The sequence below is a fragment of the Artemia sp. Qi Xiang Cuo genome, chromosome 10, assembly GCF_049724085.1.
Source record: "Artemia sp. Qi Xiang Cuo chromosome 10, ASM4972408v1, whole genome shotgun sequence".
Lineage (NCBI taxonomy): Eukaryota > Metazoa > Arthropoda > Branchiopoda > Anostraca > Artemiidae > Artemia > Artemia sp. Qi Xiang Cuo.
Genome location: NC_142803.1, coordinates 38,250,784 through 38,360,311, shown reverse-complemented (window position 1 = coordinate 38,360,311; position 109,528 = coordinate 38,250,784). Strand labels below are relative to the sequence as shown.

At 35.2% G+C, this 109,528-nt stretch overlaps 1 protein-coding gene and 1 pseudogene across 2 annotated transcripts; one reads left to right on the top strand and one right to left on the bottom strand.

Annotated features, from left to right (window-relative positions):
* Positions 1-4,607: 4,607 nt before the first annotated feature.
* On the bottom strand, positions 4,608-91,144 carry Nulp1 (Nuclear localized protein 1). 2 transcript variants are annotated; one of them, XM_089095398.1, is made up of 10 exons: positions 90,992-91,144; positions 79,710-80,008; positions 77,343-77,556; positions 67,285-67,478; positions 54,334-54,452; positions 52,629-52,792; positions 49,379-49,575; positions 42,277-42,526; positions 36,284-36,471; positions 4,608-5,466 (listed from the first exon to the last, which is right to left on the bottom strand). In XM_089095398.1, the coding sequence occupies exons 1-10, from the start codon at positions 91,133-91,135 to the stop codon at positions 5,325-5,327; spliced, it is 1,911 nt and encodes a 636-aa protein (XP_088951524.1). In that variant the 5' UTR covers positions 91,136-91,144; the 3' UTR covers positions 4,608-5,324. The 2 variants fall into 2 exon arrangements, with proteins under 2 accessions (XP_088951524.1, XP_088951525.1); XM_089095399.1 differs by having other exon boundaries at positions 52,638-52,792.
* Positions 18,676-23,833, top strand: LOC148947727 (uncharacterized; annotated as a pseudogene).
* Positions 91,145-109,528: the final 18,384 nt, after the last annotated feature.

Sequence of the window (109,528 nt, the reverse complement as noted above, 5' to 3'; positions counted from 1 at the left end):
TTTCAGTTATATTATTATACGTTTTCTCATGTCTTTCCTGTGTATGGTTTAAAGATAATTTCAAACATAAAATTTAGTGATGATTACCGCATAAATATCATACAATAAAGAAAATTCCTATCATCTCTATTAAAAATTTTTGGGACACACCAACCTCATAAATTTCTTCATGACTCTCCCTTCGCGTGTGCGCAATGATCAATAGTTATGGAGCATTACGCGCTGAGATCCAAAGGGAAATTACTCTGCTCGCGCTATGATGTGTCCCTTTTTTGGAATAAATTTTCTTGGCTGTATGGTATTTATGCTGTAGTGGTGACGTACCAAACACACTCAGTGAATGAAATGATCCACTTCTCAGTATGAATATCATGAAAGAGTGGGGTATTGGTCGCTTGGATCTATTTTCAAGGTGGAAGTGGCGTCAATTCACGAAAACTTAGGGGGGAGGGAGAACAAATGTGTTTCTCAGAATTTAGGGGGGATGGTAAGTTTGTCGTTTTTTTCAAAGTATTCATTGAAAATACCAAAAAGTACATTTTTTTTTAAATGATAGTACCCCCCCCCCCGAAAGGTGGGGCACATGGACCCCCCCCCTCCCCTCCCAATTGACACCACTGCAAGATAGGCAAAGTTAGTATCCCTTGCTTTTATGTTTATTTGTTGCCAAATAGCCTGTAAGAGGATAAGCAAAAGTTTGGTAGCCACAGGGTAGACTAGAATTAAAACCAAAAGAAAACCATTTTTGCCGGGCTTTAGGCTATTTTTTTAAATTCCCATAAATTTGTTTTTTTGCAACGAACTTTAATCCTTAAGATTAACCGAAATAATAGTTCCCATTTATGAATCAGGTTCATATGGCGATTCTTCCTCAGTTCAGGGTTTGTTCTTTACTAGGTTGCCCCTAAGGGAATGCCATGATAAATACCTCATTCTTAGGCTCACCTTCATTATGTCCTAGGTTTTGCATAGTATCCTTTTCTAGGAAAAAATATGGGTATATTTTTTATCTCTCACATTGATGTGGAAATTGGCATTTTCTTGTTTATTTTACATTTTCTTTTCAAACTAACTGATAAAAGACTGGAAAATTGCACGCATTCACTGTCTGTATTACCACATGTATTCCAAAGCCACCCTGAAGAAGGGGAGGATTTCACTGAGTGAAATCCTCTCTATTTCTAACTTTCTCTTTAGAAATTACCTTTCAATGGTATGAAGGTGAGTGTGCCTTTTTGTTGATCATCCCATGATCTACTACTACTACTACTAACAACTCACCGCAGCACCAAGCCGCCTGAGGCCAACACAGCTACGCACGCTCCTCCTCCACCCCAATTTATTCCTCCCTTTTTACACCCGCCCACGAAGTTCCTTTAAATCTTTCTTTATGACTTCCTCCCACCCTAGACGGGGACGACCTGCTTTCCGTTTAGCCCTAGATGTTTGGCCGAAAAGAAAAAGGTTGGGCAATCAGTCATCCTTCATCCACAGAACTTGCCCTAGTCACCTAAACGTTTCTTTCATTATAGCCTTAGAGAGCGGTGTTGAACCACATTTTACGTATAGTCTATTGTTTGAAATATGGTCAGTCAGGCGGGTACCCAAAATAATTCTTAAGCTTTTTTTCTGGAAAACATCTAGCAAGTCTTCATCCAGTTTTCGGAGTACCCATGCTTTAGGGCGTTATTGGAGCGCTGCCACCACTATAACTTCTAATATTATTATCTTGTTTTGCAAACTAATCCTCCAACTCTTCCAGACTTTTTTTTAACTGTGAAAAAACACCCTGAGCCTTGGCTATTCTAATTTTAACATCTTCACTGCTCCCACCATCTTTACTAATAATACGACCAAGGTAAGTGAATCTGCCCACCTGATCACTCTTTTCATTACACAACGTCACGTTTTCATCTTCACTTATTCCTAGCCTTAGTGACTTAGTTTTCCTAACATTAGTTTTCAAACCAATTTTAGCACCCTGAACTTGCAAAACCTCTAAAACCTCATTCATTTGCTCACACTTTCATCTAGGATGCTTAAATCATCAACATAATCTAAGTCCAGGTGACTTTTTCCTCCCCATTTGATTCCGTGGTCTCCCATTGTCTTTCCTGTGTTCCTTAAAACAAAGTCCATCAAAATAATCCATACAAAGGAGGATAGACAGCAACCCTGCTTAACTCCTGATTTAATACAAAACCAGCTGCTAACCTCATTTCCTAACTTAACCGTAGCAGTGTTGTTCTCGTACATATCACTAGTCACTTTTATGTATTTGTCTCGCATACCATACATGGATAACGCATTTGATAAAACTCTATTATCAACAGAATCGAACGATTGCTCATTATCTATAAAACTGAGGACCAAAGGTGTTTGAAAACTCAGGCACTTCTCAACTATTTGCCTATGACTGAAATTTTGGTCGACACATCCTCTACCTTTTCTAAAACCGCACTGCTCTTCTCTTAAAACTTTGTCTACGGCATCTCTCAGTCTAAAAAGTATCATATTACTAAGGAATTTACTACCTACAGAGACTAGACTAATGCCTCGATTATTGCCACACTCACTTTTATTACCTTTCTTACATAGTGGCTTAATTAAGGTTTTCCTAAAATTGTTAGGTACTTCCCCTTTTTCAAAAATCATATTCATAATCTTCAGTAACGTGTTTCTAACCTCAGAACCACCATATTTAAGAAACTCATTTACCACCCTATCAGCACTTGGCGCCTTATTATTTTTTAATCCTTTTAGTACTGTTGCTAATTCCTCCTCACACAACAAATCTTCCTTCACATCCAAGGTATCACAAACTTTTTCATTTTCCTCTATATTTTTTCCTGCAACTCTACCTCGGTTAAGCAAATTCTTAAAATGTTCGGTCCATCTCTCTTTAATTCTTTCCTTATCGCTAATTGTGGCCCCATTCTATCTTTAACTGGGCCAAGTCCGGGGTGACTACTCCCTCTCAATTTGTTAACATGCCAGTACAATATTTTACTATTATGCCGTCTAGCTGCATCTTCCAGATCCTCGGCAATTTTATCCATGGCCTCCACTTCACACCTCCTTAGTTCATATTTTAATGCTTTCTCCACTTTCTTTACATTCCTTTTGTTTTCATACGATCTATCACTCAGATAATTCTTGTACAAGTCCTTTCTCCTTTCTATTAAACATAAAGCTTTTTCACTAATATTCTTAGCTGCAGTTCTAGCTTTCTTCCCTAATACACCTTCCGCAACTTCACAAATTATTTTTCTAAAATTATTCCAACCATCTTCCACATTATCAAATTTTAAACTCTCAAATTTAGTATTCAACTGTTCCTGGAAAGTTTCTCTAAAATTTTCATCCTGGGGTCTACCAACATCATAGCTCCCCGAAGGGATGTTACCCTTCCAAAATTTCAGCTTTAAATTAATCCTAGATCCTACTAAAAGGTGACCATTGCTTTTAACATTAATAACAGCACTCCCATATACTCTAGTATCTTGCGTTGGTCCTGCCAGTCTTCGGTTTACTATAACATAATCAATAAGTTTTGCTGTCTTACCATCACGTGAATACCATGTTAACTTATGAGACATTTTATGACCAAACACCGTACTGGTTATAACTAGATTGCTTTACCCACGAAATTGCAAAAATCTGTAGCCATTACTGTTTTCTTTTCCTACAACAAAATTTACCTAGGCTGGGATACCATCTATCCCTATTTCTACCAACCTGGGCGTTAAAATCTCCCAGTAATAACATCATATTTCTACCTGGGACCCTGCCTATTTGCTCCTGTAACTGTAAGTAAAATTCAGCTGAGTCACTAGTATCTCGGTCAGTTAGTTCTAAAGGGGCGTATACTACTATAACCGATACCCTGAACTTTCTAGTCTTAAAATGAGCAATTAGTATTCTATTATTAATACCTTCCCAACCTAAACAAGACTTAGCAGCTTCCTTATTCATCATGAGCCCTACTCCCTGTCTATGTACCCCATCCTTCCTGCCTGAGTAAACAAATTCTACGAGAATATTTGGTCAGAAAATCATCCAAATCTTCATCAGGCTCTCAGGTAAAGGATATACTAATCTAACAATTATTTCAGCGATTGGTGTAGTTTATTTTATCGAAGTGATTCTCATCAGAGCATACTTTTCGGAATTCTTTTTGCATTCATCGTTGAGAACTAAGGTCTGAGGATAGAAAAAAGAACCGAAAAAAAAAAGATTAGAGGAGTAAGGTCTTTCATCAATAGTAAGACCTTGGTGAAATTTCAGAAGTAGACCTATTTTTAGAATACCAAGAGGACAATCTTTTAATTATAGCGAAAAGTCTGAAGTAAGCGATTTTGGTGAAGGTGTCAGCTTTTTTAGCTATTGTATGAAAACTCAAATGGCGTATTTTAAAGTTTTCTTTACATTTCGGGGGGGGGGGGGGTTAAAACCATGATACATTTAATCCTTTAAGCTATGGTAAGTAGTTTAGACACCACAGGCCATTATTCTTAGACCTTTATAATTTGTCAGTCTCACATCTCCCTCATCTAGTTATCCAGTGCTTCACAACTAATTCTCAAGAAAAAAATGTAGCATTTAAAGACGGACAATTTTAATCCAATTTAACGACCGTGAATTAAAAATGAGAGACGATAATTTTCAAAATTTATGCATCGGCGCTATTGCACACCAAAATAAACACGAGTTAGAAAACCCTATCTAAACCTCAGCTTGCGTTCATTGGAGTTTTTAAAGTTTATAAAAAAAATCAACCCCTCCACCCTTGAAAAGCGCAGTAATAAGAAAAAACACGAAAAAAAGTAATCTCATTAAACCACTGTGTTTTGTTAGCAACAACGTAGATTTAAAAATCCAAAATTAAGTTTGCTTAAAATTGTTAAATCTATAAAATAAGGGTCCGCCGTATAGAAAGTATATACAGTCATTAAACTAGATCAGTAACCGCGCCTACTCTTTTTTGGGTGGCTGGGGGTGTAGTTTAATTAGTTTAAAATTAGTTCAGTACCAGTTACAACCCAGTGGCATCAAGTCATGGAAATTTAGGGAGGTTTTTTTTTTCTAATGAAAATACCAAAAAAAGTCCTTTCTTCAATGAAAATACCCCAAAAAGGGTATTTGTCGAAATCTGTGGCTAGGGACGGACAAAAGAATCGGGGGGGGGGGGGCCGGATCCCTCAATTGAAGCTACTTCGATCTATTAGTTTCAAGAATTATTTTATATTCGTTATAACCCTCATGTTCTTAAAGACATATAATTTACTCTCCCTGTAACCTTAAAAACTAAAAGAGGACACAGTTTAATCATCATCATCTTCAGCGTCATTGTCATCTCTATGATTATAGGCCGTCAGTAAATCCCGCATTGAATCAACCAAGCTTGCAACACTTCTTCTTAAGTTAGCTCCATTGTTCCTTTCAGTTGGTTCACCGTTGCCAACTCTGTAAGACATTCAAAGAATTAAACACAAATTCGGATTATTAGACAGATTTTTTATATCAAAATAGCATGAACTAACCTGTGAGCTATCATTATTTGAAAAATAACGTGAAATTACTAGTGAGAGGAATTAGACTTTCGCGAGCAACGCTATTTCTTTTTTTAAATGACCACATTCATCCAGTGGCATAGTACTAGCATAAAAAAACAACAACAAAAAACATAAAACTGATTTTCAGATCCTCATAAACTTAAAGAAAAAATCTATAATCGCACATTTCACTAGTTTAAAAGTTTTTGCTAATTTTAACGGAAAAACTATTAAGCATTTTATAGCTCGAACTGCTTTTGCGTGTCACGGGCTTGCTACTAATGCCAAATAACGCAGTTTAAAAGCATCTAAATTGACATAGATGTAAGTTTTTAAACAGTAGATTCTGATTACAAGCATTTTAACCAATTCACCTGTTGTATTTTAGTAAATTCACTTATTTTAATCAATGTTTTCATTTGGAGTTCTGTTATATTTAGAACCTTACGGAAGATATAAGGAAAAAACAAGCCTTTTAAATTCAAAAGGAACACAATATACGGAAAACAGCCAACACAGTCAGTCGCTTACTGTATATTAAATAAAAAAACAAGTTTTTTCAACTGAAAGTAAGGAGCAACATTAAAACTTTAAACGAACAGAAATATATCCGTACATGAGGGGGGGGGGGGCTTCCCCTTTTCAATACCTCACTCTCTACGCTAAAGCTTAATTTTTTGCCCAAATTCTTAAAAACAACCCCCGATACACAAGAACCGTTTAATTGGAATAAGAAGCTTTTTTGATGTACTTAAAAACTTTAGCATGAAGAGCGAAGGATTGAGAAGAGGATAGCGCCCCTCATATACGGAATAATTTCTGTTCGTCTTAAGTTTTGATGTTGCTCTTTATTCTAAGTTGAAAAAAAACAACTTTTTATTGATGTCAGACTTTAATAAATTAATGATGTATATAAATTTAAAAAAAAAGGTTTTTTCGACTAAAAGTAAGGAGCGGCATTAAAATTTAAAGTGAAAATTTATCCATAACATTTATCCCAAAAATTCAAAGCTAAAATTCATCCCGAAGATTAAAACCAAAAATTTATCCCGTACATGACGGAGTTTGGTCCCTCCTCAATCCCTCGATCTTTATATTACAGTTTTTAGCAGTCGTCGGGGCGTGTTTTCCAGCATTAGTTCTTAAAGCATTGGGACAAAAGAGTCGAACTTTAGCGAAAAGAGGAAAGGACTGAAGAGGGGAAACCCCCTCATATACCAAGTAATTTCTTTTCTTTTTTAATTTTAATGTTGCTCCTTACTTTCAGTTGAACTCATTTTTTTATATTTAGTTTTTGATCGTTTTCGACCTTTGGCATAGTTAACCGACCTTTCAACTATTAACTAAAAAACACGTTTTTTTTAACTGAAAGTAAGGAGCGACATTAAAACTTAAAACGAACAGAAATTATTCCGTATATGAAAGGGGCTGTCCCCTCCTCAACGCCTCGCTCTATACGCTAAGAACTGCATTGGGTATTTATGTATTATTCAGTACTCACTCGAGAAGGGAAATTAGGTTAATTATATAAAATATACCAAAATAGGATGAAAATACAACACTTTAGTAACAAAATTAGGGATACTACAGCAAAGATTTGTGGTGGGGGAGGGGGCACAGAACGTATTATATCAAATATCTAAAACTCTCCTGAATGTAGATTACGCCGATGATTTTAGCACCGTAGATAAAAGTGTGAGCAAACTGAATGAACTTTTAGAGGTTTTTCGAGTTGAGGGTGCTGGAATAGGTTTGAAAATTAATGTTAAGAAGGCTAAGTCACTAAGGCTAGGAATAAGAGAAGATGAAAAGGAAACGTTGGGTAACGAAAAGATTGATCAGGTGGACAGCTTCACTTACCTTAGTAGGATTATTAGTAAAGACGGTTTGAGCAGTGAAGATGTTAAAAGTAGAATAGCCGAGGGTGTTTTTCGCAGTTAAAAAAAGTTTGGAAAAATAGGAAGATAAGTCTGCAAACCAAGATTGGAATATTAGAAGCTACAGTGATGACAGTGGTCAAATATGGCTCTGAAGCATGGGTGCTCCAAAAAGTGGATGAAAATTTGCTAGACGTTTTCCAGAGAAATTTCCTACAGACTGTTCTGGGTACCTGAATAATGTAAATGAATAAATAAATCTTAAAACAAGTGAAACTTAAATTGGATATGCAAATCAAGTTTGAATCGAATAAAAATAACTACAAACAAGAATTTGGGTATCGCCCCACTGCAGAAGCCTAAAACTTACTGCGTCATTGGTGCCTTACTGAAAACTATATGAGTCTTGAACAGTCTTGGAAAGTATAAACAAAATCAAATTCAATATTAGACATATAATGATATTAATTGTTGAAAGATCCATCAGTTCAAGATTTTTTTTTCACTGTAATTTTTATTTTCATTTTCAATGCTGTAAGAACTGGAAGAATAAATTTGTAATATACGAGTAATTCGTTTTCAGTGAAGCGCCAATTATGCAGAAGGCTTTAGGTTTTTACAGTTAAAGAAGGGGGCAGTATCCAAATTTTGCTTGTAGTGAAACTATATTTGTCTTGACCAATCTTGGAAAGAACTAATAAATTAAACTGAATGTTTTTTGTATACTGATAATTAATTGCTGAAAGCTCATCAGTTCAAGATTTCACTGTAATTTTAATATTTATCTTCAATATTAAGTACAAAAGAAAACATTTGTAATATAATTCGTTTTCAGTAAAGCGCCAAACTTCTGCAGTGAGGCAATACCCAAACTCTTGTTTGTAGTCATTTTTATTCGATTCAATCATTTACATTAATATATATTGTATGTTTGTTCACATTGATTGTTTATTTAATTTCTGTTCGTTTCAAGTTTCATTTATACTTTAATAGCAAACTATTTTTCTTCATTTTGAGCTTGATTTTCATATCCAATCCAAGGATAACTTGCTTTAAGAACTGTTTATTCATATATATTATTGCTTGGTGTATGTTTTTTGCTTTGATTGTTTATTTAATTTCTGTTCGATTTGAATTTTATTTATTCTTTAATAGTAATTTCTGATCATTTTGAGTTTGAATTTTAAAAGGTATTTTTATCTCCTGAGCTTAAGTTTAAAATGGCCTTTACTTTTCTTTCAAAAACTTATTTTTCGGAAAGTTTTTTAAATTAATTTTTGTTCGTTTTTGATTGCAAAAAGTTTCAAGTTTTTATGGCATGGGGGGGGGTGCTTACTGTCCGATTATTCTTGACTTTAAAAAAAGGATCTAGAACTTTCAATTGAAATCGAATGATGCTTTTTTCAAAGTCTATACGATTACCTCTTTGATAAAAACCTTATATATGAACAATAGACAGCTTGCATAACTTGTGGGCAGCGATTGACAACAATGAATGGATTGAAAAAATAGCAAGTTTAATTAACGCAATCTTGCCTTAATTAATTAAATTAATTACTTTAGACTACGTTAGGGGGGGGAGAGGACGCCACTTCGCCCCTCCCCTGGATCTGCCACTGCCTTACACTCTCTGTTTCTTTCCTTGTTAGGGAGGAAAGCAGATGCCTAATAGGTGTGTGTTAATACCAAAACATTCTTTAACTCTCATTGGGCCTTCAGGTATATACAGAATTTGTTCCAAGGAAGGGGTGGAGAAAAAGGGCGTGGGGGGGTATTTGCCCTTCGATCGATTTTGACTCGTAAGAGCTGGACTAGAACTTCCAATTTCCAATCAAATGAGCCCTCTCTGATGTTTATACGAGAATCCCTTCCTGCCCCCGGACCCTGGGGGGGGGTTTTTTCGACGCCAGAGTTTTGTTACTTAACCTTTCAACCATTTTTAACAAAATGGTATTTTTAACCCTTGCATATAAAGCAACTCTTGGGGGAAAATAATAAAAATTATTGAAGCTATATAAGATTTATTCATTTATTTATGTTTGCACCGGTTATCTGTATGTTTGTAAGATAGATAATTTTAATTTCTGTTCGTTCAGGGTTTTGTCTCTTTAACAGTAATTTTTGGTCGTTTTGAGTTTTAAATACAATAGGAATTAATTTCTGCTGGTCCTGAGTTCTATATGGCTCTTTACTCTTCTTAGACAGCTTATTTTTATGTAAGGTTTTTTTAATTAATAATAATAAAACATTGAAGCCTTATGGCCTTTTCTATAGACAGCTTAATTACATGCCTCTGAAAAATCAAACCTGATTTTTGATAGAAATCATCATTCCATTTGTTGATAAGAAAGAACAGTATCGTTTTGGTTAGACCCTTTTTCGGATTTTTTTGTGCCACAATAATTTAGCATTTATCGCAAAGTATGTATTTTATTCTTATTTTAAGTATGACTGTAATTTTAAGTATTTTATAATAGATTTACTATGTGTTTTTCCCATACAAAACTTTGCCTTATTAAAGTCTTTGGAGTGGGGGCAGCGTAGTTGGCATAATAAAACTTTAGCGTAGACAGTAGGAGAGAGGGAGGATGAGGTCGGAGATCATCCAATACGGAGCGGAACTTCACTTATCTCATACGTTCCCGATTTAGGAGATTAGATAGATTCATTGGGTTGTAGAATGTTGGACCGTTTGAGTTGAGGAAGACGCTAAAATACTCAAGAATACTTTATATTTTTAGGTATTGCAGGATTGCTTTCATGGATTGTGGAATGGTGAGCCCCCTGGCCCATGATTTGGGGGAGCCTCAACTTATAATATGCAATTTTGATTAATTGTTCCGTGTTATGTGCATATATTATTCTATATATGTTATTTTGAGTTATACTTTTATCGCATTGTTTTACTTTTTAGGTCTTAAGGTAAATACTAAAACCTTAGCATAGACAGTGGTGGGGGGAGTCTCCCCCCCCTCGCATGCATAATTGAGCAGCCAGAGAGAAAGTAATACAAATGAAAATAATCTGTCTTTTGAAAATGTCTTTTTTCAAAAGACACGAAAATAATACTCTAAAGGAACCTGAAGTGCTATCTCTGACATTTCCGTTGATTCTTTATTCCCGTTACTTTCATATGTAAAATTTAGAATATTATCGAATGGGTTTAGTCCCCTCCCTGAATAATTCACATTTGGAAAACTTACCCCCTGGGAAATTCTTCCCCCCTCCAAGAAAATTTTCTTTTCCTGTTGATAATTCCGCGTGTTAAATTCCACCCAGCAGAAAATTCCCAGCCGTGGAATATGCTCCCTAAAACATATTCCCCTCAGATAATTTCGGATATTCATAAAAATTGGGCCTTCAGGTATAAACCGAATTAGTTTAAAGGAAGGGGTGGGGAAAAGGCCGTGGGGGGGTAATTTGCCCTTCGATCACTTTTGACTCTTAAAAGCTGGACTAGAACTTCCAATTTCCAATCAAATGAGCCCTCTCTGAAGTTTATACGAGAATCCCTTCCTGCCCCTGAGCCCTGGGGGGGTTTGTTGACACCAGAGTTTTGTTACCTAACCTTTCAACTATTTTTAACAAAATGGTATTTTTAACCATTGCATATAAAGCACCTCTGTGAGGCTAATTATAAAAAAATATTGAAGCTATGTAAGATTTATTCAATTATTTTTGTTTGCACCGGTTATCTTTATGTTTGTAAGATATTTAATTTTACATAATTTTAAATCTCATGGAGATTTCTATAATTTCGGCATTATGTACTTTTTTTTAAGGCATATAGCACGCCTCTCCTCACCTACCATATGACCCACCACCCCTCCTCGATAATAGCTGCTGCTGCACTATTACATAATTTTCTTCGTTCTTTTTATTTGTCTGCATTTCCATATGGCTGCTCAATTTTAAATGTGGGGATGATTTCCCCAAGGTGGAATTTTCCGAGACATCGTCTCTTGTTAGTTTTTGTGGACTGAACAGATATTTCTTTAAAGTAAAATCTAAGATGATATTTTTTTTTATTTATATAGAATAATTTTTAAAACACACGGTCAAAAAAATTGTAAATAGTTCTTTTCACCGTTAATATCGATTTCAGAATGTCTGACTTAATTAGAAATTCAAGTCAGAATAATAGTACGATACGTAATAGATTATTAATTTATTTTCAAATATCTTATACATTTTCTGTAATTCCTTCTCTGTTATTCGTACTTGTTTTCGTTCACTCCAAACTACAAAGCGATTTTTAGAGCAAACTTTTGATACGTAAATGCCTCAAACCATGATTTATACGAGATATGATTTATTTTTATTCTTTTTCTACTGTTTATACCCATGATTCTTAGCGTTGGGCGAAGGCCCTACCGGTGGTGCGTGAGAATATTTTGGTGGGACTTGGGCAGAACGTGGACTATTCGGCTGACTTTACATTAGAGGCTTAATTTTTAAAAAAAATTCCCTTAATGACGCCACATTACAATGCATTTAAAGAGAAAAGAAATAATGGAAAAACTGTTTATAATGATGCCACTTTATAATGCCTGTTGCCTTGATGACGCCCCATTCAAATACATTTAAAGAGAAAAGAAATAAAGAAAAAATTGCTTAATGTCTAGGTCTGACCCAAACTTATAAGACTGAAATGGAAAACCAGATTTTTAAAATGAATTCATCTCGTGTTAGTTTTTGTGGACTCATCAGATATTTATAAAGCAAAATCTAAGATCATATATTTTTTTTATTCAGAATAATTTTTAAAACACAGTTGGAAAGCTTATAAATAGTTCTTTTCACTGTTAATATCGATTTCAGAATGTCTGACTTGATTAAGATGAAAAAACGAGAAATGTTTAGTTAAACAAATATAGTTTTCTTTAAACATAATTATATATATATATATATATATATATATATATATATATATATATATATATATATATATATATATATAATATATATGTATGTATATATATGTATATGTATATATATGTATATGTGTATATATATATATATATGTGTTTTAGGAAAAAATTGACCAGAAATGTTGAAAAATGCCAAAAAAGCACTTTTTGTATCTTGTTACCATTCAAGAATACCTCAATTACCAACCTGGTAAGCCTTTGAAATATTTTCCGTGATAAGTATGTTCCCTTGCAATACCATAATGGGCTTTTCACTAACCCAAAATTCTATCTACTGACGATTTCCCTTCAGACTCATGTTTTCCATATTAGTTTTCCCCTTTTTTCCAGGCGGCACGTCCAGAAGTTGGTCTGTATAAAGAAGATTCGTATCCTAATAACTGGATACGAAGAGGTAGTTTCGCTACTGTTTTGGTAGCTTTACTGCGACCACTTGCGGACTAGGACTTCGGTCCTGTGACCAAGTGCCCCCTTTCCTTCGGGAATTCAATAAGGAATTGACGGATTTCGTGTCCTACGGACACGGAAAAGGTAGTTTCGCTACTGTGTTGGTAGCCTTACTGCGACTACTTGCGGATTAGGACTTCGGTCCTATGATCAAGTGCCCCCTTTCCTTCGGGAATTAAATAAGGAATTGACGTATTCTGTGTCCTACGGACACGGAAAAGGTGTTTTCGTTACTGTTTTGGTAGCTTTACTCCGACCACTTGCGGATTAGGACTTCGGTCCAATGATTAAGTGCCCCCTTTCCTTCGGGAATTGAATAAGGAATTGACGGATTTTGTGTCCTACGGACATGGAAAAGATAGTTTCGTTACTGTTTTGGTAGTTTTACTGCGACCACTTGCGGATTAGGACTTCGATCCTATCATCAAGTGCCTCATTTCCTCTTTGGGAATAAGGAATCATATATAAGGAATTGACAGAGGATTTGTATATGAAATGTAGGTACATATACAAATCTATATAGGACTAAGAGTGTCCTATCTGAAACTTGAAAGAATACTGTCAAGTTTCTGTCTCCTAAAACCATTGGAAGGGTTTCAAAAGAAAGAAGAAAAAGGCTTAAAGAAAAAAAGACGACCGAGAGCAGAGCTGAAAAAAGATCTGCAGACAAAAAAAATATTATGAAAAAAACAAGAATGACATAAAAGCAAAAGTTTCTAATACATTCAAAAACGATGCCAAAGCTTCACTTTTAAATAAATAAAAAACACTTGCAAACGCATTAAAACGAAATATGCAACAGATGATTCTTTTCGGGAGCATTGTAGAGACTCAGCCCTTAAAAGGGATCAAACCAAGTACAATACTGATGAAGCTTTTCGCCAAAACTGCATTGAAACGGAATGAACCAAGTACAACACTGATGAAACTTTTCGCCAAGAACGTATTGAATCATCTTTCCAAAAGTACTGGACAGACGGAGATTATAGAAAAAATCATATTGCTAGAACAACACAAAAGTACTGGAATAAAGAAAAGAATCCAATTCATGAAGTTCGAGGCACTGATGCACGGGAAACGAATAAAAAACCAATGTTTATTAACAAGAAAATAAATTTAGCCAAGATGACATCTGACTTTGAGGCATTACAAAATGCCTCTTATTTTTACGCTCTAAACGATACAGACAATTCTATGGTTGAAATCAAACTACTTTTAGAACAATTGAAGGAAATTGTAAAACATGTATCTAATTCATTGGCAAAACTGCATGTGAACATTAGAAATCAATGCAAAAAATTTGTACAGAACCTACCTAATTCATTTGATGTGCCGGAAGCATCTCAATTCATGGTTGCAATGGAAAATACTCTAGAACATGGAGAGCACAGTGAAGCTTTTCATTTTGAAACCGCTTATAAGAACTGTGGTACAAACAAATGCAACAGTTGTGGTCAAGTAGGTGATGTATACAAGACAATACCAATTAACACAACAGGACAAGCAATTGTTTTTAACTACGGTGAAAATTTCCTAGTACAACTTCAGGATAGATGCAGATGTGATATTTGGAAGGATGACAGAAAAGAAAGGAAATCAACTGAAATTGACAAATTGCGTAGAAGCCTTGGCAGTTTGTCTTTGACTGGAAGTGAAGAAGTTTTGAAAACTACAAGTGACGGAGGCAAATTTTATCAACATTTGATAGAAACTAAGAAAGATTCCACAGAAGAAAACATTAGCAAGATTCGTAGAAGCCTCGAAACAGCCACAATAAGTGACAATGAATTTGAAGGAACAATTAATATTGACGAACAGGTTGCATCTACTGCAACCCACAAAGGTATGGTAGGTCAAATACTTTTTGATGATCTGGAATTGAGTGATATGACATGGGACACTAAAAAAGCAAATCCCGAAAACAAATATTCACTGAAATAGAAATGTCATCCTCAACTTTGTAAATATGAATCAATTAATATTGAAATATGTCAACAATTATTTTCTGATATAGCTGATAGAATAGAATAGAATTTATTGACACAAAAGCCCAAAGGGCCTTGGTCAAAAGAACAAAGACGCTTTCATGCAAACATAAATTGGCACAGAAGTATAATCTAAGCTAGTGAAATATCACCCTCATCCCTAATCTTCAAAAAAAACTTTTCTCTATGTTCTATATCCATCGTCAGGAACCTTCCGAATCTCTTTATACCTCCCATATCTTTCCTTGCTAATAAATGTATTATCTCATCTCTCTCCCAAGCCTCAACCCCAAACAATTAGTTTCTTAAATCTATTAGTTCACTACACTTCCCCACAAAATGGACCAACTCTTCCCCTTTTCCACACATGAGACAAAACTAAGGACCATCAACTTGCCAAGCCTCTACTTGATGCCTCTTTCCCCCACTTAGCTGCAACTCACTTTAGCTAACACAAATAATAAACTTTTGTTGCTTATGTTGAAACTCCGCATTAAAATACCATTTTTTTCCCCACTACTCGTTAGCCTTTGCATATAACTCCAGTGATCGGGTCTCATTCACTCGCGCATGCCACACCTGGATCTCCTGGTCCCTTAACCTCTCCCTGACCCTATGTGCAACTGCTCCTTCCTTTAATCCAATCCCTAGCCCACCATTCCATAGCTCTGAAAATCCACAATCTTCCAATATCTTCTTTATTTGAGATGGCCACGTATCACTCTTTGGGATCCTCAGAGCTTCTAAATATGCTGATTTTGTTATCCTTACTCTGAGCATACTCAGGATTTTCTCCCATAGTCTTATCATCCCAACTAGCCTATCACTTCTTAAAGAAAATAAACCTAGATCTCCTCTCAATACTAAACTATTCGTTGAAACATGTAGACCTATGGATGAGGGTGATATTTCACTAGCTTAGATTATAGTTTTGTGCCAATTTATGCTTGTATGAAACTGTCTTTGTTCTTGTGACCACGGCCCTTTGGGCTTTTGTGTCAATAAATTCTATTCTATCAGCTATATCAGAAAATAATTGTTGACATATTTCAATATTAATTAATTCATATTTATTCATATGAATTGATTCATATTTATTGATTCATATTTGACATATTCATAATTGATGATATGAATGAAGAAGAATCGTCAACATATTCTCTTGTCATAGGATACCTAGATGACTTGGATATTTGCAAAAGTTCCTTTACTTTGTTGCAAAAGCATGGACATTCATATTACTGTCACCCCGAAAATGGTTGTGACAGTACTTTTCGAGCTCTAAGAGCCTTAGCTCCACATTTTCCCGTCCTTAGAAACTTTGTCAGAGCATTGTATAAGGCTGTGTACAAATGTAAAATTATTCGGGACATAACCGTTGCCAGGACTGCAGGAAACTTTCAGATGCTTCACTCACTTGTTGAAGAAGCAATTTGTAAAATTCAAATTAAACGTAGAAGTGTTAACTCACATATATCTAATCTTAGAGTGTCAACTGATGAATATCAGGTAATGAGTACCTTTGAGAAGAATCTAATTAGAGTATCCAAAAACAGGGATGAGTATCTTTTGGTTACATGCCACTGCTATGACCAGTTGCAAAACACAAAAGATATTGCGTTTATAAGAGTATTTTCAAACAGATAGGGATTCAATGAAACGGTTACGACTTTGTTAGACGAAACCATAGAGGAAAGACAAGAAATTAAATTTTCCACTGGCTGGAGGGAAAATATATTAGATATGTTTACATTATGTTAATACTGCACAAGCAAAATGCTGTCATGTAAAGACAACGTTCGTTCTGTTGCAAATAATCTTCAAGTGAAAGCACCTCCTGAATGCATAGCAACATTGAACAACTTTGAATTAGCACTAATTCGGTGTGTCCTGCCCTCTCTAAATATCTTAAGACTAGGACAAATAATGCGATCAAAGAGACCTGCAAGTGAATTAGTAAATGCTCTTAAAGGAAGAATTGCTTATTTACCAGTAGATGTTCAAGCAAATGCAGAAATACTTCCGGAGAAGTTACTAAACATAGATAGCTTTGTGATTATTGTCAACGGTCAAGCTACCTACAAAATAAACGTTTGGTTTACTCTGATTGATTTGAGGGAGATACACAGCGTCCTTCTTTGGTTGAAAGACCACAATTATTTGTATAAAAAAATATATGCGTTCACAATCGAAGAATTGGATCAAGTATTTAAAAATCGCCTATTGGAAAAAGAAGAAGGTCAAGAAAACCCACATAATATACCGGAAGGTGCTATTTTAGAAAAATTTTCTAATGACGCGAGATCTAACTTGGTTGAACATTTTTCAATACAGCCACTAGACGGATCAGTCCCAAAAGACTTCATAGAAGACTTCCAGAAAAATAAGAAGGTCGACTGCGATCAACTTCAAATGAAAACTGGTTGGTATAGGTGAAGATTTGTTTCAAGAAAGAATTGATGTTACGGCATTCCCTAATCTTTTTCCCAACGGAAAAAACTATATGAGAGACATAACCCACCAATTTTATATTAGGAATTCTGATTATATGAAATACCATCTTCTAAGTAGACATCCACAGTTCCGTCAAGATATACAATACTTATTCCATAACTTTCAAGTTCAAGAACTTTCACATTTCTGTAATAGCATTGGTCACATGCTGCACACTGTACGACCTAACCAAAACGCTCGCGATTTTATGGATCGTCTCAAAAATCGAGATGGAGATATGGAGTCTTCAATATTTTCTCTACAATCCAGAATCAGAGGTTCGCGCCAATATTTTCAGGCACTTACTGGTAATGTAAGGGCAATGATAGAGCAAGAGGGTCCACCAACGCTATTCATTACTCTTTCTTGTGCAGTATGGTATTATCCAGAATTTATCAAACATTTACGAGAAATAAACAAAAATATGCCAGGCATAGATAAGATGACTGCAGGAGAATTGACTTCTATGGATTCTCTTTTCGTATATTTGTATTTTCAACAGAAATGGAGAACGATCCTTAACGAACTAATATACGCGAAGGACGAACCTTGAATTGGAAAAGTAAAGGATTATTTTTGCCGAATAGATTATCAAACAAGAGGACCTACAGAGCACCCCATGTGCACTGTATTCTTTGGATAGAAAATGTGCATGTTATTGGAACGTCGTCAATCGAAGAATTGGTCAAATATCCAGACAGTATTATCACTTGTGAACTTCCAGATAAGTTAACAAGTCCAACACCCCACAAATTAGTTGCCGATCATCAAATACATCGATGCAACAAATACTGCCAGCGAAAATTCAAAAGAAACCAAAAATGGATCAGTTACTGTAGATTTGGATTTCCACGTCCTTTAAAAGAAAAAGACGGAGATGCATGACATCATTGACTGCTTAGCTCACGGATCAAACCGCAAAAAACCACAAAAGAGAATATACGACCTTCTACGTAAAGACACTGAGCGCTACGTTAATGACTACAGCCACTCATTATTAATGGCAAATTTATCCAATGTTGACGTTCAGTATATTGCTCACATTGGTTCAAAACTACCGTATTATATCACAAATTACATGACGAAGGCAGAAAGTTCTGATGTTGACAGTATATGGGAAGAAATTAACAAATCCCTTAAATCCCTTGGTCAAAAAGCTTGGTCTTATTTACTAAACTCACTGAAAACATGTCAAGTTGGTGCCATTGAAGCAGCTGATAGGCTTCTTGGTTCTAAACTGTATAGCTGCTCAAGACAATTTAGATTTGTCGATTTATCAAAGCCAACAGAATTGAAAAGGACACTGAAAACCTATAAGGAAATAGAAGAACTTGCTTAAAAAGACCCAGAAAGCTCAGATTTATTTGTCGCCCACTGGGCATCTGATATGCATACAAAAAGACAAGACAGTTCTGAAAATATCAATTTAAAGAAACTGCTTAGTTGGTGTGAACGTGAAAAATAAGGAAAGGATGAGATTATGAGACTGAAAAATGGTTCATTCTACTTAAGAAAGTGAATCCACAGACCTTACATCATTAAGAACAAAAAAGTTAATCCCCTCTAATCTGAAGATAATAATTAACTTTATTATACCATGCTTCTCAAACTTTTTAAACCATGGAGAAAAGAAAGTGACATTATAGTTAGTGGCCTAACCAGTTTTGAAACATACTGTATTGAAGTTGAAAAATATCCAGAATTGATGAACTATCACGAGAAACTGGTGTTCAAATTCAAAATTGACAAAGAATTTGAAGAGAAAGTCCGAGAGAGAGCTAAAGTAATTCATAATAATCAAATTGACAATGAGACTACAATTTTTGAAGAAATAGATGATTCCAATAACGCAATACAAGGAGAAGTAATTGACAGAGCTGCTGATGCAATGGAGGACCTGAAAGCAGCAAACAGACAGATTTGGGAGTTTGACACAATGGGTCAGTTACAATCAGACTACAAATCACTGAATATTGATCAAAGAAGAATAGTTGACAAAGTCTTGGCTATCATCAATGGTGGAAACACTCGAAAATCACTCAAAATGTTCGTTTCAGGATTTGGAGGAACGGGAAAATCACTAGTCATTGATGTTATTGTAACCTTTGAATGCTTTGTAACCAATTTAGAAAAGAAATCTGCCCAGTGGTCGTTATGGCCCAAACAGGACTTGCAGCTAGCAGCATAAAAGGTGTAACAATACATCGATGTCTAAGTTTGCCTGTGGACAAGCAAACAACGGCAAAATATACTCCTCTTTACACTGAACAGTTGCTTACACTAAGGAAAACATTGTCGCGAACACGTCTGTTTATCATTGACGAGGTAAGCATGGTTTCGTCATTAATGATAATGTATATTCACTTGCGTCTTACAGAGATCATGTCAAACAATCTTTCAATGGTAAATAGTAACTGTGTTCTCTTCGGTGATCTTCTTCAACTACGACCAGTTTTAGCAAATCCACCATATGCTTCTCTGACGCGTCTTGAAATTTGAAATCGCGATGCTTTCATTGGTACATTTGAACTATGGAAGGAGTTTGATTATGATGAACTGACTATCAACATGAGACAAAAAACAGACAAAGTGTATGGAGAAACTCTAGCAAACATTCGAGTTGGAAAGTTTGAAGAGACCCAACTTCATAATCTAGATGCAAGAAACTTTGGTAAGGACTTAAGAGCTATCCCTGAAGAAGTTTAAGATTGATATCTACGACTGGTTAATGAAGGAAAGTATCCTGTTATTCTTATGCCCACAAATGATGATTGTAAACTAGTGAATACAATACTTTTACAAAACACCAGCTCAAATTTACTGACTCTAATTGCAATTGACCAACTTTCCTCGGTCGTTAAAGATAAGCGAATTGAGGAAGAAGCAGAGAAGAATGTCATTCGTTTCGAAGATGACATTGAACTTACTGGTTGCGCATCAAAGAATCTGGTGTTGTGCACTGGGGCAAAAGTTATGCTCCAAAAAAATATTGCTGATGAGAAAGGATTATTTAATGGGTCAATGGGATATGTCCAGGGATTTACAAGTCTACCAAATGGTGAAATTGGTAGTATCACTATACAACTTACTGGACAAAAATACATATTTGAAATATCCCGTGAACCTGTGAGATTTGAAGCGTTAAAACAAATCTATTACACTAGAAGACAGTTTCCACTACAGCTAGCTTTTGCTATTACGATCCATAAGTCACAAGGCCTTAGCTCAGAGTGTGCTATAGTTGATGCTGGAAACATATTTTTTGGACCAGAAATGATTTATGTTGCCTTGTCAAGAGTAACAAGTAGTGCTGGGTTATATCTTGTAGAATTGGATAAAAAAAAAAATTTGCCGACAGTGAGGCAATCACAGAATATAACCGTCTAAGAAGTAAATACAGACCAGATCTCTGTCTTTTTGACAAACCTAAGCATTCAATGGTTTGCAAAGAGACGACACCTGAAAGACCCCCGAAACACGGAGAAACAAGTGTAAGAATCCAAGAGCATAAAAACAGTGAAATAAGAATAAGCGTTAAGGAAGTGTTGTCTCCTAAACGTGCTAAAAACCAAGACAGTTTACATGGTCTTTAGAAGTCAGGAATTGGACGAAGCAGGACAGGGCTAAATAATCTTGATAACGTTTCGTGTTATGCGAACTCGGCTGTTCAGTGTCTCTTTAGCATGCACGAAGTACTCTTTGACATGTTTGCTCATTTGAAAGGCCCAGTTTCAAAAGAAATTGAACGTCTTGCATTGTCATCTCTTCAAAAGAAGGAATCAACCAAGATGCTTAGGAGCTTACTTCCAAGTCAATATGGTTTTTCAGAGCAGAGGCAGCAGTCATTATGCGAATTTTGGGAGGCTCTATTTGAAAGAATTGACTATGAGAACACCATCGCAAATCCAGTAATCAATGAAAGTGCACTAAGTGATAAAGTCCATTTCAAGAATATAAAGTTTTGGGTGTGGTAGACCTGTAATTGGACTCAAATTGGGGACACATTCACAGACGTAAAAGGTTGCTTCTTTCTAGTTCCAGGGGATCTTAACACGGATGCACCTGCGTAAGAAGAAGAACTTCATAGCACGGACATTCCGTTTCATAGAGTATTAAACCCACACAAAGTGGGCAGAAAATGTCCGTATCAACACAATCTGACACTGAAAACAGTATTTACCAAAACAAGCCAGTTCCTTGCAATAAATTTGGATCGAAGAACAATGATGCACAAAAACTGTAGAAAGATCATAGAGATCGATGTGGACTCAATTTGTATTGAAACCACGGATGAGTGTAATATTAAAGGCACAAGTTACAACGAATTTTCTAAGTCAACACAAATGTACAAGATTATTGCTGCCACAATTCATGTTAGTAAAACGTTTGATTGTGGTCATTACTTTGTGTACAGACGAACACTTGAGGGACGCTGGTGCATCTGCAATGGATTCTCATTCTTGAAAAGTATTCCTAAAAATCGATATTAGATATTATATTAGTTACTACATATTAGATTAGACTAGGGCGAAAAATAAATTACTAGAGACCTTAGGAATACAAGAACTATATAATGTTCGAAAGTAAGGTAAAAAAAAGTGTTGTAAATATTTCATGATTGCCAATAAGCGGTTCAACCAGTCTTGAGGTTGAGAGTGGCTATTTCTTCGTTTACTGAAATGGATTACAGGGACGTTGGCATAGCTGTAATGCTTATGTCGTGTGAATTCAAAACGATACGGATGCTTCAAAGATTGAATTACCATAAAGAGTGGATTAGATCGATTACCACGTAGTTTAAGCTACATACACTGGATGAATTTAAATACCCCATGGCTTAAGATTACACTAGTTATACCCATTTTTATGATTAAGGTAAAATAGAAATCACTTTCACATTTTTAATTGCTGTCCATAAAGCAATTAAAACTCAGATCCTTTTATCTCAGGCTATCCAGAGGGTGTAATTCTAGGAACGATCGTAAGTATTATAAAGCTACTTTTATTATTCACTTTAAAAATGCATTATTTCGAAGCAAACCACAAGCGAGAGGTTTCAAATAACAAAATCTTACAATTGTAATAAATGTTATTTCACCGACCATTTATCTTATTCTTGATAGCCTTTGTATATACTCAATATTTATACTGAATATCTACACTTTAAAAAAATTACTGTTAATTTTTATAGACTCCATACTAAGGATTCTTTTTGACAAGAAGACAACATGACAGGAGAGGAATACATTCATGTTTATACTTTCCAATTTGTAATATACTGCATAGTTGGATGCTTGCCAATTATACTAATTTCATTATTTTGTCATTCTAATCAATCATAGCAATACAAGCAGCAAGTGACATGAGAATAGTTTATTTAGGGGTTAAAAATAACGCGATGCGAAAGGGAACTTCAGATAGCTAGAAACATGAATCTTATTTACATGCAGTCTTGGAAAGGAATAACATTGTGAAGGAATTATATGACTTATAAATTTTAGATTTTTTTTTCATACATATTTTTATAGCCTTGCTATCTGTAGCCTAGTTAATATCATTCTTGGAAAGGAGTACCATTTTAAAGGAAGCATACCACTTATAGCCTTTAGCCTAGCTAATGTTCTTCTTGGAAAGGAATAACATTTTGAAAGAGTTACTACTTACAAATTTCTGTCACATTTATTTTTTTTTTGTAATTTATTCTAAAATATAATGTTTTTAAATTTTATTTCGTTTAAGATTGTAGTAAAAGTCATTTTTTTTACAATATTTTTTACAGAATTTTGTGAAATGTATTTAACTTTCTGTTTTGATCTTTCATCTAATATTGCTGTTATATATTCTTTTGTGAAGTAAAAATAGATGAAAGATCTCAGTCTCCCTGTTTTGTTATTCAAAACTTGTAATTAAAATTTGAAAAATTAGAGTCAGAGTAAATACTGAAAGAACTTTTTCTGTTTGTAGATTTTGCCCCCGTATAAAAGGATTTCCTGTGAGGAGAGGACATCCTTTTAACAGCAGAATGACAAGTAAAAACTTATTTTATGTGTAAATTTAGTCCTATTCTTTTAAATACTCTTTCTCTGGTTCTTTCAAATATGGCTGTAACTTGATTCGACTTTTGTTTTCTATTAAAAATATGAAAAATGTCAACTCTTTGAAGTTTTATCATAAGCTATATTTTGATTTAAATGAATCCTATTTCTACTTCATATTCAAATAAATCATAATTAATTTTTATACAAATATTATAACCTAGCTGCCTCCATTATATGAGCTGAAAGGATAAGTAACAATTAATTAAACAAACTTAGATAGGTGATAACCATGGACAAGAAGTCTATAGAGATATGGGACTCACATTGGACAACCATAGACTTCTTGTCCAAGATAGCCATGGACAAGAAGCCTATAGAGCTATGGGACTCACATACAAGCAGTATATAGAGCTATCCTCCCATTTGCGCTGCAAATTCGAGGATATTATGGGGTTGGACAGACCTATCCTCCCATTTGCGCTGCAAATGGGAGGATATCATAATTAATTTGATAATTTATATAGGTGATAACCCTGGACAAGAAGTCTATAGAGCTATGAAACTCACAAACACATTTAGAGGCGATGTTAGTGGGAGGATATTAAGGGGTTGGGGTCGATGCTAGGGGACGGACAGGGTTGGCTGTGTAAAACCATTACATTGGAGCACTGTTTTCATGAATCTCAGTGCATTTATACACAACCAGGAGCGCATCCAGAAGATCCAGGATCAAACATGCCCTATTTTCTGCTAAAACAAACTAAAATAACTTTACACAAGAGATAACCATTCCTCCCATAACCATGGGAGGATATCATAATTAATTTGATAATTCATTTAGGTGATACCCATGGACAATAAGTCTGTAGAGCTATGGGACTCACAGACACAAATTTATCTGCGCTGTTAGGGGAGGATATTAAGGGGTCGGGTTTGATGCTGGGGGGCGGACAGGGTTGGCTGTGTAAAACCTTTACATTGGAGCACTGTTTTCACGAATCTCAGTGCATTTATGCACAACTAGCAGCGCATCCAGAAGATCCAGGATCAAACATGCCCTATTTTCAGCTAAAATAAACTAAAATAACCTTACACAAGAGACAACTATATAACCATGGGAGGATATCATAATTAATTTATATAGGTGATAACCATGGACAAGAAGTCTATAGAGCTATGGGACTCACAAACACAAATTTACATGCGCTGTTAGTGGGAGGATATTAAGGGGTAGAGTTTGATGCTAGGGGGTGGACAGGGCTGGCTGTGTAAAACCTTTAAATTGGAGCCCTGTCTTCACGAATCTCAGTGCATTTATACACAACTAGCAGCGCATCCAGAAGATCCAGGATCAAACATGCACTGTTTTCTGCAAAAATAAATTAAAATAACTTTACACAAGAGATAACCATTCACAGGCTATGGGACTCAAAGATACATATTTACATGCGCTGTTAGTGGGAGGATATTAAGGGGTCAGGTTTGATGCTAGGGGGCGGACAGGGTTAGCTGTGTAAAACCTTTACATTGGAGCACTGTTTTCACGAAACACTGCATTTATACACAACTAGCAGCGCATCCAGAAGATCCAGGATCAAACATGCCCTATTTTCTTCATTAAAAAACCTTATATGGTACAGTAATTATTTTGCCTTAGAAGTATATTGAACTTAAATAGCTATTCCAAGTTTGATCTGGTCCATTTGAGGACAAAAGGTGTAAGGGGGGGGGGGGGGTGCCCTCTCAAATTTTTGACTCTTAAAAGGGTACGTGATAACTAGTCGAATGAGCTTTTTTTTTGAGAATGAGGAGTTCTTAGAAGAAGGCCCAATAAAACATTAAAGCCTAATGACCTTTATGACCTTTGGTTTTCTATGGTCTAAAACTTAGTAACAGAAAAAAATTAATTAAAAAAAGCTAAAATAACTACATAAGAAATAACCATTAACAAGCAGTATATAGAGCTATCCTCCCATTTGCGCAACAAATGGGAGGATATTAGGGGGTCGGGGTTAATGTTAAGGTGTGGGTGGACGGGGTTGGCTGTGCAAAACCTTCCAGTTGGTGGCCCTGTTTTTACTGATCTTATTGCAAAACTAAAAACAATACAATATCGAAACCTTATTGCCTTTATGGCAATAAGGAAATCCTTTTATATGGAGGCAAAATCTACAAACAGAAAAAATTATTTTAGAATCTAGAAAGAATTATATAATCGTTGCAGTATATAAACCTATCCTCCCATTTGCGCTGCAAATGGGAGGATATTAGGGGGTCAGGTTTAATGCTAAGGGATAGGTGAGTGGGGTTGGCTGTGCACATCAAAATGAGGAGCTTTTGCAAAAAACCAAATAAAACATTAAAGTCTTATGGTCCTTATGACCTTTGGTTTTCTATTGTCTAAAACTTAGTAACAGAAAAAAAATTAATTAAAAAAAACTAAAACAACTATACAAAAGACATAACTATTAAAAAGCAGTGTATAGAGCAATCCTCTCCTTTACGCAACACAGGAGGGAAGTGGGTCGGGTTTAGTGCAAAGTGGTGGGTGGACAGGACTGAATGTGCACAGCTTTCTACATAGTGGTCCTGTTTTCACTGATATTATTGCACAACTAAAAAAACAATAAAACATCGAAACCTTATTGCCTTTATGGCAATGAAGAATCCTTTTATATGGAAGCAAAATCTACAAACAGAAAAAATTCTTTTAGTGTCTAGAGAGAATTATATAATCGTTGCAGTATATAGCGCTATCCTCCCAATTGCGCTACAAAAAGAAGGAGGGGGTCATTCTTATTGGTGAGGTCTGGGTATATAGGGCTGGCTATGCACAACCTTGTCATTGCTAGCTCTGTTTTCCCTAATGTTATTGTACAACTGAAAAGCAATATAGCACCACAACCTTATTGCCTATGCGACATTTGGTTCTTTTTTGTTTAAAACTAAGAGTATTAGTAAAAGAAAATAAACTTAATAAACTTTAAAATCATTTCACACAAGAGATAACCCTCCATAAATGTTACTTGGAGATATCGTCCCATTTACGCTGAAAATGCGAGGATATTACGGGGTTGGACAGACCTATCCTCCCAATTGCACTAGAAATGGGAGGATATCAGGGCGTCGGGTTGAATGCTAAGGGGTAGGTGGACAGGGCTGGCTGTACACAACAAAATGAGGAGTTTTTAGAAAAAGACCCAATAAAACATTAAAGCCTTATGGTCTTTTTGAACTTTTGTTTTCTATTGTCTAAAACTTAGTAACAGAAAAAAATTAATTAAAAAAACTAAAATAACTTTACAAAATAGATAACAATTAACAAGCACTATATAAGGCTATCATCACTTTTGCGCTACAAATGGGAGGATATTAGAGGGTCGGGTTTAATCCTAAAGGGTAGGCGGACGGAACTGACTGTGCACAACCTTCCCGTTGGTGGCCCTGTTTTCACTAATCTTAGTGCACAAGTAAAAAAATAAAATAAAACATCGAAACCTTATTGCCTTTATGACCTTTAGTTTTCTATTGTGTAAAACTTAGTAACATAAGAAAATTAATTTAAAAAACTAAATTTATTTATTAATTTACATTAATATCTTTGTTATGTTTGTTTGCATTTATTGTTTGTTTAACGGTTTTTTGATTGTTTATATGCCCCCAGGGCATAAGCTAAAGCGTCTAGCCCTGGACCCTGGTGGGTTGTGTCGATGTTTTTTGTTATCAGAACTTTGAACTATTTTAACAAAATGTCTATCTCAAAATTTTTATCTGATGCGTGGGGGGGGGAGGGCTAGTTGCCCTCCAATGTCTTTTGACTCTTCAAAAGTGAACAAGAACATTCAATTTCCAATCAAATGAGCCCTCTTTAAAGTTTATACGAGTATCCCTTCCATAAAAAATAATATGAAGGATTCGGAGAATCCTTAAATTAAAAACCTTACCCTGAGGGCTGGGGAGGAGTTGTCATTCTCAAAGACCTAATTTCCATAACTTAAAACTACGTTTAATAAAATGGCTGTCTCAAAATTTTGATCGGATGTGTTTGGGGAAAAGGTGGGCGTGAGAGGGGGGGAGGGTAGTTGCCCTCAAATCACTTTCGACTGTTAAAAGGGCACTAGCCCTTTGAATTTCCAGTTGAATGAACCTTTTTTGAAGTTTCTATGACACCGCCTTCTATAAAAACCTTATATGCCCCCAGGGTATAACTTAAAACCCTTGCCTTGAGGGTTGCGGGGGAGTGTCCTCCTCAAAAACATATCTTCTATCTGAAAACCAACTACGCGGAACAAAATGGCTATCTCAAAATTTTGATTGGATGTGTTTGGAGAAATGATGGGCGTGGGGGGGGGGCTAGCTGCCCTCCAATCACTTTTAACTATTAAAAAGGGCACTAGCCCTTTGAATTTCCAATCGAATGAGCCTTTTTTGAAGTTTCTATGACAACACCTTCTATAAAAACCCTATATGTCCCCAGAGCATAACTTAAAACCCTTGCCCTGAGGGTTGTGGGGGAGTGTCCTCCTCAAAAATATATTTTCTATCAAGAAATCAACTACGCTGAACAAAATGTCTATATCAAAATTTTGATTGGATGTGTTTGGGGGAATGATGGGCGTGGGGGGGGGGGCTAGTTGCCCTCCAATCATTTTCGACTACTATAAAGGGCACTAGAACTCTCGATTTCCAATCGAATGAGCCCCCTTTGAAGTTTCTACGACGACCCCTTCCGTATGAAGTGCCTCTGGGAAAAAAAAATAATCAAACAGTTCGTGGCAACGAACTGTAAGTAAGGAGTGTCCCCGATCAATGGTAACCGAAACTCTAAAAAACGGAATTTTTATATCAGTCAATACATCAAAAGAATTAGATTTTAATTCTGATTTCAAATAAATAAGTTTCATCACGTTTAATTTTACCCATCAAAAGTGACGCGCCTGAGAAAAGTTGGCTGATTTTCGAAAAAAAGGGGAAGACCCCCTAAAAGTTATAGAACCTTAATGAAATTCACACCATCAGATTCAGTGTATCAGATAACCCTACTGCAGAGGTTTCAAGCTCCTATCTACAAAAATGTGGAATTTTGCATTTTTTGCCAGAAGAAAGATCACGGGTGCGTGTTTATTTGTTTTTTTTTTGTTTTTTTTTCAGGGGTAATCGTATTGACCCAGTGGTCCTAGAATATCGTAAGAGGGCTCATTGGAACGGAAATTAAATGTTCTAGTGCCCTTTTTAAGTGACCAAAAAAATAAAGGGCAACTAGGCCCCCTCCCATGCTCATTTTTTTATCAAAGTCACCCAATTAAAATTTTGAGATAGGCATTGTGTTTAGCATAGTCGAAAACCTAATAAATATGTATTTTACGATGACTTAATCCCCCACAGTTCCCAGGGGACGTGTTGCAAAATGTGAACTTTGCCTATTGCTTACATATTGTTTTGGTTATTGGGAGGTATACAGACATTTTCAGGAAGAATTTTTTTCTGGTGGGGAGGAGGGGGCTGGAGGAGTGGATTACTCAGGAAAATCTTTCCGTGGAGGATGTATCTTTGGGGTAAGGAAAATTTCTATGAAATGAGTGCCAGATTTCCAAGCATTATTTAAAAAACGATCAGAAATTAAATAAAAAAAAACAAGTACTTTCAACTGAAAGTAAGAAGCAACATTAGAACTTAAAATGAACAGAAATTTTTACGTATATAAGGGGGTTCTCCCCCAAGTCAATACTTCACTCTTTACGCTACAGTTTTTTTTGTGCTTTCAAAAGAGTTATCTATTCTAATTAAACGGCCTTTGTGATTCAGGGGTGTGTTAATTTAAATTTTTTTTAACTTTTAACTTAAAGAGCGTGGTATTGAATTCGGTGAGAACCCACTCATATAATCAATACAAAATAAGTTATAAAAAAAAAACAATAAAAAAAAAACAAGCGAAAAGGATCAAAATTACTCGAAACTTTAAAAAACGCAAATTTGATGTAAATAATTTTAAAAAAAGAAGGGTTAAAAAAAGAAAAATGGGTAAAAAAAGATACAATAAATGTATCAAAAGAAATTTTTTTTCCAAAAAAAAAAAAAAAATGCTTATTATAAATATATGAATTTTATTAATTTTATTATTACTCATAAAATGCTACGAGCCTCAGAAAACTCACCTGATTTTTTTAAAGAGGGGGGAAACATCCCCTAAAAGTGAAAAATTTTTAATGAAAATCACACCGTCAGATTCAGCGTATCAGAAAATCCTATAACATAGGTTTCAAGCTCATTCCTACAAAAATCTGCAACTGAGTATTTTTGCCAAAAGAAAAATATACAAACATAGACATTTGTTACGCAAGTTACTTTTTAAATTACGTCAGAACTAAAGTTTGAGACAGCCGCTTAGCAAAGGAAGAGTAAAATTTGTATACAAATTTTGTTTGCTTATTCAATGACAGTGAGCCAAAATAAAAGCTGTATTAACTAAAAAACGATCAGAAATTAAATAAAAAAAACAACTTTTTTAAACTGAAAGTAAGGAGCGACATTAATACTTAAAACGAACAGAAATTATTCCGTATATGAACGGGGCTGTCCCCTCCTCAATGCCTCGCTCTTTACGCTAAAGTTTGACTCTGTCTCACAACTTTATTTTTTTAAAACAATAAAAAACTTTAGCGTAAAGAGCGAGACATTGAGGAGGGGACAGCCCCCTTCATATACAGAATAATTTCTGTTCGTTTTAAGTTTTAATGTCGCTCCTTACTTTCAGTTTAAAAAACTTGTTTTTTTTATTTAATAATAATAAAACATTGGAGCCGTATGGCCTTTACTATAGGCAACGCTACAGCGTTGCCTCTGAAACACCAGTAAAGTAGCGGGGCTTTGCAGCACTATTTTACCGGTTCAAATTTTTTATCCGATTTGCCTTAAACATTGGGGTAGGAGTCTCCGCCTTACTCCATGTGTGACGCCTCAGCAGATAACTTTAGTACATGATACCAGTTCAGCCCTTGAGATCAAGAACGCGTCTTCTAGGCGTACACCATAAGGTTTTCTCATCTAAAATAACCTTTATGGGTACTTTTTTTCTAATTTAATATAAATAACAAGGAGTTAAATATGTCAGGACCAAGCAGCTTTAAAGCTGAAATAGCTCATTATTCCAAATAAGCAAGCAATAGCTTAGCAAAGAAAGTTTTCCAAAAGTCATTAGTCCTGTTCACAAACAGCATTGGGGATTGTCCACTAGGCGCACATGAGGAGATTTTCCCGTCCAAAGTACGTTTAATTACATGGACTACATGACTTTTCAGGAACAATTCAAACCGTGCGCCATTACCTCTTCCTCAACTGAGAAGCAATATGTATTTTTTTATGCTTTTAAATCGATTGGCTACTTTAGAATTTTTAATCGATAGCAACTTGGTCCTAAATGGGGCAGAATCGTATTTTGGTGCCACAAAATGGCAGAAAACGACACTTTCCCGTGGCACAGTCTTTTTGGTCACTTTAAAAGGCTCTAAAACTTTCGATTTCCGTTTGAGTGAACCCTCTTCTTTTTTTCTGGGACCATTGGTTCGATAGGGTCACTCCTGGGAAACCATAAAAAAAAAAAAAACGCATCCGTGATCTTTCTTCTGGCAACTTTTTTTTTTACAAGATTTTACATTTTTGCAGATAGGAGCTTGAAACCTCAAAAGTAAGGTTCTCTAATAACCTAGATTTAATGGTATGATTTTCATTAAAATCACTTGCCTTTTTGGGGACGTTTTTCCAGTTTTTCGAAAATCAGGTAAATTTTCTCAGGATCGTAGCGTTTGACGTATAGCATTCAACTGAATGACCTTTGTATATTTGCAATCAGCATAAAAAGCCAATTCTTTTGATGTATTAACTGTAATCAAAACTCCGTTTTTTATAGTTTCGATTGTTATTGGCCCGAGTAGCTCCTTGGTTACACTTCATAACCACGAACTGTTTGATTCTACACCGTATATTCTACATGTATTTTGTAATATAGGTAGAATATTATAGAGTCCCTTCTTTTCTTCATTCTTCTTAATTGGATTAATTTCCCTTTGGCTGCTCAGTTTTAAATGTGGGGAGAATTTTTCTGGGGGGAATGTTCGGGGGGGGGGGGGTGAAACTCTCCGGGTACCACTACAGTAGCTGACAAATTACGGCCCTACTTTTTATCATCCTCGATACAAATACCATTTTTGTTTAGAAAATATTGCCCCTCTGAACAAATAACCGTAGTCAGAATGATAATGCGGCAATACATCTCTTTCTGGGTAGTAAAACCTTTGCATTTAAAATTCTAAGAGCAAATCCAAGAATTCTCTATCTGTAAAACAATGACTTGTAGCTTATTTTATTATCAATAAGTACACAATTTAATAACTGTAATTGGCTGTTGAACACTAAAAAAAAAAAAAAAAAAAAAAAAAAAAAAAAAAAAAAAAAAAAATCAATTGCAATAAACTTGTTGAACACGGGACTATATCTAGTGACCAATATTTCCCATTTAGAAACATCTTTAAATTGGTAATTTTCATTCGGATTCATTTGAACAGTAAGCTGTAATTACGAGAAGACACTTGTGGGAATTTTAAAAAAGAGCCTAAAACCCCTCAAAAATGAAGCAAAAATTGGAATAAAATGTGCACCATTGAAACTGCCTTTGTCAAAAATCCGCTGCTGAAGATTAAAAATTCTTTACCTTGAACAGCAAAAAAATCACAGTTTTGAATGGATTGCGCTGATGTATTTCTTATTATTATTTATTTTACCCCATAGCGTCATCTTGTTGAAAGGATGATCGTAGAGAAACGAATAAAAGATCACAATTTTACGCAGGTTTTGTAAATTGGCAGATGTAGCACTACGTTTGAGTACCATGGGGCATCAAAAATGCCACTACTGGATATTCATTTCTGGATTAAGGTGGATTAGAAAACTGAAAAAGCATTGGAATCGTCATCGTCAAAAACCCTGAATTAGAGGTAAAGGGTTTACAGGACTGGGTTTACTGACGTATGTCTTTTGGTTCCAAGGTTGATTGTACCGAGTCAATAATCGTAGAATGTCAGAAGAGGGCTCGTTTGAACGAAAATGAAAATATCTAAATAGTGTTTTAAGCAACGAAATAGACTGCACCACAGCAACGTGGCATTTCTCCATTTATTACCGCAAAAAAATTATTTTGGCACAAAGCAGACCAAGTTCTTGACATTTCTAATTCATAAAACTTGAAAAAGAATTGATATTTATCTTTTGCACTGAGCGCATCTTTGCGCAGCAAATTGGCATACAACAACTTTTCTGGAAAGTAAAGAGGAACGGTAATCGTGCTAATGAAGAACTTGTGCTTTTTCACTTAAAATGAATTTTAGTGAATTTAAAAAGTTTTTTTTTTAACTGAAACTAATGATCAATATTAAAACTTAAAGCAAGCAGAAATTATTCCGTGTATGAGGGGTTCTGCCCCTTCCTTATCCCTCGCTCTTTACGATGAATTCTTAAAGTTCTTTAAAAGTACTTTTTATTCAAATTCAATGGCCCTGGTGTTTTAGGAGTCATTCTTATAAAAATTGGGACAGAAATTCAAACTTTAGCGTGAAGAGCGAAGGATGAGGCAGGGGCAGCTCATACACGGAATAATTTCTGTTAGTTTTAAGTTTTAATGTTGCTCCTTAGTTTCAGTTGAAAAAGCTTGTTTTTTAAATATATTTTCTGAACATTTTTCCAGTCATGCCATGAAATTCCACCGCGTAAAATTCCCCCAGGAAATTTTCCTTCACGTAGAAAATTCTCCCCGTGGAAAATACCCGCGAGAAAACTCCTTCTCCCCAAATTTTGTACATCTATAAATAACGAATATTATATATAAAGCAAATTCCACAACTTTCAGCCCTTTCTCTAGGGGCTCTGGGGGGTTATTTCATCCCCAGAGGCATAGTTAATGGACCTTTCTACTATGCTGAATTAGATGGATATCTCAAAATTTTGATCGGGTGTCTTTGAGGAAAAAAGGGGCGTAAGAGGGGGGCTAGTTTCCCTCCCATCTTTTTGGTTGAAAAGAGGACTAGAACTTTTGATTTCTTTCGAACTAGCCTTTTCCAGACCTGCTAGCACTGTCGGTTTGATACGGCTACCCTCGGAAATAATGATAATAATAATAAAGAAACAACAAATAAAAACACATACACGATCTTTCTTCTGGTAAAAAAATACAAAATCCACATTTTTGTACATAGGAGCTAGAAACCTCTGTAGTAGGGTTCTGTGATATGCTGAATCTGACGGTGTGCTTTTCATTAAGATCGCTTGATTTTTGGAGGCACTTCCCCACTTTTTCGAAAATCCGGCAAATTTTCTCAGGCTCATAGCTTTTGATGAGTAACATTAAACTTAGTGAACTTTGTATTTTTGGAATCAGCATAAAAAAAAACATTCGTTTGATGTATTATTCATTACCAAATTCCTTTTTTTAGATTTTCGGTTACTATCATGTCGACTCGCTCCTTACAGTTCGAGATAACGAATGTTTGATAAAAGTAGTGATAGGTCAATCTATTCAACGGGGGTGTCCCCCATGTAGCTATAATATATACAAGCGGGGTGTCCCCCCATGTAGCTATAATATAAGGAAGCGCACAGTCCCCCCACCATACAAGCGGACAGTACTCCTTTATAGTGTTAATTAAAGGAAGCGCACAGTACTCCTTTATAGTGTTAATATAAGGAAGCGGACAGTCCCCCCATCATACAACAAGACAAGCATTGTGTTAATTAAAGATATGTTATGTTAATGTTTTTATGGCTATTGTTCTTATGTTATGTTGATGTTGTTATATGGTTATTGTTGTTATGTTAGGTTAATGTTGTATGATGGCTAGTGTTGTTATGTTATGTTGATGTTGTTTCATGGTTATTGTTGTTATGTTATGTTGATGTTATGTTGATGCTATGTTATGTTTGTTATATTATGTTGTTTGAGGGTTATGTTATGCTGATATTGTTTCATGGTTATTTTGATGTTATGTTATATTGTTATTTTATGTTGACGTTGTTTCATGGTTATGTTATGTTGATGTTATGTTGGTTATGTTATGTTAATTTTAATTGATGGCTATTGTTATTATGTTATGTTGATGTTGTTTCATGGTTATGTTATGTTATGGTGGTGATGTTATGTTAATGTTGTTTGATGGCTATTGCTGTTATGTTATATTGATGTTATTTCATGGTTATTTTGATGTTATGTTATGTAATATTTTTATTTGGGCGATTCTCAACTGTGTTCGGTGTAATACACAACAACCATTTGAACAGTGTTGTAAACACAAAAAAACACAAAAAAAAAAAAACACAAACACAAACACACACAAACACACACACACAAAAACACACACACACACAAACACACACACACACACAAACACACACATACACACACAAACACACACACACACACAAACACACAAGAAAACACACACACAAACAAACACACACACACACAAACACACACACACACAAACACACAAGAACAAGAACAAAAACACACAAAAACACAAAATAACACAAAAACACACACACACACAAACACAAACACACACACACAAACACAAACCTACACAGACAAAAACTCACACACAAAAACATACGCACAAACACAAACACACAAAAACACACACATACACACAAAAAAAAAAACAATAAAAAACAAACACACAAACAAACAAAAACACACAAACAAAAACAAACAAACAAACAAAATCACAAACAAACAAACACACACATAAAAACAAACACACAAACAAAAACACACACAATCACACAAAAACACAAACACACACACAAACACACACACAAACAAATACACGGACACACACACACACATACAAACACAAACAAACACAAAAACACATACACACAAAAAAACACAAAGAAAAAAAAAAACTCAAAACCACCCACAAAAACAAAAGAAAACACACACACACAGACACACACACTCAAACACACAAACACGCAAACACACACACAGAAACACACAACCAAACACAAACACACACAAACACACACATACAACACACACACACACACACACACACACACACACACAAACACACACACACACACATACAGTGTTCATCAGTGTTAGTGGAACTTGGGACTGAGGTGGCTACAACTCTCCTCTTATTGTGGAAGTGATAGTTTTAAATGGGAAACGTTAATTTTTCTTTAACATAGAAATGTAACAAAAAGTTGAGATGAAGTGTAAGGACTCAAGGAGTAGAGTTTCAATTCCCAATTATTTAAGAAAACTCGATTGTAATTTAAAATATGCATACAACTAAATGCGACACTTTTTGTAGAAGCATTAGTGTATGACGGGAATTTGAGGGGATTTAGGAATCAAACTGAAAACGATAAGGAATTAAGTTTTCAAAACTAGTTTTTTCTTTTGTTTTTTTAATGTAATAAAAAGACAACATTGAAAAATTAAACAAACAGGAATTACAATGTAAATGAGGGCTGCCCCCCCCCCCTCCCAAGCATTCCACCTCTTATACTGAAGTTTAACTCTTTCCCAAAAATTTTTAAGAACAAATGCTCTACCACAAGAGTAATGCAATGAAAAGTTTTTTTTTTCATAGTGCCTCGAGAATGGAAGAGCTATTGATTTGTATTTGCTTTAAACAACATAATTTTCTGTTCAAATGTTTTGAAAGGCAATCGATATAAAATACTTACAGGTGCTTAATGGTTATATTTGTGACATTAAAAAAAAGCTCTTAGTTAAGTACTAGTAACACTTTAGAGTAAGAGTAAGGGTCAATCTTCTAATATACAGGATAATTTTGGTTCATTTTAATTTTCAATGCGGGTCCTCACTTTCATTTGGGAAAACTAGATTTTATTTATCTTTTCAATTCATAGCCCATGTAAATTCAAGCTTCAACTCACTCTTCCTGTTGACTGGCTCGAGGTGGGGCATCTGGACGGTAATCAGGCATCAATGACCGCAGAAAAACAGACAATATGCTAGAGTCATATGCCGGAACCGAGACGCTACTGACACGATTTGTGGCATAGTTTGGGAGGCTATCTTTTGGTGGCAAAGGGTCAAACATCAAAATCCCATCAGCTACCGTCTAGAAATAAAGATATTTATAACCAAGTAATTTCTCTTGCAGATCCTCAACCTTGGAGTTAAATATGCCACTTTTCAAATGAAAATCAGCCTATTTGCCTCTCTGTCATAGACTTCTCTTGTCCTGGATGTACGACTTGTTCAGAGGCTAAAGCCTTCAAAATCATACAAAAGTTGCATTGTTGGTTCCCTTTTATAAACCTATTGTCTGGTTAAGAATATCCAGCTTTTTTCTTGTTTTTTTTTTTTACTTTTGGGTAAAAATGAGCGTTCTTTAGAATATTTTAGCATGGAGTAGATCAAATTAACGTAAAAAGAAAATTATTCAATGACCAATGTTTTTCTTCGTCACATGGAAAAGTAAATTTTGATCAATTTTATATCCCGGGTCCAGCGGTAGCTGCAACCCGGATATTAAAACTTTTAATTACCCGGAAATTTGTGAATTTAAAAACTTTTTGTAATTAACAAAAATAATTTTTAAAATAGCATCATTTTTTTACGAAAAACTGCATTTTTGTATAACACTGGAGTAGCAAACGTAACTAATATACGAAGATCAAAAAAGTATTTTGAACATTATAAAAAGCATGTAGATATGGTTGCATAAAATTCAATAATTTTTTTAGGGTTTTAAAAAAAAATTTGATTTGTCAATTTTACAATAAAGAACGAACTCTAGCCCATAATAACTGAAATATTAAAATCAATCATCGTAAGTATGATGATGCAACAAACTTATCTTTTGGAAATATTCTATAACAAAAACATCTTTTGAAAAGTTGTTATAGTAAAAAATTAACTCTAACCCATAATAACTGTTAAATTAAAATAAACTATCATATTCATGATGATGCAACACATATATGTTCTGATTGGATAATCAGAGTTGCAGTGGTAGCGACAAACTAGTAAGTTTATAATAAGGAACAAACTGTATCCCATGTATTTAAGTATTATTATATAAAGGATTGATATAGTTCATTATAACTCGGCATTATTTAAGTTTGATCGGTACCATGGTTGTAGAATTGGCTAAAACTGAGTAAAAAACAAACCAGGGCATATAGTAATTGAAAATTATTACAGCAAAGTAGGAATTCTAGCCTATAGTATCATAGGCAGCACAACAATGCTACCTAAGTAAAGAGTGATGTAGGCATAATGTATTTATTTATTTTTTTTTTTTTTTAGACCAAGGCATTTCGTATAGAAGGAGTTGTCGTAGAAACTTCGAAAGGAGCTCATTAGAATGAAAATTTAAAGGAATAGTAACCTTTTGAATAGTCAAAAGTGATTGGAGGGCAACCCCCCCACGCCCATCATTTCCCCAAACACATCCAATTCCAATTTTGAGATACCCATTTTGTTCAGCGTAGTTGAAAGATCAAGAAATTATGTCTTTGTGAATGACAACCTCCCACAGTCCTAAGAGAAAGCGTTGTAAGTTATGCCCTGGGGGTATATAATTTTTTTTTTATAGAAATAGATAAAGGACCGATATACATAAAGGGTTTTACATAAAGGATCTGCATAGTTCATTATATTAAAAGACGATCATTAAAAGAACAAACCATTGCATAAAATGGACTTGGTTAGTTGCCTGATTCTTTAAGGTTTGTCTCTTTCTATTCCAAAGAAGAAAAAGTCGTAGGTTATTTCGTGTTTATAATCAGGTATATATCTAGGCAGAGTCTTAACGCTAAATTTTTGATCAGTTATGCGAAAAATCAGGGTTGCAGCGGTAGCTATCAACCTAGTAAGAGCAGGGTTGCTCAAACTTGCACACTTTTCGTATGAAATGCACTCTTTTTTTTCATTGGATTTGCACTCTTTTTGCCCATTATTTGCCCTTTGATTTCTTTTATGAAATGATGATAGAAAAAGTATCAAGGGAAATAAAAAATTTAAATTAAATTATTTAAGTTCAAAAGATAGAACAGCTAGCCAGTATGATCGCTGTTATATCTGCCTGGGCCGTCCCCCAGGCGTCTTTCAGGTATTTTCAACCGTTTACGAAGAAGTAGATCAAAGTATAAATAACAAGTGAAAACGTTGTAGATTCAACATCAAATTTTATAGAAGGAAGTTCAAAACTGTGGGGCACACATGCAGTAAGGCGATGGAGAATCAACAACCAAAACAAACCTTTCCAAAGTCTACTCTCAAACTGATGAAATTCAGCTAAGACTTTAGGCCTATGCATCATTTTAAAGCGCGAATGACCCATCTCTGCTTGTGATAGCCGATTTTTCTAAAATAAAAATCTTATCTTACCAGCCAAGGGTCCAAAAATATACTTTGGATGGAACCCATACTATCAAAACGACATAAAAGGGTATACTAGGAAAATATGGGATAGCCAAAAGTTATAGTTTAGACGCTTCTTGCTATCTTGGAAAGCAGTTGAGTTAGGTGAATGACACTTTCAGAAATGAATCCAGGGCCAAAAATATTGGAGCCAATTGAAAATGACAATCAAAAATGGGTAAATATTGAGCAGTTCATATTATTGACCTATGAATAAAGTGAACATACCACTCGATACCTTTTTTGATGCTCTTTCCGAAATTAATAATCGCTTTTGACGCAAATTCACTTCACCCCACTGCTATATACCAATTCAGGGTATATATTTGCACATTGGGAGGGGGGGGATGCTAAAGTTAAAACTTATCTCTATAGTCAGAATTGCATCTTGAATCCAAATTTAACATTCATTTGAGCGAGAATGGCCTTCCTACTACTCAACAGAATGAATTTATTCCCTGATTTTTCTAGAGTAGAAAATATTTTTTTTACATAGTAAGAGAGCGTAAACAAAAATGTTTTTGTTTTAACTTGCCTGTTTTTAGACTTGCATACTGTCCATTATGTGTCAGTGTATTTTAACTTTTATTGTTCCATAGGGTATTATGGGACTTATGATTCCGGAATTTATTATTTAAACATTATGCTTATAAGAGACTAAGATATTCTATTTCTTACATATTTTGTAGCTCGTTTTATTGCTAGTTTTAATTATTAATTTATCTATATGAGTTAGAACCTACACGGAATTTTGTGTACTCTTTTGAAGGATGATAAATCCGTGCTGCTTCCTTAAAGACACGTCGCTACTGATAGTTATAAGCAATCATTCACAGAGCGTTGGAGTATGGTATATTAATGCCCGCCCTTCTTTTAAAATCGCAAAAATTTCGGGATTTTTCCTATGGCTTCTCGTTGTCTGTGTTCTTTCTTATCAATTGGTGCTCTATTTCAAATTTTGGACCGCTCCAAAGTCAATTTCAGCTTACGTTTATTATTATAAGGTTAAAGTTCTGCCAGTATATCCTCATATTTGCACACATGAGAAGTTGTCTTCCTTAGATTGTCGTATCCTCCTAGGTTTTTTTTTTTATTCTTTAGATAGCATATGCTTCTAGTTGTAAAAAGTGTAGTTGTTCACAGCTACAATCCTTGTAGCTGTAAAAAGAGCTGGGATTAAATTGCGATTTATTGTTGTTTATGCGCTAGGAACTATTCTTTGAAGATATAATAAACAATTTGGTTTATTAACTTTATTATTGTTTATGAAATTCTGCTTAGTTATTGATGGGCTCCGACTTCTCCTCGATCGACACTGCAAATGCATCAAAATAAAATGTTAAGTCACGTGAATCATTGAACATTTTTTTAATCCTTTGAGGTAGCATATGCTTGAAGTTGTTTGATGAGGTTTTTCTATAGTAGAAAATTTAAATTTGCACTTCTGTGTTGTTGGGATAAACAACCGAGAAAAAGCATTTTCTCTGATTCACATCTAAAATACCCCTTTCGCAGAACTCTTGTCTCATCCGTATTTATTCATATTCATTAATGTGCTCAAACTTAAAGTAGTTCTACTCAAAGCAAAGTAGTACATTCGCCGAACAAGCAGCTATACACTTTCTGGGAATGTCCCAGAGAACTACACATTTCATGTAAAAACTTGACATAAATTTAAAAGAAAAGGAAAGAAGGAGAAAATCCGGTAGAGGAAGAAGAAGAATTATTTTGTGTGACTAGGAACATTTTCACCATTTTTTTTTTTGCTGCTAGGGTACGGTACTTGACTTGACTAGAGTGAAGTCAGCTATAGTTCACGACTAGTTACTTGGAACTCTTATATTCCTTTCAAAAAATTTGGATAAAATGGAGAGGAAACTTTATCTAAACATTTGATGAAGTCAACTATAGTTCGACTAAAGATCCAAGCAATCAAAATAAACACCAGCAAATTCCAAGCAGAGCATTATCTTTTAAGCTAAAAAAAAAGAATGGAAAAGTGCGCGCGCAAATTTTTCGACTTTCACTCTTTTTTAACAATTTGCACTCTTTTTGGCCTTGATTTGCACTCTTTTTTGACGTCGACAGTTGGCAACCTTGAGTAAGAGACGATCCCGTCTCATACTAAGAAATACAAAAGCTCATAACTCCTAAAAATAGAGTCAGATCGAAACACAAAGTACACTATTGAAATTGTCTTGTCCGAAGCCCCTATATAGGAAACTCAAAGCTCCTTGGCTTGAATAACGAGGAAAATCATTGGCTTGAAAAATTAGAAAAGTGACTGAAGTACGATATTCTGCATTGACGGCATCTTTTTTTCTTTTCGTTTTTCCTCTGCAGCTAGCGGGGCACTGGAACATCATAGAGAACCTTTTTAATGGCTCATTTTAAAAGAAACTGATGTATTTAAAAATCTTTTGTAATTAACAAAAAAAATTTTAAAAATAGAATAAATTTTTCACGAAAAACTACATTTTTCTACAACACTGAAGTAGCAAATGTAACTAACATCATTTTGCAAACGAAGATCAAAATAGTATTTTTAACATTATAAAAAGCATTTAGATATAGTTGCATAATACACAGTATTTTTTTATGGTTTTAACAAAAAATCTGATTTGTCGATTGAAATTAGAATAATTCTTCAAAATTTTAAATAAAATAATTTTATTTTATCTCTCTCTTCAAAGTTAAAAATCTAAGGGTTCCAAGGGTACAAGGGACCCGAAAGCCCCTCTTCTTGCACACAAGCTAGACTTCAACTACTGGTAAAATCCTGTGATAAGGAAATGTAGCGGCATTTCTATAAAAGTGTTTTGCAAGTTCCACTACATTTAATATGCCAAAAAAAAAAAAAAAAAAAAAAAAAAAAAAAAAAAAAAAAAAAAAAAACGAGATTATGGGAAAGGGTAATTTACGGAAATTATGCTTTGGTCTGTTAATGAAAGTAAAAAGGATAATTTGAAATCCTGTATAATACATTCATTGTAAGGAAACACAAAAAAGCAAAAGATGTAGTAGCAGTTGCAGCAACACTAATTGAAATGACAACAATATAATAAAGAGACATTAAAAAGCGGAAGCACAATTTTCGAAGGTGATAAAAACAGAAAAAAAATACTCATTTCTAAGTTTTTAATAGTATACATTTAGAAAGAGAAGTATATATTTGTTTGTCATCAAATCTAACCACGTCGTCACGCTGTCATATTTTTAGTCAGGGCACTTTAAAATAATAATATTATGATATAACTGAAATTAATAATATTAACTGAAATATAGTAGTAATATTAAATAGCGCCAATGGGTCAATTTTTAACTGTATTCGGTAAATATCCCTGAAACGCTTTCATTCAAAGGGAGGGTGCCGAAACAGTCTTTACAGTTATAAAATATGAAATTGGTTTGTAAATAAAGGTTAGCTTTTAAGTATATGTCGGTATCTCCAAACATTCAAAGACTAAAACATTTTTACAGTGTTAAAACTACTTACTGGGGGAACTAGCGCTAAGGCCTCTTTTAAGTCTGATATGAGAACATGTCTATAAATATTTCTTGGTGTCCCAACATATCGACGCTTTCGCAATTCAGCCGATCCTTTGTGGTATTCATCTCCAGCCTTGCATCTGTTGAGAGCTATTTGCACATTCCGTTCCAGAAATGGTAGGACAAGAGGCTGCTTCCAAGCTGAAAAACTTCTCGCCACGTATAATTCAACCAAGAGCTGAAGTGGCTTTGACTGGCTGAAATAAAAGTAAGAAAAGCATAACGAAAAGAAAGTATTTATTATATTGTATTTGTTTCAATTGCACGTTGCGCTTAAAACTTTTAGACCCAAAACATAATTTTTTTATTTCAATGTAATGATTAACTTCTTTAAATGTGCCTTAGAATGACAGTAGTATGGTGTGACACAATTAGCCATATCAATTTAGAATAGACTACAAATATCGTGTTTTGGCGAGCTTCTTGAGCTTTTTCATGTTGCTAGCAAAAGTCTCCTAAGGTGTTTCAACTGTTTTATTTATTACGACAGAAACAAAATTAACTCCCAACGGAGAGCAGGGAACATGAAGTTGGATAAACTAGCAAAAACTAATACACAATTCGTTATAAGAATCGTAACAACGAGAAAAACCTGGTTAAAGAAAGACAAAACATTAAAAAAACAAAAAAAACAAACTAAGAACTGACGAAATGCTGGACAACTGGGACACGGGAGGCTACCTCGACATGGCTACGTGGCAATAAACCAAAAAAATCGATTAGTATATTTTAATGTTCCATCATTGCAGGTCAATAAACACTCTTTAATCTTTTTTTCGAAATTTTTTAATATATATATTTTAAAATTTCTTATCAAATCTTTAAATATTCCTTTGACTCTTTTAATATTCCTTAACAAAAGGACGAGTCTCATCGTCATCTAGAAAAATTGGTGAAAATTTTTTGACTTCCACTTTCGCTCGACATATTCCTTAAATTCAGTCAAGATTGCCGAGATGATCCAATTGGAGTTCCATCATTCAACTAGTATTTGTTTGAAACTAACGACATCTGGAATCTAATTAAGAACCTTGACCGATCAGAACTAACAGAAATCTTTTTATAACTAAGAGGAGGAAGTAAGACGAAAATTTAGGGCCACAGCACCTCTATTACCTGGTTGACAACCAGCATCTATTATTTTATTATTATCTGGGGTCTATTATCTGCGTGCGAAACTGATTATTTTCATTTGTTTGTTATCAGCCAGAAAAGGAGAAATATGTACGATTTTTCATCTTTTTATTCCCTTTACTTTTTCCTTCTTCACCTTCTTTACAGTGTGTGCTAAGTTCTATGTTTAAGCAAGGTTGCATACACTGTCATCAATTCACGAGAATTTAGGGGACAACAAAATATATTTTTCAAGATCTAGGGCCATGGGTAATTTTTCTTTTCGGATTTTATTAACTAAAAATCCAAAAAAGGCATTTTTCAATAAAGATACCTCCCAAAAAAGGGCATATTTCAAACTCTAGGGGAGGAAAAAAATATATGAGGTCACGTTACCCTCCCCCCATTGACGATATTGGTTGCACTGATAAGGATTTGGGTTGACTATGTCCTCTCTTGTTTAGTTAACTTTGGACGGATAGTGTTACATTAAATGTACATTTTTTTTTAATTTAAAACATTTGACAACCTGTCTACAGGACAAAAAGACGGAGCTATAAAAGAAAAAAACGAATATTTACATTAATAAAACAAAGACAACTCAATTATAATTCAAACAAGAACACTAAGCCCTGGGCGAACTGCTGTTTCTTCTAATTTTCTCTACAGAATTTCGAGATAGATTTCGCGATTGTCTACGCAATATTTATTAATCGTTTTCGAGTTGCGTGTCAATAGCGGTATGAAGAGCAAACATCTGGGGAAACAGAAGAAGGTGGAAAGGATTTTTACTTTAGCAGTTTAAGTGAATATGTTCTAGAGAGGCATAGCATAAAGGATATGAGGCAGCACAGCAGTGATGTAATGACTGGGGAGATTTCCCGGAAACGATTGAAGCATAAGAGGCAAATATTCGGCGATAAATGAGAGCGATCAGAGGACTACGAGTGTGGTGGATAAAGTGTATATATTTTAAGATACTCCTAGTTCTATCAAAGAAGTAAAGATTATTTGGGTCTCTTCTGCAGCCAAAAAAGTGAAATGACTTGTGTTATAACTCGTCTTTGGCGATTTTAGGCATTGAAAATAGCTAATTTCTGAGTAACTTATTTCTTTGAAGACCTGAGGCATTGGTATTTGCCGGTCTTAAATCATTTGAGAATTCCTTGAAAGGAATTCCCAATTTTTCTAATGTTGTCTACAGGGAAGCCATATATTTAATTACTGCTTTTCAGTTTAGTCATAAAATCTGAAGACATATATGTTGTTACATTAAATAGCTTTAAGATTAGTAGGTGCAGTATGTCCGAATACACTGAGAGGCATAAGGTCATTATATGAATTTCTTCAACTTCTACAACGTACCATCGTTGTCAACGTGATACACTTGTACCATTTTTGGTAAAATTTAGAGGTCCTGGTACAGTTCAGTATATTTGTAAATTTTTTATTACAATACAAATTTTCTGGTACATTTTGATCTTATTTGCTCCTTTCTGACTCGGACATCTGTTCAAGTCTTAGTTTATCGAAAAATTTTTCTTGGTATGGCAAATTTTTAACCTGCTGTTCAGATGTTGCGGTACAGTTAATCTTTTGCGGTACGATTTTAGTTTGAAAACTGGAACAGTTTATTTTGAAGCGTTGACAACGCTGCATCTCACATTCTGCAACGTTCAATGAACTAAAATGTATCTGGCCGAAAAGACACATGTCGCCCAGTTTCTATTTTATGAGTATCAAGTTTTAAATGTCCGGCTGATCAAAACATTACAATTTTACGGATCTACAGACTATTGCACCAAGAAAAAGAAAGGAAGTCGTTCTACATAAACACTTATAAAAACTTACTAAAATAGCCTAAGTTGTCATAAAATTCAGAACCAACGGAACTGCTTGTTCCACGGAAAAGAAAAATTGGAGATTGTTAACAAAAACACGTTTGCGTGTGACTTGTGTGAATTAAGCAATAAATTATTATTTTATACTAACTAGAAATGGAACCGTTTAATTTGCAGAAACTTCAAAAACAGAAAACTTTTTTCTCTTCCCATAGGAACACCTCCCTGAATAGTTAAGCAAATTAAAAGAATCGTTACACTAAATCAAGTCGAATAATTGAGGAAACTTATGCTTGAAATCCAAGTCTCTTTCCGAATAAAAGCCTCACTACCTGTGGTGTTTTCCGATAAAGGCCTGAAGCTAATTAAAAAATTTAAGAAGAATTACTTATATTTTTGCGTCAAATATTAAAGACCAAGGTGTTTACTAAAATTATACATTAACCAAAAATTTTATTTTGCAGACTCTTTTCGTCGTACCGTCGAGAAATTGTGTCCTATATCTACTCAAATAACTCTATATTTCAACAAATATTTGTTGGTATTCGACAATTGTTGTATGATCATCAAACAAAATTTCCACATATTGTTCAACATCTAGAGAGTCTTCAAATATCCATGATGAAAATTGGAATGTTTCAGTCATGGTTGCCTCTTAACCTTTTTTAAACAATAAAGCAGTAAGAGGTTCGTTTACATCAATTTGTCCTAGCAAAAACTTTCTGAAACGTGGGCGCTTCAAAAGGCAGAAGATGATTTGTTAAATAATTTCCAGAGGAGTTGTCTACGGGTGCTTTTAGGCACCCATTTGACTGGCTCTATGTCAAACAATAAGCTATACAAAAAACCTAGTTCTATCCCACTTTCTAAGGTTATAATGAAAGAAAGGTTGAGATGGCTAGGACCTGTTTTAAGGATGAAGGATGACAAATTGCCAAAGATTATTCTTTTTGGACATCCATCTGGGGCCAAGCGAAAAACAGGTCGTCCCAGAATGAAGTGGAAAAAAGTCATTAGGTGGGATTTTGAGGAAATTTGAACTTCAAGGAATGGGATAGAGGTGAAGGAGGAGCGTGCACAGCTGTGTTAGCCTCGGACAACTTGGTGCTGCAGTGAGATTTTAGTAGTAATAAAATCATGAATCTTCGACTCAATTCATGGTTTAATTTAAAAATAGCGCAGAATCAAAATCCAGCATTAACTTTCCAAAAACAAATGTTTGGAAAAGTTCACACCTTTTTGGCTTATGATTTTTTTATTATTTTTATGTATTTTTCTTTTCGTGAAACATTCCTATCAGATCTATAATTAATTTTATTCTTCTGAATACCACTTGCTTTATGTGTTTCTTATCATTAAATAAAAGGATACACCTTCAGCAATAAAGCCTTTTAATACCAGCAATACAACACCCCTGATAAAATTAGGTCTGTTTATACTGACTATTTAAGTGCAAAACCTGTTTTTACCCCTTAGCAGCTTTATTTTTTCTAGGTTAGAACTTTATCTAGATTCCATAGTTAGCCAGCTTCAGCTAAATTAGCAAGGTTAGATCAGATTAGATTCTCATTACCTATTCTTCTTCTTTTCCAGTAAGATAATTCATTTTTCGCTTCTTCGTTTTAAATTGAGCGAAAGGGATTTCGTTTTCAACATACTAAAGTTGCAAAGTATAATAAATAAATGCTTTCCCTGCTGCATAAGATATTATTTTTGTATTTTGTTCATGAAACTCCAATGCCATTATTGAAAAGATAAATATAATCAAAGGAGGTTACGTTGCGTAAAGCATAACTTTTGGCATCAGACTAGCGTAAAAAACCATAAAAGCATTATAATCATCGCATAAAACTATTACAATTGCCTTAAGCAAACAATTAAAAAATGTGGAATGCAAAAGATTCAAGCTCTGTTCACATGTGGAGGACTTTCTAAAATTTTTTAGTCATTTACTTTCAAAATTTATTTATTGCTCATCCAGGTATTGCATGTTGACTTTCCTATAAAGTACCATGACCTTGCATAACGTGAAAATCTATGTAGAGCTCGATATAGACAAAATACGTTATAAACAAGATTTACTCCATAACATTGTACAACACAATGGAAATTCTTAAGTTATGCTAGTACGAAATGTTTACCTGTGTAGTGTGAAAGCACCATAACAGAGAGAAAAAAAAGTTGATCTTAGTTATTTAGTTGTAGATACCACTCATGGAGCTGTTTTCGTTTGTCAATCAAATTGAAAAATCGACAACGGGATTGTTCAATTTTATTTCACTTGACAATATGATTGTGAAATTCGATTTTGCTTCATAGACCAACCGCTAGATTCTCGTTTGACTATCAGTTGAAAAAATTCAAATATTAAAAATCACGGACAAATGCTCCCATCAGCTTCTATATTTATCCCATAGGGAATAGATTTATCTTTGAAAAAGTTTATTTTTTTTCTCGAAGTTATAGTGACCTAACAAGGCGGTCAAAAAGATAAGTCCATGTGCACAGTTCAGACAGAAAGGTGCTTCACAGAGTGGTTCTCTGTCCAGTCAGGTGTAAGACAGGGCTACATTCTATTACCATTATTGTTCGCCTAGCTGATAGATTGTGTTCTTAGCAAATGCAGTCTTAAGTGTCCACTGAGAGAACTCAATGCTGGGGAGTTCACTAATGATATTTCTTTTCTCGCTCACTACCCAGAAGATATGCAGCACAGCATAAATGAACTTGGATATGTGGCAAATGCTGCCAGACTCTCCACGAACGCTAATAAGGCAAAATCAATGTCAAATCCGGTTGTTCTCCATTGAGCTAAAGGACTTTTGGCCAACGGTGAATCACACAAGTGAGACAGTTCAAATATCTCGGCAGAATTCTTACACAAGATACCAATTCTGACGGAGAAATTCCTCGCCACATAGCGTTAGCTGCCTCTGCTTTCATTCACCTTAGAAATGTTTGCAAAAAAATAAATATCCCCAGTATCCCCAGAAGTTAACGCATAGAATTTATAATTGAAATATCTTATCTCTCCCTATATATGACAGTGAAACTTGGAGTACTAATGCGCAATTAGAAAGACGACTCCAAACATTTGAAAGTAGTTGCGTAAGGTTTATTTTAAAAATTAGATAGATAGAGCAAGAAATGACTCCGATGATAAATCGTAACCCCATTGTCGATGACATTATAAGGTGGTGACAGATGTATTGGGAGCGTACATTACGGATGGAGATAGAAGGATACCTCATGACGCCTGATGTTATATACCCCTCATTTTCACAAGTCAGAGACACCCAAATTAACCCTTGGCAGGCTGCTAAACAGGGAGGCGAAGTTGGCGAAGACTTTATAAACAGAAAATAGACCCATCCCATTTATATTTTTGACCACGTGTCCTTTTATTACAAGGGTATGCCGGATGGTCTAGGACCTATGTTCAAATGAATAATCTAACGCATGTTTTTCTTTCCATCGTGATTTTGTTCCCTGATTCTCTTTTTCATATGATTTGAAAAAATGACTGAATAATACAACGAAAATATAATAAAATATTAATAATGAAATAATAAAAAAAGAAAGTAAAAAGACTGAATAACAATTTTTATAATATTAACAATAATTTTCAATATAATAATCACCTTAAATACGTTTCTATTGGATACTTGCCCAGTTGGGACTGTATGCAATTTTATTCTTCTACATTTTCTACTATTCAAACTTTAGATAAAACACAATTTTCTTTGTCAGTCCATAAAACGGAACTTCAGTCAGCTGGTCTCGTCATGACCCGACAATCCAAATTAAGAATCTCAATTATCAAGCACAAAAATACTTATTAGACAAATACAGGAAAAATTACAAGAAAAAGGAATAGTAGCGGATCATACTTATTGTGCTAACATCTCTATTTTTGTGATCTTAACAATAGCAGTTGCTGCCCACTACAGGAGAATATAAAATCCATTATTTAATTTTTCAAATTTAAAATTCCGGATGAGAAACATTGTCCAGCTGTATATCTTGAAGGGACCTCGAGAAACATTCAAGAGCAAATAGCTTTGTCAGTAATTGAAAAGACGACAATAAATTTACCTGTATTCGGCCATTGGACCAAACATGTCATTCTTGAACACTGATTCATCTGGTTGTATATTACACTTGTCAACTAGCGGCTTCAAGAGGCCTGGAAACATAATTAATGCATCTTGTAGACACTTATCTGCTTCTTCTACCGTAGGACGTGGTCTGGCTACTTCTTTTCTCTTTTTCTTTTCGCCTCTAGCTCCCTCCTGGAAAATCATGACGTAATTGGCGAAACAAGTCAGTTAACGTTAGTTATCCATCATTACCCGTAGAGCTTTTGCTGCTATTGGGTTATTAACGCCCAATTCACAGTGATATTTGCCGATATCGACATTTGGCTAGCATTAATATCATCCAATCAGAACTTTTCATAGAATTTTACAGCCAACCAGAATTTTTCACAGAATTTTCTGACAATCAAAGATTTTTATGAAAAATAAAATTGTCTCGACTTAGCGCTAGCTAAATCTCGGTATTAGTAGAATCTCATTGTGAATGGACCTTAAATGTATTTGAAGAAAGCCATTATCAGTTGCACAACTAAAATGAAAGAAAATTTTCATTTATTTCAATTTTAATTTGTTGCATCAGTTTAATGCAACAAAACTTTAAGCAGTAAATGATTGAATAGTGGCAATACTTAGAATAATTTACAAAAAATAGTGCCATAAATTGTAATAGTAGAAACAGTTTATGGTCGTCTTGTTATGTTCTTGTCTGATTGCAGCTAAGATTAAGTATTTTATAAACCAACTTGGAATAAACCTTACACATTTTAGTTCGCCTTTTCTGCATTCTTATAAGTAGCTTCAAGGTTGACAAGTTTTTGGAAATTGAAGTTAGAACCTGCAACCCCTGACATATACACGTGCCAGACACACGTGACGGGTCGGTTTTGATTTGTAACCTATCAATATAACAAGGATTGTTGTAAATACGAATCAGCTGATTGCATAAGTAGTGATAATACGTTTATAATTAGGCCGTACTTATATTAGGATATATCGACTACTAATACATCAGGAATCGTTCGTGAAATAGGAGTTAGATATAGTGTAAGCTCATCGAGAAGGAAAATTCACTTTATCTTGCGATTCTACTTCTAGGAAAGACAACAGATGAGGTCAAAGACTTGTAATTGATCTTAGACAATTACATAAAATTATCATACGGTTTGAGGCAACGAATTGTTGGTAAAAAGCCACTCGTGCTAATAGTAAGGGAAACTAGAGAAAATGGAGATTTAAGCCACAAAACTCTAAATAGTCTGTTGACTCCAAATATCTAGAATTTGTTATGTTTAAAGTTAGTCATCAAAAAAATTATTAGCATAAGAAAGTTTTGACAATCTTATAAAAGGAGCTCAGAAAAGTGTGACAATCACACCATCAAAGGTAATTGTATGAAGCCAAACACCGTAGAATATTGAAAGAGGGCTTAGTCAAACGGGAGTAATTAAAATCATCAGCGCCTTTTTTTAGTGACAAAAGAAATAACACCACGGAAAAGTGACTATGCATGCCATTTTGTGGCGCCGAACACCATTTTTGGCCCCAAGAGGACCAAAAGGCCGTTGAGCATAGACAACCAATTTAGAACTATCAAAAACTGGTTATACAGCCTTCCAGTTTCAAAGACCTTGCTTTATGATGGTACATCTGCCCCTAAATATATAATGCAATCCATACACAATTAATAGTTGTTACAGATAGCCATGTATAAGCTTCACTTGACAGAGGCGTTTATTAATGTGTTTACAATAGAGTACAGTTTTGCACCAAATGAAAAGGGGGAGGGAATCAGTATATCTCTTTGATGGTTGGGAAAGGGGCTAAAACCTTACATTTTAAGGCTTAAATATGAACTAACATGAAGGAAAGAATACTCAGATAAATACGAAGTGATAGTGGCGGAGGATTTTACCCTGACCTCCCTTGATTTTAAGAAGTATATTTGACCTAAGCTGGCAATGCGTAATATACGGGGTGACAGCTCCTCTCTTTAGGCAGAAGTATCTTAAGAGTAAAATGAACCATTTCATCCATTTGCTTTCCGATACAAAACAGGGAAGGCTGGGAACATAGTTCGAAGCGCCCCCTTGAAAAACGTGAAAACTATAGCCCTAAAGTTCATACTTGAAATTTTCGACCCTCCCCCCCCCTGTGTCTACTATCTGTAGAGGTAAATGCACGAGTTTTCTATTGCTATGCACGAGTTAAACTTGGACGTAAACAGTGGGAATTAAGGAAACGGAAGCCCCCCCCCCTCACATTCAAGACAGTCCCGAATCTAACAGTTTCGTGGTAAAGAATTATAAGTAAAAAGCAACATTAACCAATTTACAATATACACATCAAAACATAAGCTTTTTATACTGATTCAAAACATGCAAAATTTACTAATTCTGTATTTACCTATAAAAAATTATTAGCACAAAAGCATTGGCATAATTTTAGATAAAGGGTTTAAACACCACCATAAAACGTGGCCTGGGTGAATACTCATCAGCAAATTCAACAATGTTAAATTTGGCAGATCAGAGAGCACAGTACCAGAGGTTTTGAGCTGCTACATCTAAAGATAAGAAATTTCGTATTTTTCCACAGAAGGAGTGTCACGGATGAATGTTTGTTTGGGCCATATAAGACCTATTCAACTTTTTACATCTTCACTGCATCTAACTTTTCATAGTAATTGCTGCCAAGGTAAGTAAAGCTCATTTTCTCATTTACCGAGCCTAGCCTCTTTACCCAAAATCATTTATATTTTAAGTGACCTAGCCCTCTTAACACGTAAGTTCAAACATGCTCTCTCACTGTGAAAAAAAAAAATCATTTGTTTCACTAGCATTTATATCTTGGACATTCAAATCATCATTAGAGCCTAAGCCAAGAGGATATTTACCTTCCCCTCCTCCCCATCCTCTGATAATGTGTCCTTGGATAAGATTTGGCTAAATAATAAATATACATGGGGATAAAACCCAATCCAAACTTGACTTTTGATTCCATACAGAGCCCACTAATTACCTCGCTGTCAGCAAGATGCGAGAAATACGATGCTTTATAGTCGTATAAAACAAAGCTAAGAAACAGCAGTACCACGCTTCAAAACCAATACAATTTGAATCTAAGTAGTTTTGATTCAATTTTCTTCCGTAGGAATTATATTTACCCATTTCCCATGGGGGCAAATTCATTGGCTTTTGGCACATTAGGCTTTTCAAATGTTTGGATAAATATAATAAATAAAATCTCACCGTACTGACATTTTGTGAGAGAAGAAATTTAGCTAAGGCAACACTATAAGCCCAGTTGGGGAGTTGGCTCAAATTGCGAGATCCTTCGAACTTGACAAAAAAGTCTAACAGCCAACCATATTCCTGAGAACGGAGAGCATAAAAGTCAATCATTAACAATACGCCTGAAAAAGAATAGTACCAGCTAAAGTATAGTACGTACATAAAATATTAACATTAAAAAACAATAATCTTGTTTCTGAACCCAGGAGCTGACTTTAGAAGACAAAGACAGGGGGCCGTTCAATACCAAAGGTGAGGAAATTTTTGATTTAGCGGACTTATCCTAATCATAAAATCTAGATGGTAGACATCAGAACACAATTCAGAGGCATCTTTTTCATTAATCGGATTAAATTACTTAGCTAATAAATTGTCTGCTGCTAATGGGCAGCTAATAAACTGCCCACAAAATTAAGCACCACAAATTGATTGTTCTTGACGACATTTCGTTAGATTTGGTAATTACAGAACAGTTGTATGGGCATGAAACAGGAAAGTTTACACATGCAACGGTAAATTTTTTTACGAGACAACTAAAAACTTTCTTAGGCCAGTACGACGATTCAGCATAATAACAAAGGCTCTTAAGCATAATAGCTCTTAATCTATAGCAACGAGTGAGCTTAAACATCATTATTATTATCCTGACGTAATATTGCTCTATAAGCTAAGAAATAGTAAATTAACTTATTTTTATCGTCACTAAAATGTCTGTGGTAGCCCGCAAACATTTTTTCTTCGAGTAATAACTAAAACATTCAAGCTTTACAGGCAGGGTTGCCAAGCCGTTCAGCATCTGAAGAAACTAATCACAGCTCATATTCAAAACCAATTTATACGTGCTATTTTACCCAAAGCTAACATATAACTAGGTTTCCACCTAATATTCATCGAGATCCAAACCAAGGACTTCCCCGAAAACGGCTTAATATAATTCTTTATTACTATGGCGGTTGTTTGTTCTGCAAATGGTGGGATGTTTTCAGATTCGTGTAGATTTGTTTTATTTAGTCGTTGAAGAGAGCTTGTTATGGATGGTATGAACAAAATTGGTGGGTATAATTTTGTTTTTTTATTTCCTGAGTGACATTAAACAAGGTGATGCCATGGCTTATGGCAGACGCGGCACTTGCCAGGGTAAGGAATTTAAAGCGTCGAAACCCATACTGGCAAGTGTGTATTCCTCTGATGAGCCCTGATGTGAGGTGATCACTTGAGAAGATTTCATTAGACTTGAGGTACTTTGGCTTGTAGTTTTATAACGACTTGCATTTATTAATGACTTTTTGGCATGAATTAGGACGTGATCATGGCTGATGATTGGGTTATACCGTTTTGTCCTAGGTGATTGGATAGATGAGGAAGGTCAAGACCTTGTTCAAATGCTCGTTTATCTCAATTGTTAAAGTAGGAAAACAGTTTTTTTTTTTTTTTATAAACCAATTAATTACCTTTAATCCATTATACTACACAGTAAAAATACAGTTGAAAAATGGAATTGCTTCTCTGAATCAAACATGAGGCCACAATGTCACTGACTAAAAAATTGAAGTAATGAAGCTGTATGGTCATGTTTAACTCACAAACTAATTCTCGGGCCTGCATATGTAAAATTTGGAACACATCTAAACATAACCAAAAATAAAACAGCGAGCATATTTACCAAGGGGATCTTCTGCGGGGGAGAAGTTGAAGAGAACTTTGCATAATTCCATGGCTGTTCTGTAACATCCCTTTTGCCCTACTGACATCAAACGTTTGAAGAGAGCCATAAAGAAAGACCTAAATCAAAAGAACATTAGAGCTCTTAGCTGCCCTAAATTTTTAGCATCTATAACAAAAAAGAAGAAGAAAAAAATATGAATGGCCTAGTGAGTGGGCAGAAGTAATATTTTTTATATCTACGAGCTATCATTTTAAGTCAATATGCGCATATTTACACCAGCTTTTACCTTAGAAATTTGTATCGGCCAGCGTTCATATAAAGCGATTTTTACGCTGACGTTTTTCATTTATAAATTCCGACTCTTCAAAACTGAGTAATTTAGCGTCAAATCTTTGGAAATGTCCACTAAAGAGGTCATGGTGTTTCACACCTTTCAGCCTGGAAAGATCCCTTCATAGAGTTTTACCAGGTTTGGGTGACGTACACCAATGTGGCAAATGTTTCTGGACAGGTGAAACTCTGCATCTTATTAGAATAAACAGTTTTCTGTTCCCAAATTTTTCAAAGGAAATTACTGTAAAAAATTCGCAAAAGGATAATATCGTGGCAACCCAGCAAAGATTGTTTAGCTGAGCAATATTTCGTTGAAATGGAACGGGGACATCTCAAAATAGTTTAAATATTCTTGGAACTGTCAAAACACACTAGTAAAAAAGACTGGTATAAAATTAGGATTTGCAAAGTTTTGTCCAAGAAAATTCGTTGGATTTGACAGGAATCAAGCACTTCTTTTTCTTCTGGGCTAAAAAAGAAAGTTTGTTTTTTGAATTTTCATCAGAATAACTGGCAACTACCTCAGAAAATCAAATGAATCACGGATTTCTCAGACCGAAATCAGACCCGATTTTCGTTTTGGCTCAAAAATTTTCAAAAAGAGTCGTAAACTGGAAGAAGACCTTAGGCAAAAAGCCAGAGTAATATGCTTTTTTAATTAGTTCTTCAATTATGGGCATATTTTCCAAGACCAACACGTATTGTACAACCAAATTAACACAGGAGCAGACAGCAAAATCCCTCTGTTCTTCCTGCGTTTCTGATTAAGCATATGTGTGATAAGCTCGGGATCCTCACACGATTCCTAATTGAGGTTAACTACGTTTCATCAAGTTTGATACCTTCTCCAATCACCCGAGTCTTCAGAGGTCGCGGTCTAATATCAGCAGATTGACCTTGCCGATTCAATCTAAGCATCTATATAGGTTAGCCACAGCTGAAGCGTAAGAAATGATAAATGAAAAAAAAACTCGGCTTTACATTATGCAACTCGGCTTTACATAACATAGTATTAAACTCATCTAAGTTGTAAATGCATAATTGAAGGAACTCGATGAGTTGAGAGTTAAAAAGATCAAGTTATGTAAAGCCCAATCTATCTTGCGTCCATCGTTTTTACTTATAATCATAGATTTTTGAAAAAAATTTGTATTTTTTAGTTCATTTTTGAAACGAGTTTTAAGTTTTTTTATTTATTTATTATTTCGTCTTTTTAGTCTTCTCTAAGACTAAAAAAGTTTTAATCTTCTCGAAGACAACATTTTGTCTGATCTAAGATTAAGTTTATTATTTTCGAATTTGTAGTCTTTTCTAAGACTAAAAAATTTTCAGTCTTCTCTAAGAAAATTTTTTTTTTTTGTAATGATAAAATTTGGAAGTAATTGACATTTGGAAGTGGTTCAAAAATGGCTCACAAACTTAACAAATTTATTGGACAAAAGTACAGAAAAGTCAGCGAGTTGAGGACAACGAGTTCGAAAATTCCAAAAAGCAGCCTGGAAAATTCAAAACAACATCGAACTGAAATGAATGCTCTTATGATTTTACGTTTAATTGCTTAACACTAATAAATGGATGAATAAATGAAAATAATCGAAAACACCATTGCTGAAAACCTTATAAAAATATGTACATCTTGAAAAACAAGAAAAATCATAATTTTGACCATTTTTTGGAGAGGGGCGCCAACAGGTAGAGCAGATAGTCAAAGAAAGACAAAAAAATCCTTTAACATATCCACGTGATCAAAATAGGTACTTTTCAAATCATTTTACTGGCCTCAAATCATTTTCAAACCATTATATATATATATATATATATATATATATATATATATATATATATATATATATATATATATATATATATATATAATATATATATATATATATATATATATATATATATATATATATATATATATATATATATATATATATATATATATATATATATATATATATATATATATATATATATATATATATATATATATATATATATATATATATATATATATATATATATATATATATATATAATTTATTTATTACCCACTATGAAAAAAAAGAAGCGGAATACATCAAGAACAAAAAAAAAAAAAAAAAAAAGAAAACTCGCACACTTAACAATTATTTACATAAAACGACGTAAATTATGGTGCGCAGTAAGACCTGCAGATAACGACAGTTTTCCCGCAAGCACAGTCACTTTTTCCCGTAAATCAGGGAGGCCGAATCGCGATATTAGATGCCGGTTCCAAAACCACGGAGGGAGGCACAAAAGGTACCGAGAAAATTTAAAATAATAAGTCAGGATAGATTTCAGATCTTTAGGCTTCAGAATTGGAAGAAAAACAGAAAAAAAAAAGAATAGAATGATTACAAAATGAAGAATACAATTTTCCAAGCACTTGTCTTTTATACCTCCCTCAATTTGCAGCAATTTTTTGATATCAAATCTGAATTTTTTTTTTTTTAGCATTTTAAACTTTCAGAGATGAACGTGTTTTGAGATTATTAGTAATTCTAAGACCAAGCCCCCGAAAAGAAGAGAGACAGGGAATAGAGAAAAAAACAAGGCTAAGAGGGAGACTCGCACTCGAATTAAATGAAGTATATTCGCACTTATTAACGTTCAACATAAGCCCAATCCGTCTGAACTGGTCTGAGATCCAGCTGACAGAATGTGAGAGCCCAGCTGACATAATGTGAGAGCCCAGCCTTAGAACGACTGACAAGGAGAACATCGTCCGCATAAGCGAGATACGAGACATCAATTCGATCAGAAATGAAAGTCGATGGCAAAGATGAAAGGATAGGAGCAATACATAACTTAAAAATAGTTGGAGAAAGCACACCACCCTGACGGACCCCACGCCGAAGAAACACCTTTTAATCAGAAACTACTTGTTGGGGTCCCAACCCCTGTTTCTTTTCCTTTCAGATAAATGACCTGTTTTCTTTTTCTTAATTACATTTGCTTATAGTATAATTTCAAAAGACAGGTTAAAGTCCCGTTACTAAGCGATAGTGGTTTTGCAATAGGTAAGCCGGGAACCAAGGTTATTTTTACTTCCTGGTTTTGGGAGTCATTGAAAGATGAACCTAAGAGTTAAAATTGGGTTTGAATGAGGAGGTAGCTGATTGGCTTGGCCAAGTGACGGTCCACCCATGCAAACAGTGCTGTACAAATTATTATATGTTTTTAGTCTGCGTTCTGACCCCAGTCGGGGATATATATATTTTTGTGGTATTTTTGACCCTTTTTGGAAGAATACAAGTAAGGTATCTTCTACAAACTGTGTACTATTTTCCGTAACCCAGACAGGGTAGGAATAGAGGTACAAGGTACCGTCATTATTATATTGACAGGGAGGGTTGTTACCTCCAAGGAGAGAGTAGAGATTTTCTAGCCGTAACCCAAGGCAGGTACATTAGGCTTTAGAAAGTGGCCATTTGACCACTCGATCGCGTTATCATACCCTGGGACAGGGTATACTGTAAATAGGGTAGTACCAAACCCGATATTTGCAGAACCGTTGGGGTAAGAGCGGAAATCTCACTAACATTTGGGCCGACAAGGGGTTCTCCCCTTCGAGTAAGTGGCATAGCAACCTTTTTTGCGCCATTTTTGCCTTTAAAAGTGGTGACCCCGCACATACACCCCAATAAGTGGTGGCAGTGGTATAAACACACCCCAATAAGTGGTGCCAGCGGCAATAAGTACACCCCAATAAGTGGTGGCAGCAAGAACAGGAATTATTAACAGTGTTGATAATAAAAGAATTCTACGTTTTCGAAGAGACAGGTTAGTTTGGCCTAGACAGTAGCCTATAGTGGGTACATATGCTATATAAAAATTGTAAAGAGAAAATTTTTATCTGAGCTGTGCTTAGTCGGATAATAATAAGTAAACACGAACGTTGGTGGCAGCCGGTATAACACTGGTAACTAAACACGACGAACATCTACGGTTTCGAAGAGACAAGTAATTTAGCCTACAAAAGTAGCCTATTATGGTTACATATAAAGAGAAAAGAAAGAAATACTGAATCAACTAATACAATTATGAAGATCTATTATGGGCTATGCCTTGTGAGATCATAATTGGAAAATTTACGAATGAATATATCACGCAACTAATTAGTATTCAAAAATATAAGGCTAAAACTGCTGTGTGTCAAAACAATTTTTCGCGAGAGACCGGAAGTTAAATGATAAAAGAATTTTCATTTAGGCTGAAGAGGTAATTTGAAGTTAACGGAATTTTGAAATTATGTCGGACAGAGATGAGATTAAAAGGGCGAGTGAAGCACATAGAAAAAAAGAGAGAGAGATAGAAAAGAAAGGGAGAAAGATATTAGACAACGTATATTAAATTTCATGGAGATAGAAAGAGAGAAAGATAGACAAGAAAGAGCACAAAAGGAAGAGGCTGATAGGATAGCCAGAGAACGAAAGGAGGAGGAAGATAGAAAGAGAGAAAAGAGAGAATGAGAGAAATAGAGGAGAGATAGAGAACGAAAAGAAGAGGCTGATAGGATAGCCTGAGAAAAAAAGGAGGAGGCAGACAGAGAGGAAAGAAAATACATAATGGAAATGGTTGCAGGGAAAAATTTTCAAACATATAAGAGAACCGCATGGGTTAGAAACCCAGAAAAATATAATACTCCGTTAACTACGGTGGGAGGTGGACCGGCCCATAAAACAAATGGGGTATGGGGAGGCTGTGTCACCCTATCGGAAAAACGAAATACATGATACGCGTGTTCAAAATTTTGATAATCCACAAAAATGGGATGCGGAAGTAATAAGACTACATAATATTGAAAATAAGACGCGCGAAATTAATTTTTCTGAAAAATTTGCAAATAATAGAAAACTTGAGAACACTTTTAATGAATATGAGACGCTAACAAGTACAGGCCAAAATGAAACACCGAGTGTACCAGAGAGAAATGAGACGAAATTTATTGTACGCGCTTTTCCTCGTAGAGTTCGAGACATTTTAGTATAATATGAAAAACCAAATGTCGGAGTTCAGTTCCCATTTGATAACGAAATATTTGTTTCTGCGGTAAGAATAAAAAAGACTAAAAGAGAGAAGAAAGATATTAAGCGGAACTACAATAAAAAAAAGTAGTCGAAGGTGGACACTAGAGTCCAATTCAGATTTCATGACGATTTATTTAATGCTACTACAAAACAAAAGAAAACAAAGAGAGAGAAAAGAGATATTAAACGGAGCTACAATGCAATTATTCAGTCAAAGATAGTGGATACTGGAGTCCAAATTAGATATAACGGTGATATATTATTTTGCGCGAATGACAGAGTGCAGAGAAGTAAAGACACAAAGAGGAATGCAATGAAGAGACAAAATTTAGACATTCAGCCTGCAGTGACGAAAAGTAAAAAAATGTTAGATGGGCTTGGCCTTGAAAACATAAATCATAGGGGGAAAAATAAAATGTCGGAGGGGCTTGGCCTTGAAAACATGGATAATAAGGGGGAAAAAGAGGTCAAAGGTCCATGGGGAATAAAACAAGATGGTTACAAAATAGAGATGCAGGACCTACAACGGGTTGGGGGAAAGTTGGGAGATATTGAATGTCGAGTCGGATTGGAAAGATTTGGGAAGGAATCTGATATTGGTCTGATCAACTCAAAAGAGGGTTTGTTCCTTTATGAGGGGGAGGAATCCCTGCGGGAAGTCGCGAAAGATAGCCCTTTTCCTCAATGCACAACTGGCGGACAAGTTGTGATCCCTTTACCGAGATTTTGCCTTTCTGATCTGGAGTCCTTGGGGGATACTCTCTCTCAGTCACTTAATACTTCACCCAAACCTTTGCCCAGTAACCCTAATCATAGTTGTTATTCTTCATGGGAACCGACAATTATTTCCGGCAAATTGTATTCAGTGGGAGATGTATCTAAGTTTCATCTTCAATTAGCATCAAAATATATTCTGAAGTGAATTATCCCAGGGGAAGGAACCCAAAAAAAAGACAATTCATATTTCACGAAAAATTTTACTTCAGTTCCATCACCCTTATCTTTTTCATACGACTGTGTATTTTCGGCCTTAGACTCTCTAAAATTAAGCCAAGGGGCAAATTACTTATTGATTGAGATATAGGGTTGTTTCCAAAAATGGAAATCAAAAGGCTAGTACAGCCAATTTTTTACGATGGTTGTCATCATCACAGGTGCCAGAAACTGATTTTCTGCTCCTCTGAAATTTAAATTCGTGAAAACGAGAAAATTTGTTGTTTTGAATTGTGCTGAACACAATCATTACCTACGAATCTTGAAGATTTCAACTTGCAAAATCTAGTGCAGATGCTATGCGATTTAGACCATGGTGGTCCTACAGTAGGGACGTGTCGAGGACGACCGATCCAGAGCCAAGCGGTGGAAGAGAGAAGGCAAATGGATTATGTAAAGTTGAAGTTAAGTGTTTATGTTTGTAAGGGTGAACCAAGGTAGCGCGTGGGCGGTCATTTATCTTACGGGGGGAGGTGTTGGGGTTCCAACCCCTGTTTCTTTTCCTTTCAGATAAATGACCTGTATTCGTTTTCTTAATTACATTTGCTTATAGTATAATTTCAAAAAACAGGTTAAATTCCCGTTACTAAGCGATAGTGGTTTTGCAATAGGTAAGCTGTGAAGCAAGTTTATTTTTACTTCCTGGTTTGGGAGTCATCGAAAGATAAATCTAAGAGGTAAAATTGGGTTTGAATGAGGAGGTAGCTGATTGGCTGGGCCAAGTGACGGTCCACCCATACAAACAGTGCTGTACAAATTATTATATGTTTTTAGTCTGCGTTCTGACCCCAGTCGGGGATATATATATTTTTGTGGTATTTGTGACCCTTTTTGGAAGAATACAAGTAAGGTATTTTCTACAAACTGTGTACTATGTTCCGTAACCCCGGCAGGGTAGGTATAGACCCACGATGTACCGTCATTATTATATTGACAGGGAGGTTTGTTACCTCCAAGGAGAGAGTAGAGATTTTCTAGCCGTAACCCAAGGCGGGTACATTTGGCTTTAGAAAGTGGCCATTTGACCACTCGATCACGTCACCATACCCTGGGACAGGGTGTACTGTAAGTAGGGTAGTACCTAACCCGATATTTGCAGAACTGTTAGGGTAAGAGTGGGAATCTCAATAACATTTGGACCGATAAGGGGTTCTTTCCTTAGACTAAGTGGCATAGCAACAGTTTTTGCGCCATTTTTGCCTTTAAAAGTGGTGACCCCGCACATACACCCCAATACTACTCCATTACATTTTACCCGAATAAAAGAGTTAGAATACCAGTGCCGTAACAAAACAACAATAGAAAGGTTAATATTATTGGAAAAAAGTGAATAGAGTGCATTTGTGTGGAATATACTATCGAATGTATTCGAAAGATCAGGAGTACAGATAAGAAGAAGAGATTTTTTATTAAGATATTGCAACAGGAGGGAAGCTACAGCACGATGGGCATGCTGACATCCCAGCCTTTTTTGAAAGCCCAATTGGTTTTCACCAAAATTATTATTTTCTGAAATAAAAGGGAGAAGAATATATTCAAAATTATATATATATATATATATATATATATATATATATATATATATATATATATATATATATATATATATATATATATATATATATATATATATATATATATATATATATGTACGTATATATAATATATTGCGGGGATCTTGTAGCAAGAAATTACGCTTCCTTCGCTTTTGGTATCTGGCTCTTATTGGTATCTGGTTCTTATGATATGTACAGTGAATAAGGAATAATGGACTTGTTTTTTCACCGGTTTTAAATTTTTCGTGATTTAACCGTGATAATGGAGTGAATGAAAACAAAATACAGAAGTTTGGAAAGGAGTTTTTCTGGACTTGCCGAGTGTAATCGAAGCTAAAAAAAAAACTCCTCTACGATGCGGCCGTACCTGGGACTGAGCTTCCGAGAAGACAGGGGCCGAAGGCTTTGAAAAGCCATCTGAAGGATATGTTAAGCATATTCGTGAAATGTGACGATGAAGACATAGACCAACCGATGTTTGTAATTCATTCTCCAAATGATGTACCTATCATCCCTGCTTTGTTTTATTCGAGTTTGAACGCAAAATTGAATAGAATGGAACACTTCCTAAAGACTGTTTCAAGTAAGTTCGATTCGTATGAAAATCCCTTTCCACCATTGCCTGCCCGTGCGACACCGTCAACTGACTCTCACACCACTGTTGTTGTCTCTAAAGTGCCGGAAACACTAAATAATCCGATAAAACACAAAGAAGTGCTCAATAAAGTAAGCTGTCATGATGTAGTTACCAAGCTGAGTTTGCGAGGTGACAAATGGCTAATTAATGTTGAAAAATCTGCCGCTGAAGAATTCAAAAACTCAATTTCAGTTATTTTAGAAGAATCTCCATCCAAGGTGATCACTAAGCGGTTTTTCGGGATAGTCAGAGGAGTATCGAAGGACTTAGACCTCTCATTCTTTCAAGGATAGCCAGGTGTGGTGGAAGCTATGTGGCTTGGTGACACTGGCACGGTTAAGCTTGAGTTGTGTGACTCCATGTCAAAAGCCAAGGCTATACAAAATGGTGTTAAACATGGATATGAATACTTATCTGTGAAAGAATATCTGTCGGCACCTCGGTGCTGTCTCAAATGCCGTTCACCAGACTATAGAGTAGCTGATTGTACAAGTTTGGTTGCAAAGTGTGTACGCTGGGCGGGCCCTCATATCTCCACCAAAGAATTATCCCTCCCAGTTTTACGCAGGATGTGCCAATTGCGTTGAAAATTATACCTCCTTTAATCTTGAATGCAAAGTGCTCCGAGATTTCATTGCCAAGAAGGAATTGTTGTATTTGTTTTAAGTGGATTGTTTAACATTAAGGTTATTTATTGAAAAGAGCATTTGATTCATGAATTGTGTGACCGGTTTGACATAGTATTCCTTTGGGAACACCTCCTAACTTCTACTAGGATTAATGTGTTAAAAAGAAGTCGTAATCATTCCGTTTTTACAACTAATGCTGAGGTCACTTTTGGTAGACATTCTGGAGGCCTCGCGTGCATTGTTAAGAATAACCTGAGTTTGCTCTCTCCAGTGTGTTTTCAACAGGCCCAAAAAACAAAGATTTTGCAGTTGCAGTTACTATAAATGATGATTCATTGGAACCAATACCTGAACTAACGTGTCAAAAATGAAATTGAAGAGCAAATACACAGGTGGTTAGAATATATACAAAAACGACGATTAGAGCGTGTTAAAAATGAAAATGAAGGGCAAAGAACACGCGGTTAGAATACATACGACAACGAACAAGTGATGGAGTCGAAAAAGAAAATGAAGAGCAGCGAGTCAATGAAAATCAACCTGGACAGCGAGAATCAAAACGTGTCAAAATTGAAAATGATAGCAATGGTGATTGAGTTTGGGATTTTGACAAGGATAAGGTCATCAATGACTACCACACTTTTGTTAAAAAACAAAGGTTCGGTAATATTTATTTCATAATGAGGAAAGATGAAGCGAGGTGAAACAAAGCAAAAAATTTGAAAATAATTTCAATGATGATTGAATTTTCGATTTTAACATGAATAAGGTAAGCAATACCTACCATACCTTTGAAAATAAAAATATACGGACTGGATTAATCGTTGGAAGAAAAAGAAGTTTTTGTCCCACCACCTGAACAATTAAAACAAACTAAGGTTCGGCGATATGCTTTTCATAATGACAAAAGACAAGCCGAGGTAAAAAATAAGTTTTGTCCCACAACCTGAAGAATTAAAAGAAACAAAGATTCGGCGATATGTCTTTCATAATGACAAAAGACAAGCCAAGGCAAAAGAAAAAATTTTTGTCCCACCACCTGAACAATTAAAAGAAACAAAGGTGATCGTCAATGCCTTCTATACTTTGTAAAATCAAAAACCTGGACTAGATAAATCAGTGGAAGAAAAAGAAGTTTTTGTCCCACCATCTGAACAATTGAAAATAACCAAGGTTCGGTGATATGTCTTTCATAATGACAAAATACAATCCGAGGCAAAAGTTGAAGGTCCAATAAAAAAATGAAATTATACAAAGGCACCACTTCTAATTTATGGTCCATTTGGACGTCATGAAATCAACAAAAGGCTCAAAGTGCCTGCGTTTAGAAGACAAGCGACAGTGATAATCTATACATAGAAGCCTGCCGCGTATATATATATATATATATATATATATATATATATATATATATATATATATATATATATATATATATATATATATATATATATATATATATATATATATATATATATATCAACCATACAGAATTCAGAACTATAATGGGCAATCAGCATAATATTTGAAGGAATGTCTGAACGAAATCAGAAACAAAAAATTATTTTAAATGCTTTAACGTCAAAATGCTTTTGACGATACTCACAATAACCTTTTTTTGTACCACTCACTAAGCTACAAAAATAACTTCTTATCAGGTTAATGCATATTTTTTTCAAAATAAAAACAAGCAAAAACTAACAGAAAAAATCTTTTTCTGATGAAACAGTAAAGTGAAATTAAAACTAAAAAAAGAATTATCACTTCTCATTCTATGCAACTCTACAAAGTTAGCTCAAATAAGCCGACTGCTGAAAATTTTTTAAAATTGTAGAATTTGCAAAACTACCATTGTTTTTTTTTTTTTTTTTTTTTTTTTTTTACTTAAAACACATAACTGTATAAAACTTTTCAACAGTAGAGGCTTGAATTTGCTTCATTTGCAAAATGAGCCGAGTCCAGTGATTGGCTCCTTTTTGGTCTTGCAATACGACATATTATACTGAAATCCAACTTTTTTTATGTCCATCAGATGCATGGAGGTAGAACAGGAGACAGGGCAGAGAAATGTTTGCAGTCAGAGATAAGGTCACTGGCACCGAGTTTCTTAAATTTTCAATGGACTGCGCACAGCTCATGACCTTTAGATTTAATTTTCACCACACATGAGCATTCTCTAACACCCGAAATTTTCTAAGCAAGACATATTTAAATCGCCAGGTGTTCCTCAATTTAATTTTAACAAGATTTTGATTCCAGTTTGACATGGCGTTTAATTAAATATAACGCATTTTTCTGAAGTTCTAAGAAAACGTTAGCAACAATTCTACTCGCAATTGTGTTTCCGCAAGCTGTTAGTAGAGATACTAAGAACTGTTAATAATAGTATCAAGGGACCGAGCTTTGCTCGGTGAAACGAATGACAATTTTTTTAATCTCTTTCGCAAAACAACTATAATTTGAAGTTATTTTTATTTGGCAAACCTTTTTGCATGTTAATATACATTTTCTTCTATACTATAGAAAATAAAATTAAATTGTAATGTGCTTTTTAAATATTTAGCGCACACTCATTTTCAGCAAATTTATTATAAGTATTCCAAGTATTTGCGTTGTCATTCATATGATTTTTTTTTCTCCAAAATTAAGGCCCAAAAGGAATTTTCCCTAAGTCTTGACGAATCTAAATCGTTACTGAACACCAGAAAATGCTAATATGTCAATTTTCAGAAGAAAAAAAAAATATAGGATCGTTTGCGAAAAAAAATGTACAGATTAATAAAAAAAAAATATGCAATTATTATATGTTTAATAAGATAAGATTTTCTAACAATACGAAACATATTGAAGAAAACTGCTGAGGGATTTTAAGTGTAAATTGAAAAAATAAATAAATAGAAGAATAAAAACAAAACAAAAATATATTCATTTAAGAAATAACTGGGGGACCCCCTTGTCTTTTACATTCCTATATTGCATTTTTATACTCACTATGAAGTATGAAATGGCGTTTCCTGGGACAGCAGAAACACACCTATAACAAAATTAAAACAATCTAAAATTATAAATAATATAAAGATAAATACATAGTTTTGTCTGTATCCAAATACAGAATAACGCCGAGCCCACAGCTCACTGAATTTCTATACACAAAATAAAACTGATTAGCGACTAATACTTCATAGTTTGACAATTCAATCATTTTCCTCTTTCAATTGAGAGCTAAAAAAAAACTTAAATAAAACTGTATAATGCAAATTCTAGGAGCGGTAAAACTAGATAAGACACGTCAACAGACATTCGATTCGGGAGGACGGGTTAATTCGTAAAAATAACTAAGCCATAAAAAAGTAAGAGGGAATTATTCGAAAACATACGGATCAAGAAATTTTAATTTCATGAGACTGTGTACTCCCTAAACTTGACACATTAGGTGGTTAATTACCTTGTTAGCAAGGGCTTATCCAAGATTTTTGTTCAGGGGGGGTATTTTTCCGGGGGTGGGGGGCAAAAAAACTTTACACAGTCAGATTTATTTCTACACTTTGTTACTTTTTTATGAGTCGGGTAAAAATTTCGGGGAGGGGGGAGGGGTTCAAACCTAGTAACAACCTCCCTGAATACCGTAAGGCTTTTCTTGTTAGAAAAGACAACAGCCATCATAAGCGAATTCTAGGAGTAGCTGGGAACGTAAATCGCTGGGAAAGATCTTTCTCTGTAGGAGTGTTTCTAGATGACGTTACCTATTTTCGGGTTTTCTATAATCAAGACGACAGCAACCAGACCCTAAATTGAAAGACGGATGAAATGATGTTTCCAAAACATAGAGGGCTCTTTCTACAAGTTCAGTTGCAGTTTGAGGATCTTCACCCATCCGGCAAATATCACTTAACTGTAGAAGTGAATCTATATGTCCAGGATGGAGCTGTAGTAAGGCCTAGAAATGAATACCCCTCGGGTTGATAAACACATAAATTACAAATCACTTACTTCCTTATAATCTATTACTATTAGTTATTACCACTAAATAATGTATCAGTTCTATTTTTATGCTTGTGGCTAGTAGCGATGTACTGTTCCAAATTAGTCGTCACCATCTAGCATTTCAATTGTCATTTATGCAAAGAGGTAGGGGGGGGCAAAGAGATCATCTAATAATATCATCCCAAAAGACCTCCTCCCAAAGAATAATACGAAGTAAAATTATTTTGCAATTAGGATAACAATACGAAATTTTTCATTGCCATTTTGTTCACTTACCAAAATTCACAAAGACAAAACTCAACAAAGCAAAACTCTTGCTCCAATACAGCATTGATAGATTTGAACTTCCGAAGATATCAGTTTGAAGATTTGTAATTATTTAAGACCCTATTGGGCTTTACCTTAAGTTTAACCCTGAGACTGGTCACCAAAACCATCAAATAATGATTTGATTTACTGGTCAGTTCCACCAACAACTACTGTTCACAAACCCGTTGTTGGTCAAGAGAAGAGTTTACAAGATTTAATACCTAGGTCCATAATCAACCTCTTCTCGAAGCTTTGAAGTTTTTTTGCGATTTATCCAAAATTGCCTATGAGAATACTTTTCATTGTACCCCCCCCCCCTCGCGACAAAAATCGAACGCATGTATTTCTTAATGCCTTGCAACAAAACTAGATAGAGGTCCCCAAAGTTTGTGTGCCCCATATACTTACTCTTGATAAAAAAAATAATCTAGGGCAAACGTTTATTTTCACATTTTCCAAGCTAATTACTTTATAGTTATTTCTCAGTTATTTTCTATCGAATTTCTTAAGTTGATTGGATTCTCTGCCTGAAGCACACATTGTATTGTTACTTGCCACTAAGCATATTTCTTTACTCGCTCATTTACATTTTTTTGGCTCATTTACATCCCATTATACGTGTATCTCTCTCTCTTTTATTCGATATATATGTATCTCTGTCCTTGTTTTATTCCAGTGTTTTACTATTGTATGTGTTTTCTAATATGCCAGTGCTTTATAATTGTATTGTGTGGCCCACTACAAGCCAAGATTCTTTGTCCACATAAACTTCTAATGTTTGTAATTTTTTTTTCTTTTTAGTATTAATAAATGACTGATTTACTGCTTGAAAGATCGCTATTACACAAAATTGCTAACTCATGTAATGTTTGGGAAAAAACTTGGTGATTTTTTGGCAAAAAATTCTTTTCAACCTTCTTGTCTCCAAAAATAAACTACTCTGCCCCCCCCCCCCATCCCCTGGTAAATTTCAGAAAATGCCCTTTTTGTTTACGTAACTTAGAAAGCAAGCAAGAGCAAATTCCCTATGCAGTTCTACTTTTTCTTCTAAAAAATTTCTCGTAGCTTTTACATGCCCGAACTGATAGAACTGTCAGCACTAGTAATACCAAAAATAAAAAAAGTGACTATATTTTGCATAGGTATTGCTCCATCCTTCTACTGCTTCTACCGCGATTTGTTATAACCGTTCCATCCTCCGAAAGTTGCAATAATTTGTTTCAATTTACGTACTATAGTAAAATACAGCATATGACGCTAACTGCGCGTTGTAAGCGATAGTATCTACTAGCATATATGCAAAACTTGAAAAGAAAGTCCTGGCTATCTTTAAGTTTTAAAGCATTGAAGGATCAGAACTTACTTTTGATTTGAATTGTTGAATCAATACACCATATGCTTTCCGTCCACAGAGTAAGTCTTAAAGTCACTCACCATAGTAACTAAATTTTCCATGGGAAAAGGTTCTAACAGCCCCAGAATGTAAACTTACGGGTTTGTGTTCTTTATATAGTGAATTTTCTCGTCAAGTTTTGAACCTGCACAATGTAGTTTATAGTTTCTACGTTTCATAGTAAATCTGATATTTTGAATTAGTGAAGTACTGGGTCCTACTAGGCGCAAAAATCCAACTCGCTTTTACCCAGATTTATTACCGAGAGACGCAGGGTATATACTTTTAGATTAACCTGTTTTGCAACTTATTTCTTTTGCTTACAACGGTGAGCAGGGTGGAACGCAGACAAATTATATAAAGAAAAGTAATACAAAGCAACATTTCAGAATTTCCCAAATAATAAGCTCTGAACCCTGAAATTACAAAATCATACGACAAAATACGTAGAAGGGCGAATTTTATGTTTGAGATGAAGAAGTTGTCTTATTCTCTGAAAACCAAGTAAATAATAAAAAAAAAGTAAAAAGTGAAATTGAAACTTTAAACGAAGGAAAATTATCGCTTCTAAGCCCGTGCGACGTTTACCTACAAAATTAGCACAAATAAACTGATTCCTGATACCTCTTTATGTTTGTAAGGTTAAGCAAACTAGCCATTTAGTGAAAACACAAAACTCCATAATATTGTTCTAGGAGCCAAAAAGTAGTTAAGCAGCCTGCAGATAATCAGAGACTTATTAATAAAGCCCTCAATAGTCTTTTGCTAGCCATGGTACTCATAGCTTTTGTATGCAATTTAAATTCGTTTGAGAACCCAATCAAAATGAGGAATTGTATTATAGTAACCAAAAATTTGTTAAGCAGTCTAAACAAATAATAGATTCTTTAATGAGGCGACTCATTTGTCTCAGCAGCCGTGATATCAATAGCGAATAATATTAAATTTCAGACTGCTGAAACATATCTTAGTATTATTCGAAATTAAGAACTAATAAGCCATAAAAACGAGGATATTTTCCTTATATTTTTAAACTCACGTAAGGGAGACTACTTTTTGGAGTTGGGGTTGATAATAAATATAATAGCTTTAGAATACTTTCTTTGAAGTCATACACGGTTCAATGCTGGGTTCTCTACTTTTTTTTACGTTTATATATGACTTACACCAATCAATTCCATGTGACACTTTTCGTCTTGTGAACACGCCACCTAAGGCCTTTTAAAGGCCAGAGCGTCATTTGTCACTTACTGACAACAAAATAAATTTTAAAGGTTTTTTCTCTTTTATAACGTTAATAATTTTGACAGTTTTACCTTGTGGACATTGTTAAAAGTTTGTATTAATTTATCAACACGTTTAGTCGCCGACGATTCCAGAATTCGGTTTACGTTAAGACAGCAAATTTAAAAGAAACAACGCTGGTTATTTTCCTTCAAACTGTCAATTCTAGGTTAAGGGTTAAAAAGCTAAATTAAGATATTTATAAATCGAAATTCACATATCTGTAGGATATTTAGGCGTATGCCTTTCAATTTCACATCATGAAGGGCAGTACCAAAATTTAGGAATAGTGAAATAATCAAAGTGTTTTCTTTTGTGGGTTTTAAGAACTTTTTATCTTACACTTATACATCCTTAAATCCTTTATTGCCCCAGTACCTCGACGGGTTCGTTCCCTGAAACAAATAAACCAATAAAGTGTACTAAATAACGCAATCCGTCTTCTAAGAAGTGAAACAATATAAAAATCAGTTGGAATTGGTCACGAATATCTAAAATACCACCTCTCCTGGATTACATGATTTTTAAACGACTCTTTTCGTAAATCAATGTATTTAATTTAAAAATTTAGTATGTTTTCCTCAATTTTTTTTGTAACAAGGTCTTTTCTCTAACCTCACTATACACGTGGTAGTTCAAATCTTTGTGTTACTAGGCTAGAGTCGACTTGTTCTAACTTTTTTTTTAATAATTCAAAGACTTTTTAAACGATGGAATGGACTTGCTTACTTGAAAATACTGCAAAAAATATTTTGTTGTCATTACATGTAGGGAAGGTCGGGGTTGAACTGGACGAGGGTTAAGCCGGACACCCTTTATCCCTCAGACAGCAATATATATATATATATATATATATATATATATATATATATATATATATATATATATATATATATATATATATATATATATATATATATATATATATATAATACCAAAAGTTTTTTCGCTTGTTTCTCTAAATTCTTTTGTCATTCTAGAACCGTAAAAAGTTGCGCTATCTACCTTTCATTTAATGCTCTTAGTCCAGATGGACTTCTCTGTCAGATTGTGAAGGGGGGCGGTAATTTGGACACTGTTTTTCGAGTTGAACCGGATGGTATTCGGTTCTACCCTACATGGGCAAGAGTAGATGATTGTTTTAATTCGTTACTTACGACCATGAATCTTAAATTTTAAATCATTTTAATTTTAAATCGCAATTCATGGATTGGTTTCCATATTCAGTAAGTAAAGAGACTGATTGTGAAAAATGCCTACTTAGCCACATCCAATTTTACCAAAACAATGTCTACCCAAATAAAATAAGAGTCAAAATATAGCTTGTGGATTTCAGCAGCATGTTCAATCTTCTCTTATGTTCTCCTATTCATCTTCATGTTCTCTCTCTCTCTTTCTTTTTTATTTCTTTGCACACGACTGTATTTTTTAAGAATGCCCAGAAAGTACACACGAAATACGGATGGGGACCGCGGACCACAGCAGGGAAATCTAAGAGAAGCAATCCGAGCACTTTTAGAAAGGAGGATGTCAGTCAGAACAGCTGCAGCGCGCATCAAAATAAAGAAAAGCTCCCTTTACAATCATAGGCCGCACAGTAGCAATGCCAAGGTAAAGAACGATGTTGGCACAATGTATTTTTTTTTCCAGACCAGGGCACTTCGTATCGAAGGAGTTGTAGTAGAAACTTCGAAAAGGGCTCATTTATTTGGAAATTGAAAGGGCTAGTGCTCTTTTTAGTAGTCGAACCTGAATGGAGAGCAACTAACCCTCCTCTCACACTCACTATTTCCCCAAACCCATTCAATCAAAGTTTTGAGATGACCATTTTGTTCAACGTAGTTGAAAGTTCTGGAAATTATGTATTTGAGGATGACAAACCCCCCAGAGACCCCAGGGCAAAGGTTGTAAGTTATGCCCAAGGGGAATATAAGGTTTTTATAGATAGCGTTGTCGTGGAAACTTCAAAAGAGGCTCAATTAATTGGAAATTGAGAGGGCTAGTGCCCTTTTTAATAGTCGAAAGTTATTGGAGGGTAACTAACCCCCCTCTCACGCCCACCATTTCCCTAAACTCATCCAATCAAAATTTTCAGATAGCCATTTTTTTCAACATAGTTGAAAGTTCTAGAAATTAGGTCTTTAAGGATGACACTCCCCCCAGAACCCAAAGGGCTAAGTTTGTAAGTTATGCCCTGGGGGCATATAAGTTTTTTTTTTAATCTTTGTCGTAGAAACTTGAAAAAGGGCTCATTCAATTGGAAATTCAAAGGGCTAACGCCCTTGTTAACAGTCGAAAGTGATTGGGGAGCAACTAACCCCCCTCTCACGGTTATTTTGGGCATGTTTTTTTTTTATATAATTTAAATAGAACACATTACAGTCAGTATAACTAAAATAAAATACTCCAGTTTTCGAACCTTATTAATAGTCGAAAGTGATTGGAAGGCAACTGACACCACTTTCACGCCCACAATTTCACCAAACAAATCCAATCAAATTTTTGAGATAGACATTTTGTTCACCGTAATTGAAAGTTCTGGAAATTAGGTCTTTGCCAGCGTTGTCGTAAAAGTTTCAAAAAGGACTCATTCAATTGTGAAATGAGACGGCTAGTGCCCTTATTAATAGTCAAAAGTGATCGGAGGGCGAATGCCCCCGCGCCCATCATTTCCCCAAACACTTCCGATCAACATTTTGATATAGCCATTTTGCTGAACGTTGTTGAAGGGTCCAGAAATTATGTTTTGAGTATGACAACCCCTCACAGCCCTCAGATCTAAGGTTGTAAGTTATGCCCTGGGGGCATATAATGTTTTTTATAGAAAGTGTCGCCGTAAAAACTTCAAAAACTCTTTCGACTGGAAATTGAGAGGGCTATTGCCCTTTTTAATAGTCGAAAGTAACTGGAGGGAGAATCGCCTCTACCCACCCCCCACCCCATCCCCCCTCTCCGCACGCCCATCATTTCCCTAAACATTTCCGATCAACATTTTAATATGGCCTTTTTGTTCAACGTAGTTGAAAGGTCTGGAAATTTGAATTCGAGGGTGACAACCCTCCCCCCATAGCCTTTAGGATTATGGTAGTTAGTTCCACCCATGGGGCATATAATGTTCTTGAAAACAGTTTTGTCGTAGCTGCTTCAGAAAAAACCCTCTTAGTTGGAAATTGAGAGACATGAGCCTTTTTTATTAGTCAAAAGTCGTGAGACGGCAAACTTGAAGATAGCCAGTTGTTGTAGTCGATCTGAACCTTATGGGACTTATGTGTTAGAAGAAAACAAATCTCCTCTCCGCCCCTAAGGGCAAGGGTTGTAAGTTATGCCCTGGGGACATATACGGTTTTTATAGAAACTGTGGTCATATAAACTTTGGAGGGGGCTCATTGCATTGGTAATCAGACGTTCTAGTGCTCTTTTTAAGAGTCAAACTAATCAGAAGGCAGCTACTCTCTCCACCCTACACACACGTCGTATTGTCCCAAAATGCGTCTAAAAGAAATTTTGAGATAGCCATTCTATTCAAAATGGTCTAAATATCATATAACAAGGCTTTTTGGGTTGAAACAAACCCAAGAGATTAGAGGCAAGGGTTGTAAATTATGCCCAGGGGGTATTTAAGGTTCTTATGGAAGGGATGGTTGTTTAACTCCAGAAGAGGCTCAGTCTTTCTTCCTGAAAAAGACTATGTCAATATAAAACGAACAGAAATTAATAAAAAAAACTTTTTGCACGAAATAGGTTTTTCAAAAAAAAGTAAAGAACTCCATTAAACCAAAAATGGAAAAAAATAAAATCAAATAATCTACCAACCACACAGCTACCACTACTCAGTATCAATAAATAAATGAAACCCAAAACAAACCAAAATTAATCTGAGTAGGGTTCTAAACCCTATACTTTCTAAAAGCTACAATATAATTTGCACTTTACTGAAGAAAATTCTTTTAAATGTGTTCACTTTTATAACTTTAAGAAATCAAAAATTTATTCAGATTCTAAGGAATAAATATCAGCATATGTATATTAAACTGACAATGCAAATTTTTTCACTAAAATCGTTTAAATTTTTTTCAGTGAAACACAAATTATATTCTGGCTTTTAGAAATCATTCGGTTTATAACCCTATGCAGATTAATTTCTGCTCGTTTTGAGTTTATTTTTTTTTTTTTTAATTTCTGTTTGCCTTGGGTTTCATTTATTTATTGATACTGATTTGTGGTAGTTGTATGCTTGGTAGATTATTTTGGAGTTCGTTTAATGGAGTTCTTTACCTTTTTTTTGAACAACTTATTTTGTGAAAAGAAATTTTTTTAAACTATTTATCTGAAAAAGGCAAAAGGGTTTAAAATGTAATGATTCATCTGATGAACCATTGGTGAAAAAGAAAAAAAAATTATAACATACCGTTTATCATATTTACCTAGTCAGTAGGAGATTACGTTCATGTTAAGTTACAGCTAAAGAAGTCAACCCGCTGTTATGATGGCTTAGTGGAGGAGATTGCAGAAGGTGAAGCTAAGATTAGTTTCATGCGCAAGAAGAGCGAAAGCTTTTCATTCTTTTTTTATTAACCAGCATCACCTACTCTTTTCATTCTTTTTGCTTAACCAGTATCACCTTTACTTTTCATTTTTTAATTCTTTTTTATTAACCACCATCAGCTCCTCTTTTCATTCTCTTTTATTAACCAGCATCGGTTTTTCTTTTCATTTTTTTTTAATTCTTTTTTATTAACCACACTCACCTCCTCTTTTGATTGTGTTTTATTAACCAGCATCACCTTTTCTTTTCATTTCTTAATTCTTTTTTATTAACCAACATCAGTTCCTCTTTTCATTCTCTTTTATTAACCAGCATTGTTTTTTATTTTCATTTTTTTAATTCTTTTTTATTAACCACTATCACCTCCTCTTTTCATTCTGTTTTATTAACTAGCATCACCTTTTCTTTTCATTTTTAAAATTCTTTTTTATTAACCAACATCACCTCCTCTTCTCATTCTTTTATATTAACCAGCATTGCCTTTTCTTTCCACTCTTTTTTTTTTAATTCCTCTCATTTTTTCAACCTTATTGTACTCATTAAGCAATTGACTACCGATAAGTCAATTTATTATTGTTCTTATTTACATTTATACTATTAATTGCCAAAGTGTTATGCATAACCTACATGGTTTGTTTTGGTGTTTTTCACAGACAAATTAGAGTTCTAGAGCCCATGGCATGGTATATGTTTGTTGTTGTATCCCTTTGTGAGCTAAAAAATGTCTAATTCAGTTAGATTAACTCAAGAAGTCGGTTATATTTGTTCATGGTATGGAGGAATTCCCATTATGATGTGAATTTGTAAAGAGATAAGTTTATAGACTTAAGCTTGTTAATACAGCGTCATTTTAGATGTGTATACAAAGAATCATAAATTATCCATTTCAAAACCGAAAATAGACCCTTTCTTTGAATTGGGTGCAGAAGTCGCATAAAATTAAGCAAATCAAATCATATGGCAAAATCCTAAAATGCTTTATTTTCCACTTTAAAAAACATTTCAAGGCATTTTACGTTTATACTATACAAAAATCTGATACTTTTTCCATTTTTAGTACTGTACTATTTTTGCATAGTCCCACAAATATAGGCCTAGGGAAAATATCAGCAATCAGTATATTTGCGCCAATTCTACATATATTGCATAGGCTTAGAAACGATAATTTTCGTTCGCTTTTTATTTCAATTTTGTTCTCTACTTTCAACAGAAAAACTTGTTTTTTGTTAACGTAGGAAGCTTAGACTTATAACAATGTTTTCAAGGTTATAAAACTTTTGGGGGTTATTTTTTGATTAAACTTCTTTTGGCTAAAATACAAAAAGAGGTAGACTTACAATAAATTTTCCAGTTGTGAGATTTTTTAGCTAACTTTTTTAGCTACAACAATATTTTCAAGGTTATGAGATTTTTAGGCTAATTTTTAGGCTAAACTTTTTTGGGTAACATACAAAAAAAAAATTAGACTTCAGGGTTACAAAACTTTTTGGTTAACATTTAAGCTAAACTTTGTTTTTGCTAAAATATAGAAAGAGTTAGACTTATAATATTTTCAGGTTTATGACACTTTTTGGCGAAATTTGAGGCTAAACTTCTTTTTGGTTAACGTACAGGAAGTAGCAGATTTACAACATGTTTTCAAGGTTGTAAGACCTTTTGGCTTATTTTTAGGTTAAACTACTTTTGGCTAAAATACAAACAGTTAAATTTACAATAAATTTTCCAGGGTTATGAGATTTTGTAGCTAACTTTTTTTTGACTAAAATACAAAAAGAGACTTATAATAACGTATAGGAAGTAGCAGACTTACAACAATGTTTTCAACGTTATTAGACTTTTTGGCTTATTTTTAAGTTAAACTACTTTTGGCTAAAATACAAAGAGTTAGATTTACAATAAATTTTCCAGGTTTGTGAGATTTTTCAACTAACGTTTTTTGGTTAACATACAAAAAGATGTCAACTTCCAACAGGGTTCTTGGGTTATGAGACTTTTTGGCTAGCATACAGAAAGAGATATGCCTACAACAATATTTTCAAGATTATGAGATTTTTTGGCTAACTTTTAGGCTAATTTTTTTTTGGGGTAACACACAACAAAAAAATGACTTATTATAAGGTTCTCATGGTTATGGAACTTTTTGGTTAACATTTAGGCTAAACTTTTATTTGGCAAAATAAAGAAAGAGTTAGACTTATAATAATATTGTCAGGTTTATGAGACTTTTTGACAAAATTTGAGGCTAAACTTCTTTTTGGTTAACATACAGAAAGTGGTAGACTTACAACAATGTTTTCGGGGTTATGAGACTCAAGAGCAGTAAGAAATTGAAGTTGCACTTTTTGATATTCTTTGCTATGGCGAAAGGCAAAGTGTAAAAACCCATCAGATGCATCCAGTAAGTCCATGCTTAGTCCAAGTTTTGGCATATGAGCCCAGTTTGGGTTTGGTTGGGATAACCACAGCTGTTTTCCATAGCTAGCGCCTCTCACATTCCTCCTGAAAAGGACAATACATTGCAGACAATAATTTTTCTACTAATAAGGCCATTGTTGCAAACAGTTCCAATCTTGATTGAAGGGGGATGGGGTTATAACACGAAAAAGTGAATTTTCAGACTATAGTTTTTCGAAAATTCCAGTAATGAAAATTGCTCTATTTCTCCCCTGTTTTTCTACTGTTTCTAATCTCTCAACAGTTTTTGGAAGAACTGTCTCTTTAGAAATATTTAAACAGCATCTGGGGTTGCACAAATGTTCCCTGATGACAAAAAGTATCTACAAGGGTAGGGACTCACAGCTCAGTTAAATATAATTATATCCATAAGGCAACTTTCTGAATAAATATTGAAAGCATGCAAATAGCAGATTCACAGGTGCAGTCAAAATTTTCCCCAATAACTTCATACTGTTCCTGTATCATGAATGTAATGAATTATCTATTATTAGCGTCGGATCTATATTTTTCATCTATTCAACCAAATTTGAACACTTAGGAGGTATTTTTCTTTTATCAATCAATGAAAATATTGATGAAGCATAAAGGTTGAGAGGGGTGGTAGCAACATATTATTTAGCATATTTATAAATTTGATACCATAATGAACTTCTGAGGCCAATGCAGCTACGCATGCTCCTCCTATCACAATCTATTAAAAGCCTCCCTCTTTACCCCCTTCAAAGAAGTTCCCACTTCCATTAAATCTTTCCTTGCAACATCCTCCCACCCCATTCGGGATGACGTTAAAACAGACAGAAATTTTACTATATACACAGAAGCTGCTGCCCTCCTTAGCCACCTCCAACTCTTTATGCAAAATTTGTATTTTCCCAGGTCTCAAAACTCCAAAAATGAATGCCCTAACACAAGCACAGCGTGATAAAGTCCGAATTCTGTATCAAAAAGCTTTTAGTCTAATATTACTAGTTTAACGGCATTTGCTTTCATATGTAGTATTTTCCTCTTCAAATGTTTTGAAAGGCAACCAGTAAATAAAACAACTGAAGTTAACAACTTAGTATATTTTAAACAATCAAAAGGCTTTCAAGAAAGTAGCCTACTAATTGGACTGTAGTGTGAAAAACAGAGATATGAGTGTCAGTAGCCCCCTCATATATAAAATGATGTCAGTCTATTGTGAGTTTTAATGATGCTCCTTTCATTAATGTTAAAAAACGTTTCATTTTGTTCAATGAGAAGATGATGAATTACATCTTAGTCTGACTAAAGGAGAGTTGACAGCAGTTATAAATATCTCTAGGGCCTGGAAATTGTTGTTCTTTTAGTTGTAAAGATTGGTTTTTAGTTTTTTCTAAGCATCGTAGGTTTAATCTATTATTAAAAAATATTTTTTTTTTTAAATGCTGGAAGGCTGCCCTTGACATACTCTATGCATAGCATGTACATCCTTGGAAAAAAGCTCTGTGGAAGTAAAACAATGAATTTTGATTTTCCTTTATTTTGGTATATACTAGCTTCTAGTTGTGATTTTTTATTCATGGATATATTTTTTAACTTTTGACATAGGTTCATAGTAAGAGCTAGCTCTAATGATTTTCTTTTCAAAATAAAATTTCTGAATATTCTGAATATATATAATTAAAAGAGCAATTAATAAATGATGGGATTTCTGAATATAAATTACCTTACTTCCACTATAAGTTCAAAGAATTAAACCTTCCCACTTATGCATTTAAACCTCTTCAAAGACACATGTAGGTTCAAATAATAGAGTTGATTTAAATTCTAATAAACAATAGTGATGTAATATTGCCATCTAAATGGCAAGACCCCTACTGAATTCATTTTGACACAAAGAACGGCACTGAATATTAATTTTTGTCAAATTAGAAATCAGGAAATCAAAACAAAATTTTCTTTTATTCCAAAACAAAAAGGATGGTTTAGTTATTATAAAATTTGACAAAACAATTGTGATCTGAATTCTCAAGATTATTGATTCTTCCACTTCCAAAACTGGCCTGTAACTGGAGAAGAACAAACAACATTTGAAGTTGTCAGATAATAGTTATTTCTATTTGAAAAAATAAAACAGAGCCAAAATCGAAATCTTTAAACATGTCAGGAAGATAAAAGTATAAACCTTTCCCCAAATCCCATGTCCTGGTCAACACTTTGTGGAAAACTATTACCTTCTATCTGCCTGAACGACTTGAGATCCAAAAATTCTTCTCAGTTCATTTTCTGGTTTTAAATGTTTGCTATCAGCCAGCGATAGATTACTTCGACTGAAAATTACACCCTCGGACATATTATCATCTTCTAAGTTATGCACAGGAATGTCACTAAGCTCATCAATTTCATCATCATCTTTCTTTGGTTTCTCTTTTTTCTTCTTCTTTTGCTTTTTCTTTTGATTTCCACTTTCTTTTACTTGCCTAATTTCTTCCTCACTTTGTTCAGATTGATTGCTGTCATCTTGATTGAGTAACTGTGAATAAAGATATATTGGAAAACCAAATAAAATAATTTATTGGAAACAAGATACACTTTCACAGGCATGGCCCAGATATGTTACGATACCTATCTTTTAGTCAAAAATAAAAAATATATATAAAAATAATCATCAAAATATGGTCAACAAAGAAAAGTTTGTCAAGAAGCACAAAAGTTATCAAAACGCAAAACCTGTGAATCATTAAAACCAAGAACAAAATTTGGCACCAAGCTTTGCAAATAATGCTGTGACCTGGAGTAAACTGGTGTTAGGATACACATAAATCATAGCACACATATATATAACCCAGAAAATTGTTGCCTAAAATGCACCTTTTTTGTATTTTCCAACCTCTAATCTCAGGGGCAGATACAAGATTAATATTTAGGTAGGGGGTGAATACAAATTTGGCTTCCCTATCAGTATTTTGTGCCCCTCCAGCCCTGTACATAGTACATCCTCCGACTGTCGGGGGGGGGAGGGTATATGACCCTAAGACCACCCCTGGATCTGCACCTGTCTATCCTCAAGAAAAAAAAGCTCTAGCCCCAACCTCTTGGGGCTAAACTTATTCAAATATTATGTAACAGGGAAAATCATATCAAAATTCAAAATTGTGCCTTTCAAGCAAGCAAAATTTATGAATTAAAGACTCTTATCTTATAGTCATCTCTGGTTCCACTATATCTAAGCAAACTTATGGAGTGAAAGCCTGGAACTATAAAGTGATGGGTTTTCTTACAATCACATCTCAAAGTGAATATGCAATCTTGATACAAACATGAATCTAAACTGAAGTCATATTGGACGGACAGAGGTTGTTAAGGATAAAGCAATTCAATTAGTGTTCAATAACAAGACAAAAGCTGGATTGACAGACATAGAGAGATACATCCCTTAATTTGGAGCCTAAGGTAACTTTGGGACCAATTCCATTGGCCCCAAAATTTTACCTTATTTTTCATTTTTATGGCATAGTATTAAACATACAGTATCTTTAAATATCCTAGAAAGAGGTATAGGCCTTTACCCCAGGGCCAAAGATCCTATCTTGGAAGTAGCTGCATTCCCGACACAAGCGTGATCCCTATAAAAATGATGGCCAAAGTTTATTTTATAGTGATATTACTTAATGCTGCAACCAAATTTTGCACAAAAGTAGAAACAAGTTCATGTCAAATCTGAGTTCCTTTTTATCTAGTTCAATAGTAGTGATAGTACTGGCCTTGAGAGTTTCAACTTAATACCCCCAGCTGTTCCTGAGATATTTCTGATACATCCTTTTGACAACCAGCATGCACATAGTGTCATTTGATTTACTTGTTCAACAACATAAACTTTCCCTGAAAGTTTCTACTTTATACTCTATTTTAGTCCTAAGATACCCCACCCATGGGCACCCATAGAATGAATTTTAGGGAAGGGGCTTACCTGGTCTAATCGGCACTTCCAGTGCTGTATAATTGAAATCTCAAGACAAAATATCATAGGCAGCACTATAGTGCTGCCTAAGTAAAGAGCGCTGTGGGCACAATATATTGTTCTTTTTAGACCAGGGCACTTCTTATAGAAAGAAATGTCATAGAAACTTCAAAAGAGCTCATGAGGGGCAACCAGTTCCCCCTTCCCCACGTCAATCACTTTCTCAAACAAATTCACTCAAAATTTTCGAGATAACCATTTTGTTCAGTGTAGTTTTAAGGTCCAGACGTTATGACTTTGAGAATGATACCCCCCCCCCCCTTAGATCCCTCAGAGCAAGGGTTGGATCCCTGTGCTTATATCCCTGTGGGGATATAATGTTTTTTAAAGAAAGGGTGATCATATAAGCCTCACAGGGGGCTCATTTGATTGGTAATCAGAAGTTCTACTGGCCTTTTTAACAGCTAAAAGTGATTGGAGGTCATCCAGCCCCCTCGCATGCATCAATCATTTCCCCAAACACATTCAATCACACTTTTTGAAATAGCCATTTTGTTCAGTGTAGTTAAAAGGTCCACAAATTATGTCTTTGAAGATAACCCCCCCTCCCCCAACAGCCCTCAGGTCAAGGGTTGTAAGTTACGTCCTGGGGGCATATAAGGTTTTTTAATAGAAATGGTTGTTGTATAAACTTCAAAGAGGGCTCATTGGATTGATAAACAGAAGTTATAGTACTCTTTTTAAGAGTCAGTGATCAGAAGGCAAATACCCCCCCCCCCGCCCCCACACACAAACGTCGTATTTTCCAGAAAAGCATCTGATAGAAATTTTAAGATTGCCATTTGTTGTCGTAGAAACTTCGAAAAGGGCTCAGTCGGTTGGTAATTGAAAGGGCTAGTGCCTTCTTTAATAGTCAAAAGTGATTGGAGGGCAATCACCCCCCACGCCCATCATTTCCCCAAACACTTCCAGTCAAAATTTCGAGATACTTATTCTTTTTGACGTAGTTTAAAAGTCCAGAAATTAAGTCTTTGAGGATGAGAACCCCCTCACAGTGCCTAAGGGTAAGGGTTGTAAGACATGCCCCGAGGGCGTTTAAGGTTTTTATAGAAACGGTGGTCGTATAAACTTCGGAGGGGGCTCATTGGATTGGAAATCGAAAGTTGAAAAGCCATTTTTAAGGGTCAAATTTACCAAACAAACTATCAGCATGTGAAATTTCAAAAAGGTGACAAAGCATTATCTCAAGAACAAATTATATTATTAAGCTAGATCTTTAAGAGTAAGTTGTGGGGGATTTTGAACTAGCCAGAAGGCACTATGTGTATATTTTTAGTACTACAACTACAGTTACTGTAACTAATGCCGCTTAGAGAATTAAGGTGAAACTTCTAGGAAATGTTTAGGGGACATTCCAATTAAATGAAAAAACATGCATGTTTTCAAAAAGGCATATAAGCAATATCATAGGCAGCACCACTCTATGATAGCTAGAAATATCATTGAAACAATCAAAGAAGCTAATTCGACTCAAAATCAAAAGTTCTAGGGTCCGTTCTAAGTGTAAAAAGAGATTGGAGGGCAATCAGCCCGTCTCTCAAGCTGATTTATTTCCAAAGAACATCTAGTCAAAATTTTGAGCAAACCATTTCGTTCCACATAGTAGAACAGTCCAGCAACTATGTCTTTAGGCATATTGGGCATGTCAAACCCCCACAATTATGCCAAACTGTGGATTCTTATAGAAAAAACGAAAAGATACAAAATATTATTTTTTCATAAAAATGACTGTCAATAAAAAACGAACAGAAATTCATCTAAAAAAAACCTTTTTCCACAAAACAAGCTTTTACAAAGAAAATTAAAGAGCTCCATTAAGCCAAAAATAAGCAGAAATGAAGTCAAGCATTCATCCAAGCGTAAAACTACGACAAATCACTATCAATAAATAAATGAAACTCAAAATGAACAGAAATTAGAATAAATAATGGAGTCAAACTTGGAAAAAGCAAAAATTAACATGAGTAGGGCTAATAACCCCCATGCCTTCTCAAGACTAGAACATAATTTGCGTTTTACTGAAAACAAAATATGTTTAAATGATTTCACTTTTTTTTACTTAAATAAGTAAAAAACTTTTTTTACTCACTTTTTTTTACACATTTTTTATTTTAAGGAATAAATCAGTTTAGGTAAATTAAACTGACAATCCATAGTCATTTTTTCTTTTCTTTTTAGTTTTTTTTCAGTAAAGCTTAAGTTATGTTCTGGTCTTGAAAAGGCATGGGGGTTGTCAGCCCTAGTAATGTTAATTTTTGCTTGTTTTGAGTTTGACTTGGCTATATATTATAATTTATGTTCTTTTTGAGTTTCATTTAATAATTGATAGTGATTTGTGGTAGTTTTATGCTTGGAAGGTTATTTGACTTTATTTCTGCCCATTTTTGGCTTGATAGAGCTCTTTATTTTTCTTTGAAAGCTTATTCTGTGGAAAGGCGCCCCCTTGCCCCCCCTTATGGGCGCCCATGATCCCACCTATGATATTTTGACACCTGGGACACACTTAAACTATTCTGAGTTAGTTCAAAAGTAGCAGTAATAGAAGTAAAAGTAGTAGCAAAAATGATAGTAATATTAAAGGCTCTGAAAGTTTTAGCTTAATACCCAAAGGCGTTAACTGGATATTGCTGATACACCCCATTGATAAGCTGCATGTACATAGTATCTTTTAATGTAGTTCAACATCCCCCTCAAAATGCCTTGAAAGCTTCAACTTAATGCTCTAAGCTGTTCCTGAGATATTAACTGATACATCCTTTTGACAACCTGCATGCATATAGCATGTTTGATTTAGTTCAACACCACACTCACCACTCTCCCTGGAAGTTTTTGCCTTAATTCCCTTAGCATTGCAAAGGTACCTGTAGTGTTTTGCACTTGAACTTGCTTTATTATTGTTGCTTGTGCTTTATTAAGTGTTTTTGTTGCAGGTCAGTTGGTCATTTGATATAATATGTGCACCAGATGAATTCCAGCAAAAGATGGAAGAGACCTTTGGCAAATTAAAAGGCATTGGCATCATTGTTGATGATATCCTTGTATCTGAAAAGGATGAAGAATATGATGAAAACTTGAAGAGAGTCCTAGAGAAGGCAAGAGAAGTTGGGGTCAAGTTTAATCTGGGAAAATGCATATTTGGATCTACAAGTGTACCATACCTTGGACATTTGGTTACTGCAGATGCAATCAAACCAGACCCTTCCAAAGTTGAAGCCATAAGTGAGATGCCACAGCCAGTCAACAAAGATGAACTGGCCAAATTCCATGGAATGACCAATTTTCTGTCAAAATACATTCCACATTTGTCATCCTTAAACTTTCCACTCAGGGAGTTAGGAAAACAAAATGTCTGTGAGTGACCAATGAGCACACAGCAGCAATGGATAAAATCAAAACTTCAATTTGTAGTACCCTGGCGACTTTTGATACCAAGGGAAAATGTGTTAAGCTGAAAACTGACGCTTCCAAGCACAGCATTGGAGCAGAATTAAGTGTTGGTGGGAAAATTTTTGCTTTCAACTCAAGAGCTCTAACATCAAAAGAACAGAATTATTCCCAGATTGAGAAAGAGCTTTATGCCATTCTCTATGGCTGTAGAAAATTCCACCAATTTGTCTATGGTAGGAGAATCAATGCACATACAGATCATAAGCCATTAGAGGCCACATTTTCTAAACCACTATCTCAAGCCCATCCTAGGCTCCAAAGGATGATGCTACAGTTACAGCCATACAGCAATTTTGAAAGGAAGTAGAGTTGTCAACCCTAGAGCATTGCAAAGGGGCAAACTGCAGCAATTGCACATAGCACACCTAGGAATGGAGAAAAGCAAGCAAAGAGCCAGAAGTTCTGTTTACTGGCCAAATTTTAATCCAGCTATTGAAGATCTGACCTGAAAAAGTTGTGGGAAGTTTTCCAGAGACACTCAGAAAGAACCACTGATATTGACGTCAATCCACAGTATCCTTTGGAATATGTGGGTCTTGATTTTGGCAAGATCAAAGGAAGAGACTACTTGGTAACCAGTTGCTATTATATTAACTTTATAGAAATTGATTGAGTCGAACTGGCGACGTCTGCAGAAGCCATAAAGAAGCTCAAGGTTCATTTTGCCCGAAATGGTGTTCCACAAAAAATTTGGTCTGACTATGGACCATAGTTTACATCAAAAGAATTCCAATCCTCTTTAAAAAAAATGGGATATCCAGCATCTGACTTCAAGTCTGAATTTTCAACAGTCCAATGGCCATGCTGAGAAAGCTGTGGATATAGCCAGCAGGATCACATTAAAAGCAATAGAGTCCAACACAGACCCCTAGCTTGGTCTATTGGGATACCAGAATGCTCCTATAGATGGAGTTGCATCCCCTGCACAGGTCCTTATGATTAGAAGTTTAAAGTCTATCCTTCCCTGTACTCAGCAGCAATAAACTATTTCAAAGGCAAAGATCTGGACAGCCAGACAAACAAAACAAACACAGAAGCAGAACTATGACAAGGCTTCTAAGAACCTAATGGAGTTGAAAGACAACCAACCCATCTGGGTGAAGCTATCAAAGAAACTACACATTTGACAAAAGGTGCAGTAATATCATGCATGGCCGCTAAATCTTATCTTATCCAGGCTGAAAATGGTAGATTTTATTGCAGAAATCAGGCACATTGGAAACCATGGTCCTCTACTAGAGAGTCAAGTGCTGAATACTATTCCCAACAATCTTCAGTATTCACAGGTGATGTGGAGCTGCCACAAGAAGTTTACCCATCTTGGATCCTACTGTCTTCTCCAAAAATTGCTGTCCCAAAGACTCCAATGAGCTGTAGTACTGGGCAAAATTTCCCAGACAGCCCTTACAGAACCCCAGGAGCTCCAACACCTCCTCACCCAACTGACAGTAATAACAGAAATGGAGATGGTTCCCTACAACCATATGTGACAAAAACTGGCAGAGTGGTTAAACCAAGGAAGATAATGGACATTCAAATTACATTGTTAACATTATTTTTTTTTGTTATTGTTAGTGTGTCACAGTTATTATTACCTATGAAAGAAAGGAGATGTAGTGTTTTGTGCTTGAGATTGCTTTATTATTGTTGCATGCTTGTGCTTTATTATGTGTTTTTGTTGCAGGTTGGTTGTCTTAATAAATAATCATTGCAAAAAATAATACATTACCAGAATTAGTCCACATAGTACTTTTTTGGTTAGCTCAACCCCCCTCCCTCCAAACAAGCCCTGATAGTTTCAACTTAATATTCTAATCTGTTCTTCAGATATTTCAGATATACCCTTTTGATAGCCAGTATGCACATAGTGTGTTTTGATTTAGTTCAACATCCCCCCAACAATCCCTAAAAATTTCACCTTAACACCCTTAGCCTAAGTAATAATAGCCCAAGTAGTATTAGTAGTAGCACTACTACTAGTAGCAGTAGTAGCAGTATTATACACCTAGTGCCTCTTTATTAGTCCAAATTCTCCCTCATCATACCCTGATAATTTAGTCCTCATGCTCTAAGCTGTTGCTGATATACTGCTAATACTTCTGTTATTCCTGAGATATTGCTGATACACCCTTTCAGGAACATGCATAAACATAGTGTGAGTTGACTAGGTTCAAATTCCCCCTAAGCCTCCCCTGAAGGTATCACTTCAATACCACTAACCTCAGATGTAGAAGTAACAGAACGCACAATGTGCTTTTTCATTCATCTGATAAGAGAAGAAATAGATGTTACATCAATTACAGAAGATATGCAAAAAAGAAAAAAAAACACCTTGTCAGCTTTATCAACTGATGAAATTGAAGTCAGTAGCTCTTCTAGAACCTGAGCTCCCCACTGTGCCATTGAGTAAAAGAAGGACTAAAGGTTAGTGTCATTCATTTTGACCCACTGACAATTGAACAGATTGGGTTTATTTGGATAGAAAATGCACAACCAAAGACCCTCAATAGTTGTGGGTGTTGTATATAGAAGCCCCAATGCCCTCAGTGCTTTAGACTTTGAATTTACCATGGCTGATGAGCTATCTCAAGTGAAGTTTGATTGTGTAAACATAAATCTTGTTCTTTTAGGTGAACTTAATCTTCCTAAAATTCTTTGGATTGATACATTTGGCTTTCATTGTAGATATTCTTTTTTTTTCAGTTCTCTTAAAAGACTTTCTTTACCAAACAATATTTTAACAAATTTATTCCAGAGAGGGTTAGTTTCTAATATTCTTGACCTGGTCATCCTCAGTAATCCAAATCTTCTTATTAACAATTAAATATCAATACCTGTTGGAGACCATGTTGTAATTATTCAGAGGTATGTTCACCCAATACTATATTCATTATAAACTAGTCTCTGAAAAACTTGCCAAAATTGGCTGGGATTGACCTATTGTTGAAGACACCAAAGATAGTTGCTTGAATATCATGCTTTACACTGATGACTCTAAGCTGTTTGGACCAGCCATTCAACAGAGCCTGCAATCAGACCTCCAGAGAATCCAGAAATGGACAAGTGAATGGCTGCTCAAGTTCAACATTAATAAATGCAGTGTCCTCTATTTTGGCAATAACAACCCTCACCACCAGTATACCATGCATGACCAGAAGTTGCAGTCTGATATTCAGCTACAAACCAGTTATGAAGAACAAGACTTGGGAGTACTTGTTGATGAGCAACTGAAGTTCCACAGGTATTGGGAACAAGCAGTGTCAAAAGCTAATTCAAGTCTAGGTCTGCTGAAATGCACTATCACCAGCTGCTCCCATACTGTCTATTGTTAGGCTCCAAGGCTATTGTTAGGCTGTTCTTGGATTTGGAACATGTCTTACCTCCCCATCCTACAAGCAAGACACAGAATAACTGAAGGACTTCAAAAATATGCCACCAAATGCATCACAGGTCTGCAAAATATACTGTATGATAAGAGACTGATGCACCTAAAACTACCTACACTGGTCTTCAGATGTTGCTGATGTGATATGATGCTGACCTAAAAATATAATAGTCCACCAAACAAGACCCTCTTTAGGAAACATACAGGTAAACACAACACTAGAGGACACTTGCAGAAGCTAGCAAAGAGTGAAGACCAGAATGTGCCAAAACTTTTTTACCAAGTGTATTTCCAACAACTTGAACAACCTTCAAGACAAAACTGTGACTGCACCCATTAGAGCCTCCTTCATGTGAAGACTTGACAAAGACTGGAACAACAAGCCATGGAAATATAAGGGGGACACTCCATCCCTCTCAGCTGCCAATTAATGCAACATCACTGGGCCCATATCACAGTGAAATTCCAAATTACCATCATTAATGCAAAGCAGAACAGATCCAGCATGGACCTTATTTTGCTCCAAAGTGCAAATTAAGGTAATAGTAAAGCTGAAGTTTTGCAAGGTGGAAATTCTTGTACTGGAGCTTTTTAGGCAAAAAATCTAAAAGTTTACCATTTCTCACCACTAAAATTAGTGGCCTAGGCAAATTAATAGAAAATATAAAGCATGCAAATGCTACAAAAAGAGGAAAACACCATAAAACTATTAATTATGGGCCCTTAAAAAGCATTGTCTGTCAAATGAAGAATTAATCTGTAGAGTTGCTGGTCAGTAATGATGGGGAGCCATTGACTCAATGGCTCATTTCAATCAAGTCTTTAAAAATGTCAGTAACTAATCTAATCAAGGAGTGGAAGAGAAAGTTTGAGGCAAGATTGGCTGTGGACATTAACAATAACCTGAAAGCTTTCTGCAGAAATGCCTCAACCTCCATGAATATTCTACTCTATTTCTCCTTAAATTCCACTACTGCTTTCTTCTCCTCTTGTATATGATGTTTAGCATGAGATAGAACCAACTTCAGTTACTGTTACAATGGCTCTAAAGCAACTTAAATCCCTAAAACTAACAAATCTGCTGGTCCTGACTTTATTTGCCCTTGTACCATACATGAATGCTAAGCAGTCTTGTCCTAACCAGTTTTGTTGCTGGAAAAATGCTAATAAAACAATTACTTAATAATATGCATACAAATGTAGTTAATACATTTTAAAGGTGCTCCCACTATATTTTACACTCCCTCTGCCCTCTATATAGATCAAATTATATATTCCCCCTGTGTTACTCTTGTTTTAACCTGTGTAAGTCAAGATACCCAGTGGTTAGCCAGCTAATCCATTATTTAACAGCTAAATCATTGTAAAATCTCTATCATACTAGTCAGTGGATTTCTCCACCATTTACCTTAAACCATAAATTGCATGTCCAGCAAGATAAGGTGGTGTTTAGCCACAGATAAGGTGACATTGGATATGTTTAAAGATTCTTAACAAGCATGTAATTAGCTTGAATATTTTAACCACATATAACACTCCCAGTTTATATATACTGGTAGAGAACAAAGGAGCTAAATCTAGGCCATACATTTAAAGCTTGAACCAAATCTTAGGAAATGTTGTCTAATCTTTGACACAAGATCTTGAAGTTAGATCAATATATCTAATCATAGGCACATGGGCGCCCATATGGAGGGGCAGGGGGGCTCCCGCCCCCCCTGGCTGAATGATGCTGCCTTATTTTTATATTTTGGTTCTGAGATTTCTATTATATAGCATTCAAAGTGCCAATTAGATGAGGTTTGCCCCCCCCCCCAGGAGTTCAGCTTATAGGCGCCCATGCATAGGCAGAGTAAACCTTGGACAGATTTAACCTAAAACAAGCCTATTATGAAACAGAATAGGATAATTTTATTTAAATAGGGTAGGGTGTAGAGGTAACTTTTATCTAAATTTAAAAGTTTAGGAACCAGATGTTTTCCAAGATTAGGCCTATTGTCAGCCAATCCTAACTAGTCTAGGCCTAGTCTTGACCATCAGCCAATCATAACTGTCTGATCCTATACACATAATGTCTAAGATTAAGAGTCTACTGCCTATATATAGAAAAGATAGGTCCAGCCTACTTCTTAATCAGAATATCTGACCAAGATTAGGCACTGGCCAAGTACTAGGGGTCTTACCCTACCTGTAAATTGAGTCAATGCTGACAAATTCAAGAAACACAAAACACATGAGAAATATACAATTAGTACAATTTGCTTGCAAATTAAGAGGGTGGTGAAGGTAGGCAAAGTACAATAAAACTGCTTTCAAATTTGATAATTAGGCCTATAATTTTTTGTACATTATAAAAAGAAATTGTTTTCTTATCCTGTTTCCTTATCAAAAGTCTTAGTTTCAGGCTTATACTTAAATACCAGCTTTTTTTATGCTTTAGGGCTAAGCTATGACTGAGCTGACTTGGGTGTATAGGGCAAAACACTGACAGATTGTTATCATTTTGGAAAGAATGTTGAATTGAGAGCCTAATGATGCATTGTTTCTTTCTTATTTTAACTTCTGCCCTATACCTTACCTTCAATAAAATTATTGCACATGATGTAAGCTAGCCAAGGTCTATTTTTTACCTTTACCATAGGCCTAGTAAAGGCCAAGCTTACCACAAATGCATTTAAGCACTTAAGCTTGTCTTCATGGAACACTATTTCATCGTCAGAATTGCTTTCAGACAAAACTCCAAGATTTCTCAACTCTCCTTCTACACTCGAAACTCCTTGTAACTTTTTTAATGCTCGGGCCGACATGACTGCCAAATTCAAAACTTCTGCGTAAATTGCGAAGTAACCAGTTATCACTATGTCGCAATGAGAGCCTACAACTGCAATTTTGGCCTAAATGTGCGACAAGCCTAAAGTTTTGGTATCCGTGCCGAACTGGGTAGTAAGCTTACAACCTGCATAATATCGGCCGTTCCAGATATTAGACTACTTATCTGGGGCAATGGCTTGGTCAATGAAAGATCAGCTTCAATAAAGAAAAAGTATACGTTTCCATAGCAACCAGTTAGTGGCTCAGTAACTGGTTCAGTGGTGCAGAATCAAACAATGAAACGTAAAATACCGAAAACCATCTTCCCTCCCTTAAACTAATTAATATAGATTTTATCGTTTAATACTCTTTCTCTCTCTCCATTGCTTTTCTCATTCTTACAATTTCAAACATCGATATTTCAAGTGCCAGTTTTTTATCAGCCAAAGATTTGGAGGCCCAGTTACTGAAATCAATTAAGCAATTTCTCTTACAACGTTACTCAACGACCAATTAATGTTAAAACATCAAGTGAGCTCGCTGGTATTCCGCAAAATACCCAGTGAACTCTTCAGTGATAAAGGTAAATTCGCAGAATTGGAGTCTGGGTTTCGTTTACATGTAGCTCCTAACCACATAGAATAATATGCGGTTTTCTGGCATGGCTATATTTCAATTCCCATGATTACTAATCGTTTTTCTGCTGTGTATAAACCCCAAAAGAAGGGCAAGCAGAATTTTTCGAAAATAGTATTAATGGAAAACCTGCAGTTTTCAATAAATCGGTGGATATAGGTTGACGCAGACTGAAATTTGTCGTTCAAGATATTCCCTTCTTAAAGTGTACACGATAAAAAGTACAAGTAAGCCTTTGCACGAGGATCACAAATGAAAGCAAGAATTTATAAGATTTATCTCACAGTTCTATTGCCAGCTGATTCACCTTGGCCAGATTTCAGTTCTCCAGTACTGTCTGAATGACTGCCTTCAACGATAGCCACCTCACACGCGCAGCCTACAGCAATTCGTAGCTTTCAATGCGGTAGAACTCCTTGTGCGTTTTAAGCTCATCGATCCATTTTTGGCTATTTATGACAAAAGAAACAACCACGTGTATTTGGGCTATGGGGCATTGTTTTTGGCTGTATACAGGAAGCACGATACAGGAGAATAACTGATAAAACCAAGTACAAGTAAATCTTAGACTAGCTCTTTTAGAATTACGTCTAGTTCCTTCAGCTGGCAGATACTAACTTTTGTAATATCACAACCAATGCCGCTAAAATTAGGCAATTGTAGATTTATGTTTGGTAGATGATTGAATGTCAGTTTCTTTCTTTGTTTGTTTTTTTTGCAGCAGCATTGGCAACTGGGAGAAGTCCAAAAAAACTTCAGAAACGGAACGGATTGATACATTGTATTTATAAGAAAAATACCAATACTTTCTAAGAACTTATAAGTCGATTAATCCACTATCGAAGAATAACACGCATCTTTTTTTTGTCCACTTGCTAGTACACCCGTTTTAGTCGGTCAATGCTAAAATATTACTGACAATCCCATTTGTTTCAGTGCGACCTCAGCTCAGTTCTTAGCACACAGTGCTATCTGAAAAACTGATTTTAATACCGGAACAGATCTACTACTATCAGAGGAAACGCTATAGTGTTACGTATTCCAAAGGCCATACGGCTCCAATGTTTTATTATTCTGTTTTCCCAGAGGCACTTCAAATGGAAGAGGTCTTCGCGTAAACTTCGGAGGGGGCTAATTCAATCGGGTATCGAAAGTTCCAGCGCCCTTTTTAAGAGTTAAAAGTGATCGGAGGGCAACTAGTCCCCCATCCTTCCTTCCCCTGATACATCCGATACAGATTTTGAGATAGCCATTTTTTAAAAATAGTTCAAAGATCAGATAACACAAACTCTGGTGCTGACACAGCCCCCCAGAGCCCGGGGCCGGCAATGTAAGTTAAGCCCCTGGTCATGTATGGTTCTAGTGGAAGGGTGTGTTCATATAAACTTCAGAGAGGGCTCATTTGACTGGAAATTAAAATTTCTCGTTCACTTTTTAAGAGTCAAGGGAGATCGGAGGGCAACTAGCCCCCCCACGCCCTTTTCCCCAAATGTACTGACAACAATTTTAAGATAGCCATTTTGTGAAAAATAGTTCAAAGGTCAGATAACAAAACTTCGGAGACGATGAAACTGCCCAGGGCCTTGGGGAAGGTGTTGTAAGTTATGCCCTGCCGGCATATATGGTTCTTATGGAAGGGATGATCGCATAAACTTCAGAAAAGGCTCATTTCATTAGAAACTGGAAGTTCTAGTCCTCTCTTTAAGAGTCAAAATAGATTGGAGGGCAATTAGTCCCCCGCCCACCCTTTTTTCCCCAAAACCATTCGATACAAAGTTTGAGATAGCCATTTTTTTAAAGATAGTTCAAATACTAGATAACAAAAATTCAGGGGCCGATACAAGCCCCCAGAGTCCTGGGGCAAATGTTTTAAATTATGCCCTGGGGGCAAAGATTGTTTTTATGCAATGGCTGTTCGTATAAACCTCAGAGGTGGCTCATTTGATTGGAAACTGAAAGTTGTAGTTGCCTTCTTATGAGTCAAAAGGGATCAGAGGGTATTTAACCCCCCCCCCATACACACACACTTTTTTCTCCAAATACATCTCATCAATATTTGTACATTGCCAGTTTGTTTGAAATGGTCCAACGATTGGATAAAAAAAAATTCGGGGTCAACATAACCCCCCAAGACCCCGGCAAAGGGTTATAACTTATGCCCTGGGGGCATATATAATTTTTATGGAACAAGTGGTCATATAAACCTTGGAGGGTACTCAAATGATTAGAAATTGACTATTCTAATTCCCTTTTTAAGAGTAAAAAGTGATCCGATTGCAACTAGCCCCCCTCCCCCAAACCCTCTTTTCTTCGAATGTGTCCGATCGAATTTTTATATAGCCATTTTGTTAAAAATAGACCATAGATTACGTCAAAAAAAAATTCCTGGGATAACACAGCCCCCCCCCCCAGAACCTTGGGGCGTGTTCTAAATTAAGCCCGGGGGGCATATAAGGTTTTTTATTGAAGGAATGATCATATAAACTTTGAAGGGGCTCATTCGATTGTAAATAGGAATTTATAGAGCCCTTTTTAAGAGTCAAGAGTGATCGGTAGGCATCTAGCCCCCCTCCGCTAGGCCCTTTTTCCCCCAAATGCATCCGCCCAAAATTTTGAGATAGTCATTTTGTTTAAAATAATTTAAAGATCGAATAACAAAACTCAGGGGTCAACACAACTCCCTTATAGCCCGGGGGAAGTGTTGCAAGTTATACCCAGGGGGAAGATAGGGTTTTACATAATGGGTTTTCATCTAAACATTCCTGAAATAATAACCTCCCGAAACTCGAGGAAGGGTTGTAACTTATTCTCGGGGCATATAAGGTTCTTATGGAAGAAGTGGTCGCATAATTTTCGAAGGGGATTGGAATGCTTAGAAATTCAAAATTCTAGTTCCCTTTTTAACATCCAGAAGTGATCCGATGGCAACTAGCCTCCCCCCCCCACCAACCCTAAGGCCACAAGGCTCCAATATTAATTTTTCCCCCAGAGGCACTTCATACGGAAAGAATGGTCGTATATACCTCGGAGGGGGCTGCTTCAATCGGAAATAGGAAGTTATAGTGCCCTTTTTAGGAGTCAAAAGTAATCGGTGGGGAAAATAACCCCCCACACCCTTTTCCCCAGATGCATCCGATAATTTTTTTAAACAGTTCAAAGATCTGATGATAAGAATTCAGGGGCTGACAATAATCTCTAGGGCTCAGGGGCAGGAGTTGTAAGTTATGACCTGGGGACATACATGGTTCTTATGGAAGGGCTGCGCGTATAAACATCAGAGGGGTTCATTTGATTGGAAATTGGAAATTTTAGTTCACTTTTTAAAAATCAAAAGGGATGAGAGGTCAACTACCCCCCCCCCCTGCACCCTCTTTTCCCCAAACCCATCCGATTTAAGCAAATTAAGCTTAAAACCAAAAAAATATTTTGCTATTGAAGTATAAACGAAGCCGAAAACGACCAGAAATTAAATAAACAACTGTAGCAAACATACATACAATAGATTCTAATATATATATGAATAAATAAATCTTACAACGAGTGAAATTTGATTTAATATACAAATCATGCTTAAAACGAATAAAAATCACTAAAAACAAGAGTTTGGGTTTTGCCTCCGTCTCTCACTGTAAAAGCTAAAAATCTACTTGCGTCATTGGCGCTTTACTGAGAACGAATTCTACTCCAAAAGGAGCGCCTTAGCTACGCTTCGAGTTAAACTGAGATAGACGCGTGCAATCGCCTCGATTGACCCAATCAACACCAGATGACGTTTGCTTTCGCTTGGATTGACACCAAACTGAATAATGAATAGTTTTGATACAATAATGATCAGATTATTGGACAACATAGTGGATGGAAATTATGATCGTGAGAAATGTAGAAAGCAATATATAGTGTTCACTCTGGGCCAGACCGTCAAGAGAAGCCCAAACTCCAGAATTTCCAGAAAAGGGGATTGCAATAGCTGATATGTACTATTTAACATACATTGCCCTCAATTAATAGCCAGTTACAATATTTGGCTGATAACTTTAAAACGGGGAGAATTGGTAGGTTTATCTCAAAATGGCATTCAATAACCAGGTATTGGAATATTGTAGTTTCAGGCTATAAGACTGAATGTGAGAAAACAACCTTTAAAGTTTTAAAAATAAAGAACACAAGTTTTACTTTTGAAGAACTACAGGTTATAAGAAAATAAGTGTATACTTGATTGCATAAAGGTCTTATTGTTAAAGTGCCGAGTTCAGAACAAAGGATATACTTTGTATTTCTCCAGTTTTTACGGTTCCGAAGGAAAACGGTTCTTCATGATTTATACTAAATTTTAAAAAGCGTTAAATACGACTATTTTAAAATTGAAAGTGTACAATCTACTGTTAATTAATGACAAAAAATTGTTACCTGGCCTTTGTAGACGTTGTCGATTTATATTATTCATGCCCTGTTGATTTTCATGATCATATATGGTTTTGTTCTGAAATATATTGTTGCTATGCTTCACATTTTTGCAAAATGGGTTATCAATATCCCGAGGGTTCTTATGAAGCTCTTTAAACCCGCTTCTCAGTTCTCCCTACTTTGACGAAGAGGCTATTTATCAGTTGTTTACATGGATGACTTACTCATTCTGGGAAGGTTACTTTTAGAATGTCAATACAACTTACGAAACAGTGAAATTACTGTCAGAGTTGGGGTTTGTGATCCACCCGGAAAAGTCAGTTCTTATTTCAAGTCAATAAATAGAATTTCTGGGATTTCTGTTAGATTCACGATCAATGAGTATTTTCTTGTCGGAAAGAAAAATTAAAAAAGTCTAAGATTTGGTTTCAAAGTTTATTAGTCGAGAAATCACTACGATTATAGAATTAGCCGAAACTCCAGGCGTTCTTGTTTCAACCTTTCTAGCAGTGGATACTGATCGAAGAGCGAATCTTGGCTCTCGGAGCCCCAAGTTTGAAACTCGTGCTCAATATTGCTAGCCATAAAATTAGTTCTAGGAACATAAAATCTAGCTCTCGGAGCCCAAAAATAGGTCTTAGAACCACCAGACCTGGCTCAGCATGCCCCATGAAAATCCATGACCAAAGAAATGACAGAAAGCGGAAGGCTTCTCCAGAAAAGCACAAAGACAAAAGATTAAAAGAAAGCACGTCAAATGACGGTATATTTAACAAGGTTTCTGAAGAACGTTCTGGTAAGAAGGAGAGTTCCAAGATAAAAAAAATTGCCAAAATTGCAAACACAGCCTTTTCTGAGGTTCTGGAAATAGGGAAGCTAAAGGATTTATTCGAGTAGCACTCTTGGACTACGAATACCAATGAAATTGTTGTTCCCAAGGCAAAAAGGGAAATTTGGGCTACTTTTTCATCACAGGCTAAACAGAGGAATGCTAAGGCCTTTCATGTGCAACGGACTATTGTCCACTCAACCTTTTGTGTTTTAGAGGTAGCAAATGTGATTCTTCAGCTTGGAAATTGAGACATTAAAGAAAAGGTCATCAAAAACCTAACAGATACAGTTCACATGCTTGGCCTCACCGTTTATGATCTTAGTCTAAAAGGACATCATGTGTTGAAATTCAAGTGAGTTCAGATCCCATGGTAGCATTAGCTTTATGCGCTCCTGAAGCCAAAGTGACGAAGGTATTCCAATAACTTGGAAGACCAAAAAACGTGCAAACGGGCCTACTGTTATTGCCACTGACAGAACGAGCCCCCCTGTCCAAATTATCGCAGAAATTAGGGTCCTTATTTTACCGGAAATCAAAGTTGTTTAAAGTTGGAGTACTAAAACACTCACGGGGTGATTTTGGGGCCAAGCTCACTTTAACATCCGATGTAAGTTCGGAACTGCAGCGGTGATCGGGTATTGCGAATCATTCTTCTAAAACAATCGAGCCTAAATCAGTTGACACACATTTGCGTAGTGATGCATGGAAACTAGGGTAGGTACTTGTGGAGGTATATTCCATGAAAACAGCCTCAGATAAATGGTCCTCAGAAGAAAAGTGATTTTACATCAAGGCCTTAGAAATAAAAGCTGTTTATCTGGGATTAAAAATTTTGCCCAGGATAGCAAGGACATGCATGTTCGGCTGCGTACAGAAAATGCAACCCCAGTGGCATGCAAAAATAAAAAGAGATCAAAACCTGAGTTTAGTAGTTATTTTTCAAATAAGGTCTGACAGCTGGTATTGCAGGGTAAAGGTGGATAACTGCAGAATATTTGCCTGAAATGGCTTAATATCGCTGATAAAGGATCACAAAAATTTGATAATGAAAGGAATGGGAAATGAATTCTGGAATATTTGAAATGTAAACTCTGTCGTATCTCAGTGGATACACATAGATTTGTGGTCAACAAGTAAAAATTTTCAGAATAAACCATTTGTTTCTTGAAAAGCAGATCTGGAATACTCTTTTGTAGATGAATTTGCAATGAGTTGGAATTGACCTTCAGAAGTTAGAAACGGATCAAGCAACTAATATTTTGATCTTTCGAAACTGGACCACACAAGTCCATTATCTTTTACTATTAAGGCTTTTAGTATGAATACCCAAACTTCTACCAGGCAATATTTTTACTTTGTCTCTCCCTCAAAAAACTGACCTTGCACCATCCATTGTTCAAAGCGGTACGTCTAGAAGCTTGTGTCGTCTTTGGCAATGTTTTTTCCACCAAGGAAATTCTCTTTCCATATTCGATATCATCATGGATGGATGGTAGGATTCGACTAAGAACACGGTTCATATTAAAAAGGGATCAACTTTTGTAGAACAAACGGGATCCAGCCCCAGGAGGCAACTCTACTGGAGACCTTGACCTTATTTACGGAACCTTTTCACTCAGGTGTTGGATACAGCGCCATTAATACTGCAAGCAGTACTATATCAGACATTTTAACAAGCCTTCAGTTGGGCAGTAATCAAATCATAAGAAGTTCATGAGCGGTGTCTTTAATAGAAGGCCGTGTCTTTCCAAGCTTTCTAGTATATGGGCTGTAAAACGCATATTCGATCTCTTTACATTACGAGCTTCGTATATCGAAATTCTTCAACCAAAGACACAAACACCGAAATTGGCAATTTTATTGATTATATCGGCTTGTGAAAGAGTTTAATTTTCTGGCCAATTTGTCAATTAACAATATGATACACAATGACGATGGAAGTTTTTTGCTTTTCAAATCCATGTGTTGTTACAAACAGCGGACCGTGCAACCACAAATTAATCTTTAACATCGGCCTTTTGAAGAGTCTTCCCTGTGTCTGCTGACGCATCTAGCTAGTTATATTAGAATGACATCATATTTGAATAGAGACGACGCATTTTTTCTTACATACCGTAAGCCTCATACTGCTGCGTCCAAGTCATCCTTTTCTAGAAGAATCAAAGAAGTGTTATTTCTTGCAGGAATGAATCTCAGTGTTGCGCTCATAGATCTCATAATGGTGCTCATAGCACCAGATCTGGCTCAGCGTCCCACCTTAAAGCGAAAGTAGTTGGTGTGGATCAAATTTTAAGATATGTAGGCTGGACAAATGCGAAAACCTTAGCAAGGGTCTACGATAACTTTGAATTTATTTGTAGTTTCCAAGACTGTTCAAGACACATATAGTTTTCAGTAAAGCACCAATGACACAGTAGGTTTTAGACTTTTACAGTGAGAGAAGGAGGCAAACCCCAAACTCTTGTTTGTAGAAATTTTTGTTTGTTTCAAGCATGATTTGCATATTAAATTAAGTTCTACTCGTTACAAGATTTATTTATTCATTTATATTAGTACCTATTGTATGTTTGCTTGCAATGATAGCTTATGTAATTTCTGTTCGTTTTGGGCTTCATTTTTACTTCAATAGCAAAATATTTTTATTTGTTTTAAGCTTGATTTGCATATTCAATTTAACCTTTTCTCGTCTTATTTGCCTTAAATCTTTCTTTACGACATCGGCCTACCCAAATCACGGACGACCTGCTTTCCATCTAGCCCTAGACGGTTGGACAAAAGGGATGGTCTTTGGCAATTTGTCTTCCTAAATCCACAGAACGTGCCCTAGCATTGTCGACCTTTCGCTAATTATAGCCCTAGAAAGCGGGAATGAACTACACTTTTCGCCCAGCCTAGTGTTTGAAATACGGTCAGTCAATCGGGTACTCAAAACAATCCGTAAGATATTTCTCTGGAAAAGTCCAAGCAAATCTTCATCCGTTTTCCGGAACACCCATGCTTCAGAACCGTTTTTGACCATGATCATCATTGTAGCTTCCAAAATTCTATTTTGGTTTGTAAGCTTATCTTCATATTCTTCCAAACTTTTTTCAACTGCAAAAAAAAACACCCTGGCCTTGTCTATTGTACTTTTAATGTCTTCACTACCAAAGTAAGTGCAGCTGTCTACATGATCAATGTCACCTTTTTATCCTCAGTCATTTCTAGTCTTAGCGACTTAGTCATCTTAAACATAATTTTCAAACCTATTCTAGTGCTCCGAACTCACGAAACCTCTATAAGTTTATTTATTTTGCTCAAACTTTAGTCTAGGAAAGTTTTTCTTCACTAGTTGATTCCTGGTATTCCAATTGCGCTTCCTGTACTACTTAAGAAAAAGTCAATCAAAATCATCCATACAAATAGGAATAGAACACAGCCCTGCTTAACTCAAGATTTAATAAGAAAACAGCTACTAGCATCATTATCTACCTTAACCGCAGCAGTGTTATTATTGTACATAGAACTAATCACTTAAATGTATTTATCTGATTTACCACAGAAGGATGAAACCTTCATTAAAGCTCTTCCATCTGCTGAATCGAACACATACTCATTCATAATACATAAGACTGAAGACTAAATGTGTTTGATGACCAAGGCACTTCTCAATTATTAACCTAAGAGTGACAATTTCGTCAACACACCCTCTACCCTTCCTGAAACTCCATCGTTCTTGTCAAAAAATTTGTCTACATCATGTCTAAGTCTGAAAATTCCCGTCATACTAAGTAGTTAGCTACCTATTGAAACCAGGCTACTGCCTCTACAATTACCACACTCACTCTTATCATCTTTCTTATGCAGGGGCTTAATTAGAGTTTTCCTAAAATTGCTAGGTACTTCCCTTTTTTCAAAAGTCATATTCAAAATCTTCAGTAACTTATTTCTAACCTCATAGCCACATTATTTAAGAAACTCATTTACCGCACTATCATCAGCAGGGACCTTATTATTTTTAATCCTCTTAGTACTGTTACTAATTCTTCCTCCGAAAAGAAATCTTCCTTCACATCCAAGGTGTCACAAACTTTTTCATTTTCCTCTATATCTTTTCCTGTAACTCTATCCCGGTTTAGCACATTCTCAAACGTTCTTTCCATCTTTCTGTAACTTTTTCGTTATCACTAATTGTGGCCCTGTTCCTATCTTTAACTGAGACAAGTCCAGATTGACAAATCCCTCTGAAATTATTAATATGCCAGTACAATATTTTACTATTATGCCGTCGAGCTGTATCTTCCGCATCCTCTTCAATTTTATCCATGGTCTCCACTTCATACCTCCTTATTTCATATTTCAATGCTTTCTCAACTTGCTTTGCATTTCTGTTCTATTTACAGGATCTACTACTCGGATAATTCTTGTACAAGCCTTTTTAAGGGACCTTATTATTTTTAATCCTCTTAGTACTGTTACTAATTCTTCCTCCGAAAAGAAATCTTCCTTCACATCCAAGGTGTCACAAACTTTTTCATTTTCCTCTATATCTTTTCCTGTAACTCTATCCCGGTTTAGCACATTCTCAAACGTTCTTTCCATCCTACTGTAACTTTTTCCTTACCACTAATTGTGACCATATTCCTATCTTTAACTGGGACAAGTCTAGATTGACAACTCATTCTGAAATTATTAATATGTCAGTACAATATTTTACTATTATTTCGTCCAGCTGTATCTTCCACATCCTCTTCAATTTTATCCATGGTCTCCACTTCATTCCTCCTTAATTCATATTTCAATGCTTTCTCCACTTGCTTTGCATTTCTCTTCTATTCACAGGATCTATCACTCGGATAATTCTTGTACAAGCCTTTTTCCTCTCTTTTCAACATAAAGCCTTTTCATTGATATTTCTAGCTGCGTTTCTAATTTTCTTCCTTAAGACAACATCAGCAATCACACAAATTATTTTCCTAAAATTCTTCCATCCATCTTCTACATTGTCAAATTTTAAACTCCCCAGTGTAGTATTAAACTGTTTCTAGAATGTATCTATTAAACTTTCATCCTGGAGTCTACGGACGTTAATGCTTCCTGGAAGGTGGTTACCCTTCCGAAATTTCAGCTTTAAATTAACCCTAGACTCTACTAGATTATAATCTTTACTTTTAACTTCAATGTCAGCATTCCTTTTTACCCTAGTGGCTCGTATTGATCCTGCCATACTATCAAACTTCTATATCGTAATATATTTTTTCACGATCCATCCTGTGAACTTCAGACTTGCGTTGATAAGGGATTGTCCATAAAGTCGTTTTGAAACATGTTCAAATGAATATGTATGGGGTTATAGATCCTATTACTGTCCCCAAGCACCTGCAGCCAAAAGAAGTTGTTGACCCCTCGTATATGGTCAACGTACACTAGAACTGGCCCGGGCACCTGCAGCCAAATGGAGTTCCAAATCCCTCGTATGCTACTAACGAATACTACAACTACGAAAGGGCACCAGCATCCAAATGGAATTCCGAACCCCTTGTATTTCCTTAACAAATACTAGCAAGTCTATAGGTGTATACCTTGGATCTAGGTGACAATTCTAGTGGTCCTATACGCCATTCACAGAGAGTGAGTAGTCCCTTGCATCTAGGTAATACTTCTAGGGGTCATATACCCCTTTCACAGTAAGTAGGTAGTCCCTCACTAGTCAACTGGTGTTAAAACGAATACAAACATAACCCTATCCTTTTTGTACTGTAATGGTTTGGAGCCGACATTTCTTGGCGCTATTCTCAAACAGAATGCGTAATGATTTGAGGTGGTTGCTAAGCATTTTCCGATGATTTCAGAAATATTTATTGCGCAACTGATTTCTCTGGTTTTGAGTCCTAGTTTTGGAATGAATGATCAAATGGCTATAGGAAAAAAACCGCTGTTATATAATGAGGTCAATGGATTATTACGTAAGTGCTATCGCGCAATTGATTTTGACCTTGGGTAAGGGTATAAAAGACGCAAAACAGGCCATTTTAATAACATTACGTGAACAGAGATTGAATAGGAAGCAATTACGTCTAATAAAGAACTATCGATACAGACTTTGATGCATCATTGTAACCGTTAAGTAGACATAATACTTTTTGTCGTGTGCTAAGTGGAGGGGATGGTTTTTCTACAGTTTTGTTTTATCAAAGTGTATCTACAATCCCTTTAGTTACTAAATTGCTGGTGACTGTTAGCTACTGAATTGGTGGTGAACTCTTAGTTACTGAATTTGAGTTATCTTTACCTTTATTGCTCATAAAGATGAATATTTGAACTACGAAACAAGTATTAATGATGAAATCATTAAAAATGAACGCCTGCGTTGTCGTAACAGTGACACATTAAATCTCTTACGAGAATCGAAAAATTTCAACTTTACTAGTGGTGGATATACCAGAATAAAATAAGTATTAGATGACGACAAGTTGCAAACATCTTGCTCATGGTATAGGTAATACGTTACCTGTTGATAAATCATATGTTTCTCATTCTGGTATTGGAATTTAAATGAAAGCAAAAGGAAAAAGAAATGCCTACTGCTCTACCAATATCATAAACTATACCTTGTCTACGTGTTGGAACTATTGCCTGTTTAAAAATAATGTGGTAATAGACAGGAAAATACAGGCAAAAAAGGGCATGTGCAGATAATATCACCAAGAAAATTAAAGACAGTTTAATAAAAACAATACGCCTGCAGGTGTTAATAGTGCTAATGATAGTCCACAAGCGGGTAAAATCATTGAACCCGTTAGTACCGTTGTCAATGTGTTTGATGAGCATATGGGTAAAAATGCGTTAAAAGTTGTATATGAAATTTTACACTGTTTAAACATAATGTGGTAATAGACAGTGAAATACGGGCAAAAAAGGGCATGTGCAGACAATATCACCAAGGAACTTAAAGACAATTTGTTAAAAACAAAGCCCCTGCAAGTATTAATAGTGCTAATGATGGTCTACAATCGGGTACAATCATTGAACCCATTAGTACTGTTGGCAATGTGTGTCATATGCATATGGATGAAAATGCCTTAAAATTTGTGTTTGACTCGAAATAGAACAAGGAATATTCTGCAGGTTACGAGCATAACTAAATGGGTGGGAATAACTGCCCCTGTCAAGAGAGATCAAGATGCATTATTGTTAGGAAGAGTTTCAAAAAATTCGAAGTTATTTAGTAATATTAATAGTGTGTAAAATTTCATTTGACATTACTTTAATAAAAATGTTCCTTTGCATTTATTATTATGACCCCATTTATATTTAGGTCACTTGATTTATTGTATTTTAGAGATCCTCCTCAGCTCTGAATTTTTTTCATAGAACAGAAAAAATAGTTCAGTTTCTGTTTGGAATTCTCGCAAAGAAGAGAAAACCAAGTTACATATCTGTTCTGATTTTTTCCAAAGAAGAAAAAAGAAGTTCAACTTGTCCTTCTGAACTTTCCCAAAGAAGGGAAAAAAGTTCAACTTCTGCTATGAATTTTTACAAAGAAGAAAGAAGAATAATTTACACTTCTGTTCTAAATTTTTCCACAGAAGAGAAAAAAGTTACATTTCCATTCTGATTTTCCCACAGAAGAGAAAAAGTTACACTTCAGTTCTGAATCTTCCCAAAGAAGAGAAAAAAGTTCAGCTCCTGTTATGAAAAAGTTTAACTGCTATCCTGAATTTCCCCAAAACAGAAAAAAGGTACACTTTAGCTCTTAATTTTTCCAAAGAATAGAAAGAAAGTTCAACTCCTTTTCTGAATTTTTCCCAAAATTAGAGAATGAACTTGACGTAATACAACCATTTAAATCTTTTTTTATTTTATAACGAATGTAACACCTGATGAAATTTTTTTATGGGATTGTACCAAAGTCAGAAACATGCAAACCGGAATTTTTTTTTCAAAGTAAAAAAAAGCACACAAGCAGTTCCAACCTAGAATGTAATGAATTACATGACAATCATAGCCACTACTCATTTCTTCCTTACTGGTTTAATATCACTAAGAATGTTTAAAGGCGATTCATTAGCACGTAATGAATTTCAAGACACCCACAGCAACTACCCTTTTCTTGCTTATTGGTATATTATTATGAAGGAGGTTTAACGGTGAATCCACAAGGCACTTGCAGGAACAATAAACTCTTGCGCAACCAATTTCTCTGTCCTTGATTGAGGATATAAAAGTTTGATCGAGAGTTGGTTAGTATCGCAATTTCATTTAGATATTTGATTAGTTTAAATTGATTCAAGTTTTATTCAAAAAAATGAACCACTACTTTCGCTATTACGAAACAAGTCATTTTAAACTTAAGTGAAGGTATAAATGTTTGATGAAGTGTTTCTATGCTTCAGTATTACATCAATAGCTTCTAAGATGATTGGACTATATGACATTCAACTTATTGGATTGAAAAACCACCTAGGGGAATTATATTTTAATGTGTTTTTTTATGGACTGTGGAACATAAAAAAAATTGACTGTTATCACTGCAAAGTGAACTATAATATGCTTGACTATGATAAAAGCTTGTGGAGAACTACATTGCACAGTATGAACTGACTAGGATTTTACAACCGGGTGATTACACAATATAATAAAAGTTGTAAAGAGCTGAAAACTGTTCAGGAAGAAGTCAGAGAAATATATAGTTTTTCAGAGTTGAAGTGCTGTTGCTGTATGTGAAGGGTAATGTACCTACAGACAAACTTTTAATCAAAAACGCTGACACCAAAACCCCACTTTTCAATTTAGAAGGGTTTGAATGTCTGAAATTTGAAGGGGCTTATCACCATCGCAAAAATGGGGTTAGGTTCTTCGCGAAGTGGATACCGAGGGATATACCTGATTATGATAAGGGCAACGACACAGAAAACAGTATGCTATAAAATGAAATCACCGTTTGTCAACGAGCAATAGTGAACTTTAATTGTTACTTTTATATAATTATGCGAGTTTTTCAAAAAGAAAAATCCTTTTGAATATATTTAAGCAATAAACATTTTTCAGCTTAACCTGTCTTTATTTTTAGGACAATCTTAGTTCATAGGTAAAGCCCTACTCTAGGTACATTGTACCCCTTCTTTCCATCAAACGTCCAACGTGCCTACCCCTCTATTATATCATCACTCTGACACTAAACATTTTTTTAAATAAGCGTAGGTTTTTTTGAACTCCTTAATTTAGTTTTATTGAAGATCTAAGACACAATGAATAGAAAAAGACAGATTTATTGCAAATATAAAACAAAAGATTCATACAATAGCAATCAATAGGAAGATTTCGCGTAAATTGACAAACTGACGTTTTTCCCGAATAATGACGAATATTTTTTTGTTCTATTTCTTTTATACGAATCTTTTGTATAATTTTCCCAAGAATGTACAGAATTCCTGTAGGGTGATTCTTCTTTTCTCAATGTATTATTTTGCGCTTCGTGACCCGTTTCTGGTATACTGAATCTCCTTTTCCATAAGCTTCGTCATGCTTTTGAGCTTTCTTGGGATGGTAAAAGTGCCCTTTCTCCCATTAGTTTGTTACTTGGCCAATTTAAAGGGGTGTTTCTATATTGGTCTCCAATATTGGTGTTAGTTTTGAATTTACATCATCAAACATTTTCCCCTTAATCTTTATGATGTTCTCTGTACCCATTTTAGTGTTCATAAGTTCAAAATCTACTTTGCTATCCTCTTCAGAATCGACTACATTATGAAAAACACCTTTTCAGATGCCTCAATCACATTAAAAATATATATTGATTTCAATATTTTGATCCATGCACAAAAAGTTGTTTTTTTTCAAACCAAATTCTGCAACAGTTTTTAAGAAACTGATAAGAAATATTTAGATGAAGCAAACATTTTGGAACTTCTCTAACAGCAAGTAAGATGTGAATAGGATTCTTGAAGAAGTGGAGAAATACAAGCGTGAATTTTCATGGATTTTGCCGGAGCCTGAGACAGGTGAAGGGATTTTTCCAAAGTCAGAAACATTTGAACTAGAATCCCTTTTCAAAAAATTGAAAAACACACAAACATAATTTTTTTCAAGAGTCAGAGAGAGATGAATAGGATTTTCTTTAAAAAAAAAAATTTGTGAATATGACGTAACAGAACTATTTAAATAATTATTTTTATTTTATTACGAATGTAAGACCTAATGAGATTTCTTATATAAGATTTTTTCCAAAGTCAGAAATATGAAAACTGGAATATTTTCAAAGGCTTGAAAAAACACGCAAACAGAATCAAAGCTTGCGCGTAATAGATTACATAACACCTGTAGTTACTAATCTTTTCTTCCTTACTGGTTTAATATCGCGAAGAACATTTAATGGTGATTCTGTAGCATGTAATGAATTACAAGACACTTATAGCCACTACATTTTTCTTCCTTACTGGTTTAATATCACGAAAAATGTTTAAGAGCGATTCTATAGCATGTAGTGTTTTATAAGACACCTGTAGCCACTACTCTTTTCATCCTTATTGGTTTGATGTCATGAAGAAGGAATGAGGAGCAGTGAACTCATGTAAAACCGATTTCTCTAGCCTTGAATGAGGGCACAAAAGTCCAATGGAGAGTTAGATAGTATCGCAGTTCCAAAGAAACATTTAATTAGTTTACATTGATTCAAATTTTATTTGAAAAACTCTCTATTATTTAAAATGAGTGGTCTTACACTATTCCAACTTGAAGGATTTGACCGTGATGATACGAAGACATGAGTTCCCAATGTAGCAGTGGAAATACCAAAGTATTGGTGACTAGCATTTGAGTGGGATGGAATGTTTGGCAGATACGTTAGTTATATCATTGAGTAAATTTAAGTTGGAAGAAAAACTGTATTTTGCAGCAAAGGTAAGCATTATACATATATGCAGACTATAACATGGATTGGATGCAATCACTACTGCTGTCATCTATTCATTTACATTCATAGATAGCACATTTTACTACCCAACAGCTGTCATCTATTCCACTATAGTTATAAATGGCAAAGATGATTGTATCTCCATCTATTTTGATATAGTTATAGATGGCAGCACAAGTGCTAGGTTACATTATGTTAACTGATTTTCAGTTAGTTTTGTCAGGGTTCAGTAAGCGTGAGGGCACGCTTACTAATTATGCCTTATGGAATAATAAAATTATGAAATAATGCCAAAGAGTAATGGCTATAGGTGTCGTGTCATTCATTAAGTGCAACTGAATCACCTTTAAACACTCTTCATGATATTAAAATAGTAATATCACAAAGAGATACTGGTAGTACCCCTTCTCTGGCCATTTTCATGTGTTCCACGAACGTAAAACCAGACTCCAAATCCTCACTTATTTCCACTTTCCAAACCTCAGAGCATATGCCTATCAGTAATATTTACCGTGTTAGGATACATCAAGTTATTGCAAGGATACATCCAAGTCCAGACAATGATAGTAAATGGAATGAAGCAACTGACTGGGTTTGTCTAGATTTACGTTCCGGGCTGTTAGTGATTCTATTTTGGAAAAGTTCAAAGTGCCGTTTCATCTACTTTCCCAAAAAAACTTATTAACTTTTGCAGACAAGCAAACCTTGCTGAATATATACTATACTGAGATCGCTCACGCTCTGGGTGCTGCCGAGCGTGTTAGTGTACCCATACAAAGAGTATGTCTTCGTACTGAGGATCATGGTTGGTCAGGTTAACCTGACCTCTTTGATTCTTGTGCTAAATCGAAATTCTGGTTTCGTGTCTAGAAGGTGTGTGGTAGGCCACAGAAAGGTTTGGTAAATTAAATTGAACGAAAATCAGTATCTGAACTATCAAGAAAAGCCACAAGTGATTTCGTATGCAAAGTGCTAAAAAGAGATAGTTCAAAAGCCTATAATGCTGTAAAAGTTACCAGTGACCAGTGGTATGGTTACTTTAAAAGTGAGTTTTCCGAGCCTGATCTGTCACTGTCAAATCAATATTAAAGGGATCTTGATTGCTGCTTAGGCCATTCAACTCATGAGATCAGTTTTATCGTTACTCGATCTGCGGTTACTGAGTGCATTTCTAAGCCACAAAAGAAAACTTCTCGTGGTGTTGATGGCCTCTGTGCAAAGCATCGAAGATGTGGTTTCCCTCTCCTGATTGAGCGTCTAACCTTTCTCTTTCAGATGATATTCTGTTGTTATATAGTTTTCTCATTTGTTCAGTAATGGAGTAATAACCCCGGTATTAAAAAGCAGAAAGCCCTCGGGCAAATGTTCTTCTTTTAGGCCAACTACGGTGTCGATGGTTTTGCACAAAGTTTTTGAGTTGCTAAATATTGACAAGATATCTAATAAGTGTTATTCACCGAATAACCAACTTGGCTTCAAGAAAGGAGTAGGCCAAAACCATGCTCATCATTTGTTTGTAATTTGATTCTACATGCTCATGAAAATGTTGTTATATTTTGCTGGGTCAGATGTATCTAGAGCTTTTGACATGGTCGACATGGGTGTACATCTGCATATCTTATT

Bases quoted from the DNA above. Each gene is read 5' to 3' on its own strand.
- Nulp1 (XM_089095398.1), bottom strand. From the start codon at position 91,135: ATGTCGGCCCGAGCATTAAAAAAGTTACAAGGAGTTTCGAGTGTAGAA. The intron at 67,479-77,342 runs GTAAGTCTACCA...ATTCATTTCTAG, and splicing joins ATAACCCCGAAAACATTGTT to GCCTTACTACAGCTCCATCC. The intron at 52,793-54,333 runs GTAAATATGCTC...ATTCTTTTTCAG, and splicing joins CCCCGCAGAAGATCCCCTTG to GCGTATTGTTAATGATTGAC.